General features: G+C 58.1%; 5 protein-coding genes and 1 long non-coding RNA gene across 11 annotated transcripts; 2 read left to right on the top strand and 4 right to left on the bottom strand.

Moving 5' to 3' along the window:
- Positions 1–17,959: 17,959 nt before the first annotated feature.
- Positions 17,960–30,209, bottom strand: CAPN10 (calpain 10). Of its 4 annotated transcripts, none has more exons than XM_057551777.1 (12): positions 29,918–30,209; positions 27,215–27,346; positions 25,877–26,073; positions 24,873–25,090; positions 23,170–23,311; positions 22,480–22,646; positions 22,001–22,221; positions 21,013–21,215; positions 20,639–20,927; positions 18,897–19,096; positions 18,603–18,648; positions 17,960–18,322 (listed from the first exon to the last, which is right to left on the bottom strand). In XM_057551777.1, exons 1-12 carry the CDS (start codon positions 30,041–30,043, stop codon positions 18,293–18,295), a joined length of 1,971 nt encoding a protein of 656 aa, XP_057407760.1. In that variant the 5' UTR covers positions 30,044–30,209; the 3' UTR covers positions 17,960–18,292. The 4 variants fall into 4 exon arrangements, 3 of the variants coding, with proteins under 3 accessions (XP_057407760.1, XP_057407761.1, XP_057407762.1); XM_057551778.1 differs by having other exon boundaries at positions 20,672–20,927; XM_057551779.1 differs by lacking the exon at positions 17,960–18,322 and having other exon boundaries at positions 18,634–18,770.
- A 7,098-nt stretch (positions 30,210–37,307) lies between these two features.
- Positions 37,308–47,423, bottom strand: RNPEPL1 (arginyl aminopeptidase like 1). 2 transcript variants are annotated; one of them, XM_057551772.1, is made up of 11 exons: positions 46,759–47,423; positions 43,207–43,347; positions 42,529–42,680; positions 41,895–42,011; positions 41,483–41,718; positions 41,160–41,273; positions 40,669–40,781; positions 40,179–40,290; positions 39,017–39,247; positions 38,779–38,921; positions 37,308–38,303 (listed from the first exon to the last, which is right to left on the bottom strand). In XM_057551772.1, exons 1-11 carry the CDS (start codon positions 47,287–47,289, stop codon positions 38,016–38,018), a joined length of 2,178 nt encoding a protein of 725 aa, XP_057407755.1. In that variant the 5' UTR covers positions 47,290–47,423; the 3' UTR covers positions 37,308–38,015. The 2 variants fall into 2 exon arrangements, with proteins under 2 accessions (XP_057407755.1, XP_057407756.1); XM_057551773.1 differs by having other exon boundaries at positions 40,179–40,287; positions 46,759–47,419.
- Positions 47,424–48,115: 692 nt separating this feature from the next.
- On the top strand, positions 48,116–51,290 carry LOC114238218 (uncharacterized). Its single transcript, XR_003623642.2, has 3 exons — positions 48,116–48,814; positions 49,261–49,460; positions 50,936–51,290. It is a non-coding gene; the product is annotated as an uncharacterized LOC114238218 (long non-coding RNA).
- On the bottom strand, positions 51,245–53,099 carry DUSP28 (dual specificity phosphatase 28). Its single transcript, XM_057551774.1, has 2 exons — positions 52,571–53,099; positions 51,245–52,356 (listed from the first exon to the last, which is right to left on the bottom strand). Exons 1-2 carry the CDS (start codon positions 52,961–52,963, stop codon positions 52,234–52,236), a joined length of 516 nt encoding a protein of 171 aa, XP_057407757.1. The 5' UTR covers positions 52,964–53,099; the 3' UTR covers positions 51,245–52,233.
- Positions 53,100–59,824: 6,725 nt separating this feature from the next.
- ANKMY1 (ankyrin repeat and MYND domain containing 1) lies at positions 59,825–90,583 on the top strand. 2 transcript variants are annotated; one of them, XM_057550969.1, is made up of 4 exons: positions 59,825–59,941; positions 60,450–60,599; positions 61,931–62,136; positions 90,075–90,583. In XM_057550969.1, the coding sequence occupies exons 2-4, from the start codon at positions 60,583–60,585 to the stop codon at positions 90,338–90,340; spliced, it is 489 nt and encodes a 162-aa protein (XP_057406952.1). In that variant the 5' UTR covers positions 59,825–59,941; positions 60,450–60,582; the 3' UTR covers positions 90,341–90,583. The 2 variants fall into 2 exon arrangements, 1 of the variants encoding a protein (XP_057406952.1); XR_003623643.2 differs by lacking the exon at positions 59,825–59,941 and adding an exon at positions 72,478–74,027 and having other exon boundaries at positions 60,471–60,599; positions 61,931–62,120.
- Positions 90,584–91,184: 601 nt separating this feature from the next.
- On the bottom strand, positions 91,185–121,564 carry GPC1 (glypican 1). The gene is made up of 9 exons (XM_057550968.1): positions 120,982–121,564; positions 98,547–98,705; positions 96,089–96,480; positions 95,285–95,450; positions 94,375–94,505; positions 94,170–94,289; positions 93,936–94,069; positions 93,401–93,576; positions 91,185–93,037 (listed from the first exon to the last, which is right to left on the bottom strand). Exons 1-9 carry the CDS (start codon positions 121,145–121,147, stop codon positions 92,802–92,804), a joined length of 1,680 nt encoding a protein of 559 aa, XP_057406951.1. The 5' UTR covers positions 121,148–121,564; the 3' UTR covers positions 91,185–92,801.
- Positions 121,565–136,320: the final 14,756 nt, after the last annotated feature.

Raw genomic sequence — 136,320 nt, 5'->3', positions numbered from 1 at the left:
CAGCCTGGGGGCCCTGTTATCTGCCCCTGCTATCACCGTAGTGGGGCAAGGCGGGGGTGGCTGCAGGATGCCACGCGGGGGAGTGGAGGAGGATGGGGGGCACATGCCTCAGGAAACTGAGCGGCATGGGGACATGGCGGGGGGGAGGGCGAGGAGGTGACCGGTGCAGGTCGTCCGCGGCGGCATCGCCCTTGCCCTCCTCCCGCTGGCCGGCAGCCCTGCCCTGGGCCTCCCCGTCCTGCTCTAACTCACAGGCCCTTCAGCCTTGTCCCGGGTCCTCACGCCGGCCACTCGAGCTCCCGCTCAACACTCCCCCTTGGCGGGTCACCGTCCCTCCCACCCCGCAGGAAAACGAAACACCCTGAACTCCACCCCAAACCTGAGCCGCTGCAGGCCCTGTTCGCACTGGGTGGGCTGCTTCTCCCCCGCAGGCCCTGGGCCCGGGGTCCCCCCTGAGCCGTCAGACCAGCCTCAGCTCCCCAGAGGAAGGCCGGGAGAGGCAGGGGACAGACCCTTCCTGGCCGGGCTGCCCCCTCGCCCCCTCCTCTCCGGCACCGTCCCCCCGTCACCCCACCCAGCAGCCGCTGGCCTCTAGGAGCCCTTCTCTGCTGGGTCTGCCCCCCACAACAGCCCCCCTCCCGCCTGGTTCTCCCCAGCCTCGCTTCCTTTGTCTCCCTGCAGGTTGGTCTCTCTCTCTCTCTCTCTGTCTCTCTCTCAAAGGGGCAGTGGATGAACCCAGGCCCCCGGCTCTGCCCCCAGCCTCACAGCCCCTCAGGGGACCCGGCGGTGGGATCCACAGACCAGAGCCACGGCCAGATGCGGCCTCGCGGGCCCGACTGCCCGCCACCTGGGGAGAGCCACCTGGGGGAGGCATCCTTCTGTGACTGGACGATGGGAATCGGCCAGCAAGGGGACGAGGCCAGGAATCAGCCCTCTGTCCTCGGGCGCCATCACGGCACCTTGGCTGGACCCTTGTCTGCTGGAAGCGCACTCAAGGGTCGCTGGCTGGGGTGACACAGTGGCTGGAACTGGACACGAGCCAGGGAGTTGATCCTCATGGGGCAGGAGACCTGGGGTTCTCTGTACTAGACTCCCTACCTTGATATATAGTTGAGCTTTCCCGTAATAAAAAGTTTATAAAAATAGAGACACAGGTGCGTGGCTGGGGAAGGGTCTGTGTTAGGTGGGCAGATGAGGTGGCCGGTCAGCAAGGGGACGTGGAGCGGGAGGGGCTGGCTGCCTGAGTCCAGCTCTTCGGCCCGAGGTGCCCTCAACCCGAGACTTGCTCTGTGCCAAGCCCGGCGCTCACCTGGCCGCCAGCGCAGGGCCTCGGGAACAACCCGTGACTCATCTCCGTGCACTGCCCGCTGGCCAGGCGGAGAGGGGACAGCACCACAGAAGTGGTTTGAGGGGCAGGGAAAGCCAAGGCCTCGGCCTGTGTGGGCGGAGAGGAGGGGACGGGCACGCAGCAGCCGGCAGCTCTGCCACCCGCCTCCCTCCTAGACCCCACCTCCGGCCCGCCAGCCCCGCCTGGCTCAGCTGCAGATGCCGCCCCAGCCAGCAGGGGCCCTCCCGCGGGAAGGCCTCCAGCCCCTGCCCCTGTGGCCGCCACCTCTGTCCTTCCACAAAGCCACTACATGGCCTCTGAGACCCGCCCTGCTCACCAGCCCCCCCCATTCGCTCATTCGTTCACCCACTCAGCAAATGCGGCTGAGCGGGGAAGGGTGCGGGCAGGAGGGCAGGGGGTGCCAGAGCCCCAGCAGCCGCCCTCAGGGCCTGGCTGTGCCTGCGGACAGGGGACGGGGAGGCCAGCTTCCACGGGCCGCCTTTGGACGCCCACTGTGTCCCCCGCACGGGCTCGTGTTTCCCCCTCTAACGGCAGAGTCAGTGGGACGCAGCCAGAGAGGGAGAGCACCGGGCGTGGGAACACCAGGGAGGACGTGGCGGCCATGCCGCCTGCCTGCCCTCGGCCTCCGGCCTCCACTGCCACCCGGTCCCCACCCGGCCAGCGAGCCCACGGGGGGCAGGCTCTGAGTGGCCCAAGGATGGCTGCCCTGTTTCCAGGAGCGAGCAGGCACGTCCGGGGCGGGAGCCTGTGGTCCTCTGGTCAGACGGCCAGCGCTCCGGACGCTCTCCAGGCTCTGGACTGTCCCTCCATCTGTGACCACCGCACAGGCCAGGGGCCCGGCGGACAGAGGCCATGGGTCCAGGGCACGCACTCCGGGGCCCTGGGGCGGGCATCCGTGGCGTCTGGCGTCCCGGTGCCCCTGCTCTCTCACTGCAAGCTCCCCCAGCCGGTCCCCCTCGTAAACCCCTGGTGCCCCCAGAGAGACCCCGCCTCCGCCCCCCTATGCTCTGCAGACCCTTCTATCTCCCCGTGCTCCCTTCGCCCTGGGACCCCGTGGCGCCCAACAGAGGCCAAGCCAGGGATGTCCAGTCCTCTCCCAGCTGGCTGAGGGCAGGGGCGCCTGAAGGCCCATCGGGCCTCCTCTGGGACGGCTCCCAGGCTGCCCACTCCGCCTCCTGCCCTGAACCCCGGGACCCCTCCCGCAGGGGCAGTGGGTGGGCCGTGGTGCTGGTCCAACCGCAGGTTCCTGCCTGCTCCAGGGCCCCCTTCCCCTTTCTCTGCCCAGGGTTTCTCCGCCTGGAAGGCAGCTGCTGGTCCCAGGCCAGCCCCCGCCAGGACGCCACGTCCCCGAGCGGCCCTCCAGCGCCAGCGCCCCGCCTGGTCTCGGGCTTCCCTTCCCAGCAGAGATGGCCATCCCGGCCCGCCCCGCCCCGCCCGGGTATCCCCTGCCCACTCTCCACCCTCCTTCCTCACCAGGTGGCCACTCCCCTGCAGGGGCCCCCACTGCCCAACAGCAGCTCCCAGGCCCTGCTCCCGGCGGCGACCTCAGGCTGGGGAGTCTGATGGGCAGAGAGCAACCCAAGTGTGTGCCCAGCACACACCATCCTTGCCTTAAAGTCAGCAGCTGGATTCAGAGCAGGAGGGGCGCGTCTCCCTTGAAAGGGTCCTGTCTCTCCATGAGGGGTTCCCCCCATCCCCCCTCCCCTAAGGGCAGCCGGCCTCTAGCTCAGGCTGGTTTCAGCCAGTCTGTCTGGGGCGAGTCCAACTTAACAAGCACCCCACCCACCTATGCACATGTATGTACACATGCATGTACATACACATGCATGCACACACACACGCACACATGCGTACATAGACACACAGACACAATCACAGGCACACATACATGTACACACATACATGTGTACATGCATGCACGTATATGTACATGCACACACACCACAGCGGTTCAGGGCGGATTCATGGCCCTACCCTTGCACCTGCTCACCCTCACCTGGGCCACCAACCTCTGCTCTTACCTCCCCCACCTGCCCGTCCTGGGCCCCTTGCGGCAGGCCCGCCACCCCATCCACCAGCTGTTCGTTTCCCCCCACTATCTGCTGAGCACTCTCCGGCAGCCCCTGAGCCGAGCAGCTGGTCTCCTGCTCGAGGTCAGAGTCAGTCTGCACAGCCCCATGCGGTGGGGTTGCACTTCCAGGAAGTCAGCACTGGGGCAGATTGGTCAGGCTGCAGGGCTGTGGAAAGCTGCTGGGGATGCTTCTGTTTGGATAAGCGGCCAGGAGAGGGGTGGGGCCTGCGGAACCTGCCCTGGGGGGCGGCTGGCCGCAAGAGCAGCTGCCGGAGCAGGACAGAGCACGACTCGTGAGACCGGTCCCCAGGGGTGAGACCGGTCCCCAGGGAAGCGCTGCCGGCCGAGAGGATGGGCCCCCTGTCAGCCATGGTGCTGCGATGCCCCCCCTGCTGCACTTCCCCTTCTGGAGAAGCCTGGCCTGGGTCTGGCTGACTGCTTGCCTCCCCTGGGGGCCCAGCCCTCTGCAGAGCCTGGCTAGAGGACAGTACGGTGCCTCAGGCCCACACGTTCTCCCAAAAGACATCTGCACGCACAGTGCCTGCTTCTCCAACCCCTCCTCGCTCTGCCACTGGGGTTTGGGACCCACCATGGTCGGCACATAGAGGCATCCGCCCTGAGGGCCCTCTCGCTGCCATGTCGTAGACCCAGCAGGCCCTGGCAGACCACCTTGTTCCATCTCCCAGCAGCGTTTGGCAGAGATGAACCATCCCTAGTTCTTTACTTTTAAAATGTTTTAATAAAATGTTAACTAGGTCTAAGTGCACACCAGGTACCTGTGCACAGGTAAGGAGGAGGTCCTCAGATGACCTTTGAGGCGCCCTTGCATACTGTCTGGATCTGGCAGCAGGACCCAGGGGACAGGATAACTGCTGGGCCACTGCCCTTCTGGCTCTGTGATGATGGTGCACTCGCCTTATTTTGTTCTTTCCTCTCTGGCTTCTCCTCTCACATCCCTGTTGTTCTCCATGTGGGTCCCTAACTTGGGGTTTGCTGCAGTTTGGCCCTGGGCCCTTTCTCGCCCCATCACACACTATCCATACAGATTCACCCAGTCCTGTTGATTCAAGTATCACCCCTATGCCCTGACCCCTCTGCCAGCTCCAGCCCAGACCTCTGGACCACACATGGACTGTCCACAAGGCATCTTCTCTTGGACATATAACAAGCACTTTAAGCACAACTTGACCAGAACTGACCACGTCATCAAGCCCCTTCATCATACCCCCATGCTGTAATCTTCCTTCAAAGTTCCCCATCTCAGAGAATGATCCCTCTTGTTGCCCAGGCCAGATATTTGAGTGTCATTCTTAACACACAAATTTCCCCTCCCTCCTACATCTAATCAGTCATTGATAAATTAAGTATGCAGATTGTAAGCCCAATAGCAACCATTGAAAAGATAAAACAGAGAGGCATAATAAATAAACCAACAGAGGAGATAAATGGAATACAAAACAAAGTACTCAATTAATCCAAAAGTGGGAGGTAAAGAGACAAAGAATAGATGAGATAAATAGAAAACAATCACAAGATGGTAGATCTAACCCAACCATATCAATAATTACATTAAATATAACTGGTCTAAACACTACAATTAAAAGGCAAAGATTATCAAACTGATTAAAAAAGCAAGAAGTGACAATACACTCTCTAAATGATATACACTTTAAACAAACAGATAGATTAAAAGTAAAAAGTGAAAACAAAGTGAAAGAATGGAAGAAGATGTAAAATGAAAACACTAATCATAAGAAATTTGGGATGGCTATATTGATATCTAAGTAGACTTCAGTACAGGGACTCTTACTGGAGATAAAAAGGTGACACTTCATATTGATAAAAGGATCAACTCAGAAGAATAAATAGACAAATCCACATTTATGATAGGTTATTTTGACACTCCTCTCTCAGTAACTGAGAAAAAATTATTAAGGATATAGTAGACTTGAACAACATCAATCGACTTGCCCACACCTATGTCCACAGAGCAGCATACCCAACCAACAAGAGCAAAATACACATTCTTTCCAAGTACACATGAATAGTCTCCAAAATAGGCCATATACAGGGCCAGAAAGCAAGTCTCAAAACAATTAAAAGGATTTAAATCATATAGAATATGTTCTTCAAATACAACACAACTAAATGAGAAATCAGTAGCAAAAAATATAAGCTATCTAAAGAATGCCCAAATATTTGGAAATTAAGCAACATAAGTATAATAAACTCAAGGTTAAGTAAGTAATCAAAGGGAAATCAGGGCTTCCCTGGTGGCGCAGTGGTTAAGAATCCGCCTGCCAATGCAGGGGACACAGGTTCGAGCCCTGGTCCAGGAAAATCCCATGTGCTGCGGAGCAACTAAGCCTGTGCACCACAACTACTGAGCCTGCGCTCTAGAGCCTGCAAGCCACAACTACTGAAGCCCGCGTGCCTAGAGTCCATGCTCTGCAACAAGAGAAGCCACCGCAATGAGAAGCCCGTGCACCGCAACAAAGAGTAGCCCCCACTCTCTGCAACTAGAGAAAGCCCACACGCAGCAACGAAGACCCAACATAGCCAAAAATAAATAAACAAAATAAATAAATTTATAAAGAAAAAAACAAGGGAAATCAGAGAATATTTTGAACTAATTAATAATGAAAAGACAACTTATCAATATCTGTGAGATAAAGCTAATGCAGTGTTTAGAGAAAAACTTATAGCTTTAAGTGCTAATACTGGGAAAGAGAAAAGGCCTACAATCATTCATCTAAGATTTCACTTTGGGAAGCTAAAAAACAACAACAACAACAAACTAAACCCAAGTAAGTAGAAGAAAGGAAATAAGAAAAGGTAAAAGTAATATAATAGAAAAATAACAACAGAGAAAAATCAATAAAATGGAAGGTGGTTCTTTGAAAAGATCAATGAAGCTGGTAAACCTCTGGCTAAACTGATCAAGAAAAAAAAATCCAGACAAAGGATCATTCACTCCTTGATCAGCTGGAGGCAATGGAACTCAGACTGGATACAAACAGACTGACTTTAAATCCCAGCGCTTGCTACTTACTAGCTGTGGCCAGATGATCTCTGTGTTCCTCTTTATCCTCATTTTGTAAAACACACATAATACAAGATTATGTATTGGAGCCTGAACCGAGATGACGGAGTAGAAGGATGTGCTCTCACTCCCTCTTGCGAGAACACCAGAATCACAACTAACTGCTGAATAGTCATTGACAGGAAGACACTGGAACTCACCAAAAATGATACCCCACATCCAAAGACAAAGGAGAAGCCACAATGAGAAGGTAGGAGGGGCGCAATCACAATAAAATCAAATCCCATAACTGCTGGCTGGGTGACTCACAAACTGGAGAACGATTATACCACAGAAGTCCACCCACTGGAGTGAAGGTTCTGAGCCCCACGTCAGGCTTCTGAACCTAGGGCTAGGGCAACGGGAGGAGGAATTCCTAGAGAATCAGACTTTGAAGGCTAGTGGGATTTGATTGCAGGACTCTGACAGGACTGGGGGAAACAGAAACTCCACTCTTGGAGGGCACACACAAAGTAGTGTGCGCATCGGGACCCAGGGGAAGGAGCAGTGACCCCAGGGGAGACTGAACCAGACCTACCTGCTAGTGTTGGAGGGTCTCCTGCAGAGGCAGTGGGTGGCTGTGGGTCACCGTGAGGACAAGGACACTGGCAGCAGAAGTTCTGGGAAGTACTCCTTGGCATGAGCCCTCCCAGAGTCTGCCATTAGCCCCACCAAAGAGCCTGCAGGCTCCAGTGTTGGGTCACCTCTGGCCAAACAATCAACAGGGAGGGAACCCAGCCCCACCCATCAGCAGTAAAGCAGATTAAAGTTTTACTGAGCTCTGCCCACCAGAGCAACAGCCAGCTCTACCCACCACCAGTCCCTCCCATCAGGAAACTGGCACAAGGCTCTTAGATAGCCTCATCCACCAGAAGGCAGACAGCAGAAGCAAGAAGAACTACAATCCTGCAGCCTGTGGAACAAAAACCACATTCACAGAAAGAAAGACAAGATGAAAAGGCAAGAGGGCTATGTACCAGATGAAGGAACAAGATAAAACCCCAGAAAAACAACTAAATGAAGTGGAGATAGGCAACCTTCCAGAAAAAGAATTCAGAATAATGATAGTGAAGATGATCCAGGACCTCAGAAAAAGAATGGAGGCAAAGATTGAGAAGATGCAAGAAATGTTTAACAAAGGCCTAGAAGAATTAAAGAATAAACAGAGATGGCCAATACAATAACTGAAATGAAAACTACACTAGAAGGAATCAATAGCAGAATAACTGAGGCAGAAGAACAGATAAGTGACCTGGAAGACAGAATGTTGGAATTCACTACTGCAGAACAGAATAAAGAAAAAAGAATGAAAAGAAATGAAGACAGCCTAAGAGACCTCTGGGACAACATTAAACACAACAACATTCACATTATAGGGGTCCCAGAAGGAGAAGAGAGAGAGAAAGGACCTGAGAAAATATTTGAAGAGATTATAGTTGAAAACTTCCTTAACATGGGAAAGGAAATAGCCACCCAAGTCCAGGAAGCGCAGAGAGTCCCATACAGGATAAACCCAAGGAGAAACACGCCGAGACACATAGTAATCAAAGTGGCAAAAATTAAAAAGAAAAATTATTGAAAGCAGCAAGGGAAAAACAACAAAAAACATACAAGGGAACTCCCATAAGGTTAACAGCTGATTTCTCAGCAGGAACTCTACAAGCCAGAAGGGAGTGGCATGATATACTTAAAGTGATGAAAGCGAAGAACGTACAACCAAGATTACTCTACCCGGCAAGGATCTCATTCAGATTTGATGGAGAAATCAAAAGCTTTACAGACAAGCAAAAGCCAAGAGAATTCAGCACCACCAAACCAGCTCTACAACAAATGCTAAAGGAACTTCTCTAAGTAGGAAACAAAAGAGAAGAAAAGGACCTACAAAAACAAACCCAAAACAATTAAGAAAATGGTCATAGGAACATACATATCGATAATTACCTTAAACGTGAATGGGTTAAATGCTCCAACCAAAAGACACAGGCTTGCTGAATGGATACAAAAACAAGACCCATATATATGCTGTCTACAAGAGACCCACTTCAGACCTAGGGACACATACAGACTGAAAGTGAAGGGATGGAAAAAGATATTCCAGGCAAATGGAAATCAAAAGAAAGCTGGAGTAGCAATACTCATATCAGATAAAATAGACTTTAAAATAAAGAATGTTACAAGAGACAAGGAAGGATACTACATAATGATCAAGGGATCAATCCAAGAAGATATAACAATTGTAAATATATATGCACCCAACATAGGAGCACCTCAATACATAAGGCAACTGCTAACAGCTATAAAAGAGGGAATCAACAGTAACACAATAATAGTGGGGGACTTTAACACCTCACTTACACCAATGGACAGATCATCCAAAATGAAAATAAACAAGGAAACAGGAGCTTTAAATGACACAATAGACCAGACAGATTTAATTGATATTTATAGGACATTCCATCCAAAAACAGCAGATTACACTCTTTTCTCAAGTGCGCACGGAACATTCTCCAGGAGAGATCACATCTTGGGTCACAAATCAAGCCTCAGTAAATTTAAGAAAATTGAAATCATATCAAGCATCTTTTCTGACCACAATGCTATGAGATTAGAAATCAATTACAGGGAAAAAAACATAAAAAACACAAACACATGGAGGCTAAACAATACGTTACTAAATAACCAAGAGATCACTGAAGAAATCAAAGAGGAAATCAAAAAATACCTAGAGACAAATGACAATGAAAACACGACAATCCAAAACCTATGGGATGCAGCAAAAGCAGTTCTAAGAGGGAAGTTTATAGCTATACAAGCCTACCTCAAGAAACAAGAAAAATCTCAAATAAACAATCTAACCTTACACCTAAAGGAACTAGAGAAAGGAGAACAAACAAAACCCAATGTTAGCAGAAGGAAAGAAATCATAAAGATCAGAGCGGAAATAAATGAAATAGAAACAAAGAAAACAATAGCAAAGATCAATAAAACTAAAAGCTGGTTCTTTGAGAAGATAAACAAAATCGACAAACCATTAGCCAGACTCATCAAGAATAAGAGCGAGAGGACTCAAATCAATAAAATTAAAAATGAAAAAGGAGAAGTTACAACAGACACCACAGAAATACAAAGCATCCTAAGAGACTACTACAAGCAACTCTATGCCAATAAAATGGACAACCTGGAAGAAATGGACAAATTCTTAGAAAGGTATAACCTTCCAAGACTGAACCAGGAAGAAATAGAAAATATGAACAGACAGATCACAAGTAATGAAATTGAAACTGTGATTAAAAATCTTCCAACAAACAAAGTCCAGGACCAGATGGCTTCACAGGTGAATTCTATCAAACATTTAGAGAAGAGCTAACACCCATCCTTCTCAAACTCTTCCAAAAAATTGCAGAGGAAGGAACACTCCCAAACTCATTCTATGAGGCCACCATCACCCTGATACCAAAACCAAAGATACTACAAAAAAAGAAAACTACAGACCAATATCACTGATGAATATAGATGCAAAAATCCTCAACAAAATACTAGCAAACTGAATCCAACAACACATGAAAAGGATCATGCACCAAGATCAAGTGGGATTTATCCCAGGGATGCAAGGATTCTTCAATATACGCAAATCAATCAATGTGATACACCATATTAACAAACTGAAGAAGAAAATCCATATGATCATCTCAATAGATGCAGAAAAAGCTTTTGACAAAATTCAACACCCATTTATGATAAAAACTCTCCAGAAAGTGGGCATAGAGGGAACCTACCTCAACATAATAAAGGCCATATACGACAAACCCACAGCAAACATCATTCTCAATGGTGAAAAACCGAAAGCATTTCCTCTAAGATCAGGAACAAGACAAGGATGTCCACTCTCACCACTATTATTCAACATAGTTTTGGAAGTCCTAGCCACGGGAATCAGAGAAGAAAAAGAAATAAAAGGAATACAAATTGGAAAAGAAGAAGTAAAACTGTCACTGTTTGCAGATGACATGATACTATACATAGAGAATCCTAAAGATGCCACCAGAAAACTACTAGAGCTAATCAATGAATTTGGTAAAGTTGCAGGATACAAAATTAATGCACAGAAATCTCTTGCATTCCTATATACTAATGATGAAAAATCTGAAAGAGAAATTAAGGAAACACTCCCATTTACCATTGCAAAAAAAAGAAGAAAATACCTAGGAATAAATCTACCTAGGGAGACAAAAGACCTGTATCCAGAAAACTTAAGACACTGATGAAAGAAATTAAAGATGATACCAACAGATGGAGAGTTATACCATATTCTTGGATTGGAAGAATCAATATTATGAAAATGACTATACTACCCAAAGCAATCTACAGATTCAATGCAATCCCTATCAAATTACCAATGGCATTTTTTACAGAACTAGAACAAAAAATCTTAAAATTTGTATGGAGACACAAAAGACCCCGAATAGCCAAAGCAGTCTTGAGGGAAAAAAGCGGAGCTGGAGGAATCAGACTCCCTGACTTCAAACTATACTACAAAGCTACAGTAATCGAGACAATATGGTACTGGCACAAAAACAGAAATATAGATCAATGGAACAAGATAGAAAGCCCAGAGATAAACCCACGCACCTATGGTCAGCTAATCTATGACAAAGGAGGCAAGGATATAAAATGGAGAAAAGACAGTCTCTTCAATAAGTGGTGCTGGGAAAACTGGACAGCTACATGTAAAAGAATGAAATTAGAACACTCCCTAACACCATACACAAAAATAAACTCAAAATGGATTAGAGACCTAAATGTAAGACCGGACACTATAAAACTCTTAGAGGAAAACATAGGAAGAACACTCTTTGACATAAATCACAGCAAGATATTTTTTGATTCACCTCCTAGAGTAATGGAAATAAAACCAAAAATAAACAAATGGGACCTAATGAAACTTAAAAGCTTTTGCACAGCAAAGGAAACCATAAACAAGACGAAAAGACAACCCTCAGAGTGGGAGAAAATATTTGCAAACGAATCAACAGACAAAGGATTAATCTCCAAAATATATAAACAGCTCATGCAGCTCAATATTAAAAAAAAAAACAACCCAATCCAAAAATGGGCAGAAGACCTAAACAGACATTTCTCCAAAGAAGACATACAGATGGCCAAGAAGCACATGAAAAGCTGCTCAACATCACTAATTATTAGGGAAATGCAAATCAAAACTACAATGAGGTATCACCTCACACCAGTTAGAATGGGCATCATCAGAAAATCTACAAACAACAAATGCTGGAGAGGGTGTGGAGAAAAGGGAACCCTCTTGCACTGTTGGTGGGAATATAAATTGATACAGCCACTATGGAGAACAGTATGGAGTTCCTTAAAAAACTAAAAATAGAATTACCATATGATCCAGCAATCCCACTATTGGGCATATACCCAGAGAAAACCATAATTCAAAAAGACACATACACCCCAATGTTCATTGCAGCACTATTTACAATAGCCAGGTCATGGAAGCAACCTAAATGCCCATCGACAGATGAATGGATAAAGAAGAAGTGGGGCTTCCCTGGTGGCGCAGTGGTTGAGAATCTGCCTGCCAATGCAGGAGACACGGGTTCGAGCCCTGGTCTGGGAAGATCCCACATGCCACGGAGCGACTAAGCCCGTGAGCCACAATTGCTGAGCCTGCGCGTCTGGAGCCTGTGCTCTGCAATGGGAGGGGCCGCGATAGTGAGAGGCCCACGCACCGCGATGAAGAGTGGCCCCCACTTGCCGCAACTGGAGAAAGCCCTCGCACAGAAATGAAGACCCAACACAGCCATAAATAAAAATAAAATAAAATAAAAAATTAAAAAAAAAAAAAAAAAAGAAGAAGTGGTACATATATACAATGGAATACTACTCAGCCATAAAAAAGGAACGAAATTGGGTCATTTGTTGAGACGTGGATGCATCTAGAGACTGTCATACAGAGTGAAGTAAGTCAGAAAGAGAAAAGCAAATATCATATATTAACGCATATATGTGGAACCTAGAAAAATAGTACAGATGAACCGGTTTGCAGGGCAGAAATGGAGACACAGATGCAGAGAACAAACGTTATGGACACCAAGGGGGGAAATGGCGGGGGGGTGGTGGTGGGATGAATTGGGAGATTGGGATTGACATGTATACACTATGGGTATAAAATGGATGACTAATAAGAACCTGCTGTAAAAATAAAATTAAATTAAATTAAATTAAAAAAAATCCATAAATTACTAATATCAAGAATGAAGGAGGACACATCACTTAGATCCTACAGACATTAGAAGAATAATAAAGGAACATTATTAATAACTTTATGCAGAGACATTTGACAGCTCAGTTGAAATTCACAAATTCCTTGAAAGTCATAAGTTGCCAAAATTTGTACAAGAAATATAAAATTTGAATAACCTGTATCTATTAAAGTTGTTGAATTTATAATTAAAAACCTTTCCTCAAAGGAAACTCCTGACCCAGATGATGTCACTGGTGAATTCCATCAAACATTTGAGGATGAAATAAGGCTAATCTTAAAGACTTTCTGAAAATAAATAACTTTCATGCGTCATCTATCACCTCATTGTCATGACTCTGGGTGACCTGTGTGCAGACAGTCCAACCTGAGGACCCTGCATGCCTGAAGCTGCACGTGCTCACAGAGGGGCTTCAGCGTGAAGGGACCAGGGGAGCAAGGTGGTGGACAGGGATCGCAGATGCCGGCAGGTCCCGTCCATGGGGCTTGGGGGATGAGGGGGGAGCCCACAGAGACATGCACACGTCTGCCCAGGCCCCGGAACCTGCAGGGGACCTGGCCTGGCCCCGGACGGGGCAGCCCCAGCCCAGCCCAAGCCAGTGCTGGCTCCTCACCCTGCAGCCTCACCTCCTGGGTGATTTGTGAAGGGACCAGCAGTCCCAGGCAGCTGAGGACAGGCCCTGGCCCTGTGGCAGGGTGGGTGGGGGGGTGGGGGGGGCGGGGCAGCGGGGTGGGAGGCAGGAGGCTTAGGAAATCGTGCACAAGAGGGCCCTGACTAAACCTCCACGGCCACTGGTCCCAGGGACCCTGAGTGAGCAGGCTTCCAGGCCATACTCGGGGCTGTGCAGGCTGGGCAGACGCAGCCTGTACTCGCCAGCAACCAGAGAGGAATGGCCTGAAGGTCGCTGCACAGACTGGACCACCCCCGGGCTGCAGCTAGAACCCTGGAGACGGATAGGGCCCCGGAGCGGCAGAGCTGCGCACTCCTGGGACTGGCGAGCCCAGCCTGCCCGCAAAGCTCGTCCTCTCAACTAGAGAAGACTCTTCCTCTGACGGAGCACCATGCCCAAGGCCACGTGCTGTGTCCCCAGGAGCAAAGTGACTTTTCCCTTCACTTCAAACGGCAGTAAAAGCTAGGTTAAATCTGTTAAACATCAGGGAAGAAAAAAAAATTCAGTAAAACTAAAAGAGGCATACATGGGACACTGCGCAAGGCATACTTATGAATGGAGAGAGACAGAGACAGAGACAGAGAGGTAGAGACGGAGAGAAAAGGGCCTGGAGCATCTGAGAGCCTTGGCCCTGGCCTGGCTGGGCCTGTCCAGCTCACTCTGGCCCCATCCTGCCTCCTGCTCAGGAAGCCCTGCCCCGCCGGGCCCCCTCCCTGACAATCTGCTCTCAGGGCACCAGGATCTCGATACTCACCCCAGAAGCTCTGCCGCCCCCAAGGCTGACCAGGCCTAGGGAGGGAGGGAGGACGGCGAGAGAGAAGATCCAGGATCAGGACTGAGAAGGGCTCGGTTCCCACTGACGAGGCACTGCCTGCTATGCCTGGAGCAGGAAGTGATAACCACAAAACTCAAGCAGGTGGTTCAGGGCAAAGTCCGCAGGGAAAGCCCGGGAAAGGAGGCATCCTCACCTGCACACCCCCTGGCCCGCCCATCTGGGTCAGCCAGGGCCACGGCATATAGGAGGGAGGTGGTCTTTACCCAGTGGCATGTCCACAGAACAGGGACCCCAGGCAGCGCCTGGCCCTGGACACAGCCCCGGGCACTCAGCTCGGTGTGGGTTCCGTGGAGCCCAGGTGGGCCCAGAGTAGGGTCCCAGTCTGTGTCAGTCAATACAGTGGAGGGTTGAGGCAGCAGTGGGCGCCCCTGGGGCCCCAGGCCCTCCCAGAGCCTGCGGGGGCCCTGCCTTCTGCAGTCCCCCTCAACCCGGGGGATGCTGCACTGGGCCTGGGGCCAGCATCAGACATGATATTAAGCAAGGCCCGAGGTTTCTAACGCATCAGGAGTTCCACCACGGGCGGGAGGGGGCACGGCCACCGCAGCTGGACGGGCTCAGACTCTGCAAGACCTCGGGGAGCAGGTCCCCTTCCTTCACGCCCCTCGTCGGCAGACCTGGGCTGAGCCGGACCCCACCCAAGCAGACGCATCCAGACCCAGGACTCCAGGGCAAACCATAGGGCCAGAGAGCGGACATGGGACACCCTGTCAGTGTGGCCAGAGCCTGGACAGCAAGGACACTGGAGCCCAGAGAACACAAGCTGCGCTGGCGGTGGCTCAGCTAGGAGGTGACCGCGTGGAGTGGAACCGGGCCTTCCTGGCTCCTGAGGCTGGCCTGGGGAAGGGCGCCCTTCAGCTCAGCCGGCGGGTGGCCACTGTGAAGGGATGATGTAACAGCTGGCGCAAGGCTGGGGCTGATGGCAGGAGGGGGCCTGGGGCTTGGGGCACGGAGGCCACCCCCGACGGCGCCCTGCCTCTCAGTGCCCAGACTCTGCTTCCTCTGGCTCAGTAAACGAGGCCAGCGCCCGCTGCGCCAGCTGTGGCCTAGCAGCCCAGGTGGTGGGCGCCTTCCCGTCTGCAGCGGCCGCGGTCCTGGCCTTCAAGCGACCCCGCCGTGGGACCCAGACGGGGCCCTCGGCCAGCGAGGGACCAGGACTCTCCCCAGACGGGCACAGCGAGGGTGTCTGGCCGAGGGGAACCGTGAGTCACCTCACGGGCTCCTGGGGAGAAGCCGGCAGCGTCCCGCCCTCTGCCCCGGGAAGGCCCACCCCTGCCTTCTGGGGTTCTGGGAGTCCTGGCGCCTTGCCCAGGGTGGGAGGCCGATGGTGTTGGGGCAGTTGGCAGCATTTTACTTTTCAGGCCCCTTTGGAAGGGTGGCGCTCCGCAGGGCCCCTGTCTGAACCCTCACGGGGTGAGACAGTGCACTGACTTTCTCTACTTTCATGTAAATGAAGTGAGTGCCTCCAAGGGAAGCAAGTAGGGAAGGGAAGGGGATCAGTGGATGACAAGAGTTGAGACGCGGCGGCCCAGCTCGAGTGCGCCCCCCGGAGGCCTCCCCAGACCGCCCTGGTGGAGCAGGGAGCCCCAGGCTGGCCCGAGGGAGAGGTGTCCGGCACACAGCTGGCTGGCAGTGACACTGGTCGTCCAGGCGGGGCCATCGGGTGAGCTGGCTGACTGCAGAAGGGCTTTGAGGCTGGGCAGGGACGTGTGGGTCTGGAGGCACCCCTCCCCCCCGCCACAGCCGATCTCGGGACAGGGCTCTCCAAGGCAGTGGCAGCTGCAGAGAGCACACGCACCCTGTGGAGACTTAGAGAGAAAGTCCACTCCAGGGAAGCCTGCGGCCGCGGCTCAAGAATCAGGAGCAGCTTGTCTCAGTCGCTGCCGGGACAAAACACCGCAGGCTCAGAGGCTTAACCACAGACATTGATTTCTCCCAATTCTGGAAGCTGGAAGTCCAAGGTCAAGGCACTGGCCAATTTGGTTCCTGGCGGAGGCCCCCGTCCTGGCTTGCGAGAGCCGCCTTCTGTGTCCTCACATGAAGCTCTGCTACCTCTTCTAAGAACACCCAAGGGGTAACCTGCCGGGGAGACTGAGCCGGGTGGGGTGTAAACACCCTGCATTTAAGCCCCATGTGGGACTCTGGATGCACGTGTCAGACCTCCCCTCCTTCCCTTATAAACATCCTGCACCCCAAACTTGTTTTCGTGTCGGCCTCCGAGGTCCAAGAAGAGTTGATACCCCGGGGTTTGGAGCTGGATCACCCACTGCGCCTGGCGACGGGGGACTGCCTCTGGTGGCACAGGTGGTGGTCTCGTCCCGTCCGGGGGTTTGAGATACACGGACAGCAGGGTGACAGGGCAGGTGGCTGGGGGCCAGGTGTGAGGCCGCCTCTGGTCACTCATGAAGAAGCTCCAGCTGCAGGGCAGAGAGGGCCAGGCCTGGGCCCACTGACTGCAGAGGCGGCCGGGCTCCAAGAGGAAGGACCCGCCCCCAACAGCAGGTGAGCACAGCAGACTCCCCCAGACGCCCCCGCCCCCCTGGCCCTTAGGCCCTCTCCTCCTTGGCCGTGCTCAGGACGCGGGAGGGGACGTCCACACATTCGAGAACCACTGGGCATTCAGGTCCTGAGCTGACACTGGCCTCTGGTGCATCCTCACGGGCCCTCCAGGGTGGGACACAGGAGGCGTTGACAGTGGAATCGTGCCAGGACCGGCTCCCAGCGGGCGCTGGCGTCACTTCCTGGTTTCCAAGCATGTAACTGGGATTCACACGTGCAAATCACCAACACCCTCTCTGGGGTCAGAGGCGCCCGTCAGGAAGGCCAAGGGCGAGACTGAAACCATCACCCGCCCCAGACAACGAATCACAAACGGTACCTCGGGGGAGGGTGGAGACTGGGACCCCCCCTTGAGTCCCCGAAGACGCAGGGGTGGTCCCATCGGGGGTGGTGGCCCCACCCTAGCTCCATTTGACTCAGAACTCGGGTTTCCCAGGACAACTCCTGCTCCCCGAGGGCAGCGTCAGGCACGGCAGTGCTCCGGGACGGAGCAAGTCAGGAAGATGAGGAACAGCCCACGTTTTCGCGGAATGGAATAGGCACTGGTCGTTTTTTCCAAGAAACTATGTTGTAATACAGGACAAAGAGACCCAACTGGCTAGACGCCCCGATCACGGTGACGACACGGTGTTGAAGTCAGAGGAGCAAGATGGGGCAGGAGACAACCAGGCCAAGATTGGGGCACCAGAAATGGTTAGGGGTTGAGGGGTTCCGGGGTCGGAGGCCTGCGGGCTACCCCCTCCCAAGTCAAGAGCAGAGGACCTCATCCCGCACCTCCTAGAAGGAAGCAGGAGGCCGCTGGGCACTGGCGGCAGCATTCACACCAGAGCCCGTCGGCTGGTAGACCAGATGACTAGAAGGCAGCCAGGCGGGGGGCCCAGTGTGGATGGGGAGTCGATGGCACTGTGCTGCTTCGGCCACTCGCGGACTGCTGTGTGCCGCCCCTCCAATTTTCTCTTCTCACTACCCACCTCCTCCTTCCCTACACCAGCCCTGCCCCTCTCGGGCCACCTGGTCACCCCCCCGTATCTCAGCAGCCGGGCGGGAGCCCCTCACCTGCTCCCCCAGTGACAGCCAATGAAGCCGCTGGCTACCTGAACCAGGACCCAGCTGGAAGCTGCTCAGTGCTCATGTTTATTTATAAAGTTACATCCTAAAAACGTTTCTAATAAATAGTTTTAAACAAGATCTGTCCCGATGCGCTGTAAGGCCTCTCTCCGGGGCCAAGGAGACAGGGCGTGGAGGATTTCAGGGAGGCTCTGTCAGCTCAGCGGCGTGGAACGAAGGTGCCCACCCTGAGTTTTTCTTGCCCTTCCTGCAGCACCTGCCGGGATGGGGGCTCTTTGCCAGGACCCGCTCAGGCTTGGCCGCCGCGGCACTGGCGTGTGGGCCACTGGGAGCCCCTCAGACCCCCGGTCACCGGAGCCGACACGCAGGGTCACCCGGTTAGGCTTTCATCACTGCCACGAAGGAGGCCTGCGGGAGGAGATGGCGAGGGCTGGCGGCACTGCCCCGGTTGGCGGGGTGAAGGCCCGCCCTCACGTCCTCCAGGGGCTGTCACTGCAGCCCCAGCTTCTGGGCCCCGAGAAGCTCTGCCTGGGGCTCTCAGGGGAAGAGACCAGGGCACCTCGTGTCCCAGGGCACAGCCCAGCCTTCAGGGTGGCCGCTGGGAGGAGCTAGGTGGGGGAATTAAGACCCAGGGCACGAGGAGGTCCCAAAGCAGAGTGAGCTGGGCCCTCCCGGGCCCCATACGTACCTCCTTGAGGAGCTGCCCCAGCATCTCCTGGCTGTGAATGGAGCGCCTGTGGGAGAAGACGCCGCGGTCACCCCGCTGGGTCCCTCCCCGCGCACTTGGAAAGGCAGCCACGCTCCAGGCCCGCCTGCTCTCTAGACGGCGCACTCTCCTCCCACAGGCCTCTGGGCTCTGCCAGGACAGTGAGAGCTGGGATGTGTGGGGCAGGCGGGAGAGAACCAGGGGCGCTAAGATGCTGAGGACCACGGCCCCCCGACCGACACACGCACGCACACACACACGGCCCCGGCGCCCCACCTGTCTATTCTGGTCTCCACGGTCACTGTGAAGGCCCCCTCTGTGTCCGGCAGGTAGGTGGAGGGCACGATCCAATAGGTCCCCTGGGACAGGTGGCAGAGCCGGCTGACCTCCTGGGCGTAGCAGTGCGGTACGCAGCTCAGCAGAGGCTCCTGGAGCAGCAAGGAGGGCGCATCCCGGCCCCCGCCGTCCGCCGGGACCTGGGGGAGGCCCGGGCTCAGACCGGGCGGCCTGCCCGTGGGCGGACCAAATCGGCTGTGCCCGCCAGGACGGCGAAGGCAAGTCCCCTGTCTCAGCCTTGGCCTCGCTCCCTTCCCGGCAGCACTGGCCTGGGTTGGGAGCAGCCCGGTGCAGTCTGCTTGGACCCCGTCACACGTGCCAGGCCCCCAAAGCTGGACTCGCCACTCACCGGGGCCCCACCACCCGAGGGCCCCAGCCTGGGGACCAGCAGAAGACCCGCCCTCACGTCCTCCAGGGGCTGTCACTGCAGCCCCAGCTTCTGGGCCCCGAGAAGCTCTGCCTGGGGCTCTCAGGGGAAGAGACCAGGGCACAGCCCAGCCTTCCGGGTGGCCGCTGGGAGGAGCTAGGTGGGGGAATTAAGACCCAGGGCACCAGGAGGCCCCCACTGCGCAAGGCCCTGCCCTGGGACTCATCTCTTTGGCCCCGGCCCCGGCACTTTTCTCGAAGCGCCAGGGGGGTGCCCCGGGGGTGGCCTGCGGTGGAGCGAGGCTCCAGAGCGCGTCCTCAGCCGCTGGGATCCTGAGGGCGCAGAACCTTCTCAGAGAGGAGCCGACCCTGCCCTCCCCCACGTCGTCGGTACCGCAGGCTAAGCGTGCCCGGCCCCACGACGGGCCCCTGATGGCACGGCTCCGGGCCATCCTCCAGCCCATGCCCTCCTCGGGCACCTGCCGCTGCCCAGGCCCATCTTGAAGCGGGGCCCCCAGAAGGAGCAGGGGGGCCACACCGCCACCACGGGATCTGGGTTCGCGACCTCTGACCTCTGGCACTTCACCTCCCCGCTTCCTCCAGCTACAGGTCCGCTAGGTGCACCCTGCTCACGAGCCGGGAGGGGAAGGGCAGACTGAGGCCGGGGAAGGCGCTCGGGGCGGCGTTTGTGAGCCCCTGGCCCTCGCCTGGCCTCCACAGTCTCCGGCCACCCGTGGGCAGAGCTCCAGGACCCCATGACCCCGGGGGACAGCCTCTCCTCTGCGGGGACAACCGGCACACTTTCCCGAGTTCCCGAAGGCCACCCCACCCTCCTACTGCCTGGGACTCGGCCCCGCCCCTCGGCCTCGCTCTCAGCTCCTCACCCCCAGCTCTGTCTTTTCTTTCTGATCTGAAGACCCTCGCTCGGTGGCGCGACCGTCCATCGCGTCTCAGCGGGTGTGGGCCCCCCTCCCTCCCTTTCCTGCTGGTCCCCACGAGCCCAGGCCCTCGCTGGTCCCAGCCTCAGGCACGGGGTTTGGGGCGGGGAGGATTCATGCGGCTTCAGGGCGGCTCCTGCTGGACAACGGCGTCCGCTGCGCCCTCTCGGGCATCCTGGCTGGAGGTGCAGTGCTGCGGGCGGCTCAGGACACAAGTGTCCAGTTGTTCTGAGCCCGGGCGAGGGGACGAGGGGCTGCCTGAGCTGAGCTGTGACCCCCAGTGAGCTACGGACTTTAGGAAACCTAGAAATGAGTCTTGCGTGTGACTGGATGACGCGGACAGACCCCGGGGGGCCTCTCGCCCCGACCCCGGCTCACCCCACCCGGACGCCCGGGAGCAGGGGCGCCTGCCTGGAAGACGTGGAAGCCGATGGGGAGGCCCTCGTGGTCACGGCTGTGCTGGCGCAGGGTGATGCGGACGCAGCGGGGGCCCGCGCCCTCCGGCACCGAGAGGGGGAAGCGGGGGTTGGTGGGGTAGGAGGCAAAGTTCCGGCTGCCCCCCGCCGTCCGGCCGACTCTCCAGGAGCCCCGCAGCCTCACGGTCTCCCACTCGCCCACGGGCAGGGCCTCCCTGGGGGCAGCGCTCTGGGCTGCCGGCTGGATGGCGCTGCCGGGGAGACAAGCACAGGAGGCGGCCGTGGCGCGAACGCACGCGGCCCTGCCCCAGTCCCTGGCCCGCCCGCCGCCCTCACCTGAGGGAGACTCTCCCGCTGGAGAAGACCCGGAGCAGGAACTGCCCTGGCACGTCCTTCAGGAAGGTGCTGGGCACGGCCAGGTAGTAGCCCGGGGCGAGCTCACAGCGCAGGTGAACCTCACGGTCGTACGCGTGGCACGCGGTGCCCGCCACGGGGGGCGCGGACAGGGCCCTGGGCAGGCTGACCCGCCGCTTCGCCACCTGCAGGGGAGGCCCGCGTGCACCCGTCACAGAAGGGCCCCCCTCGAAGCACCCAGGCCTACGGGTCCCTCCCCCCATCCCCGGTGAACCCGGGCCTTCCCCTCAGCCCTGGGGTCAGCGGCTCCGTCCCACACGGAAGCCTGCAAGTCCTCCTGCTCTGGGAGGAAAGAGACAAATCTAGACAGGGCCGCGCCCACAAAGGCAGGTGGCTGATGCAACCTGGGGACTGCCAGGCAAACGGCCTGCCAGCAGTTTCTGCAGGAGGAAAGGAACGCCAGGCAGGCCGTGGCCGCGCAGGGACGGGGAACAGTGCGATGTGAGCTGTCAGACCCCGTCAGCACATACAGGGTTAAACACCAAGCGACTGGGCAAGCCAACGGGCAGCGCGGTCCCCTGTCGGCCACCCTCCCGTCCCCTCGGAGAGCAGGACAGGGGTCTCCATCGGGAGCCACAGACCTACCCTCAGACCCCCAGACGACCCAGGGGAACACAACGACCCCATGCCCGTTTTGCAGGGAGGGGGCTGAGGGAGGCCCCGGGCCGCCCCCCACAGCCCCCCGAACCCTCTGCCAGCTCTGCTAGCGGCTGCCTCTGTGTGGCTGGCCTCTGGCCAAAGGGCGTGCCCTGGGCCAGGGAGGGGTGAGTCCTGTGGACTCAGATCTGAGCGGGCTCTGTGGGACGACAGCCGGGGGGGCGAGGGGCACGACGGGGGCTCCTGGGGCTCAGGCCTCCTCATCCCTGTGCCTGCATCCCACAGAGCGGGGTGCTGGGCCCGGGCGGGTTACCTTCCAGAGGTGCAGGCCCACGGCCTGGTAGTCCCTGCCTGGGTGGCCCGCCGTGCGCAGCCGCGGTCTCTGCAGGACGGCCACGTATACCTCGCTGGGTTCGCAGACCCGCAGCCAGAACTTGGGGTTGCTGGGGAAGCCGCTGTTGTTCCGGCAGCCTCCCGCCGACTGGCCCTTGACCCAGGCCCCGGGCAGCTCCTGAGTGTGGCACAGTGCCCTTCCTGGGCGGGGACCCCCACGTCAGCCGCAGGGACAGGGTCCCCCTCACGCCCCCTGCACTGGCAGGGGGCCCCCACCCCGCCACCTGTCCCCCCAGGGCAGGGGGAGGTGCGACCGTTGCTCCGCTCTGAAGAGAAGCCAAGGGGCAAGAGGGGTGCCCAGGCGCCCCGCGGTGGGACGCGGTGCCTGACTTCAGGGGCCAGTCCGTCCGGGCCACCGCGTCCCCACGAGGCCTCCCCAGGGGCACAGGCCTCCCTTACCTGAGTAGAGGCTCTGCAGGTGGCCAGCCTCCGTGATGGGGAAGCCAATGGTGACCTCGTCAAACTCCCGCAGAAACTCGTCCTCCTCCACCCAGAACTCCCCCTCCTGCAGCTGCGACAGCAGCTCAGACTGGGCCGCCGGCTCCACCCGGCTCCACCCTTCACCCCTGGAAGGAACCTCCCTTCAGTCGAGGCCTCCCGCCTGAGAGCGACAGCAGTGCCCAGGCAGCAGGGCAGGAGGTGCCCTTGCCGGGCTGGGTGGATGACGGGGGCGGGCTGGGGTGCTGGTCCCGCTCTGTGACCCTGGGCCGGCGAAGGGGAGCGGCCCCGGTCCCGGTCTCGAAGCTGAGCTGAGGTCTGGGTGCAGGCGTCCCGTGGGTCTCTGTCACCCGCAGCCCGGCAGGGCATCCACCAGTCCGTGGGTGCCCTCAGGACAGGCCCCGACCGCCCCGGCTCGCCTGGGTCACAGGGCCCAGCACTAAGCCGGCCTCAACAGACCATCTGGGGCCGAGCACAGAGCACGGTGGCCCACGAGCAGGAGAGCAACCAAACCCTGTCCTGACCACGGCCCGGCCTCGGACACCAGGCGCGCACACGGTCGAGGCGGCTCTGGGCGGCCCCTTGGGACCCGCAACCCTCCCCCCCCAAGACCGGCACGATGACCCAGAGCGCACCCTGGCCCGCACTCACCCCTCTCTCCAGGGCCCCTGCCAGCACCGCCGGCCCCAGGGGTTCTGAATCCGCAGCAGCAGGATGCTCTGACCAGCCTGACCCCGGAGCTCTTGCAGATCCGCGATGATGAAAGCGTGAAACTCCCCCAGCGCCCTGGTACCTGGGTGAGGAACAGCCAGCAAGTCCCCAAACCGCGCAGACGCACAGGTCCGCCTCCTTCCCTGGGACGCCCCAGCCCACCCAACTGCGGCTGCACAGGCACCCGGGTCCCCGCGGGCCACCAGGGGCTCCTTTCCTGACCGCTGCAGACAAGTCGGCTCAGGGGTGGCCTTATGCAGCGTGAGTCACAGTGAAGGACCTGGGTTTAGACTCTGGCTCGGCTGCCACCAGGACTGGCAAGTCATTCCCTTCTCTGGGCCGCGGTCCTCGCTGAGGATGATGAGGGAGGTTCTCGAAAGGGCTGCTCCCAACACCGACAGGGGCGGGTCTGTGACGCCAGAAACTGGCGAAACCTGCTCTCGGCGAGGCCCGCTAGGGTGTCGGGGCGTCAGGTAGTGTCTGAGCAGAAACCGGTGGGGAGAGCTGGAGGCCCGTGGGAGACCCTCCACCTGGCCAGAGGTCTTGGGACAGACAGGCGCAGAAGTGGAGGGGCCAAGCAGAGACCGGTGGGGGGGCAAGGGGCGGTCCAGACGGGAGAAGAAACTCCTGGAATGTCTTTAAGGGCTTTGCTTAGAAAGGCACTGGAGCCGCCACTCTGGGTGTCCCGCCCACGTCCCCAGACCCCTGCCACTTCGGTGGGCTCCAGCTGCTCTCCATCTTTGCCTGGGGGTTCCCCCAAAGCCTGACGTGCCTAGAATTAGCCATACCCCACCCTGGGGGCAGCTGATGCTCTACAGGCCACCCTCTGAGGCCGTGTCTCGCGCGGCGCCCCAGCACAGCACTCTGTGGGCCCCCCTCACCCCCAAAGTGTGCTTCCCCACCCCCATCCTGAGGTCTGCAGGTGGGGGAACCAGACCGGGGCTGTGCTGACGCTCACGCACGTGCCGCGCAGCGTAACGGTCAAACACGTGGCCGTTTATTTTGATGTTCTTATTCTTCGGACAAAAATCCCGTTATGAAAATAATCCTAAATATGAAAACAATTGTGCATAAAGATGTCCACTGCAATGTTATTTATAATAGCATAAAATGGGAAAGGCCTTAAATATCCAACATCAAGGGAAGGATTAAGAAGAGCACAGCAGATACACTAATAAAATAAGACGTTGCCAAGTGTACACAGCAACACAGAGAATGGTATATCATATAGAATACAAAACGTACACATCTTTTTGGAAAAAAAAAAAACTGAGAAAGGGGACTAAAAAGTCCAAAGTAGTCAAATCTGAGTGATTTTTTTCTTTCAACGGATTTCTTTCAATGAGCAGATATATTACTGAAGTGAAAACCTGAGTGTCGATTTTGCCAGGTCACCACCTGGTTCCCAGTGACCCCGATACAGGCTCCTGTCTCCCCACAGGGGTCAGCCCTGGTCAAGGGGAAAGGGGACACTTCCCTCCAGAGAGGGACGGTCAGTAGGGAAGGTCACACACCCAGACACCAGTTCCGAAGGTCCTGCTTTCCACTTAGTCCGTATAGGACCACAGTAAAAAGCTCCGTACGGGAGGCCGAGAGGGCCCAGGTGCGCAGGCCTGCCGTGCCGCCGCCCGCTCCCGCCCTACCTGTTCTGGGGCTGAGCACCGAGCAGCTCAGCAGACAGCGGTCCTTCAGGCTGAGCAGCTGCCGACAAGTCCTACGTTCCGCGCCCCTCGGCCTGTCCTGCTGGCCGCTGGTTCCTGCCATGTCCTTCAGGTTCCACCTTTCGGCCAGGCCACCAGTGAGGTCCACCAGGGCGTCAGCCACCTGTCCCGCCCACAGGTGCTCATAGGACCCGTAGATCCTGGGGAGACAGCCAGGAGGGCGTGAGGCTCCGGCACCAGGCCCCCTGCCCCTCTCCTGCACCCTGTGGTCTGCCTTCTACCCACCTCAGTCGCCTCTCTTTCCTCCCCTCTTTCCCTCCCACCCTGTCCTCACCAAGTGCAGACACAAGCTCGCCTCCAAGGCCATAAGGGACAGCACCCCGCGGTGCCCTGCTGCCTCTGCCCCTGTGGGGCACCAGCGGGAGGCGGGCACAGAGGCTGTGCGCTCCCACTCCTGCGTCTGTCGTGATCGAGGCCCTCGGCCCCGCCAGCGGCAGCAGTGGAGGGCTCACTCCCGCCGCGGAGGCCTGCCTACCGGCCCAGCGCCCTTCAGCACGGCCATCGGCACACCGGGGGAGCAAGCCCTCGGCCTCGGGACTACGATAAACGAGCATGGTACCTCAGCGGCCTCATTCCTTCCCAGCAACCTGCACAGAGGCCGCCTGTCCCCAGTGGTGACACAGATAGACGGAGACATTTCTCTCGCTCGGGTTTGAAGAAAGAGAGAGGAAGACACACACCCTCTTTCTGGAGGCGAGGCCTTCATGCCCGACTTTGAAATGAGGGCAGGGAAAGAGGGAGTGGGCAGAGGGGAGAGCAAACCACAGGCCAAGTCTCAGAGCTTCTGTCTCTGGACGGGTCGCCCCACCCAGGGCTGGCCACCAGGCCCTCGCTGCTGACAAGGACGCTGCAGCCCAGGGCGAGCAGATGTGCTTCCCGGGCCCCCAGCCCGCCTGGCCCGGCCCCTCCGCCCCCAGCGTGCGTACTTGGCGTAGACCTTCTCCAGTAAGGGAAGCCAGAACACATCCTCCCTCTGGCACCGGGAGAAGCAGAGTCTCCCTGCAAGACAAGGCAGACGGTCATCTGTGGTCACCTCCACCCAGCGTCCAAACTGCCAAACTCGACAGGTGAAGGAGCCGCGGTACGTCTGGTCGAGCCAGCTCGGCTGTCCCGGAGGAAAGACCTGCCGCGCGTGGGGAGAGGCAAAAGGAGACGGTGAGAGAAGCCACCACGCGGCGCGCTCCCAGCATCCCGAGCAGAGCGTGACCGTGCTCAACGGTACCCTCCCGTCGCGCAAAGGATTCCACCTCCCCCGACGCCTGGCTGGCAGTGCTTGTGCAAAACCCGCTCACTGGGCAGAAGACTAATAGACCTTTCAATAAAAGAGGCTAGGGCCACACTGAGGAGCCGACTGTCTCCCAGAGGTCAAAGTCAACCATTATGTCCTAGTGTCCCCAGTCAACACGCGACCTGAATCCAAAACAAATGTGACTTTTATAGGCCCGAGTGACCCAGTTCTCGACAGAGCGGCTGGTGGCAGGTCACCATAGGCACAGCGACCTATGGCTGGAGCCTGGGACCTCAGAAACTCTGACAGTGCCCGGCCCGCTCTTCATTGCTGGGTTTGTGATTCTGGCCTAATGCTGAGAGACAGGACAGGCTCTGGACCCAGATGGCCTCGTCTGGGCCTGGCTCTGTCCCTTACTAGCTGGGAACATGACAATGGTTTTAGTGCCCTTGTTTGTAAGAAAGGGTCAAAGCCAGCAAGGCCTGTGAGAATGAAAGCCAGCAACTGGGGTGGGCTTAGCACAGGGCCTGGGACGTGCGAGCGGCTCGGAAAGGGGTCACCACCATCAACGCTGTTGCCTGTATCGGTGACACTTAGCGAGGCCGTGAGGGCTCCTGGGGAAGGAGTCTGACAGGCCTTCTATAACTGTGGTACCTGCTTAGCATTGGAAACAGTTTTAATCACCTTTTGCCAATTTATATTCAAAACCTGTTAAAAAAAAAAGCAACCGCAACTGGCTAGGAAGCTTACTCCAAAGCAGCATAGGACCTCTCAGCCAACCCTTTCCTACCCTGGGCTGGCATGTTTGCCTTTTTATTCCAAATGCCTGCCTGACCCAGGGCTCAGGAGATGGCAGAGCAGGGCAGAAAGCACCCCTGCTGGCCCCTGCGGGAGGGGGTCACTGCGTCTGCGCCTCGGAGCCCCCGTGGCCCGAGGGCCGAGCCCCGCAGAGCAAGAGCTTGGCTGCCTCCTGCTTCCTTCCAACGCGGGCAGACAGGAAGCAAGGGTCGGAGAGGAAGTGCACTGTGGCAGACACCTGGTCCAGGAGGTGCTGGCTCTTCTGCAGGGCGGCGCAGGCGCACAGGAACCAGCAGTCCCCTAGCAGCCCTTGCTTCACCTGCCCTTCCTGAGCGCGGTCTGCAAACAGCTGGGGCATGGCGCAGATTTCCTGAAATAAAGAAAATCGTCCAGAATTACTTCATGCCTGTGGCTAGCTTTAAAACTAAGAACACAGGATCTATGTGACAGGGGCTGGGGAGGAGCTTTTCTGGTCATCCACATTGCCTAAGAGGGGACGGGAAGCAGCTGGCTTCTTGCAGCCAGTATCCGCCAGCCCCTCCTGGCTTCAGATCATCGCATCCGACTTAGATTCCGGGGTCCCTGTCTCTGTCTACCTTCCTTAATTGGCAAAACTCCCAACTGTGGATGAATCCTACCCCCCCTTTCATAAAACAGTGCAATGTTGGTCTAGAAAACGGTCTCACTTTAAATTCATAAAGGCAAGTCTCAAGTGGGTCCTCTATACTGTTTCTCTAAAAGGCTCAATTTTCCACACCCCAGACTAGTTTACCCCTTCTCCTTCCTCCTTCTCTTCTCAAAACACCGTCGCCCCTCTGAGCGGATGGCCTCACCTGATGCTCCGTCAGAAGCCCCCTGACCTGACCCCGTTCCTGCCCTCAGTATCTGACCCCTCCCACCATCCCCGCTTCCTTCCTTCTCTGCAGGCAGGATCCCGCCAGCATAAGGCATGGGAGAGGATGTCTCCTCTTCTCTAAGATACTGTCCCTGGGCACTATTTCCCCTCTAGGCCCGTCACTGACCGACTTCTCGAAAGAGCTGCTGCCCCTACTTCCTCCCTCCGGCTCCTTGCAACACCTCGTTGCTTCTAAGCCAGCCATGCCCCCAAAACCGCTTTTATCAATGTCACCTCCGTGTCGTCACCTCCAACGGGCATCCTCTGTCCTTGTCTTTCCCAACACTCGGCAGCATCAGAGCAGTGGCTGCCCCCGGCCCCAGCAGTCCCCTCTTGGCTTCCATGATTCCAAGGGCTTCTGGCTGTCCTTTCCCCTCACTGCCTGCCACTACTCAAGTCTACCTGTCAAGGCACCTGCGGTTCCTCAAGGCTCGGTTCCAAGCCGCCTCTTCTTCTCTGCCCATACTTTCTCCTGAGATACCCTTCCAGACCCTGGACAGTAAGCCATCTGTTACAGTCCCAGCTCCCAGGTGGAGCATCTAGCCCAGGTCTTCCTGAGCTCCCGACTCTCATATCCACTTGCCTACTGTTAGCTCCACTTCAACCTGTGAGAGCACAACCCAAGCCTACATTTCCACCCCTAGCTCTCCTCCACCTCCCAGTTTCCCCAGCACATCAACCGGGACCATCATCCCCCCAGGTGCTCTGGCTAGAAATCTAGAAGTCATTCTTGGTCCCTCTTTCATCCTCACCATCTACTTCCAATCGGTCACTAAGACAAACTCGGGTCTCAGACCTACCTCTGCCACTTCTTAGTTCTGAGACCTTGGGCAACGTTTTGACTTAACATTGGTTTCCTGATCTGTAAAATGGAGATACAAGTACCAACCTTATAGAATTATTCGGTGGGCTAAATAAAATCAAGAGCATAAATTCTGTGCGCATACAATACCTAGCCTTTACTGGCATATAATGAGCGTTATGTAAATATGTTTCTCTTCCCATTTCCTGACCACCATGAACCCAGCTCTAGTTTCCAATCGGTCACTAAGACCTATCAATCCCCCCTCCAAAATATCTCTCAAATCCATCCACTCCAAAGCCCCATCCCAACGGCTGTCACACTAATCTGAGCTCCTTCATCTTTCTTCAGGACCACTGCAATGGCCACCTGCATTCTTGCCTCAACAATCCACTTCACACCTGGCAGTAAGAGTGAGCTTCTTAAAACATAAATCAAATCGAATCACTCCTCTACTAAAAACATTCTAATGGCCTCCCATTGTCCCTAAAATCCGCCCCCACTTTTTTTTAACCCAAATTCCACTGGCATGGCCAATCAGGCTCTTTGGCCCTTGGCACCTCCATGCCAAACATGCCCTCTCAGTGTTGCCCATGGAAAGCACCTTAACAGCCAAAGCCAGGTCTGGCCTTCTTCCAGGGCTGGTGCACGCAGATGTCCCCACTAAGACTGCATACGCTCAGGGAGAGACTGTTCCTGGGACAGTCTTATTCAGCTGATACACCATTTCTAAAGATATCAGCATAGCACTAGGCCAGAGCATCCCTCTAAACTGCCACCTTAAAACAGTTACATCTGAAAGTGCAAGTGCACGAGGTCCAAGACAGGAACGTGCAGAGCAAAACGGCTTTGCTTTGTAGGCTCAGCCTGGCCCTTCCAGAACAGCATGAGAAACAGAACGAGACCGCTTGTGGCCAGAAGAGCCATGCAGACTAGAAGCTCTTCAAAGCAGACGCAAGTGGGGCTGAGTTTGCGTCTGTTAAAACGCCCCTCTCGCTGTGCCTTGAATCTCCTATTGAATGGAGCTCTCGCAGGTAGGGGCCGTAAACTCCGGTCCAGCACATCCCGAGTGGGCTGGTGAGGGGGCCTGGGAGCCCACGCAGGAGGACAGCGGCGGCAGACCCTGCCGACCGCCGTGCACCCAGCCCCGGCTAACCCCGGCCGCCACGCTCGCACCCCTGCAGGAAGGAGCGCCTGGACGCCTGGCGCGAGACCCGTGAGACCCGCGCGCCCCCCTGCCCCACCTGGGGCCGCCTCCACGTGATTTCCTCCCGGAACTGGGCCAGCGGCGTGGAGAAGCTAGAGAAGAGCGAGGAGTCCGAGGCCGGGAAGGCAGCGTCCCGGAAGAGCTCCCTGGCCGGCGCCCGCATCTTGGGCACCCCGAGGTCCCATCTGCTGTCCGCACCCCGGTGCCGAGCGCAGCCGAGGGGGCGCGCAGCCCCGGAGGGAGCGCGAACCGGCCGCGGTCCCGCCTGCCTCGCGCCTCCCCCTTCCGGCCCGGCCCCCCAGCCCCGCTGGACCCACAGTACCACCCGGCCCCGGTGCCCGCCCGCTCCGTCGCCCCGGTAACCGTCGATCTAGGCTGCAGCCAACCAGGAGAGTAGCCCCTGATCACATGACAGAACGGCCCAATCCCACTTGAGCGTTGGGAAGTCCGCGCCAGAGTCCCAGCCCCCCAGAGGGCGTGGCTCTCGATCTAGGCTCCAGCGAAGCCGGTTAGTCGCCTTGGCTGCACTACTCTTTCCAGGGCCGGGGGGCTCGGAGGTGTCTCAGCCGAGACTCACACCTGGGAGGCTGGCAGCGTCTTGTCCTCGGGCCGGTGTGGTTCGGGTCGGGGCGTCGGGACTGCCTCCTGAGGCTGAAGGGACCAGAGAGGCAGTCTCAGCCGAGGTCGGGACACGAACTACAGGTCCCAGCATGCCGCGCTGCCTCCAGAATGCACTTCTTCCGGCGGGGACGGTGGGTCCGGCCACCTGGTGTCGGGAGAGCCAATGAGACTCGGGAAAGGGAGCTGTGGGCCGTCAGGGACCGTGTGGTGTCCGCCACTGTTGTGGTTGTGTGCTGGGGTCCTGGGGAATGTTACGGCCCCGGGAGGGCCTTCCCAGGCCTGGGAGGCTGTCTCAAGGCAGGCTGGGATCAGACGCGCTGGATCCGGAGTCGGGCAGGCGATGAGGCTGGAGCATCCTCCTGGTCCCCAGATGGCCGGGCATCTGGTCCTGGTGGGCTGGACAGTGACCCGCTGGAGTTAAGGTTACAGCCTATGGCCGCTCAGTGCTGCGGGTTGGTGAGGGCAGTGACTTCAGGATCTGCTCAAGGATTCACCTTTGCTGCAGGAACCAGCCTTTCCCCGTCCCCATTCCCAGGAAGGAAGGCAGCCAGCCAGCCAGAGGCTTATTCTCTGAGTGCTTCTCCAAGCCTGCTTCACTGTGGCTGGAGCCTTCACAGAGGGCCGCACAGGGGAGGAGATGGGGTGGGGTGGGGCACAATCCTTCTAGGACAACTCTCTGATACCTACTAGAGCTTCTCAAATTTTGTATTCCCAGGCCGCTTTTGCCCAGCCTCCCAGATAGGAAGGGTGGTCAGATCGAAGCCCTTCTGCAATCTAATCCAAAAAGTCCCCACTGCTGATGAGACACGGAGCCTGGTCCAAAAGCCCCTGCCTCGACCTTCTTGCTCCAGAGCCCCCGGTTGCTGTGACAGCTGCGGCTTCTCCCTCTGAGAGGCCCAGCAAGGCCTGCATGAGTAGCAGCTGCTAGTGGTGGCATGATATGGGCTATCTTGACCCCACCAGGCCCCAGATCCCTGGTTTGGAGGCCTAGGGTCCTCATCTCTGCTGCGGTTCTAGAGAAGGGAGTGACCGCATCGTCTGACATCTCTCTCTGGGATGCTTACTTCATGACCCTTCATCCCCGTGGTGCTGACTCTCCCAGAAGATGTTTATGGCAAGCTGGAGGCTGCACCGTAGCTGGATGGACTCAGGAATGGCCTGGGCTCTGCTTCATGTGGGTGTCCTGAAGGACTGAGACAAATTTCCCTGACGTGGGGTGTTGGGCAACTGGTCTGCTCCAGGTACCACGTTGGGGTGGTGAGCAGCGAGCTGGGGCCAGCGCAGGATCTGGACTCTAAGTGGGGGCCCCTGCTGTGTCCCTTAGCCAGGCGTGCAAGCTCTGGGGAGCAGGCAGTTTCCTGTGGGCGCGTTGGCGTCCAGAGCGGGGCCCATGCCCAGAGAAGGGGCCAGGAGACAGTTGGTGCTGGGTAGGCAGCAGCCCAGGTCTGCAGTGTTGGTTCGTGACCAACACTGAGATGGCATGAAGGCAGCTCTCCTGTCGGCCTGCGGGCACAGCTCGGCCTGGGCCACACTTACCCCCACAAGCCCTGTGGTACCATTCCCCACCTCTGGGTGCAGAGATGACCCCTTGGCCAATTGGCAGTAGCCCCTCTCCCTCCTGGGCCCCCCTCCCTCCGCCCCCCGCCCTGTGCAGAGTGGAGCCTCTGGCTTGTGGGTATCAGGAGGCGTTGGAAGCAGCCTGGGGTGGGAAGATGAGGAGTTCTGGGGGCAGCTGGTCACAACCCCAGTCTCCACAACCGCAGGTCTTGGGATGGGCAGTTATTTAAAGTCTGACCTCAGGGCCCTCGCTGTAAGGCGGGAACACCAGCTCCATGTCATAGCGCTGTTTGACGGTTACAAGTGAGACATCGGGAGGCCCCGTGGAGCTGGAAGAAGGATTGGCCTCGGGCCCCTCAGGTTAGGAAGCTCTTGAGACGCGTTCTCAGTTACATTGACACGTCTGAATTGCAAGGCAGTTTCAGGCCCAGAGAACAGTGAAGGCCATGTGCCCCACCCCAGGCAGCCGGAGATTGACTCGTGTCCCGGGCCTGCGGGCAGTGGGGTGCCTGTCCCTCTGAGTAAGCCCTTCTCTCCGGGACTCTCCTCCTGAGGGGGCGGGACAGGTGGGAGGTCCCCTACCTTAGCAAGGCCCTGGGCCCGTAGGACCAGCGTCCACCATGCACATCCCAGAGCTGACTCCGGCCTCTGAGCGTTGAGAGACGGTGGGAGCACGGGCTTCCACCCCAGCGGGGCCGGGAGGCACGCAGAACAGTAGCCCAGGGCCCCCGAGCCAGGAGCAGCCTGAAGTCACCTGAGCGAGAATCACCGGAAACCTGGCCCTGCTGGGCAGCTGTCCCAGCTGCTCTCTGGGCCCCGGTCTCCAGCTACAAACCCCACAGTGCAGAGGCCCTGGGGCGTGCTGAGGATTGAGTGAGACACAGTGCTGGGCCTGGGCCGAGAGGGCAGTCAGTGAGGGCCACGAATGTGGACTGTTCCTCCGTGGGATGGTCTTAGCTGGGGTGGAGTGGGAGTGGGTTCTGGAAGCTTGGGTCTCTCCCCTGCCCCTGTCTGAAGGTTCCAGCTGAAGGAATCTTCCCAGGCAGGGCTGGAACAAAGTCATCCATGTCTTTCCTGCAACCCGCAATCTGTTCAACAGAAGTGAGGAAGGCTCCGCCCCTAAGGGCTTGAAGGGTCAAGTGCATTTGACAATGACGAGACGTGGAGTGTGTATGATCCTCACGCATCTCAGAGGTAGGTGTCACTGTCCCATTTTACGACAAAGAACCTGAACTTCAAAGGGAGGAGGTGACAGCCCAGGACCCCGCAGCTGTACGTGGGACGGAGCCAGCATTCCGAAACCAGGCGGGCCCAGGTCACTCTGCTTGCTGACAGAGGAATGGATTCTTTTGGGGTGGTGTTTTAGATTAAGTTTTGGGTTTTTTTTAACCTCATTGTTAAAAATAATACATGCTCCTTATAGGAATTTTCCCCCTTAACTACTGCTCCAAAACGGTCATGTGTTCTTAAATTTTATTTTGAACACAATACAGGTGATTTCTTCCTTGACTTCAGTCCTCTGAGGGGACCATATTTCCAAAGTGGGATATTTTCTGCACTGCGGGCGTTGCATTCACTTCAGGTCGTGGAGTCTTTTCCTCTCTGCTCGCTCATGCGTTTTTGAACAAGGGCGGCTTATCCGGGCCTGGGTGGGTGGGCGGGAGCGCTCTCAGCGCCCTGCCCTGCGCCCGTTGGAGCCCCTCTCGGATGCCGGGCTAGCCCTGTGGGCAGCCTTGGCGCACCCCACGTTCGGGTCCTTGCCCTACTCTTGGCCTTCATCCTCCCAGGGTCTGGTCAGTGATTATTTAGAAAGGAAGTGAAGAAGGAAAAAAAAACCCTTAACAGCTGACATCAGATTGCTCTTGGTGAAAGGACAGCCTGTGTTAGGGTGTGTGGGTTAGGGAGGCTGCCTGGGGCGTGGCGGCCTCAGGTGGCCCAGCCTGGCTGGGGAGGTCTGATGGTGGGTAGAGGGGGGCAACGGCTAAGGAAAGGAGGCTGGAGTCCCGGACGTGTTGAGGGCGAGGATGCCTTGATCAGCCTGAGCTGCTTTGTGCGGCCCAGTCTCTCCGTGACCCCGGGTCTTGGGCGAATTCCACTGCTTCGCTTTTCCTGTGTACTTTCCCTTCGTAAGGCCCTTTGCTGACGCTAGGAGCGCTCTTTGTCTGATCCTCTGATCCGTGAGTCCCGTCTTCATTGTGACCATTCTTCTCAGGTTGCATTTTTTTAATTTAAAAAGTTGTCCCTTTAAGAAACTTCCAAGGCCTCTGACTGGTTCTTTTTCCTGACTCCCGGTCATCTCACAGGTGCCTGTTCCTGTCTTAGGGTTTATTTCAAACCACCCTCACCCCGCCATTGTGTGGCTGAGACGTTAGTTCTGTTCTGATTACGTTGTTAGCCCTGCTTCCCTGGGGGTCAGTTTGGGCTGGTGAGTGCTGGCCGTCGTGCACGTGGTTGGTGCCCTCCTGGGTGGGTGCTTGACTGGGCCTTATCTTCACATCTGAAGTTCCACCCAAGGCATCTGGCCTGAGAGAGGGGGGCTTACCCCCAGTAAGTCCCAGTAAGAGTGGGGGAGGGGAGAGAAGCGCCCCCAAGGCGAGTCTGGACCGCACAGGACACGGCTTGAGGGACTCAAGACGCCCGTACCTGGACCCCAGAGAGGCTCCAGGCAGCGCGGGGCTCTACGCGCAAACCCTCACACATCAGCTCTCCACACGCCATCTCTCCTCGCTGCCCCACCTTCCCTGGCCCCAGCAGATCCGATGCTCACGGCCACTCCCATCCCCATCCCGGACGTCACCCCCCTCGGCCCCATTCTCCTACCTGACTGCTCCCTTCTCTGTCCCGAAAGTTCTGTCTCCCAACACTGCCCTCAGCCCCTATGGTGGTCAGTACTGCCGCTGGCCGAAACCCCCCACCTCCATGCACGTGGCAGGAGTGGACAGACGTGGCGCGTGGCCCCAGCGCATCTGACTGCTGGTGTGAGCCCCGTCACAGCCCCACCTCTGGCGAGGTGCTTTCGTCCATCAGCATGGGTCCTTCAGGAACCAGTGACAGGAAGCCCACACCCCCGCCTGGCCTGAAGTGGACACGAGGCACGAGTGAGAGATAAAACTTCATCATTTAAAACACTGGTATTTTAGGGACTTCCCTGGCGGTGCAGTGGTTAAGAATCCACCTGCCAACGCAGGGGACATGGGTTTGAGCCCTGGTCCAGGAAGATCCCACATGCCGCGGAGCAACTAAGCCCGTGCGCCACAACTACTTAGCCTGCGCTCTAGAGCCCGCAAGCCACAGCTACTGAAGCCCGGGCACCTAGAACCTGTGCTCCGCAACAAGAGAAGCCACCGCAATGAGAAGCCCGTGCACCGCAACGAAGAGTAGCCCCCACTCGTTCCAACTAGAGAAAGCCCGCACGCAGCAACGAAGACCCAACACAGCCAAAAATAAATAAATTAATTAATTAAAAATAAAATAAAATAAAACGTTGGTATTTTAGAGCTGTTTGTTGCCAGAGCACAGACATCGGCCCCAGAATAGGTGTGAGGCTGTATCAGGACATAGGATGCAGGCCGGGGGCTGGCATGGGCCCGTCACTGGAAGCTGTGGTATACAGCCACAAAACATTTGGTAGAACTCAACCGTGATGACCCATGAGGCAAACGATGTCCAAAATAACTCACAGGTCTGGTGGAAGAGGTTGGGAAACCCTGGCAGCCTGTGTTGGTCACAGGCTGCGTTTGGCAAGATACCACAAGGAAGAGAGAGGCTGAAAAAACATTCCCAGTTTGCAAGCTGGGAGGAAAAGGAATCGAGACAGGCAGGAATGCAGGGACTCATGGGGTTGAGAGGGCACCTGCTCATCCCAGAGGGCAGATCAGAGTCAGGACAGTGTGGCAAGGACAACACCGAGGTGTGGGCGTCACTCCGGTGAGACTGTGGGGCTTGCTTCTGAGCCTCGCGAAGTCGGGCGAGGCCGGGGGGAGCGAAGCAGGCGCCTCGGGTGTGGCGGCACGCCCACAGAGGCCATGTCAGGACCTTGGGGGACCGCAGTGCTTTTGAGAGTTGCACTGCCAAAGAAACCAGGAGGCTAGGACTAAAAAGTTTGTGACTAGAGACTTGAAAGTGGCCTTGGTGGGGAAGAGGCCGAGGAAGCAGTTCAGCCCCCAAAGAGGGCTTGGCCAATGCCACGTTCAGGTGTGGTCAGTTAGACAGGAGGAGGACGGACCCTTCCCAGGGCAGAGCCAAGGGCCACAGAGAACCCAGGCCTGGGGGAGCCTGGCCCAGGATGGGGTCCCTGGTGGGCCTCTAACACTGCTATGGGGCGGGGGCTTCTGGCCCCCCGTGTTTCTCCCTCCGCAAGGGTGTTGTTGCTGCCGCCCTGTCCCTGTTCCCCGTGGGTGGGTGGCTGGCCTTCCAGCTCACGAGTGGCTGGGCCGAGGGGAGCCCCACCTGGCCCTGGTGCTGGGACAGCCCCCCGAGACCTTGGGCCGTGACTGGATGGGGCCAGGTCAGCTTCTGGCCGGGGCAGGGGGGTGCGGTGGAGGGGTTGGATCTTGAGTGCAGGAAGGAGAGTCAGTGGGACATCTGGTGACCTCGGAGCCGGATGTGGCAGGGCCAGGGTTGCTGGCCCACCATTTGCTCACGAGTGCTGGGGAGCCCCACCTGAGCCCAACCCCGCAGGCAACCAGGAGGAGCAGGGCCCGATCGCTGCCCTTTGTCGCAGTGGCTGCATCAATCCCAGTGCCCACAGCTTATCCATCCTTCGTGGTGATGCCCCAAGTGGAGTGCCCAACCTCACTCCCTCTTCCAAGCCCCACCAGTACCTGCAGCCTCGACTGCACCTGTGCTTGCAGACATCCCTCCTTCTCCATCCCCCAAAGTCACACTCACCTCTTCCTTTACTCCAGTTTGGGATGGAGGACCACTGCTGAGAAAGGCCCACAGCAAGGGTGGTGACAAGTGGCCTCCTTGCTTTGGTGTTTGGGGGTCTGGGGCTGGGGGGGGAGGGGCTGGGGAGGGTGGAGGGTGCCGCTGGTGCTCAGACCCCCAGGGCTGCCGGGCAGGATCGGGGGCTTCCGAGGGCAGAGCTGGGATGGTCAGGAGGGGCTGGGGGCAGAGAAGAGCCTCAGCCCTACCCATCCCCTCCGGCCTCTGGCCGGGAGCCTGAGTGTCCGGCGGTGACCAGCTCAGGACCCCGCCCCACGGCAGCTGGGCAGGTGTGAAGGAGCTGGGACGAACAGGCCGGGAGGTAGTTTGCAGAGTGGAGGTTTAATGGGACAATCACGGTGACCCTGCACAGTGGTCCCCTGGGGGGCCCGGCTCTAAGCACTGGGTTCCCCAGGCCTCTTCCAGCAGGGTGGGCCTAGAAAGAGCACCAGCGCCGCCTGCCCCTCCCTGTGTGTTATTGCTGCACTGGCCCCAGGCAGCCCCAAGACAGACTGTCCCGTCCCACTCCCCCTGGGGCCTGGGATCCTGTGATCCCGTGTTCCCTGAGGAGCTAAGGCTTTCCGGGGGCCCCTCCCCAGGGACATCCACCCTCTCCTCGGTGTCCCTTCCCCCCACACGGAGGGCATGTCTGCGTCCTCTGCCGGGGGCCAACCGAGGCTGCCATCCCCGGGGGTGGGGGGTGGGGTCCGCGGGGAGGAAGCACGCTGGGGGGACAGCGTGGCCCGGGCCCTCGGCAGATGTAAGGCACGGTGTGGCGGTCGCCATCGACCCAGGGGCAGCGCCTGGCAGTCAGTGTTGAGACAGGAGGGTGTGGCGTGTGCTGGCCGCTCCAGGCCTGCAGTGCAAGAGGGCTGGGGGGACCAGGTCCCCTGGCATTGGCCGGCCCCGGGGGGGCCCCAGAGAGCCTGCAGGAGGGGTGCGCGGGCCCGGCAGAGCTCCCGGCCAGGCTGAGGCGCGGTCACGGTGGGCCGGGGCCCAGAAGGCACAATCGTGGTGTCGGGAAGTCAGGGCTAGGCAGACACGTTGACATCCCTGAGAGAGATGGCGCTGCCGGGGGCCTCGTCCCCGAGCAGCAGGGCTGGTGCACCCGCGTCCGCCTCCGAGTCCGCTCTGGCCCCGCCTTGCTCCACGCTGGGCTCTGTGCCGGGGCCCAGGCCCTGGGACAGGATCTGCTGGATGGTCCGGCGCAAGTTGGGGTGCAGCCGGCCCTGCGTCTGGTAGAAGACCTCCAGGGCGAAAGACTTGAGGGCGCCGGTGCAGAGGTCCTCATACAGCGGGATGGTGTACATGCGGGACATCTGCGGGCGGCCGCTTGTCACGTTGGCCGCTCCCCGGCCCCTCCCGCCCGCCGGCCCCAGGGCTGCACTCACACTGCCGCAGCACGCACCCCACTGTCCTTGCCTCCGCCACTGCAGGCCTCTGTAGAGGCCCCATCTCCAGGGAGCTAGGGCTAGGGGGGCACTGCCGGGGGACAGGTCTGGGGAGTGGGGAGGCCGGGCCCCTGCAGGCCTGGGGTCTTAGGGCCTCTGAGGAGCTCAGATGCCCCGGCTGTCCACGCCCAGGGCCCAGTGGGCCCAGACCCCCACCCCGGACTCTGCTCCCAGCCTGGCCCTTGGGCACCGCCTCCCCAAGGCCCCGCGGGGTGTGCGCTCTTCCCCCCACTGCCAGCCCCGACGCAACGTCTTCCCCACCCCATTCTCTGGGATGCCCAGTCTGATTGGGCGGGGGCGGGGGCGGGGCGGGGCGGGGCGGGGCCCGCGCCAGTGGCTGCACCTGGTTCTCAAGGAAGCGCCGCACCCTGTGGAGGTCGGGGTAGTAGTCGTTTCGGACGACGATCTGCAGCCAGCGGATGCGGATCTCGGCGTTCATCGAGTCCAGCAGGGCGGAGTAGCACTTGGACAGGCTCGTCACCACCTCTGCCGGCCACGGGCAGGTCAGGCCAGCCGGCCCCTCCCTTCTCCCACCACCGGCCCCTCCCTTCCCCCACCACCCCGCTGGCTGCAGGACTCACCCTGGGGCAGCGGGGACCCGTCCAGGAGCCGGTCCAGGAAGAGCGCCGTCTGGAAGGTCCTCCACTTGGAGATGTCGATGGTGCTGGCGGAGGCGGCCGCCTGGTCCAGGGGCGCCGCGGTCCACAGCTGGAAGAGGGCCTCCACGGGCCGGGTCAGGCTGGATCCCTGAGACAGGTCTGGCTCGGCCAGCGGGGGGCCCGTGGCATTCAGCCAGCGCTCAAACTCCAGCCCTGCAGGGGAGACGCCACCCTGGGGTCCCGAGCAGGCCTGCTCAGGAGACCCCAGACCCCGAGGGTGTGCCTGGGTGTGACTGTTCTGGGGCCTGGGAGCCCCGAGGGCGGGGGCCGTCTGGGGAGGCTGGGGTCACCTCTAGCCCCTGCCACTCCAAACCACTGGGGCGGCTTTGGCGAAGGGGCACACAGAGGCTCGAGCTGGTGACTGAGGGATCCCTGGCCCTCCACGCCTCTCCTGGGTAGAAGACAAGGAGGCACTGTAAACCCATGGAGGGGAGGTGGCGGGATAGGCTCTGCCCCACGAGGGGGAGGGGGCACCACCCTGCGAAAACGATGTTCCTGCTTTAAAACCCTGGAGCTGGGCAGCCGTGGGGGCAGGTTCTGCCCATCGCCCGCTCCCAAAAGCGCTTGGAGCACTGACCAAACCTTCCCAAACACAGGGTCCCCCTGCCCACACCTCCCAGCCACACCTCACTGCCCTAGAGCAAGCCCTGGCTTCTCCCTAGACGTCAGACTCTCCAGTCTCTTCTTTGGCCCCCAAGCCCTTGGACCAGGGACACCCCCGTGAGCCTCGCACGCAGGCCAGCTGCCTTCAGCTAGCTCTCAGGCAAACCTCTCTCTGTCTCGCAGATCCTGCCCCAGGCCCTTGGCAGTTTCCGGGGACCTCTTTCTGGGACTGCTTAATCAGGTCTTCCTGGGCTAATTGCCACCTCCGTGCTGGGAAGCACACCCTCCTCTCTGCTCCTATGGTGTCCAGCCCGAGGCCCACACTGTCCAGCGAGGGTGGCTGCAGGAAGGACGGATGAACCCGAGGGAATTTCTTCCAGGCAGAGGGGGCATCTTGTGCGGTGGAGCCCACACACCCGCCGCCTCCCTGGCAGGCCGAGGGCTAGCCGGTTGCAGACCCGTGGCAGGCGGTGGGCCTCACCTGCCCGGCAGTCCACGCTCTGCTCCTTCAGCTCCGGGAAGAAGGTCAGGAAGGAGTCCAGCAGGTCCTGGGCTACCACGCTGGTGAACTTGTACTTCTCCACGTAGGCCTGCTGGGGCAGGGGCAGGGCTCGGCTGGCCTGGGGGCTGGGCACACCACCACCATCCCACCACCCACCCCACAGCTGGGGCCTGCACAGCCGGAAAGGGCCACCGCACTGAGGCGTCTGCACAGAGCGGTGTGCAGGGCCCAGGGTGCCGCGGAGGCACCCGCTGCTGCCCCATGGGCCCTGCCAAGTGGTCAGAACTGGGAGGGAGGGAGGGAGGGGAGGAAGCACCCCAGGCACTGCCCGGAGAGAAGGCCTCGTCCCAGCTCCGCTCACAGGCCCCCGCCACTCCATCCCCACCACCAGGGGAGAAGGGCAGCCCTGGGAGTTGGGGCAGAGACGAGGGGGGCGTGCGGGGCCTGTCTCAGGGAGGGGGCCGCTCACTCGGAGAAAGCTGTCAAAGCGCTGGGGATCCCCGCAGAGCTGCGACAGGTAGTACACGAAGCAGTAGCCCTTCTCGTAAGTGAACAGGTTCATGAGGTGGCTGGGATTCACCCCTGTGAGCGGAACACCCATGGCTCTGGGCAGTGCCCTGACCCTCCCACGTCCCAAGGGACGGGGGCAGGTTGGCGGTCAGGTGCTGTGTGGAGCGGGAAGAGGGCCGCTGTCCCTCACATCTGGATGTCCCAGGAGTGCGGAGATGGGGCCCGCCCTACCCGGGGGGCCTCGGTGGAGACCTCAGCCCACACACCACGGTGACGGGTGCTCAGAGCCCGTGAGAGGCAGTGGCAGGCTGAGGGGCCCCTGACCTGGCCTCTGCAGGGATGCCACGGTGGGGACAGGGACGCCCAGCCAGAGTTAGCGTGGGGGGGGGCAAGGAGGCCCTGCAGGGTGACGTGTCCGGGGCCCAGAGCAGGGCCGGTGGCAGTGGGTACCTGGTTCCAGCTTGACCTGCAGCTTGCTGACTGGGCTGTCCTCACCGAGGAGCTTCATCTGCCTGTGCAGGGCGTCCAGGCGGAAGGCTGTCTCCAGACAGGTGAAGGCAGCACCTGGACGGGGCAGGTGGAGGCTGCTGCCCTGAGCCTTGTGGAGATGACCCCCGGCCACCCATCTGGACACACACACGGCAGGGGGACCGCACCCCGGGGGCCAGGCTGGGCTCCCAGCCCCGCACACAGTGCCCAGATGGCCCTGGTAGCCCAGCCTGCACAAGGCCACGGCGGTGCCCCTGCCGCCCCTCCTCCGGCCCGGGCGGTACCGTAGGTCTCGGTGGTGATGCGGCGCTGCGCGTAGGTGGCCAGGCCCTCACTCAGCCACATCTCCTCCCACGTGGCGTTGGTGACGGCGTTGCCGAACCAGCTGTGGGCCACCTCGTGGATGACGTCGATGATCAGGAACTCGTCGCTCTCCAGGATGGAGGAGATGATGAAGGTGAGGCAGGGGTTCTCCATGGCCACAATGGGGAAGGAGGGGGGCAGGAAGACGATGTCATACCTGCCCAGGGTGGGGGGCGACCATGAGAGGGCCGGGGCCCAGGCAGTGAGCATCACTTCTTCCCCAGGTCAGACAAGGCCCCCCACCAGGGGCTCCCGCTGCTTCTCGGTAGGGTGGGGACTTGCCCTCTGACCCCTCCTGCAGTCAGCCAGGCTCCCAGGTGCCCCAGGACGTACCTGCCCCAAAGGTAGGGCCCGTAGAGGCGCTCGGCTGCGCTCAGCCACTGCTCCACCGCGCCTGACAGCTTGCTGGTGGCCGTGGGCAGGAGGCACGGCTCAGCCCACACGCGGCTCCTGTCACAGGGGAGAGGGTGGGTGGGGGCCGACCAGCCCCCATCCCGCTCACCCCACGAGGCCTTCCCTCTGCTTCTGGGCTCAAACACCACCTACACCTAGTCTGGCCTGGTCCACCGCCCAGCTGCTGCCCGCGCCCTGCCTCACTCACTGCCACCACGCAGGCCCTTCCCACAGTGGGGGCCAGGCCACACGCGAGGGGCCGCTGGCTCCTTCTGTCTCTGAGTCGAAGGAGCCCACACAGGCGTGAGGCTATGTCCAGCGGCGGCCCGGCCCGGCAGGAGGACCAGCTTGCGCAGGGCGCTGGGGAGGCCGGAAGCCCAGCCTCCAGGTCTGGGGGTGCACGGGAGTGAGAGGAGCCTGGCAGGGACGGCCCCGGGGAGTGGCGATATGGCATGTGGGGTCCTCCGCCGGGCAGCTGCAGACGCGGGCCGCACACCCGGCCCACGGTAGGATCTCCCCGAGGCCTGGACTCCGGGCGGCAGCAGCGGCTGCAGGAAGCAAGAGGCGGCCCTACCTGGGCCCGATGTCTGCCGGCTGGAGGTCCCCGGCCACGAGGGCCACGAGGTAGGCGGGCACGGGGTGCTCCATGTGGAAGCGGTAGACGCCCTCCTCCTCCACGTAGGTGCTCTGTGTGGCACTCATCAGCACCTGCACCCCCGACGGGGCCTGTGTTCGAGGAGGCCCCACCCATCAGGGCACCCTGTGTCCTCGATGGGGAGCCCCACGCCCCGTCAGGGCACCCCGTGTCCCCGGTGGGAAGTCCACAGCCCGGTCAGAAGCCCCACATTCACGGTAGGGGATGCCACGTCCCCGACGGGAAGCCCTGCCACCTGGACCAGGTAGCCACGTCACTGTCGGGGACCCTCTCAGCCCCATCAGGGGTCCCCCCACACTATTCAGGGAACCCCACGCTCCTGGTCTGCACACCTCTTGCCCCAGTCGGGAGTCGGGTGGGCGTAGGGGTGCTGCCACGCTCAGGCCAGGAGCCCTGGGACCCAGCGACTCCGTCTGTGCCCTCCCCTCGTCAGGGTCCTATTGGCTCATCCTGGGTCCAGGACCCCGACCCTATCAGGCTGCCCCCTCCTGCACAGTCAGGAGGGTGGGCTCCTTCTAGAACAGTGGTCCCGGTGGCAGCTGGGGCCAGACTCGGGCAGGTAAGAGTGAGGAGCGGGGCCTGCTGGTGGGCGCTGACCTTGACAACGGCCGAGTAGGTGCACTTGACGGCGGGCGTGTCGAAGCACGGGAAGAAGGAACGGTTGCAGACGGAGTGGCCCTGGGTGAAGACGAAGGGCTTGGCACTGCCGTAGGTCAGCTCTGGGTCCAGCCACCAGATCTGCAGTGGGCGGTGGGCAGGGTATCAGCCGACGGCCCCTGGGCTCTGGCCAGTGACGCCCTCCCCATCACGTGGGCTGAGGCCTCCTGGAGACCAGAGCTGCTGGCTGACGGCCCTCATTGTACCAGTGAGGCGGGGGCACCCGAGGCACACAGGGAATGGGGGGAGCCTGGGGGCCCTGCCCCACAGAGAGCAGCACGTGGGGATGCCAGAACAGCCCTGCCAGCCCAGCCTTGATTCCTGAAAGCTAAGCCGAGTTCCTGGAGAGGGCAAGGCCTTGGGAAGTGGCCCCCTCCCCCCTGTCCTTCTCAGGCTTCCAGGCCCAGGGCTGCCCCAGCAGCAGCTGGAGAGGGAGGGAATAAGGAAGGGCCCAGGAGGGGATGGCCTGACTGGGCTCGTCCAGGGCCAACAGCAGCTCCTGGGCACCATCGCTTGCCCACCCTGGGCAGGCAGGGCAGCTGACACAGAGTGTGGCCTGTGCTTCACCACCAGGGCCAGGCGTCTCTCCAGGTGGGAGGCCGTGCACCCAGGGAGTCCCCCAGCCTGTGCCCCTCACGCCAGCTGCCAGAGGGAAACTGAGACGGTCAGAGCACCCGAGTCCAAATTCTCACAGGCAGGAGCAAACCCGGTCTCAGCCAGGAAAGGGAGCTGGGAATGTGGACGTGCGGGGAAAGCAGTGCTTCCTGGTGACCCCCACGTACGCCTGAGCCCAGGGCCACCCCTGGAAATGGCGCAGCCTCACAGGGAGGGACCCCCCCCCCCGTGGGGAGAAGGGCTCCAGGCCAGGGCCTGTGGGCAGGGAGCTCAGGCCGGGCTCTCGGAGGGGACGGGCGGGAAAGCGGCAGCCCGGGGGAGGGCCGCTGGGGCCACGGCCGGAGCCCTGTGGACAGACCCCGCAGCGGCCACCAGCGCCCAGGCACCCACCTCCCGGGCGGGCCAGCACTGGTGGGTGCCTCGCTCGTCGGCAGGACGGACGGGGACCTCCGCACAGGACCTGACACCACGCACGGTGTCCTCGGGAAGGGCAGCCGTCGGGGGCGGGCGTGGGCTCGGGGCAGGAGTGGGGAGGACGCCCTGCAGGGCCGCTGCGCAAGGAAACGGCCCCTGCCCGGAAGATGCCGCCACTGCGCGGCGCTGGTGGCCCGGGGACGCCACGGGGGCCCAGGACGGGGGTGCTCTTCGGTGCCGTGCCGCCTACCTGCTTCCACGCCTGCCGGACACTGTCGCCCTCGCAGCCAACCGCCCCCCAGATGCCGAGGCCAGGCCCCACCCCCACGAGGGAGCCCTCCCTCGCACCCTCGTGCCCACCACTGCCCCCAGCCTCCCTAGGGCCACTGCAAGACACCCCCTCTCAACTCCGGCCAAACATTCCGGGGTCTCCAGGAAGGTCCGCACGCAGCCTGGGGGAGCTCCCCCAACCCAACTGCAGCCATTCCGTGGGGCCCCAAATCTGTTCTCACGCCCCCTCTGCCGGGACGACACGATCATTGAAGCCAACTGGACTGTCCCTCGTCTACTTTAGTGACCGAGCGCACGCAGGCTCTCCCAGGGCCGTTACGGAAGGACCCCAGCCCCCTGCAAGTGACAGGTCTGAGCAATCCACGGCTGAGCGTAACCACAGCCGCTTGCCGCTGCGAGCTGTCTGTGCTGAGACCACAGACGTGGAGGACCCCAGACCCAAGTGGGGCTCCCTACCCCGCAAACCCCAGACCCCAGACCCAGGAGGGGCTGCCTGTCGTGCAGACCCCAGATCTTAGCAGACGCCCAGGCTCGGCAGGGCTGCCTATCCAGTTCCTGCAGACTCAGCCAGACCACTGTCAGCGTTCACAGACGTCCTCAAAACTTCCTTTGGGCCGCTATGTCTCTGTCTTCTCACGGTGAGGGGTCTGCAGCGGTACCTTCCTCTTCTGCGGACCCCCAGGGCTGCCCCAGATGTTCAGAAGGCCTGTCTGGGGAGCCTGTTCAAAAATGCAGACTCCTGGGCCCTGCCAAAGAGCTTCCTGGGGCTGGGACCCAGGAATCTGCATTTAAGGAGACTCCCCCCGCAGTGGGTCCTTCTGCAGGTAGCCCTTGGCTCATGCTGGGGACAGGCCCCCATGGTCAGGCTGCTGGGGGTATGGTCAGGCCAGCAAGGGTGGCCTGTTATGGGCCCTAGTCCCACCACTCTGCCAGTCCTGGGTGGACCAGACACGTGGGCTCCAAGTTCACAGATCGAGGTCAGGGAGGATCATACCCCTTTGTTCTCACGGCTGCAGTGGGAGGCACACATGCCGCTGTCAGAGACCCAGGCTACCCCAGCAGGTGCCAACCCAGCAGGCCAAGGGCCAGGCCAGCACACCCACGGAAGCTCACAAAGGAGGTGAGGTGGCAGCTGAGGGCTCCTGGGAATCATGCAGGAAGCCCGTAGGTGTGTGTCTGCTCTAGGCTCTTCCTGTCCAGGTGTCACCTTGATGGCTTCTGACCTGATGCCTCTGTGCCACCTGTGCATCACCCTATCCATTTACATGCCGGGGGCACTGACACATGGAAACTTCTGGGGCCGCCCAGAGCTACGTGTATGTTGTGTGTGTGTGTGTGTGTGTGTGTGTGTGTGTGTGTTTGGGGCGGGCAGTGTCACAGTGTGCTGTTCACACGGAGACCCAGGAACCCCCATGCTGCCAGAACGGAAGGCCCTGCTCCATCCTGAAAGCCCTCCTATGCATAGGTGGAGGAGCGCTGCAGCCACAGGACCCAGCCTGGGCCGCCCAGCCTTCCTGCTGAGCCCCTGGGGCGGCAGGTGCTCCACGTCCAAAGCCCCGCAGAGCCTACCTGTGTCTGTGTTGGGGACATGGGGCAACCCTGCCGATGCACCCGCCGGTCCCCAGGGGGCCTGAAGCATTAGAGCCATCCCGGGCCTCTCCGCCTCCCACTCCGCCAGGTCTGTCCCTCTTGCCACCTCCAGGGAACAGTCCTCTGAGGGCCAGGTCACACGGAGGCCCCTCCACATCTGACACTGCCTGGCCTGCTTCTCAGTGCCAGGCTCCCTCAGATGTATGGCTTGGCGTGTGCTCACCAGAAGCTGTCCCTGTCCCCAGGCAGGGACAGTCCCTGCACACCTGAAAGGAGAGGCTTCCCGTGGTGGCATGCTGTCCCCTGTCCCCACGGTCCAGGGCCAGCACCCAGGCTCTCGCTCGGTCCAAGGTTCCTACGGGCTCCCCGGGCACCAGCTGGGAAGCACTGCAGGCACCTGGACAGGACTCCGGAGCCAGGTGGGGAAGTGCCAGGCCGGCCCCATCTCTCCGCAGGTGCCTCAGGCGCAGAGCCCACATTAACGCCCTCCCTAGCCTGGCGGCAGCGCGGGGAGAAGCCGCCTGGAAACGACCCGGCGACCAGCCCACCGCCCCAGCGCCCACCCGGCGACGGGGGACTCACGGCGGGGGCGTCGGTCGAGGTGTAGCGCAGGATGACCTGGAAGGGCTGGTGCGCCTGCAGTTCAGGCGGCAGCGTGACGGTGAGCGAGGAGCCGTAGTCCGTGAAAGGGTCCACCCTGAAGGCCAGCGGGCAGCATGCGGGCTCCGCGCCGGGCGCCTCGGGGAAGGCGGGCAGCGGGGGCAGCGGCGCGGGACCCGGCCCGGGTGCAGCGAAGGCGAAGGCGCAGGGTGGCTCGCCGGCGGCGGCGGCGGGGGCGCGGCGGAAGGCGGCCGAATGCAGGCGCAGGGCCGGGTGCGCGTCGAGCACGAGCGCGCGGGGCGCGGGGCGCCGCGCGCACAGCTCGAGCACCAGGCAGCCGGCCAGCTCGCGCGCCTCGGGCCGCAGCTCCAGGCCCAGCTGCAGGTGGCGGAGGCGGAAGAGCTGCGCGCTGGAGGCCGAGGCCACGTCCAGGGCGGGCGGCGGCTCGGGCGGCGGACGCGCGGGCGCGGCCTCGGCGCCGGGCGCCTTGCGGCAGCAGCACTGCGCCGCCATAGCCGCCGCGCTAGGTGAAATCCATGGGCAGCGGCCGCGCCGGGCCGCGGGGAGCGGGCGATGGGCGCCGGGAGACGGCGGCGGCGGTGGCGGCGGGGCGAGGGCACAACAGGAAGTCGCGCCGGGAGCCGCCCGGCCCGGCCCCGCGCCGTGCGCCGCCCCGCTCGGGCTCCGCTCGGCCGCCGCCGGGGGCGCTGTGCGCGGGGAGACCGGGGAGCCGGGGGCGCAGTGAGCGGGGGCGCTGTGAACGGGGAGACCGAGGAGCCGAGAGCGGGGCTAGGACCGCGAGCCCGGGGCGCTGTGCGGGGCGGGGGCACAGGGGAGCCGGGGGCACTGTGCGTGGGGCCGGGGGCGCTGTGCCAGGGCTGGGCCGGGAGCCGGTGCGGTGCATGGGGCTGCAGCTGCCGTGTGCAGGTGGCCGGGGCACTGTGCTGGGGGTGGGGTGGGGGGCGGGGCGCTTTCGAGCCGGGGTGCGCCGGGCGGCGGAGTGGCCCTGCGGTCTCCCCAGCCCTTTGCGCTTCCTACCCGGCTCGCGTCTGGGAGACCCCGGGAGTCAGGATGCCCGATCCCTCAGCGATGCTGCGGGCCAGGTTCCTGGGGCAGCGACTGCTGGGACACCTGGGTCAGGGAAGCTGGGAAGTGTGGCGTCTGGAACTGTGTTATTCGTCCATTCGGGAACCTCTGGCCCCAGGAATGATGGAATGATTCCCATACACCGGACCCAATCCTCTGTGAGACCAGTGGTCTGTGTTACGTGCCATATGGTGCATGGCGGTGCTCGAGAACCTTAAGGCTGTGCTGTCAGATAAGTGTAGCTATTTATTTATTTGTTTATTTATTTATTTATTAAAATTTATTTGTTATTTATTTATTATTTATTTTTGGCTGTGTTGGGTCTTCGTTTCTGTGCGAGGGCTTTCTCTAGTTGTGGCTACTCTTCATCGCGATGCGCGGGCCTCTCATTATTGCGGCGTCTCTTGTTGCGGGGCACAGGCTCCAGACGCGCAGGCTCAGTAGTTGTGGCTCACGGGCCCAGTTGCTCCGCGGCATGTGGGATCCTCCCAGACCAGGGCCCGAACCCGTGTCCCCTGCATTGGTAGGCAGATTCTCAACCACTGCGCCACCAGGGAAGCCCAGTGTAGCTATTTAGATTTAAATTAAATTAGAAGTTCAGTCTCTCAGTTGCACTAGCCGTATTTCAAGGTCTCCGTGTGTGTTTGGAGGGTAGTGTCTGGCTAGTGGTAGCCATCCTCGACAGAGCAGATAGCCTATCATTGTAGAGAGTTGTGCTGGACAGTGCTGCCTTAAGGGCTGTCGGGGCCCTGGAGGAAGATTGTATAGGTGAGTGCTGGGCAGTAACAGGACCTGGCCTGCCTGTCCCCGTTCCACCTCGCCCAGGTCTGTCCAGAGACTTAGGCTCAGAGGGGATGCCTGCAGACCAGCGAGGGTGCTCAAAGAGCTAGCATCAGGGGGATCTCAAAGCCATGGAACCAGAGGGGCACCAAGATGTTGCTGTCATCATCGCGTAAGAAGTCAGACCCTTAGGGAGAAGGGGCTTTTTGGCCTGGAATCCAACCCACCTCTCTCCCCTGATCAGTCTCCCTGTGGCAAAGTTGGGGCCTGACTGACAACGCACTTGACCTCGATGGCATCCCCGAGTAGCGTTTGATCCTTCTGGGCTCAGTATCCCAATCTGTCATCCATGTGATCCTGTCTGCCCTCCTCCCCGGGTGGGGGGCTGGGTGGGAAGGATGCCTGAGTGGGAGGACACATGTTCACTGATTCAGAGCACCTGCACCGAGGCATCTCTTCAGTTTTTTCCTATGTGCCATCTTAGCTGGGGGGGGACACAATCTCCTTATCGGGGCCCCACCCCAAACTCGCCAGTCACCTGGAGGAGGGGGTTCAGTCCTGCATCCGAGACTCAAGAGGGAAGAGAACTGGGGTCTGATCAGTCCTCTGTGCCTTCAGGTGGCCCAGCACCTGCCCAGGTGCCAAGGACAGAGTGCTTTAGATGGCACTCCCAGTTTGACCAGCCTTTTGGAGCCACCCACCCCCCACCAGGCCAGTGGGGCTGGAGTTAGAAGACCTTCAGGAGGACCGTGTGTGGGCACCCACACTAGCCTGCCCTAGGCACCCGCAGGCAGGTCTACCAGCCACCTGCACACAGGGTAAGTTAACATCAGGGAGCTTCTCGCCCTCCTGGTCCCCTGGACTTGGGTGAGCAGGGATTGGGTCTCATCCCTTCTCTCCTGGGCACCTCCCAGCGGCCAGTTCCGCACACAGAAGGGGTGGAATGGGGCAGTCCTGCAGGTCCAGAGGGGCTGTTACCACTTCGAAGGCCACAGGGGTCGTCTCCACTCTCCACCCTGTTCCTGTCCTGTGGAGGACACTGCCTTCAGTGCTGGGGGCGGGGGCACCGCGTTGCTGACAAAGGTCCAGGGTGGCTGCGGTGCAGTCCTCCTCCCGCTCCAGCCCAAACCGCTTAGGGGAGAGGAACCTGCAAGTCGGCACTGCTAGAGGCTGGGGTTTCTCCCGTAGGAATTTTCATACACCAGCCTTTTGATGATCAAATCCTGGCTGGTTTGGGTGGGCTGATGCAGCTGACACTCCGCCTGCACCCCAGCTTTCCCCTGATGCACGTGGACTAGGTACCCCTATTCAAGTGCGCTGGCACTGGGAGGGGAGTGGGTCCCTGGCCTCACTTGCCAGCGGGTGGACACGGAGGCAGGAGGGCTTCCAGGAAGCCTGTGGTGTTCAGATGGGGGCTGTGTTGTCCCTGGGTCAGAGGTCCTAGGGATACCTGGGCCTCTGGTGGCAGCCAAAGTTGGATGGTTCTCAGAATGGAGCTGGTGGGACAAAAGGCTGATGTGACCCACAGATGTCCTTCAGCCTGGCCCAGGCTCTGACATCCTGGCAGCCCTGTCACCCAGGGCCAGGTCAGCAGGTGAGGGGGTGTGCCAGCAAGGGTGTCATGAGCACACAGGGTAAAAATGTGGGCTCAGGTCCTGGCTCCGCACCTCCGAGCTGGGCAAACCGCTCAGCTCACCTGAGGTTACAGGTGGAGCCACTGGAGCCTCACCCGCCACGTGGAGACAACAGCAGGAGCTTGTTTACGGGGTTGATGAAAAAGTGACACGAGCTATGAGGGGCTTGTGGGGAGTAAGTGGCAGCTGGCAAGCCTTCCATAACGGTGTGAAAGTCGGGTTAGCCACGAAGAGCTGCATTTGGGTTATGACGAGGGCTGTGGCTCTCGGACATGGGGGCTGCCGATTGGTGACATAGCACCAGGCTGGGTGCTGACCCGCAGGGTGTGGTGTGTGCTCTGAGCCAGGGACCGTCACAGCTGGAAGCCCAGGTGCAGGAGCAAGAGGGTTGGGGAGGAGGAAGACCCTTTCACAACCACCCCAGTGCCTCACTCACAGAGTGTGAGCTTCCCATCCCCACAACTTTGGGCTCTGCTGGGTCAGAGGTCTTCATCTGCAGGTAGGATGCTTCCATCTGGGGACACACCTGGACGGGGGACTGAGACACCACTTAACCATTTGGGGCTCAAGCCTCAAATCAGGAGTTGCTCTGCTGGGTGAGGTGACTGATCCTGACTTTTCTTTTCTTTTTTTTTTTGGCCACACCATGCGGCTTGCAGGATCTTAGTTCCCTGACCAGGGATTGAACCTGGGCCCCAGGAGTGAAGGCACCGACTCCTAACCACTGGACCGCCAGGGAATTCCCTGATCCTGACTTTCAAGGGGCAGCAGGGCTTTGCTGCTGCTCAGGGGGGCCAGGAGGAGGACGCTGGAACTCAGGGCGTTCTCCTGATGCCTCCCAGGACTCCCTGGTGGTACGGCAGAGGTCGCCGAGGCCGCAGCGCCAGTGCAGGCAGGGCCGCTCAGGGCTCTTCAGGATGAAGGCTCCAGACACCCACCTAGGAAAGACCAGGACCTGAGGCATTGGCTGAGGGTCAAGGAAAATGATAAACATCAACTGCAGTATTTTATTCATAACCTTGTTATGTATATATTTGTATATTAACCCGGTATTATATTATCTGTAACTCATATGTGTTACCCAATTTTTCCTTTACTCTTTCCCCACTATCTTATTTAAGCAGTGTTGGTGGTGATTAATTTTCTAGTATAGTCTTTAGGCTGTAGCGTGTCCAAGTGGGGTGCCTCTGAACCAGAAGAGGAATCAACAAGCTCAGACACATGGGTGGTCATTGCATTGTTGACATGACCTTGGCTGCAGGATGTTAGGCTGGGACTCACTGCTGTTGCTGAAACTGGGAGGCCAGTAAGGTAGGAGGTGGGTACGGACACTGAGACCCCCAAGGGTGCCCACACTGGGTGGTCTGTCACACAGCCTCGAACCCTCACTGTGTGTCACAGCAGCTACAAGTCTGGAAACTGGGCCCTCACCAGCTGGATCCCATGTTGCGTTCTGTGATGGGACCAGTGTGAGGTTTGGGAAAGCCACTGTGGCGTGAGCAGGTGGCAGGCACGAGGTTCTGCCAGCAGCCCCCCAGAAGTCGCCCACATCAGAGTGGAAGGCAGCGAGGAACAGGGTGGCGGGTCTCCATGACTCCTGTACTTCCCCATCTCCCGACCTTGGCTCCCTGGCCTCCATCTCTCTGTAGTAAATGTGTTTTTGGCTAAAATTCCTCAAGTGGTTTTGATGTTCCTGACCAAGCTCTGTCTAATAAACCTGCTGACCAGGGGAGGAACGATTCTCAGTTCTCTCCTCGGTGGACACACCCCTGCCCTACCGTCAAGGGGGGACAGAGACCTTCAGGAAGTTGCAGAAAATAAAAAATCCGTGGGACGTGAGGCAGGAGAAGACAGACCACCCTCCCGTCAGTGCGTGAACTACCTCTTCCCACCCCGAGGCTGCAGGAAACTCCAAGCGCCCCCCTTTGGGGTTGGGCCGTCTTCAAGGGCTGACCCATTAGGGTTCGCCCGAGGGCTCTTCGGGCAGGCGGGACCGCGACTGCAGGGCCTCCTCGTACTTCTGGAGCTGGGACCAGAAGCCCGGGTTGGGCTCGGCCACCGGGCGGGCGCTCTTCACAATCTGCAAACGAAAGGCTTTGGCTGGACACCGCGCAGCGTTGGTCGCAAGCTCCGCGGGCATCCCCAACGCCCGGAGACCCCGCCCCTACGACCGGGTTCTCCTCGAAGCCCCGCCCCCACGAGCGGGCCCCCGCCCCTGCCTAGAGCCTTGGCCCGCCCAGAAGGCCCCGCCTCTTCCCGCCGGAAGCCCCGCCCACGAGAAAGTCCCGCCCTACCTGGAAGGCCCGCTCCCGCGTGAGGCCGCGGTGACGCATGAGGTAGGCGGTGCAGACGGCGGCCGAGCGGCTGCGGCCGTTCTTGCAGTAGACGAGGCAGGCACCACCGGCGCGCACCGCGGCCTCCATGGCGGCGCAGGTAGGCTCCAGGTGCGCCAGCAGGTCCTCAGCCGGGTCGTCGAATACGGGCACGCGCAACTCGGTCACGCCGGGCGCGCGCGGGCCGGGCTGCTGGCGCGAAACGTTGACGCACAGGGTGACGCCCGCGCGCTCCAGCAGCTCCGGGGCGGCCGCGGCGCTCGCGCTCCCGAGGAAGAGCGAGGGGGCGACGCGCACGAACAGCGGCGGGGTGGCCGCGGTGGCCCCGCGGCGTCCGGCTCGTTCCGCTTCCATGACCTGCTCTCGGGCCCCCAGCCCCGGTGTCTATTTTGGGCCGTCGGGAGGCCGGCCGGGCGCCCCCGGGTCCTAGGGGCCTCCGAGGGGCGCCCCTCCCTTTCTCCCGGGGCCGCCCCTGTAGTGGTTGTGCACGAGCGGGCACGCCCACAAAACCTTGGCCGCCGCCTCATTGGCCAGGTCTAAACGGGAGAGGCCTCCTCTGATTGGCTGAGGCTGGGGGTTGTGGCCATTGGCTGGACTGGTGGCCATCGGAAGAGTCTGAATGGCCGTAGGGAGGTGGGCGGGTTCGGGTTGCTGGGAGGAATGGGCCTCCCCGCGCTGGATGCCAGAGCCACGCAGGTTGCAAGCTGGGACATCTGAGAGTAGCTGGTGCCTGTCCCTGCGAACGTGGAGGTTTCCAGCTGGGCGGGGCTCGGGGAGGTGCGCTTCTCAAGCTGTGGCTGATGTGCAGAGGAGCAGGGGACCCTGTCACAGATTCTCATCTGGGCACTGACCGGTATCCTGCACATGGTTTTGTAGGTAGGCCCCTTAATAACTGCTTCTCTTATAAGCGCATAGCCAGGTGAGGTGCCCTTTAGTATAGCTTTATGTGTATTCCTTTTTGTTATTTGTTTCCTAATAAATCACCCTGTGTAACTTCTGCATTTTAGTTTCTGTCTTATTGTAAAACATGGTTCATATAAAATAAAGCTACTTACCGTTAGCTTTTCATCATTTTTTCATAGACCAGTATTTTTGTTTTTATTTTTCTCAATTATTATTTTTTTTGCGTTACTACTGTAACTTTAAAGAATTAATACCATTTAATTACACAGTTGCCATGTAAGAAGCCCTCTTCAATAGATTTTTCTGAGGTCCAGTGTCTTTCAGGGGCCGATTTCAGTGAAAGGTTAACTGTCTTCCAGTCCTGCATGCATCTAGTTATTGCCGTTTCAATTCTGTTCTGATAATATGAAAACATTTTTTCTGGTTCATCTGCATCATTTACTTAAGATTTGCAATCCGTTCTATTAGAAATTATTCTCCAGTACACCCATGCCCCGCCTGTCAATAAACCTGACAAAATGAGCCTGTACAGTCTCTCTGGGTGACCTTGATTCTCTCCATTTTAGCCAAAGCCACCAAGCATTGGTAACTGTCAAATCTTTTTTGCTACCTGGGGCTCTCCCTTGAGCTAAAGATTCAACTGTTGGTGTGTGACCAGGTCTTCACTGGTCTTCACAGGTCCAGACATCACCTACGTAGAGGCCTTCCCAGCATCCATTTCCCTCTTCTGTGGCCTAAGGAGGATTCTGACTTTCCTGGGATGGGATTCCCATTTTCCCCAGAGTTCACGGGAGCCATCCAGGTAGGTGGAGTTTCCCTGTCCCCTAGCTCCAGAATCGGGCTTCTGATTACGTCCAGTCAGTGACGCCTATACCCCCATGATTGCTTCAGGAAAGGGCTTGGGCTGCCATATAAACCAAAGAGGAGAGAGGGGTTTGGAAACCTCTGTCCTCTCCTTATGACCACAAAGGGAAGCCAGCCTTGGTTGAAAGCACAGCTGAAGAAACGGTCCTCGAAGATATTGTTGGGCCACTGAATCGAACCAAACCTGAAGAGCCTCCAACTTCTGGACTGTTTGGTTTCTTGAGCCATCCAATCACCTTTTACTGTTGGATATTTGAGGTGGATTTTCTGTTCCAAGGCCTCTTAACTGATAACCTCACACTCCTTCACCCCATGGAGTTAATGAGTCGGTAACAAGTCATCCTGAGTATCTCAGATCCATTCTCTCCACCTTGACTGCTGTGTTTACTTTGGGCCACTGTCTTCTGGGCTTGACACCAGCCTCCTGAGGGGGGCCTTCCAGCCTTCCTCGCTGTAGCCGGAATACGCTTTTTAAAGCAGTGCTTTTCTGGATGTTGGTCCTGACTCAGCAAGTTGTGATCCGTTAGTGGGTTGTGAAATCAATTTTGAGGGTTATGACCTGTATTTTATTTGTAGTAAAATGGTATAGAAAATAATAGACTACATGAAAATATTACGGTGCGTGCATGTAGCAGAGTGAGTTTTTCCTCATAATTTTTTGAGTTATGTTTGTACTGGCTCATGATATGAAATGGGGTATTACAATGGGTCCCAGGCAGAAAGTCTTGAAACCTCTCAGAGCACACATCTGACTGCACCGCCCTCCTATGTAAAAATGTCTTGCTGCTTCTGTTTTTAACCTGGCATTCAAGGCCCCTCCTGCTTTGTCCTGTCCATCATCCTTTCTCTCTGTTCCCTTGTCACCTACAAATTGGCACTGGCCATCTACCTCTACAAGGATTAAATTATGAGCCGCTGCAGCTGCTGACCTTCAACACCTCCTGACAGGAGTTCAGGGCAGAGATCAGGAATGTGGCACTCTGTACTCTAGGAAAAACTGGCAGAACAGTTCTTCAGATGGTTAGATATTTTCAGGAGAAGATTTTATGAGCCCAATTCTTGCATCTCCTTGTATCTAGAAAAGCACTAAAATCCTTCATGGTGACGTCTGCTCCTCGTGACTAGCAGAAACCTTCTGCAAGAAATACGTGCTTGATTGCATGTACTCCCCCTTCACCAAAATCACATACATACTGACCTCCCCGCTACCTGTTCAGAGCAGTTTCTCCGAGCTATCTGAAATGCTGCCTCCTGGGGTATTGTCCTCATTTTGCCCCCCAAAAAACTTAACTCATAATTCTCAGGTTGTGCTTTTTCTTTTTTCAGTCGACACCACCTTCCCACCACACCGTGGCCCCGTGGTTTTCAAAGCGTGGCCCAGATTTCAGCAGCAGCAGCAGCATCTGGGAACTTGGTAGGAATGCACATTCTCAGGAGTCCACCTACTCAGGACCTGCTGAACCGGAAACCCTGGGAGTGAGACACAGGAAGCTGTGTGTTACCATGCCTTCCATGTGATTCTGATAAAAGATAAAAACCTAACCATCATTTAGTTGATCTAAAAAGTCATTTAAAGCAAGATTTTTACCCACTCCCTTAAACATTGTATTTTGACCTACTACCTGTCATGTATATCCACTCACTTTCCTCTGATGAGTCATGATCACACATATACGTCCACTCACTTTTCCCCGTGGGTCAGCTGAGGCGTTACTCATAGTGGCACTCGGTGCCCGGCCGTGACTTCCAGTTTCCCTTGCTTTCCTTCATGTGAACTTAAAAGCACTTGAGAAGCAATCAGCCAGTAGAATCCTTTTGGAATTTTTTTTTTTTTTTTTAACAGGAGAAAAAGAAACAAAATTTAATACATGTGCACAGAGGTCTCACAGAAATAGTACCTAAGAAGTGGCCAAAGCAGGCAGCTTTTATACTTTTTAGACAAAGAAACTATAAATTTGTGAGGAATTGAGAGAGGACAAAGAAACTTAGGCTTTAGTGCTCAATTAGTGAAAAAATCTAAGCAGAGTCTGGGCTTGGGGAATAAATTTTAAAAGTAACAAGGTTTGTTTAGACAGGTTTCTCAGTCCTAATTCCCTGTCCCTGGAGATAAGGGTGTCCTTCTGCCTCCAGATACAGGGAGGGCACCTTCACATGGGAGACTTATTTCCTGCTTTCAGGGCACAGAGAGGAGGTCCAGAGTGTCCCTTTTGCACTGGCCATTTCTTAAGTAACTTTATTTTTTTATTTTTATTTATTTATTTTTTTAAAGTAGGAACTTTTATTGTCCCCGTTTTACAGATGATGAAACTGAGACACAAAAAGATGAATTAACTTGGCCATATTCACAGAGCTAGTCAAGGGGAAGGGCCAGGATTTGGGCCCAGGCTGCCTGACTGTAGGTCCTACTGCATTTCACACACCATTGCCCCCAGCTTAGTGTGCTTCTACTCAGCTTTTCTTTCTTTTTTTTTTTTTTTTTTTTTCCACACACACACACTGTATTTTATTTTTACAAGAGATAAATAGACTGACACCAAGCATTGTACATGGATGACCACAACAAAAGCAACAATGATTGCAATTACCAAACATGAAACACACTCATACTATGTCATAATATTGACATTCAGTCCAGTAATCCTCCACTGTAACAGCTCCTTTACTTTGCAGTGAAAATTGATTTGTATATTCTTTGCCTCTGAGTCCTTGTGGGATTTTTTTTTTTTAATTCAGACAGAAAGTCACAAAAATTATACTCATCCTCATCAGTTCACTCAGTCCCATGTAATTAATTTTTTTTTTCATCTTGATCTTTTGTTAGCACTTTTATGAGTTCATCAGTTTTTCATTAGAGTTCTGAAAATGCGTATTCATTCAGTTCAGCAGTACAGTCAGTTACCAGAAACCTGTACTTGTCAGAGTCTTTTCCATGAATTTCTTGAAGATGAAACCCTTTTATAGGAACATATTTGCAAAATCATCAGAGTACACCCAGAACTGTCTGTAAATGACAGAAGACTTAAAAATGACCATGGTTAAAGATTTGATGAAAGTTCATAATAATGCAGTTGACAAGAAAATTAGTTATTTCTGAGATATACATTTTAAAGTAATAACTAGGATTATTACTTATAACCTTATACCAGAACACATAAGATTTTTAGAAGTTTCCTGTAATGTCTGAAACATTTATATTAACATATTTCCATACATATTTCCATACAAATACAAGATTTTTAGAAATTTCATGTAATGTCTGAAACATTTATATTAACATATTTCCATACATATTTCCATACAAATACAAATATAAGATTTTTAAAAATATTTTTTTACTCAACAAATCTTCTAGTGTCTCACATGCATCTAATTTGATTGTAGTTTTTAAGTGGCTTTTGTTGACTTTTCAAAGCCTTCAACTGAATTTTAATAGAAATGCCACTCTTCTTCCCCATGCAGACATCATCAGCCATATTTCACTAAATTTCATAACTATAATAGCAGGTTCAGCCGGTATTTTCAGATTTGCAAACACCATCACCGGTCATTTGAACAGCTAACTTGCTGAAAGCCAGTTGTCCTAAAGGTCAGTTTGCTGAACTACTAATTTGCTGATTTTTACCAAGTTTATTCACCAAAAACTTTAAAAACTAATATTCTTGAATATTGTCGATGAATATTCATATATTTTTCCTATGAAAACATTCTCTTGGAATATACTCTTCAGCATCATTGTAAGACTTGTATCAATTTGTGGAAATAGGGCTTTTTAATTGTATGCCTGGTTTTTAAAAATACCAGTGCATATATTCTTATGAACATAAGCAGAATTTCAGCATTTCATATTGCATTTTTTTCCAGTTTATAGAATTTTCCAGAACACCTTTTTTGGGCCACATGTTAGTATTTAGAATTGTTTTGCCAGCCTCACGAAGTTGTCAGATCTGCTGAAACAAATAGTTTTAGCTGCTGTTCAGTCAGTCTTTTATTCTGGGTGATATGTGAGTTTCCTAGAGTCAATGTAACAAAGCATTACAACAAACCCATAGGCTGAAAACAACCGAAGTGTATTCTGCCCTCTGTGTTTGTGTCTCCAAATCTCCCTCTCCTTGTAAGGACACTAGTTATTTGGTTTGGGGCACACCCAAATCCAGTCTGACCTCTTCACTTGATTGCATCTGTAAAGACACTGTTTCTGTATAAGGTCATTCACAGGGGTTAGGACTTCAACTTATCTTTTTTGGGGGGGGGGGACACTGCTCAACTCACAGCAGGTGGTATGGTTTAACAGGAAGTTTTAGCTGACTGCTTTTCTTTCTCTTTTCACAAACAAGTTTTAAAGACAGCACGGTTTGTCTCTGCTTAGCTTCGCAAGCTGCAGGTGGAGCAAAGCAAAGATGGGACCTGAGGGGAAAGGATAAGAAGTAGAGAGGGGATCTAGGAACCAAGGTGGTACTGGGGGGCTGAGGGGAGCAAGGGAGAAGAAAGGTGAATTGGGAGACAGATCGCAGGGTGGAGGAAGTGCCCCTGGAACCCTGGGATCCTGGCACAGCTGCCTTCTTCCCACCACTCCAGCTCGTGAGGGAGGGCCTGGTCATCAGGTTTTCTTATCCCTTTCCCCTGTTCTAAGGGGCAGTCTGCGTCGAGAACCCCGACCCCTGCGCCTCCAGAGAGTCCCTCCTCGCTCGCTCTCCAGGAAGCCACGACTGCTTCAGTGGCAGAAAGGCCTCATGCTCTTTCCCAGCCTTGTGTTTGTGCACGCACTAGTCCAGTTCCCTGAAATGAGCTCTCTCTTCTGTTGAGAGAGCTCCTACTCATCCTCTGAAACCCTGCTTAGGAATCTTCTCCCCATAAAGGTTTCCCCAGTGACCCCTCGGTCCAGACAGCTAACCCTTCTCTCCCAGTGACCCTCGGCTCCTCCCTTATCTTGTTCCCCAACCAGGCCGTGAGCTCCTGCTCTGTGCCTTCCACAAACAGTAACTGAACGGAAACGACCGGCTTTGGAGTCAGACAGGGCTTGATCAAGTATTGGCCCTACCGCGTCCTAGCACGTGGCCGTGGACAAGTTAATTTACTCCCTTATGCCTCAGTGTCTTCAGGTGTCACACGGGGCCTCTGAGCTCTTCCCGGGGGGCGTTGGGAGCTTTTAGCGCTATCTCCCCCGGGGAGTCCCTGACCCAGAGGCTGACCCACCGTCCTCTGCTTGACCGCGAGATGGGTGTCCGAGGTGGAGGCCGCCGGCCCAGGCTCAGCAAGCCGGGTGTGAGGGTCTCCGCGGGGCCCCGGGCGCGGGCCGGGGGTTGGGGGCGGACGGCCCGTGGGCCCTGTGAGGTCACAGAGGGGACCCACCTGCCCTACCCGGGACGCCAGGGGGTGTGGGCGGGGCCGTGGGTATGGGCGTGGCCGGGCGCGGGGCTTGGCCGGGACCCGGGGCCGCCTGGGGCACGTGTCGGCGGGCCGGTCTCCAGGGAAACCTGACTCCTGCACCCTGAGCTGTGCCGAGCGGAGGCTGGCGAGCGGGCTGCGCTGCGTGCGCCACAGGCCTGCGTGGACCCTGTGCGGTCGGTGAGAGCTCTGCGAGCTTCGGTGCGGCCCCGCGGCAGGGGCATGAGTGGGCACATACCGGAGCTGCGTGCAGGCGGCGGTGGGGGGCCTGTGCGTGGGCTCCACGCCCCCTGGGTCTGGCCCGCTGTTCTCCCTGGGAGGGGAGCAGAGCAGATTTGGGACCCGACGTGCGTGAGAGGGTGTGAGCGTGGGGTTGCGTGGGGACCGGGTCCTCGCCGCCCTGGCTCCCGAGGCCCGCGGGGGAAGGAGGAGCCTTCTGTCTGTGGCCCCAAAACGTGGACCTACTGTAAGGTCGCAGGAGGGTAGCCCAGCCGGTGCTTCCTGTGGTTCTAGGGACACCCTCGGGGCGCTGGAGGAGGTTTCCCTGGGCAGTTCCAACAGGGTCAGGACGTCCGCCGTGTTAGGGGAAAGGGCCTTGTTCCTCTGAGGCCCATGGTGCTGTGGGCGGGTCGGGGGGCGCCTGCCAGGATCCCTGAGGGCGAATGTGGGTCCCCGGCTTTGCTTCCAGGTTCTAAGACGAGAGACATGGAAGATCGTTATTCTCAATCTCATATTACGAAATCCCAAATGCTGGCAATTCTGAAAACCAGGTGGAGGAGGGGGGCAGTGTGCCTGCTGCTGCCGGGACCCCGGAGAGCTCCATGCTCAGCACCAAAAGGTGTGGGAACCCTCCCCAGGGTTGTTCCTTCTGAGGGGGTGGGAATCTGTCCTGACCCCTCTCCTTGGCTTGCAGATGGCTGTCTGCTCTCTGTGTCTTCTCATCATCTCTCTGTGTGTCTCCCTGTGTCCAAACTTCCCCCTTGTATAAGGACATCAGTCACATTGGGTTCTAAGGACATCAGTCACACTGAGGTCACTTTCATGACCTCACGGTAGCTTGATCACCTCTGTGAAGATGCTGTCTTCAGATACAGGCACACAGCCAGGTCCGGGGACTTAGAACTCCCAACATATGAATTTGGGTGGGGAGAGGGGAGAGGAACACAATTCAACCTCTAACTACAGGTAAGAAAAAGAAAAACAAACCAATTCTGAGCCCCCAGACTTTAACATTGTTGCATGTGGGTCTCTATCCTTCCTGGCTTCTTTCTACAGACAAATAACAATGTGGCAAAGAGAGATACTTGTGTTTGCAGCAGGCGAATCCCTTCTTCGTTGGGCAGGTGCTTTGTTAAGCCTCTGTGGCTCATGGCTGGCATTTGAGGCTGGCTGGTGGAGGGGCTCAGTCTGAGGGTTCCCATGCGTGAGCAGCCCCGCCAGGCCATCAGCCTGACGGCGGCACAGGTCTGTAGGCCAGAGACACCCCGGTGCAGCATCCCCCAGAGAGCCCCTTAGAGTTGGGAAGGAGGTGGGGGTGGGTGTGAGGGGGCGAGAGGTGGGTCTACTTTTAAGTCAGTGCTTTCAGCTAGCAAGAGCAGGAAAGAGGCAGAGCTACCGTGGCACGTGCTCTGCCCCCTTGCTGCGCGCCTGCCCGTCCTGGCATCCTCCCCTCAGTCTGTGCCCCTTGCTAGTCGGCTTGCTGTCCCTCACGCTGCTCTCAGACCCCTCCCCTGGCCCAAAGCTTCCTGTCCTGGTCCAGATGGAGTGTCAAACCAAGGGGAGAGGCCAGGGGAGGGGTGCACGCTGGGCTGGGGGAGGAGACAAGGCCCCCCAGTGCACAGTTGGAGTGGGGCAGCCACTGGGCCCCAGGCAGTGGGGCTGGCCTGGGCTGGAGAGGGCCTCCTGGCCCGGGCTCCAGGGCACTGCAGCCGTTACCCTTGTCAGACAGACACAGCTGCACACTTAGTGCACTTTCCACTTCTATGTGACCCTGGGCAAGCACTGTGCCCCTGGTGCCTCAGTTTCCCTCTCTGGAGAACAGGGATAGCTACGCAATTGGCCTCGGGGGTTGCTGGTTGAAATAAGATGGTGTGTGGTTCTCGGTACCCAGTGGCCCTAAGACCTTCAGCCAGCATCGGTCTCCCCTCCCCCTGCTCTTCCTCTTCCTAGATTCATCCCGGAGGCCCCAGAGGGGGAAAATGAGGAGCCCAAGGGTCCCCTTAGGGAGCAGGACCTGAAGGAGGCCTACATCGAGCTCATCCGGGGTGTGCAGGAGTGGCAGGACGGCTGTGTCTACCGAGGAGAGTTCGGGCTGGACGTGAAGCTGGGATGCAGAGAATTCTCTTGGCCCATGGGCGAGGTAACTAGCTCCCGAGGTAACTAGCTCCCCTCTCCTCCCCCGGTTCAGCCAACCATGGCCTGTCTCTCTCCTCCTAAGAGGCACGTGCTGTGAACTTGTAGATCCACCGATGGGAAGGATGCTAGGCAAATGTCCTTCCTATTTGAGAAACACGCAGAGAGACTTCTGAGATCACGTCCGAGGTTCGCCTGGGTGTCCACAGGCTGCAGCTCGGGAAACTGTGACTTCAGAAGATAAATTCTTATTCTAGGCAAATTTTTTAAAATTGCGAATTACTGTCATGAGTTGTATATTTGTATTGATGAAATTGCCTTGTATTTAAGCTCGAACAGAAAAAATGGATCTTCCTAAAAGTGAAAGTGCACTTTTGCGCCGCTGCAGCAGGCGGTGTCAGGACCTCCTCAGTGGGGACTCTGAGGGGCCCGTGGCAGAAGCTGTTGGCGCCACCTGGCGTCCCCGGGAGGTGGAGCAGCTATGCGTGTGGCAAACCTGGGGGTGTGCTGTGGCCTGGGGGCTTAGTGCGCCTCCCCCGGTGGGAAGCTGGCTTCTGAAGGCTTCCCAACCATGTGTTGCATCCCTGCCAGCTGCACGTGCGCTGGTGGAAGATTCTGCCCTGCTTGCAGGGTTGTGTGGTTCAGTGGAGACTTAAGTGCATCTTTTGCTTGCAGATAATAAAAACCATCTGGAGGCACCGTAGGGGTGTGTGCATTTGGGGGGGTTGGAAAAGCATCAGAGGGCAGGACACCTGGCACTGAAGCTCTTCTGGGAAGCAGGCGCTGGCTGGCACAACCTCCTAGGGGCTGTGTAGGGTCCCGGCTCTGCCCCTCTCTCTTCCAGGCTTGGTTCTGCCTCTGGGGCCCCGGCTCACCTGGTTTTGGTGCCCAAGGCTGGGGGGCCTCGCCCAGCCCCTCACCTCCTGCACTTAGTCTCCCTAGTTCAGGGGAGAGCGGGGCAGGGAGGCGAGCAGGGGTCTTGGGATGGGGCCTGGGGAGCGGTGGGGGCAGGGAGGGGGCAGCAGGAGCAGCTGCAGGCAGAGGCGGAGCTTCTGGGCCCCCAGCCCAGTCCCACCTGGAATGCGCCCCCAGCTCGGAGGAGCCTCCAGACCTCATGTGAGGACAGAGGCCGGGACCTGAGCCTGTGCTGAGCTTCTGCCAAAGAATGCACGGCGTCGTGACCCCGATGACCCAAGCGCTGAGTTTTGTTCAGCATCTGTTTCTTTAGTCCTCGGCTAGTTCCTCCTTTACCCAACAGTGTGGTGTCCAGTGGTCAGACAGCCCACGTTCCCAGCTGTGGTAGGTTGGGGCCCACTGACCGGTCCTCCTGGCCCCAGGTCCTCGCCGTGCAGGGGGACCCCAGCAGGTAGAGCATCAGCTTTGTCACTGCCTGGGGGGACGTCTGGGTCCACCGAGCAGATGCTCCTGCAGCCGTGGCAGCTCCTGAACCAGAGAGGCCAGGAGGACGAGAGGGCGTGCAGGCCGAGAGCAGCGGCTTTACACGCGTCAGCTGCCTCTGAGGAACGGGCCCGAGCATGTCAGTCTGGCTGGTCAGGTGAGGCTCCGGCTCTGCGTGGAGGAAGGATGGAGCGGGCCCTCCAAAGCTGCGCCCTCCTGGGAGCGGACAGAAACCCTCTCCCCTGCAGGCGAACCTGAGGAGCCCCCGGGGGGTTGGATTCTCCTTACAGTTCCACACAAATGGTCTGCAACGTGGCACCTTTCTTCAGTTGGGTGGACTCTGATAGGCCCCCCCAAATCATACAAATGGAATGAATGTGGGCAGCAGATGGGCCATCCCCCGCCCGGTGCCTCACTTCATTGCCCACGCAGCGTGGAGTAGCGAAAGCCCACCGGTGAAAGGCAACGGGGGCAGATCGGTAGGCTCTTGGAGACCGAGGGTATACTAGAGGCTGGCTGGTAGCCAGAGAAAACTGGGGAAAAGGGAGCAGAGGGGAGGCTTGCAGAGGCCAGAGCAAGCCTCAACAGACCTCAGGGACCGTCTCTTCACAGAGCCTTCATTTGACTGGATCAGACTGAGGAGGAATTTACATCCCAGGACATTTTTGAAAGTAATAGAGCAATAGCTTGAAATCCATGGTGCTAATATATGGTGTGGTCATGAAAAGAGATGGTCAAAGGAAGCCCTGCCCAAACCACTGTCATCCAGGGTGGCTGTGAGTGACCCTCCACCCTGTCAGGGGCAACAGCTGAAGCTTCACACTGCAGGGGGTGGGGGGAGGACAGACACAAAAATAACTCAGCCGGTCAGTAAGCAAATAAGCAAATAACAATAACAAGCCCCGCACTGCGGGAGCACCAGTGCCTGGAGTGGCTACAGTATATATTATCTAAATCGTTGTCTTCAACCCATAATTACGAGACATGCAAAGAAATGGGAAAATATGATGCATACATTGGAAGAATTTAAAAAAAAAGAGATAAACAACAAACTGAGAGCACTCAGATGTCAGATTTAACAGAGAAAGACTTCAAAGGAGCCATTTAAAGTATGTTCAGAGAACTAAGGAAGCCACAGTTCAAGAGGTCAAGGAAGGTATGATGACAACCTCTCAGGTAGAGAACATTCATAAGGAGATACATAGAAATTATTTTAAGAAGAGCCAAGCAGAAATTCTGGAATTCAAAATCAGTACAGTCACCAAAATGAAAACTTTACTAAAAGGGGCACAGCAGTGACAGAAAAAAGAAATCAGCAAACTTGAAGATAGATTGATAGAGATGATGCAATCAGAAGAAGAGAGAGAAAAAAAGAGTGAGGAAAAATGAACAGAACCTCAAGGAATGTGAGACAGCACCAAGCACATCAGCATATGTGTGATGGGATTGTGGGGAGGGGAGGATGGGACTGGGGTGGGGGGAGGGAGAGAGAGAGATTGAAGAATATTTGAAGAAATAGTGGCTGAAAACTTTACAAATGTGCTGAAAATATTGATCTATACATCTTAGAAGACAAAGGAATTCTAAAAAGGATAAATACAGAGAGATCCACAAACAGACACATTATAGTAAAATTGCAGAAATCCAGGGCCCATGAGAAAATCTTGGGAGCAAGAAGAGAAAAATGACTCATTACATACGAGAGGACCCCATGAGATTAATTGTTGACTTAGAGGCTGGAAGATAGTGGGATGACATTCAAAGTGCTAAAAAAAAAAAAAAAAAAAAAAAAAAAATTCAACCAAAATTCTTAAATCCAGCAAAACTATCTTTTAAAAATGATGGCAAAATAAAAACATTCCCAGTTAAACAAAAGCTGAGAGAATTTATTGCTAGCAGACTTGCCTTAAAAGAGATTCTAAAGGAAGATCTTCAGGTTGAAAGCAGCCAACTGAGAATCCTATGTCCAGAAAAGGTAACTTTCAAAGATGAAGATGAAATAAAGGCATTCCCAGGTAAACAAAACCTGCTAGTAGTCTGGCCTTACAAGAAATACTAAAGGTGTTCTGAAAGCAAGTGATCAGGTGAAAATTTCTGTTTACATGAACACAGAGCACCAGCAAGGGTTATTATAAAAGACAATATAAATAATATTTCTTGCCTTTCCTTATCTTATTGAAATAGCAATTATATAAAACAATAGGTATATAGTTTCCACTTCTGGCATGACAGCATGAGGTGGTCCACAGACCCACTTCCAAGCAAGACTGTTGAAAATTATGATAATTTAAAAATCCAACCATTTAAAGTCTTGGTAAATGGTCTAAAGATCATAGAGCATAACATTTATTGAAGAAAATCAAATTTGGTAAGAACGGAGAATCTGTGGTATTCAGATCTCCCTTTCCCCTCAGCTCTGAATATAAGGGCTGTCTTTCTGGGAAGGGTAGATGTCAGCAATTCTCATCCTGTCCCCAGCCACCTGACTTTGGTATGTCCAGGGAGTGGGGCTTCATTTTTATGCTCAGCCCCCAATTTATGGGACAGAGGCTCAACCTTCAATGTGGTACCACTGAGAATACTGGGGCTCTGATCGCTCTTGCCCCAGCTAGTAAGGCAGAGATTTCATGCTGGGAGAGGCAAGCTCAGAAGACCGGAGGCTGTCATCCCCGACCTCCACTGACTGCTCAGGTCCTAAAGTGGGAGTGTCACTAAGAGGAAAGTGTGCCGTTGTCCCCACCATTGTCCCCAGCACAGCGCCAGAGCCATGGCTCAGAGATCTACCCAGGGGAGAAGCACACCATAAAACAGAGAGCACTGAACCTCACCTCAGAGGAAATTACCTCATTGGCAATAGAGCATGGAGACATTCAAGCCTAATGGTACTCTCAGAATCAATGGAGGTTGTGGCAAAGGCAGTTGTTAAGGAGACTGTAGATTCATTAGAGATAAAGGCTAAACTGTAATCTGGCTGGTTGCCAAAGAAACCAGGAAAGAGGCAGCTGGGAGGAGCCCTCCTGTGGTCAGAGCAAATCTCAAATACTGACCTTGGGAACTGTGCCTTCAATGAGCCCTAGTTTGATTGAACCAGTCTGTGAAGCAGTTTATGCCCAAGAGCACTGTTGAAAACAGTAGAAGAATCAGTCAGCAGTTAATGGAATTAAGCATCTGGGTGTGCTCCAGGAAGGAGACAGAGCCCTGCCCAAACCACAGTCAGTCCTGGGTGACTGTGGGCATACCCACGCAGCTGCACCTTGTGTGGAGCAGCATCAGAAGCTTCACGCTGCAGGGAGGATGTAGACATCACAGCGTTAACCCAGCTGGCCACTGAGCAGATAACAGTAACCAGCCCCAGAGAGGGAGAATGATGATGAGAAATGAGCAGGTCCCTGGAGAAAAGCGGGCACCACCAAGCACATCGATATATGCATAACTGGAGTACCAGAAGCAGCGATGGGAGAGACAGGAGCAGGAAAAGTAGTCAAAGATATGATGGATGAAAACATCTCAAATTTATTGAAAAACGTCAATCTATATATCCAAGAAGCTTAATGAACTCCCAATAGGATAAACACAAAGAGACCCACAAACAGCTGACAGCTAAATGAGTCATAACTTACAAGGGAAATGCTGACAATTAAATGATTTATCACTTACAAGGGAACCCCAATAAAATTAGCAGTTGGCCTATCATCAGAAGCAATGGAGGCCAGAAGGCAGTGGGATGTTATAGTCCGAGTGCTCAAAGAGATAAACTTCAACCAAGAATCCTATATCCAGCAAAGCTAACTTAAAAAATGAAGGTGAAATAAAGGCATTCCCAGAAAGACAAAACTCAAGAATTTGTTACTAGTAGTCCTGCTTCACAGGAAATATTAAAGCAAGTGACTCCAGATGGAAATCAAATCCACATGAACAAAGAGCACTGACAAAAGTCACTGTAAAAATGAATGTGTATTTTTCTTAACAGATTTAAAAAGCAATTTGCATATTAATTTATATATAAGCAATTTATATAAAAATTAGTATAAGTATATATGTATGAATTTCATTTATATATAATGTGTGCATATATATTAATATATATTTATAGATGTGTGTGTATTACTGAGCCCATAACATATGGAAATGCAATATATTTGCCAATAACAATACAAAGGAGGTGGGTAGGAGGAAAGATGTATTGTAGTAAGAAATGACTCCAGATGGCAGCTCAAATTGAGAAGGAGAAATAGAAAGACCCAGAAATGATAAATAACAAGTTTAATATAGCAAAAGCTATAAATACATGCTTTTTTCAGCTTCTTTAGTGTACACAAAATTATATAACTAATCATAACACTGTAATATTGGGTTTGTAACACTTACAGATGTAATATGTACGACAATAATGTCACAAAAAGGGAGGAAAGAGGCCAGAGCTATATAGGAGTTACTCTTTTATATCTCACTGGGATTAACTTAATATGGATCTGAAGCTGATTTTGATAAGATTCATATGGTAAACCCTAAAGCAACCACTAAGGAAATAACAAAAGTATAGTTTGAAATTAATGAAGAAAGTAAAAGTTACATTAAAAAGTATTCACTTAATGCAAAAAAGTTAATAAAGGAGGAGTAGAGGAACAAAAATATTATGAGACACATAGAAAACAAAATGTAAAATGGCAAATGCAAATTCAACCATATCAATAATAACAAGTGTGACTGGACTAAATAATCCAGTCCAGAGGCAGAAACTGTCAGACTGAATAAAAATAAAAAAGGCTCATCTATATGCTGTCTACAGGAGACATATTTTGGAGTCAACAATAAAAACAGATTGAAAGTAACAGGATAAAAAATCATATATCATGAAAATAACCACAAGAAAGCTGGAATGGCTATACTAATATTAGGAAAAAATGGACTTTAAAACAAAAAAAAATATTACTGATGATAAAGAGGGACATTTAAAAATGATAAAAGTCAATTAATCAGCAAGATAAAATAATTATAAACCTATATGCACCTAATGGCAGACACCCAGATACACGAAGCAAAATCAGACAGAAATGAAGGGAGATACAGATAATCCAACAATAAAATAGTTGGAGATGTCAATCCCCCACTTTCAATAGTTGATGGAAAAACTGGGCACAACATCATAAGGAAACAGAAGATTGAACAATACTATTAAACTATGAGACCCAACATATTTATGGAACATTCTACCTACCCAACAACAGAATATGTATTGTTCTCAAGTGCACTTGGGACATTGTTCAGGACAGATGATATGCTAGGTCATAAACCCACAAAACTCTTAATAAATTTGTAGGGATAGAAATAATACAAATTATGTACTCTGGAATGAAATTAGAAATGAATAACAGAAAGAAGTTTGGGGAAATAACATAAAACACACTCCTAAATAACCAGGGGGTCAAAGAAGAAATCAAAAGGGAAATTAGAAAATGCTTTGATATGAATGCAAAAGAAGACACAACATACCAAAACTTATGGAATGCAGCTAAAGCAGTGATTTTAGGGAAGTTTATAGCTGTAAATGCCTATATTAAAAAGAACAAAATTATCTCAATCAGTAACCTAACCTTCCTGCTTAAAACATTGGTGGAAGAATAGCACACTAACCTAAAGTAAGCTAGTTAGCTAGCCAGATAAATGTGTGTCTGTTAGAGCAAACATTAATGAAGTAGAGAACAGAAAAACATCAGAAAAATCAATAAATCCAAAAGGTGGTTCATTGAAAAAAATCAGCAAAACTGACATATCTGGCTGCACTGACCAGGAAAAAGTGAAGACCCAATTTACTAAAATCAGAAGTAAAAGAGGGGACATTACTACCAAACTTATAAAAATGAAAAGGATTATGAGAGAATACTATGAACAATTTTATGACAAAAATTGGATCACTGAGATGAAATGGACAAATTGCTGAAAACACATGATCTACCACAACTGATTAAAGAGGAAATAAAAAATCTGCACAGACTTATAACAACTAAAAAGATTGAATAAGTAATAAAAAACCTCCCAACAAAGAAAAGCCCAGGCACAGATGGCTGGTAAATTATACCAAACATTTAAAGCAGAATTAACACCAATCCTTTTCAAATTCTTTCAAAAATTAAAGGGAACACTTCCTAACTTATTTTATGAAGCCAGCATTACTCTGATTCCAAAGCCAGACAGTGACATTATGAGAAAACTACAGGCAAATATCCTTTATGAATATAAATGCAAAAAGCTTCAACAAAATACTAGCAAACCAAATTCAGCATCATGTCAAAAGAACTATTGAATATCTGACATGACCAAGTGGGATTTACTCCAGAAATGCAAGGGTGGTTAAACCACAAAATAATAAATGTAATACACTACATTATTAGAAATGAAAGAAAAAACTATTTCAATTGACGTTGAAAAAACATTTGATGTAAAAAATCCAACAGCCTTTCATGATAAAAACACACAACAAAGAATAGAAGGGCCTTTCCTTAACCCAATAAGGGGCACCTGCAAAAAACCCCATAGTTAACATCAAACTCAATGATGAAAGACTAGATACTTTCTCCCTAAGATCAGGAAGAAGACAAGAATGTCTTCTCTCACCATTTCTATATAATTTTGTATTGGAGTTGTTAGCCAGTGTAATTAGGCAAGAAAAATAAATAAAAGGCATTCAGGTTGGAAAGGAAAAAGTTAAACTCTGTTTGCAGATATCATCTTACAGATTGAAAATCTTAGGAAACCACTTTTAAAACTAACAAACTAGGGCTTCCCTGGTGGTGCAGTGGTTGGGAGTCTGCCTGCCAATGCGGGGGACACGGGTTCGAGCCCTGGTCTGGGAAGATCCCACATGCCGCGGAGCGACTGGGCCCGTGAGCCGCAACTACTGAGCCTGCGTGTCTGGAGCCTGTGCTCCGCAACAAGAGAGGCCGCGACAGTGAGAGGCCCGCGCACCGCGATGAAGAGTGGCCCCCGCTTGCCGCAACTGGAGAAAGCCCTCGCACAGAAACGAAGACCCAACACAGCCAAAAATAAATAAATAAATAAATAAATAATAATAAAACTAACAAACTAGTATTAAACTATTTTGACTACGTATAAAAATAGTAATATTAATCTAAAAATAAAACTACTACACTATTAAAACTAATAAATACATTCAGTAAGATTGCAGGATATGAGATCAACATACAAAAATCAATAGTATTTCTATACAGTTGCAGTGAACAAACCAAAAGTGAAATTTAAAAAACAATTCCATTTACAATGGCATCAATAAGAATAAAATACTTATGAATACATTTAACAAAAACAGTGTAAAATTTATACTCTGAAAACCACAAAACATTGTTGAAGAAATTAGAGGAGGCCTCAATAAATGGAAAGACATCTCCCTATCAGAATCCCAACTGACTTCTTTGTACAAATTGAGAAAATGATTTTAAAGTTAATATGGAATTGCAGGGGTCCCAGAATAGCCATAACCATCTTGAAAAAGAACAAAGCTGAAGGACTCTGACTTTCCAATTTCAAACTTACTGCAAAACAACAGTAATCAAGATAGCATGATACTGGCCTAAAGATAGACATATAGAAACAATGGAGTAGAATAGATCCCAGAAATAAACCCATGTGTCTATGTCAACCGATTTTCAACAACAGTGCCAAGACTTTTTAATGAGAGTAAGAACAGTCTTTTCAACAAACGGTGCTGGGACTACTGGTGATCCACACACAAAAGAGTGAAATTTGACCCGACCTCACACCACATACAAAAATTAATTCAATTTGGATTGAAGAGCTAAATGTAAGAGCTTAAACTATAAAACTTTGAGAAGAAAATACAGGGATGAATCTTCATATCCTTGGATTTGGCAATGGATTCCTAGATATAAGCAAGGAAAGAAAAAAATAAATCAAAATTAAAAACTTTTGTGCTTTAAAGTATACTATGAAGAAAACGAAACATAACCCATAGTATGGGAGATGTTTTGAAAATCATATATCTCATAAGGGACTTGTATGTAGTTAGGATAAATTTTAAAACCTTACAACTTAATAATAAAGACAAACCAAATTAAGAAATGGGCAAAGAGTATGAATAGAAATTTCTACTAAGAAAGATACACAAATGGCGAACAAACACATGAAAAGATGTGCAATATCATTAGCCATTAGGGAGATAAGAGATATCACTTCACAATCACTAGGATGGCTATAGTCGAAGTCAATAATAAGTGTTGGTGAGGATGTGGAGACGGTGGAACCCTCGTGCGCTGCTGGTGGGAATGCAAAATTGTGCAGCTGCTGTGGAGAACAGTTGACAGTTCCTCTAATGTTAAACATCAAATTACCATACGACCCAGCAATTCCACTCCTAGGTATATACTCAAGAGACATGAAAACATATGTCCACACGGAGATTTATAGCAGCATGATTCATAAAAGCCAAAGAATAGAAACAACCCAAGTATCCATCAGTTGACGAATGGATAAACGAATTGTGGTCTACCATACAATGGAATATTATTCATCCATAAAAAGGAATGTAGTACTGAAACATGCTACAACATGGATGAACCTTGAAAACGTTATAGTAAGCAAAATAGTCTTGAAAGACCATATATTATATGATTCCATTTATATGAAATGTCCAGACAGGAAAATACACAGAGACAAAGTAGATGAGTGGTTGCTTAGAGATGGAGGGGTAGGGGAATCGGGGCATGAAGGCTGTCGGGCTGGAACCGTTTTGGAGGATGAAAGTGTTCTAAAATGGATTGTGGTGATGGTTGCACAGCTGTGAATGTACTAAAAGCCATTGGATTGTGCACATTTAAATGGGTGTATCGGATGGAATATGAATTAGGTCTCAACAAAGCTGTTCACAAAAGAGTCCCAGCACTCTAACAAACAGACATGCCCTCTTGTCCTTTCCCTGTTTCCTTTTAAAGAGGTGATTTGTGACACCGAGATGCCATCAGATCCACTTTGAAGTTCTGCTTTATCGTCAGCCCTCCCAGAAGCATCGCCCTGGTACCATGTGGTCTTCAGGACGGTGGCTTTGGCCCTGCACACTTCGTCACTCAGCTGGCTTCCTGACCCACGTCCTAGTCCCCAGAGCAGCGTGGGAAGTGGCTCTGGGTGCTGGTGGGCACGGCGGTTGAGGGGGGATGAGGGGCTCCCACCTTCTCTACTCTTCTCTACTCGCCAGCAGGTGTTTCTTTGTGAAGTTCCTGCATCTTCAGGGGTGCTGGCGAAGCGGAGGATAGGTGACCTTCCTTGGGAGGACTGCGTGTTGTTTAAGGACAGGAAGGTGGAGGGACGTGGTTGAGCCGCAGGTGATTATTGTCGGGGGCTCGCTGCCCTCCTGTCCCCCAGCCCGCTGTGCATCCTGCCACCAGTGGCCAGAGAGCAGAGCCAAGAGTCTCCCCTCCAGAGAGGGGTGTGAGCCGGGCCAGGCCAGAGAGAACCTGGCGCTGCCCGGTGGTCTTTCAAGGCGTGGTGAGGGGACACAGAGCCGGGGCCGGTGGCCAGGAGGCCGCAGATCCTAGGGCAAGGATGCCGGGGCAGAGGGGCGCCGCCAGCACCGAGCCCCGCTCTGCGCCCTCAGACCTGCTCGGGGGCTGTCCAAGGCTTGGGGCGCCTGCCTGCTTGCCGCACAGCCAGGGGTGGGCCCACCACAGGAGGGTGGTCGAGGTGGGCAGCTCAGAGCCCCCTCCGCAGGTGGCGTCACACGTGACCAGGAGGGCCCTCGGGGGCTAACGTGGTCTCCCGGTGCAGCGGAGCTGGCCCCCTGTCGCCGGCTGAAGCGGAAGGGCACCGGCCTGCCCGAGGGGCTGGACTTGGACGAGCAGGGGCAGTGAGTGGCCGAGGGTGGCGGTGGGCTGGGCGTGCTGCCAGGCCGGCCCCGACCCCCGCTGCCCCGGACAGCGCGGCTCTTGAGAGGCCTGGCCCTGCTGCGGGCGGTGGGCGTCCTGGACGGCGCCCGCCCACTAAACCCTGGTGGACGGGGGTGGGCTGGGCGCGAGGAAGGCACACCCACCGGGCTCACCGTCCTCCTGACGCAGGCGTGCCAGGCCCACTCCCGAGGCGCGCCCGCTAGGAGGCTGCTCCCCCCACTGCAGACTTCCCGCCACTCCCACGCCGTGCTGCGGGTCCCCTAATGGTGTGGTGTCGTCTCCTGCCCAGTCGGGCCGGCCAGCACCCGGACGGCTTCCAGGGCACGGGCCTTGTTTCCTGTTCCCAGTAGCACCGCACTGGACACAGGGCAGGCCCCGGGGCTCTGGGCCTCGGGCACAGGTGACGGGTGCCTCCCGACGGCCCACGTGGCTCCCCGGCAGGACTCCCTTCTTCAAGCTCTGCTACAAGTGTGGCCACTCCATGGGGGTGCGCCTCACGCCCTGCACCCGCTGCTACGGGATCCTGACCTGCAGCGCATACTGCGAGACCAAAGCCTGGAGCGACTTCCACAGGAGGGACTGCCACTCACTGATGGCCATCGGTGAGTCCGGGCGCCGGGCCGGGCTGCTCCTGGGACACAGGCACCGGCCTGCAGGGTGGCCGGGCAAGCATCCCCCATCGTCCTCTGAAATTGCTCAAATTCAAGCCACTTTGCAGAATTCCCAGATGGATCTGTGTGGGGACAGGGAGGCCACTGTCCCCGTGTAAGGTGGCAACGCCACGCATAGTGTGCCCGTGGCTCCCTGGAGGTGTGACGTGACACTGGGGGCTCCGCTGGACACCTGGGGGCTCTGCTGACACCGGACGGCCCTGGTAGACAATGGCTCCCCCAGACCACAGGGCACTTGGCCTTGGGGCTGCTTCTGGAAGTTTCCTCCTAGCCCGCTTTCCCGTGTGTCTGTTGCAGCAGGAGTCTGCTTCTAGAAGCACCCTCCTCTCCCACCCTCCCCACCCCCATCTGGTGGGCCGCGAGGAGAGCTGAGGGTGCGTGGGTGGTGACTCTCCCCGGCCCTGTGCTCCCGGTGAGGCCGGTGGTGAGCAGGGCTGTGTGCAGAACCTGGGACGTGGCCGGGCGGCCCGGGCCTGTTGGGGGCCAGGGAGAGGGGCAGGCGATGTCTGCTCTTTCTCAGAACCTGTCCTCGGTTCCACCGGAGAGGCTGGGCTGAACCCTGCCCTCGGGCCTGTGCCCCCGAAGCTCTGACAGCCAGTGTCACCTCCGTTTCCCCCCTGTGTAGTGGGTCTTTTGATAACAGGCCCCTGTGGGATGCACCCTGGATCTGCTCACAGCACCGGGGGCTGGGTCCTCTTTGAGAAGCGATCACAGTGCAAGGGAGTCCTTGCCGTGTAACCCACACACGTGCGCGCACGGAGCACGGCACGCCTGTGCAGCCCTCGCCCCACGTCGGGCTCTGGTCACCTGGCGCTGCGGCGGGGAGCGGAGTACCGTGCTGGGAGCAGCAGCGCCGGCCCTCGAGGGCGTGTGGGCCCCCGGGGGACGGCCCAGGCCCCTCACCTTCTCCTCCTCCTGCCAGTTCCTGGTGCAGGGCCCACCGGAAGGGCGAGGGCTGGAGGGTGGAAGGATCTCAGTAGCGGAGCCGCGCTTGGTGCCCAGGCTGCGGGGGCCGGGCTGCCTGTTCTCACCTGCTAGCAGCTGCACCTTGGGGTCGCTTCTGGGCTCCTGGCCCCAAGGAATCGAGGGCGGGGGGTCTGCGCCTGCAGTGCTGTGCGTAGCAAGGTCTCCCTCCTGACCCCCAGTAAAGCGGCCCCCGTGGGGCTGTTTTTAACCCTCTCTGCCCCTACCCAGGCCAGGGGCTCCACGTCCGTGCTGGCGGTCTCACTGGGCCCCGTGGGCCTGCACCGTCTGTCAGGAGAGGAGGAGGGCCGGAGGGTGCGGCTGGAGCGCGCTCTAGAGATCACCGCCGGGATGGGGGACCCACAGCCCTGCTCTCCATCCGGGCTCAGAAGGGACGGGCTGGGTGTCTCACGTTTCTGCCCACGGGCTCCAGGCTGTCCGCTGGTGTCCAGCGCATTCATTTCTTCCACGTGCGTTTACTGAGTGTCTGCTTTGCCAGGGGTGTTCTAGGGGGGCTGCTGGATGTGGACTGAGACGGAGGAGGAACTAGAGGGTGACCGTGAGCCAGGAGCACAGCGTGAGGAGGGTGGGCCCCTGGGTGGTGTGTCTGCTCTCGTGGAGGGGATGGGGGGAAGGGAGTGGTGAGGAGTGAGGGCAAGAAGGTGGTGGTGCTTCCAGGGAGGAGGTGGCAGAAGGGGGGCTTGCTGCTGAGAGCAGAACCTCGGGGAGAGGGGCGGGGCGGGGCGCGGCAGTTGGCAGGGAGTTGGGGTTGGAGCCCAGCAGGTGAGGTCCCCAACCAGGCAGGCTTTTTGCTGGTCAAGGCGGCACCTGCAGCCATGGGGGTTTTGCTTGACTTCCATAGCCTCTTGTTGGAGACGGGGCTCCCTATGTGGGAAGTTTGCTGGGGGCCACCCCGACCGATGCTCCTGTAAGGGGAGAGGAAGGCCTGTGGGCAGAGTGAGAAACGACCTTGTGTGTTGCTATGGAGCTGGGCTGGCTTTTCAGAGGGGCTCTCCATGGAGGCTGGGGGCTGGGCCTTTGTAGCAGCCTCGGCTAGTTGTGGCTGCAGGCCCCCCGGGGGGACACGTAACATGGCAGTGGAGGGCCTTCCTGGGGAGGGGGGAGGGGTGGGGGTGTGGCCGCCTCCCACTGCATCTGCCAGAAGGAAAACGTCCTAACAAGGACTCGTAGAAAAGTTAGAGAATATGGATACACAAAAGTAAGAAATAGTGAATGACGATTATCCTGACACCCGGAAATTACCATGGCTGGCACTGTGGTGTGTGTCCTTCCGATTTCATCTATGTGTCTACAGACACCACACACACAACACACGTGCACACAGCACAGACGCACATGCGTATCTAAAGTGGGAGCACGGTCGTGTTCTAAACTAGGCCACGAACATCTCTCTATGCTACTAAATACTTACCTGCAACATCATTTTCCCCAAATGAAAATAGTTTGTTTCATTCTGGTTATGCAAGATGAAATCAGCGTAAAGCATCCTAGCCTACTCAAGTATAACTATCCTGAACATGTTTAGATTTTCATCTGTGCACGCATGCATACATGCGTGTATGTCCTCAAGCACCCCATGCACACATGTGCTTTTTCATGCACTCCGTCCGTTTACGTTAATTAAAACAAAGGTTAACTTTGCGACCTTAACCTGCCTTTCCAGAGCACCGCGCGGTCCTGTCACTTCCACGCAGGAACCCGAGCATGTCTGCCCGATGCCCCTGTGAAGGGCGTTTGGGTTCACCGTTCACCTGTGAGAGGGTGCGGCACACACACCGTTGGCCTATCTTTCCCTTTGTCTAAATTCACAGACGTTAACTCTTCACACCTTTAGTTTTGCATTCGTGACTCGCCCTCTGGGAGGTCACTGCACGTGTCCCCACACCGCACCATCAGTCACGGGCTCTGGCACTGTCGCCCTGTCCGGTCCCCTGGGGAAGGCTTGTACCAGTGTGAGCACACTTCCACGCTTCCGATTCAACATTTGTCTTTCCTCTTGCCCTGCTTTCACTGGAGAGCTTTGCTCTCCCCGACTTGTGAGGACTCTTCCTAAAGCACATCCCCTCTCCTTCTCCTGTGGAAAGGGCCTTCTCCCAGTTGAACTTGGCCACGTGGAATTTTCTACTCTCTTGTTCACTCCGTCTGTTCTGTCCTTCAGGGTCCGGTTTGCTGGTCTGCTTAGGGAGCAACCCTGGACAAGATTATACAAGGGTGTGCCCAGATTTTACAAACGACTTTCTTGCACTATGGTTTTACCTGTAATTTTATAATCAGCCTAGAATTCGTTTTTGTGCAGGACCCGAGAGCCGCCTAGCTGGACCTCTCCCCCCGGGATTAATGGTGATCGAGTGTCCACTTCTGTTTGCTGCCCGGGCACAGGTGCTCCTGGGTGCTCCAGGCTGCTGGCTGCACTGTCCCCGGGACAATCCCACCAGGGTTCTGTTCCCTCTGAAATGCACTAGCTGTTGTCCATACGCAGATGAATTGTAAATTGTCAGGTTCAAGAATGTCTTGCTGGGACTTTGTAATTATTTCCAGTGTTTAGTTTGATTGGGAGACAGTTAGCACCTCCTGTATGTTGTTTTCTAGGCAACAATATGTTGCTGTTGAGTTTGATATTTTCCATTACAAAGGAATCACCGGCAACCTCTTTCACACCTCACGTCAGATCTTCAGCAAGTCTGCTCAGCTCCGCCTTCAAAGTATGGCCCTAGGCCATGTAGCTCCGCCCTCCACCCGCATGCCCTCAGAGCCCTCGCGCGCTGCTGCATCGCCACACCCACCCTGGCGCTCACCCCCCTGGCGCTTGGCTCCACCCTCTGGCTGGACCGCCCTCCCCCAAACGTGGTTCATTCCCTCCCTCCCGCCCCCAGATGGGTGCTGCGACGTCCACTCCTTTCTGGGCCAACACGTGCATGAGTGCCTCCCCGCTGCCCAGCATGCTCTGGGCACCCAGGACACCGCAGAGGACAAGGGCACCGGGTCCCTGCCCTGGGGGGGCCCACATTCCAGGAGGGAGAGCTGCTGTGCGGGGGAGGGCCACGGCTGCCGGCCTCCACCAGGAACTGTGTGCCAGGCTGAAGCGCAGGCGCCACGACAGTGCCTCGCCGTCCACGGGGGACCCAGCCCGCAGGCCCCAGCGTTCGTCTTACACGTGATCCGTGCCCACACCGTGGACGAGGTCGGGCAGCTCGGCTGCTGCTCGTCCCCAGCCTCTGGGGGTCGGCCACGGGCTCCGGAGATGGCGATGCCTGGGTCCGTCCCTCCCCGGCGTCTGTGGCTCTCTATCCCTTCCCCGGCACACTGGCCGGTGCTGCAGTGGTGCTGGATGACGTGGCAGCGGCAGGCCACCTGTGACTTTAAGGGAAGGCTTTCAGCCACTGATTTCTTAAAGGATACGCGGCATCCCATTCTGCAGTTGTTGCGCTACAGTTAGTCGTCCCAGCTTAAATCTTACGTCTCTGTTCCACTGATCTATTCAATGGATGCTGCGCCTCTGTGTATTTTCACTTGTGTGGTGAAGCATCTCCCCATCACCGCCACCCTCAGGCCACGGGCCCAGCGCTGGCCTCTCCGTCCCTCCCTCACCCGGAAATTCAGCTGCGTCTCCAGAATATACGGGAACCCATCACCTCTCACCTTGCCCTTGGTGGTCCCTGCGGTGTCTGGGAGGCTGTGCCTCATGGACCCCTCCTTCGTGCCGCCCGTCCCCCTCCCACGTTGCCGTCCACGGAGACTCCGACCAGAGTAGGGATACAGCCAGGCCAGTGGCCACGCCCTCAGGTCCCGAGTGCCTCGGGCAGCCGCCGGTCAGGATTTAAGACGCAGGGATAGCTTGGGCTCTTGGCTGTCCCTGGGGTCAGCTTTCCCCTTGACAGACTCAGAGCAGGGTGGCGCCCGGCACTGCCAGTGTGTGTGGAGCAAAGGGGGCCCCGTGCTAGGGGTTCCTGCAAAGCAAAGCTCCCTTTCCAGAAAGTTCTGTGATGTTGCTGAGACCCTCTGCCGGCTTCTGTTCTCTGAGCGTGAGGGTGTGCCCCGAAACCCCACCTCCCTTCTCCCGGCCGCAGTGGGCTGGCTGGCCGCTGGCCCCTTGGCTCTCTGAGAACTTGGAGTTCTGGTCACTTAGGCCCCGCTGCAGGAAGACGGGCCCCAGGAAGCTAGGGAGGCTGTGTCCAGGCCGCACGCTGGGCCCCACCTGTGCCCCCCGTCGGCGGCCTGGACCTGGAGGAGCCTGCCCGCCCCTCCCTCGTGCGCCCCACCCCGTCAGGGGGTCGTGGCGTCGCTGGGACTGCCGGTCGCCTGCTGGAGGCTGGTGGGAGGGGAACGTCCAAGGTCGCTGGGGCAGCAGCGCTCGGGGTGAGACTGCCAGCAGGGGGTGGGCTGAGGCCAGGGAGCACGGCGTGCGAGGCCTGGTGACTCGCCGGGACCTCGGTGCCCCAGAGGGAGAAGCCCCGAGGGCCTGGCGCTGGGTCCCTCAGGGGCTGTGCTGGGTGTCAGGGCCACGAGGGCAGGAGAGGAGGGCCACGGGATCACTGCACAAGGCAGTGATCGACGGGTCTAAGTGACAGGGGTCAAGTTTTGGCGAGAGGGGGTGCAGGGTCAGAGCTCAATGTAGAAACGCTCAGCGTGTGCTGGGCACCTGCAGGAGGCGGGGCTGCAGAGAAGCGCATGCTGGTGCTGGGAGCACGTGGCAGGGCTGCCGGGGTGGACCTGTCAGCCGTGGGCGGTCATTGGAGCTGCGTGGCTGGACGGGGGGGTGGGCGCGGCCTCAGGGCCAAGTCCTGTGTGTCCCGAGAAGTTGAGGGGAGAGGGGAGGGGAGAGCGGACTGCCCACGGCCTCAGGAAGGGGGGGCCGCGCGGTGGGATTTCTCCTGCCCCGGGCAGCTGCGGAGGGGGGGTGTGTCCGTGTGTGTCCGCGTGTGCAGAGGCGGTCACTGCCAAGTAGGTGGAGGGCCGGGCTGCCTGGGGGCTGTCTCGCCGGGCAGCCGTTGGGGGGTCAGTTTGCTCCGAGGCGCTCCCACCCCTGCCTTCTCCCTCCCCCTAGCCACTCCCACCCTTCCTCTGGCTCAAGAGTGTGCCCGGATGCCCCCTGGCTCCCCTGCGACCCTCGCTGGCAGCTTCCCCCCCTCCAGGCTCCTCTCGGCCAGCCACCTGGACGCCGGGTCCTCCCTCAGGCTGGTAAGAGGAGCCCTGCCACCTGCATCGCCCCAGGCCCACACCGGGGGCACCTGAGGTGGGGGGGGGAGCAGGATGGTGCAGGGAGGAGGTGGCCCAGGGTGACCGTGGGTGACCTCAGAGCGAGGGTGGCGGCCGTGGCCTTTGGGGTCCAGACTCAGTGGAAGAGCAGCAGGTCAGGAGGGCAGTGGGGCAGGACGGCGGAGAGTGTGAAGGGGTGCGGGGTGCGGGCAGGGGGTCGGTGATCAGGACAGTGGCCGGTGGTGTCTGAGGCGCTGCGCCCTGGAGCAGGCGAGGTCCAGGCGGTGGAGCGAAGGGGCGGGGGTGCGGATGGGCGGATGGGCCCCTCTTAGAGCGGGGGAGGAGCGGGGGCGGGGGACAGGCCAAGAGGATGCTATGAGGGGGGCCCATGTCCTCAGGGCATGAGGGGAGGGGACAGTGGGGGGGTGGGGGGCCGGAGCCTCTGAGCTGGAGGGACCAGGCCGGTTGGTGGTGCCCTGAGGGATGCCAGGTAAGGTCTGGGGAGCAGCCTGGAAGCTGGGAAGGGGAGTCGGGGAGCCCGAGAGGGGCACAGCCTGGGAGGAGGCCTTGGGATGGGGAAAGGGCAGTGGCATTTGGCCGGGAATGTTGGTGGTTGAGATAAAGGGCCTGGAATTTGGGGTGCTGGGGTTCTGCCCAGAGCCAGCGTTCTATGCTCTGCAGAGATGGGGTGGGGAGCAGGGTGGGTCCCAGGAAGGATGCAGAAAGCACAGTGCCTGGAACCTCAGGTTCCTTCCGGGCCACAGAGCCCCCGCCAGCTCGCCCTTGGAGCCTGGGGAGCTGGGCGCCTGCCCCTCCGCCTTCCCGCCCGCTGCCGCTCCTCCTCGGGGTCCGGAGAGTGACCTTGAGCCTGGGGAGGCTCCCAGCTTAGTTTCCTTTGTGGTTTGTGTTCTTGTTTTAGAAGACACCACCCTCCACCCCCTTATAAGAGCTTCAAGGCCCTGGATCCGGCCTAGTGCAACGCTGGAAATTTAAAAAAGTCAACAAAATAATAAAAGGAGCCCCCTCCCCCCCTCCCCCCAGGTGGGACAGGTGTCCACACAGGCGTCCATGCTGAGTTATGCTCATGTGAGGCCTGGCTTGTTAAGAACTGGCCGAGATGCAGGGAAGCCACCCCGTCTCCTGTTCTGGGGTCCTGCTTTCGTTGGTATCTCCCTACATGACGGGTGGAATTGCTTCCACTGTGAGACCACACTGCACGACGCTTTGGAAGGTCTCTTTGCATTTCCTTGATGACAAGCGAAGTTGAGCATTTTCCATACATTTATTTTTGGCCCTTTGGAATTCCTTGTCTGTGAATTACATGTGTGTGATCTTTGCCCATTTTTTGTTGTTGTTAAATTGCCTTTTTTAAAAATTGATAGTAGGCGCTTCTTCTCTACTCTGTGACCTGTACTTCCCCGTGTCCATGGTCTTTGTTGTGCAGGCTTGGACGTCAGTGCAGCCGTGGTCGCTGCTCGCATCCCTCGGCTTTGCTTTGGGAAAGTTTGCCGCGTCCTCAGGTCATACACCGCCGTCTTCTCTGTTTTGAAACATCGCTTTCCACCATTTCCCTCCTTATTCCGTCCCAAATATGTTTTTGTTGATAATGTGAAGCAGGGGCCCGTTTTGTCTTCTCCACGCGGTAGCCCGCGTCCCGGCACCGCCTGTCTTATGGTCTTGTCTCCCCCGCCCCTGGCAGTGCGTGTCGGCTCCCACCCTTACACACTCGCCTTTTCCAGAATATCGTCCAGAAGGAATTGGCTGGCATGGGCCCCTGCAGCCTGGGGGCTGCGTTCAGGCTGCCAGCCTGTGAAGGAGGAGCGGGGGGCTCTCACTTCTACGGGGGTCTTCGTTCTACCTCCCACCCCACTGGGTCCAAGACTTGCTCTCCCTACCCGCTCCCCCCCCCATCCCCCACAGACTCAGAGCTCCTGCCCACCTGCCTCCTGCGGGGGTCCCCGCCTTCTGCGAGGGCATCCCTGCCTCAGCTCCACTTGGTGCATTTCCCAATCTTTTTCTCCTGTTTTCTTTTTAAAAATAGACTTGTTCTAACCTTATGGTTTCCATCTCTCCCTTTTCCCCTCTCTGATACTACACAACACCTAATTTTATTTACTGTTATTTATTGAAGTATACTTGATTTACACAGTCTTACGTTATCAATGGTTTTAGGTGTACACCATAGTGATTCGATACTTTTATGGATTACACGCTGCACAAAGTTATTATAAAATATTGACTGTATTCTCTGTGCTGTACATTACATCCCTGTGACTTATTTTATAACTAGTAGTTTGTACCTCTTTTAATCTCCCTCCCTTATTTTACCCCTCCCCACCCATCCTCTGGTAACAACTTGCTTGTTCTCTGTATCTGTGAGTCTGCCTCTGTTTTGTTATATTTGTTTTGTTTTGTTTTAGCTTCGACACATAAGTGAAAACATACAGTACTTGTCTTTCCCTGCCTGACTTATTTCACTTAGCATAATACCCTCTAGGTCCATCCATGTTGCTGCAAATGGCAAGATTTCATTCTGTTTTATGGCTGAGTAATGTTCCACTGTATAAATACACCACATCTTCTTTACCCATTCACCTGTCAGTGGGTACTTAGGTTGCTGCCATATCTTGGCTATTGTAAATATTGTTGCTATGAATATTGGGGTGCATATATCTTTTCAAATTAGTGTTTTCCTTTTCTTTGGATTATAAATACCTAGGAGCGGAATTGCTGGATTGTATGAGAGCTCTATTTTTAATTTTTTGAGGAAACTCCATGCTGTTTTCCATAGTGGCGGCACCAATTTCCATTCCCACCAACAGTGCCTGAGGGTTCCCTTCTCTCCACATCCTTGCCAACACATGTTATGTTGTCTTTTTGATGATAGCCATTCTGACAGGTGTAAGATGATATCTCATGGTGGTTTTGATTTGCATTTCCCTGATTGTTAGTGATGTTGAGCATCTTTTCATGTGTCTGTTGACCATCTGTCTGTCTTCTTTGGAAAAATACCTATTGAGGCCCTCTGCTTATTTTTTAATCAGATTGTTTTTTTTGATATTGTGTTGTGTGAGTTCTTTATATATTGTGGGTAGTAACCCCTTATCAGACATATCATTTGCAAATATCTTCTCCCATTCAGTAGGTGGCCTTTTCACTTTGTTGATGGTTTCCTTCACTGTGCAAAAGCTTTTTAGTTTGATGTAGTCCCATTTGATTATTTTTCTTGCCTTTGCCTGAGGAGACAGACCCATAAAAATATTGCTAAGAATGATGATGTCAAAGAGAGTACTGCCTATGTTTTCTTCTAGGAGTTTTATGGTTTCAGGTCTTACATTCAAATCTTTAATCCATTTTGAATTGATTTTTGTGTATGGTATGAGATAGTGGTTTAGTTTGATTATTTTGCATGTAGCTGTCCAGTTTTCCCAACACCATTTATTGAAGAGGCTGTCTTTTCCCCATCATATATTTTTGCTTCCTTGTAGATTAATTGACAATGTGTGAGTGGGTTTGTTTCTGGGCTCTTTATTCTGTTTCACTATCTAAGTGTCTGTTTTTGTGCCAGTACCATTCTGTTTTGGTTATTATAGCTTTGTAATATAGTTTGAAATCAGGACGTGTGATGCCTCTAGCTTTGCTCTTCTTTCTCAAGATTGCCTTGGCTATTTGGGGTCTTTTGTGGTTCAATACAAATTCTGTAATTGTTTTATTTCTGTGAAAAATTCCATTGGTATTTTGATAGGGATTGCATTATACCTGTAGAATGATTTGGGAAGTATGGACTTTTTAACATTAATTCTACCTATCTGTGAGCATGGGTAGTTTTCCATTTATTTGTATAGTCTTTATTTTCCTTCTTCAGTGTCTTATAGTTTTCAGAGTACAAGTCTTTCACTTCCTTGGTTACATTTATTCCTAGGTATTTTATTCTTTCTGATTTGATTGTAAATGGGATTGTTTTCTTGTTTTTGCTTTCTGATAGTTCATTATTAGTGTACAGAGAAGCAACAGATTTCTGTATATTAATTTTGTATCCTGCAAATTTACTGAATTTTTATTTATTATTTCTAATAGTTTGTTGGTGGAGTCGTCACGGTTTTCTCTATATAGTATCATGTCATCAGTAAATAGTGACAGTTTTACTTCTACCCTTCCAGTTTGGATGCCTTTTCTTTCTTTTTCTTGTCTGAATGCTATGTCTTCCAGTTCTATTGTTAAATAGAAATGGTGAGATTGGGCATCCTTGTCTTGTTCCTAACATCTTAGAGGAAAAGCTTTTTACCATTGAGTACAGTGTTAGCTGTTGGTTTGTCATAAATGGCCTTTAATACATTGAGGTACATTCCCTCTCTACCAATTTTGTTGAGAGTTTTTATCATGAAAGAATGCTGAATTTTGTTCTGCTAGATGTTTATTGAGATGATCATGCGATTTTTATCCTTCGTTTTGTTAATGTGATGTTTCATGTTGATTGATTTGCAGATATTGAACCATCCTTGCATCCCTGGAATAAATTCCACTTGATAATGGTATATGACCCTTTTAATGTATTGTTGAATTCAGTTTGATAATATTTTGTTGAGGATTTTTGCATCTTTGTTCATCAGGGATATTGGTTGGTAATTTTCTCTTTTTATAGTGTCTTTGGTTTTGGTATCAGGGTAATGCTGACCTCACAGAATGAGTTTGGAAGGGTTCCCTCCACTCCAATTTTTTGGAAGAGTTTGAGAAGGATAGGTGTTAACTCTTCTTTAAATGTTTGATAGAATTCACCTGTGAAGCCATCTAGTCCTGGAATTTTGTTCGTTGGGAGTTTTTTGATTATCGATTCAGTTTCATTACTAGTAGTTCGTCTACTCAGATTTTCTATTTCTTCATGATTCAGTTTTGGAGAGTATATGTTTCTAGGAATTTATCAATTTCTTCTAGGCTGTCCAATTTGTTGCTGTATAACTGTTCATACTGTTTCCTTATGATGGTTTGTATTTCTGTGATATCAGTTGTAACTTCTCTTTCATTTCTAATTTTTAAAAATTTGGGCCTACTCTTTTTTTTTTCTTGATAAGTCTGGCTAAAAGTTTATCAATTTTGTTTATCTTTTCTAAAAACCAGCTATTTTATTGATCTTTTTCTTTCTTTCTTTTCTTTTTCTTTTTTTTTTTTTGTCTCTATTTCATTTATTCCCACTCTGATCTTTATTATTTCCTTCCTGCAACTAACTTTGGGCTTTGGTCTTCTTTTTCTAATCTTTTAGGTGGAAAGTTAGGTAGTTTATTTGAGACTTTTGTTTGTTTGTTTCTTGAGGTAGGCCAGTATTGCTATAAACTTCCCTCTTAGAACTGCTTTTGCGGCATTCCATAGATTTTAGAAAGTTGTGTTTCTATTTTCATTCATTTCAAGGTGTTTTTTATTTTATCTTTGGTTTCTTCATGGGCTCATTTTTTTCAACATGGGCTCATGTTGTTTTTTTCCCCCAGTTTTCTTCCTATAATTGATTACTAGTTTCATACCATTGTGGTCAGAAAAGATGCTTGATATGATTTCAATCTTCATAAATTTGTTAAGACTTGTTTTGTGGCCTAGTATGTCATCTATCCTGGAGAATGGTGCATGTGCACTTGAAAAGAATGTGTTTTCTGCTGTTTTTGGATGGAATGTTCTATAGATATTTATTAAGTCTATTTGGTCTAATGTGTCATTTAAGGCCACTGTTTCCTTATTGATTTTCTGTCTGTATGATCTGTCCATTGACATAAGTGGGGTATTAAGGTCCTCTACTATAATTGTATTACTGTCAATTTCCCCCTTTATGTCTTAATATTTGCTTTATATATTTAGGTGCTTCTATGTTAGTTGCATACATGTTTGTGAACATTATATCCTCTTCTTGGATTAATCACTTTATCATTATATAATGCCTTTCTTTGTCTTTTGTTATAGACTTTGTTTTAAATTCTGTTTTGTCTGATACGAGTATTACTACCCCAGCTTTCTTTTTGTTTCTATTTGTGTGGAATATCTTTTTTCATTCTTTCATTTTTAGTCTGTGTGTGTCTTTAGTTCTGAGGTGAGTCTCTTATAGGCAGCATATGGATAGGTTTTTTTAAAAAAAATCCATTCAGCTATGCAATGTCTGTTTAATGGAGCATTTACTCCATTTACATTTAAAGTGATTATTGATAGGTATGTACTTATTGCCATCTTGTTACTTGTTTTCTGGTTGCTTTTGTAGTTCTTCTCTGCTCTTTTCTTCTTTTGGTCTCTCTTCCCTTGTGGTTTGATGATTTTCTTTAATGTTATGTTTGGTTTCCTTTCTGTTTTTTTGTGTGTATCTATTGTAGGCTTTTGGTTTGTGGTTACTGTGAGGTTCATGTATATCTCTGTCTCTATATATCTATTTCTATATCTATGTACATATCTCTATATCTATCTGCCATCTATCTAATTTGTTTTAAACTGATAGTCATGTAAGTTCAAACACATTCTAAAAACTCTACATTTTTTTACTCCCCCACTCCACATTTTGTTTTTGATGTCATATTTTACATCTTTATATGTATGTCTTAACTCCTAATTGTAGTTAATTTTGTGACTTTTGTCTTTTAACCTTTGTACTAGCTTAAATTTTAAGTTGCTGATCCACTGCTTTTACTATATATTTGCCTTTACCAGTGAGATTTTTTTTTTGGTTTATTATTATTATTATTTTATTTATTTATTTTAGTTTTGGCTGCATTGGGTCTTAGTTGCGGCATGTGGGATCTTCGTTGAGGCATGCAGGATCTTTTGTTGTGGGGCGCGGGCTCTTCATTGTGGTGCGCGGGCTTCTCTCTAGTTGTGGTGTGTGGGTTTTCTCTTCTCTAGTTGTGGTGCACAGGCTCCAGGGTGCATGGGCTCTGTAGTTGTGGCACACAGGTTCCAGAGTTCATGGGCTCTGTATATTGTGGCAAGTGGGCTCTAGTTGAGGCGTGCGAGCTCAGTAGTTGTGGTGCGTGGGCTTAGTTGCCCCACAGCATGTGGGATCTTAGTTCCCTGACCAGGGATCAAACCCACGTCCCCTGCACTGCAAGGCGGATTCTTTACCACTGGACCACGAGGAAAGTCCCAGTGAGATTTTTTTCATATATTTTCTCATTTCTTGTTATGGTCTTTTCTCTTTTGCTTAAAGAGGATGCTTTAACATTTCTTATAAGGCTGGTTTAGTGGTGACAAACTCTTTTAGTTTCTGCTTGTCTGGGAAACTCTATCTCTCCTTCAGTTCTGAATGATAATCTTGCTGGTAGAGTATCTTTTGTTGTAGGTTTTTCCCTTTCAACACTTTGAATATGTTGTGCCACTCACTTCTGGCTTACAAAGTTTCTGCTGAAAAATCAGCTGATAGATTTATAGGGGTTCCATTGTTTGTGACTCTCTCTTTTTCTCTTGCTGCCTTTAAAATTCTCTATCTTTACCTTTTGCCATTTTAATTATGATATGTCTTGGTATGTGTCTCTTTGGGTTCATCTTGTTTGGGACCCTCTGTGATTCCTGGACCTGGATATCTGTTTCCTTCTTCAGGTTAGGGAAGTTTTCAGCCATTATTTTATCAAATACATTTTCTGCTTCTTTTTCTCTCCCTCTCCTTCTGGGACCCCTATACCGTGAACATTAGTATGTGTGATGTTGTCTCAGAGGTTCCTTAAGCTGTCCTCATTTTTTAAAAATATGTTTTCTTTTTGCTGTTCTGATAGGGTGATTTTCACTATTCTGTCTTCCAGGTTGCTTATGTGTTCTTCTGTATCACCTAATCTGCTGTTGATTCCCTCTAGTGTATTTTTCATTTCAGTGTCTTCCTCAGCTCTGATTGGTTCTTTGTTGTATTTTCTAATTCTTTGTTGACATTCTTACTGTGTTCCTATATTCTTTTCCCAAGTTTGGTGAGCGTTTTTCTGGACCATTGCTTTGAACTTTTTATCAGGTAAATCAGTTATCTCTGTTTCATTAGTTTTTTTCTCCCGGGGCTTTATCTTGTACTTTCATTTGGAACATGTTCCTCTGTCTCATTTTGTTTGACTTTCTCTGTTTGTCTCTATGAAATTATGCAAAACAGTCACCTATGCTGGTCTTGAAGGCCTGTCCTTGTGTGGGAGTGTCCCTGTGCAGTCTGTGTGTGCCCAGTGGCTTTGGTGGGAGAGCTGGGTCTGAACTGGGCATGGCCACACCTCCTGGGGTGCACTGGCAGCTGCCACACACACCACCTTACGCACTATTCCAGTTTCCCCATCATCCAGCGTTCTCAGGGTGCTCTCTCTGGGTGGTGGGTAGTTTTTGGCATGTTGTAGTTTTTAAATTTGCCTTTTTTTTTTGCTAATTTGCTGGGGATTTGCTATTCCCTCTCTCCCTGGGGGAATCACATTCTGCCTTACACTGGGCGAGCTCTGTGGGTGCTTTCGTATCTGCTCCTGTCTGTCGTCAGCTGAGGACCAGTGGGACTCTGATGCTGCTGGGAGATGCCTCTGCTCAGAGCCCTGGCAGCGAAGCTTTCTCGGCCCCCGCTGGCCAGCAGGGAGAGCTTTTTGTTCCTCCCACAGTCCAGGCCATACAGGGCTGCCAGCTTCAGCTGCCTGTCCCATGCCTGTCTGCTCACCTGTGATGCCCAGAAGGGAATGTTTCTGCATCTGATAACCACTCACACACTCACTGCAACCACACAGGGCCTTTTTTTTTTTTTTTTTAAGTGCATCGGACTTAGCTCTCCTGTGACCTCAGGTAGCTGTTGATTTTATAAATACTTTGATTTTGCCCAACATTTCAACATGTCTGCCAGGAAGTGGGTCATTTCAGCTGAGGCTACCATGTTGCTGTGACCTCTTCAAAGTAGACATTTCTTAATATTTTCTCCTGTTTCTTGATATTCTCATGTCGGGACAGTCGGTCTGATTCCCCAGGTCAACGCTGCTGCATATTTTGAGATCTTGGGCAAGTTCCTTGCTGGTGTGTTTCTCTGCTTTCCCAGGCTGGGTATAGAAATGGGTTTATGCTAGAAACTCTGCAGGTTCCTGTCCTTATTTTCAGGCCACACGAAGGGAGGAGCGAAGTGTTTAGGGTCACTGAGGTTTCACTTTCAAGGGTGGGGTCCTGTCTAGAAGGAGTCCCTGCTGTGCAGAGGGAGGGTCTGCTGGGGTCTCCCGGGATCCCACCCATGTGCCCCATCTTTGGTGGCCCTGTCACGTGTCTTCACTCTCTAGTAGGGACACAGACACCCTCATTCTAATCCTTCCATTATTCACTAGGGTCTTATGGTTGGGGAATCACTTCTCCATCCTGGATGTGACTAGCACTTTGATTATAAACATCATTTCTAGACGGAGGGCTTGTCTCCAGGTAAAGGAGTACCGAGTGTCACCTGGAGGGGAGCAGAGAACGCATTCCTGCATGCGTATGCAAACACTGGTGTGTCTGAATGAGTGTGTGCATGCTTGTGCATGTGTGTGCACTGCAGACACCCACGCTGGCCTTGCCCAGGCCACCCACAGGTAGCTCCCTGTGGAGCTGGCTGATCTCTGCCCGTCAGTGTGGGTCGGTCAGGATGTCTGTGGCTTCCTGGATTCCCATGAGGAATGAACGGGGACCAGGAGCCAAGGAGGGGGGAGCCTCGCACTGACTGGCACCTGGCCTGGGGTGGGCAGGGCTTGGGAGCTCAAGGGTGGTCCGGGGCCTGGCCCAGGGCAGAGAGACCCCCGAGGAGGGCCCCCTCCCTTCCTGCTCCTGACCCGTCGGCTGTCACCTCACCTGTGGACTCCTTTCCCCCGACAGGGAGAATACATCCAGCTCTGTTCACAAGGGAACCCTTGCAGCAACGTGGCAACGAGCCACAGAAGTCTGCGACCCTGAAGCTGCCATGCAAGTCGAGGTGCTTATATTCCACCTACAGTCACGAGCGAGTGTCTGGGCGCCCACCTGCCTGTACAGGGCTCCAGGAGGAGCTGGGCCAGCAGGAACGGGGACCACCCCAGGACTCGAGGAGGGGTGGGCGGGTGAGCACCGGAGTTGCTGCCGGGCAGGTGTCCAGGGAGGCCTGAGCTTCGCCCCAGGCCCAGCAGGAGCTGCGACCCCTGCAGGACTCCCTCCGTGGAGCTGCATTCTCCTCCCAGCGTGGGCTGCCTGGCCACCCCCCCGACCCCATGCTGGGGGCCCTGTTCCTTATACTCATGGGGCCCAGGGTCCCGGCTGCTGGTCCTTTAGTGCTCCAGGGCCCCAGGTGACAAAGAAGCTTTGCGGAACGTTTGACTGGCAGGCCACTGTGGGCTGCGACACCCAAATAAAGTGACCCTCAGTGGCTCCCGCCTCTATGTTGCAGCCTCTGGCTGAGGTGCCGGGCCCTGCACTCGGTGCGGTGCTGCAGAGGCCGGTGTCCAGGTGGGGCTGCAGGGCCCCCTGGGGGCAGAGGTGGGTCTGGCAGCTTTACTCAGGGATCCCATGGGACTCTGCCTGGGGAGGAGCAGGGTGGCTGGGCAGGGGTCCGTGCTCTGGTGAGAGAAGCCAGGTGTGGCAGGGCTCTCTCTGTGGCACTGGGGGCTGACTGGACCATCAGGATGTCCCGCCAGGCCCGACCTCAGGAGACGCTGGTCCCCATGCTCTGACCTTCTGGGCATCTCTGAGGCTACTTTGGCAGAAACTGGTAACGGGAAGCTTCCTGGGACATGTGTCCGGATGTGTGTGTACAGAGCAGGGGCGGTGCGGGTGGACGGCAGGGGGACCCCGGTTGGGGGCAGGACATGCACTCTGCAGCCGTGGGCCACACCGCCAGGCGCGATCTGTGCCCGAGCCCCTCCTGACCTCCCGACCAGCCACGGCCTGCTGCGCACGGCCCACGACACACCCTTGCAGCCGGGCTGAGCACAGCGGGGTCATTGCAGCCACACGCGCTCTCCAGCCTTTTATTCGTACGAGGACTCAAAGAACACACGTCACCTGCTGACACCGTGCAGCACAAGGAGACAGCAGGCCTGGCCGCCGCCTGGCCAGCGACCGTGGCAGGGCCGCCCCTTCCAGAGATGCACGTAGGGCAGGGCCGGAGTGCAGGCCGCTCTGGGGCCGTCCGTGTGTAGCTCAAGGGCGGCCGTCCTGGCACACGGGCGGTCACTGCCCCAGAGCCCCTGAGAGTTCAGCTAGCCCTCACTCGCAGGGAAGGAGGCCCCAAGCCCAGCCCCCTGCCCAGGCACGACACGGTTACGATGGGGTGGGTGTGCCTGTGAGGCTGGGCTGCTGGCAGAGTGCAGGACCCCACGCATCCCAGAAGCCCTAACCAGTGGCCAGGGACCCCCCCCAGTCCTGTGAGGAAAAGCAAAGCAGCGTGAAGCAGGCTTCTCAGGGCCCGGGGGCTGCTTAGGACCACCTTCCCTGGCCCTGGTGGCTCAGTACTCCCCAGACCCTCAAGGACCCCCTCCCTTGCCCGGCTCCCTCTCTCGCCAGCCCCTCCCCAGGCCCTGCAGAGGGCAGGGCCCAGGAGGGTGGGCCCACAGGTCTACGGAGGGGCCTGGATAGCCTGAGTGAGCGGGGGTGCACCCAGATCCCAGGGCCGCAGAAGGTCGCCCGGGACCTTCAAAAGCATTTCGGGAGGAGCTGAGAAAGCAGCTCTAGGTGAGAAAACGGGAAGCACTTGCAGAGGATGCACGGCTAGAAAAGCCCTTAACTGTCAAAGCTCCCCGGGCCCTGCAGCTGGTGGGGTCAGGGAAGGGATGTCCCTCCAGCCCGCAGAGCTGGGTCTCGCTGGCCCTGAGCTGAAGTTTCACCAGCCACCCAGCATCCCTGTGGCCAGGTGACAGCCAGGGGTCACCTGCAGCCCTGGCCTGTGTCGCCCTGAGCTGGGACTGGCCCTGGGTCTGGGCGGAGACAGGGGGCAGGACAACAGCAGGTGGTGCGTCTGCACAGCCAGAAGTCCCCGTGTGGGCCGCGGGCCCACGTGGATGGCCAGGAGCAGCGGCCCAGCCCCGCAGAGACGCAGCTGAGAGCAGAGCCCAGAGGTGGCTCTGGGGGGGCGGGTCAAGGTTCATGCATGATCTCAAAGGCCCCGTTAGACCCTGGACGGCGGGAACCCCGACGCCCTCTCAGGGATTCTTGGGCGCTGGGGGTGGGCCTGGCTTTCAGACACCTGGAGCCCCTGGTGCTCGGTGGGGCAGGCGGGAGAGGAAGGCACGGCTCGCGCTCCGGGGGACACTGCTCGGGCCGCCTCCTCACAGGCCCTGGTGCTGCCGTGATGGCGCAGGAGCTGGGGGGCGAGACGGCACTGGCATCCCCGAGGTCCCTGAAATGCATGGCTTTTGGGGACACTGTTTCCTGCTGACCTGAGGGCCTCATACAAAACTAAAAGCCAGGGTGGCTGGCAAAGCCACTCGCCCGGCCCCCAGCACAGTCACGGCCGCGGCCCCCCGCCGGCCCTTCCTGTCCCGCCCCGGGGGCTCTCGGCCGAGAGAGTTGAATACCGTCTGCTTCGAGTTTTGGCAAAGTCAGTCCTTGGCCTCGGTCCCTGGGGCCGGGCAGTTACCGCCACCGGGGCCTGGCTGCTGAGAGAACCAGGGTGAGGACGGAGAGGAGCAAGAGGCACGTGCAGGGCCGGGGGCAGCCCGTGGCTGACGTCTTCTGGCCCCCCTGCTCGGAAAGGCCGGGGAGGGCGTGGCTCAGGGGCGTCCGGGAGCTGGAGCCCTTCTTGCTGACCCTCCGGCCACACTCGTTGTCTGGGCAGCCCTCGCCGCTGCCTGAGCCGCTGCCGTCATCACCTGGCGAGGAGAGGAGGCTCCAGCGGGCCTGCCCCGCCCTGGGGACCCCGGAGCCGCGTCCCCCCGCCTGGGCCTCCCGGGCCGGTGACGCCAGCTCCACCCTGACCGCAGCACCCCGACCCCCTGGGCCTGCCGAGGCTGGGAGGACATCCGGGCCGGGTCACAACTGTGCCTGGGGGCAAGGGGCAGGGGGACTTTGTGACCACACCCGGGCAGCGGCTGCGTCCTCAGAGCCACTGTGGAGGCCGCGGGGCTGGGAGGGCCCCATCCCCGGCACCCTCCCCCAGCTGGGGGTGCTCCCTGGCGTCCCGGCGCCAACCCTAGGCCCTCAGCCCCCAGGCCCCCCCTGGGCCCCGGTCTCACTGGCGTCCTGGAAGTCCACGTCGTTGCCGTTGTAGGCGCTGCGCAGACGGTTGGTCGTGATCTTCAGCTGCATGATCTGCTGGCGGATGGTCATGTCGGGCTTGGTGATGTCCACCTCCACCTCGGGGTTGTTGATCTGGTTGGCCAGGCCATCGCCCATCACCTCGGGGAGGTACCTGGAGGCCGGGAAGGCAGGCCCTGGGTCACTGCCCCGCTCCCCGCACGGGGGAACTGCCCCAGCATGCCTGCCCACTCCCCTCCCCCCGTCAGGGCGGTGGCAAGCCTGAGACCCCCCCAGAGGCTTCAGGGGCCGACGGGAGCCCGTGCAGGCCCCACTACGGCGGGGTGAGGACGCGCTGAGCACGGCGCCTGCTGTGGGGAGCTGGCACAGGGCGAGGGCTCAGCCCTCATCCCAGCTCTGCGTCCCGCTGCGTGTCCCACGTCAGGTATGGCCCTGTGCACACAACACCTGGTGCCCCAGACCGGTGAGGGGCCGTGGAGGAGGGACGGACTGTGTCAGCCGGGGGGCACCTACCGACCCTTGGCCACCCCGTTCCAGCAGCGGTCATCGCTGGCTGCGCTCATGGCCAACTTCTCACTGCACAGCGTCCCTGGCAGGCTGATCCAGAAGTCCTGGGCATCTCGGAGCTGGGCCTTGGCCTCAGAGACCTGCAGGGCAGCAGTCAGGCCACCGGGCACCCCGGCCCAGCCTGCCCTGGACCCCCCAACCGCGCCCACCAGGGGCCTGCCCGGCTGAGGGGCCACTCACCAGCTTCTGCAGCGTGCCCGTGGGCGGCTTCTCCGGCAGCGCCAGCTTGCCCCGGCGCCGCTTCTCCTCAGGCTCAGGGCCCTGGGGGTTCACCTTGGGGTTCCCGCAGCCCTGGATGACCTGGGGGAGAACGCAGGGGTCCTGGAAGGGTACAAGGCGGTATCCGGGGCACCCCCCCTTGCCCACCGCACGCCCCTGCCCGCACCTTGGCCGTCAGGGTGTCGCTGCTGTCCTGTAGGGCGCCAATGGCCTCTGCCAGCCACAAGTGCACGCCGCCAATGACGCTCTCTGCGCCCGTCGGGCCCCAGAACTTGTCTGTGATGAGCACCATGGAGTCTGGCACAGGCGTGAGCACACACACAGAAGGCACTTTGTAGGTACGCGCACTGGCTCGCCATGTGCTACCACGCACACGGCAGCTTGTACGAGACGATACATCTGCGTGTCGGCCCACTTCAGGCCGGCCCGTGTACACGTTAGCGCCTGTGTGCGTCGGCACACGTGTAGGTTGAGCACGTGTAAGCTTACGCCTATCGGCACATGTACACCTGGCCCACCACATGCCTATGTTACCTCACATGTTTTCATGTTGGCTCGAGGCATGCCATCACACGTCCATGTTAGCACGTGTCTCAGCATGAATGTGTGCTGACCCACGTGTCAGCACGCGTTAGAACTTACGTATCTCAGTATACAGGCACGCTGAGCCCTCACGTCAGCCCACGTGTGTCGACATGGATGCACGCAGGCTCACCTCACAGCAGCAGGTGTACACACTGTGTGGTACACCTGTGTTGGCACAGGTGCTTGGTGACCCGTCACGTTGGCACACCTCAGAGCTGGCCCACCCCAGGGCAGCAGTGCACACGTTAACTCATGCACGGGTTGGCCCGCTGTAGGTCACACACGTGTTGGCGCGTACGTGCTCGGTGGGGAAGGACAGGACTGTGACCCCGCGGGGCTCCCTCCCGGGCAGCTGCCCACGTTGCACTGTTTGGGACGTTCAGGGGGCATCTTGTTCTTCGCCCCAGGGACCGCCTGCTCCAGAGGACAGGCCCGGTTCAGCACGCCCCCAACTCCCCTTCCCGCAGGCGGTGGCGGCAGTGGGAGCTCACCCAGAAGGTTCCTCCACTCGGCGTCCAGGTCGGCCTGGTTGGCCAAGCAGCCCTTGAGCACGTTGCGGCAGTAGTCGGGGCAGGGCCGGGCGCCGGGCACCCCCAGGCAGTGGGCGCAGTACACCAGCTTCATGACGGACCGAGAGCACTCCGGGCTCAGGGGCACCTGCGGAGCCAAGGCAGCCTGAGCGCAACCCCGCAGCAGGTGTGCAGCCCTACAGGCGCGCCGGGGTCCTTCTCAGGTGACCAAGCTGGCCTGCTGGCCGCGGCGGGGCTCCGTCTAATAACCGATAGGCTCAAAGTGCCGCGACTCCCCGGAACACCGTGGTCACGAACCCTCCCAGGGAAGCGGGAATACCGCCCACCACGCAACAGAACGGATGGAGGCTGGGGCTGGGGAGGCTCGTTAGGGACCCCAGTTGGGGTGGAGGTGGCTCATGCCCAGGGCTGCAGGCGCCTGAGGCCTATGCCCTTCCACACCCGACGCTGGTGGGTCTGACGGAGCGAGCTGCCCGACGGGGCCAGGCATCCCCCGCCCCAGCCTCGGAGCACGCATCTCCCACATCTCCCTCATCTCCCGTCTCCCGTCCACCTGACCCCTGGAGCCGGCTCAGCATCCAGCCGCAGCCCATCTCCTTCCCTTCCTGCCCGGGACCGGCCTCGCCATCGCTGCCCGGAGCAGAGCTCGCAGGCTGGATCCTCCCATCCGCTCGGGGTGGCGGATGGAAGGAGGCACCGGGAAGCCCAGGGCCCCGGGGTGGGGGCGCGGGGACGTGCGGCAGGGGGCGGGGCCTCCGCGCGCACCTGGGCCACCTTCCGGACCACGTCGCTGGCCACGCCCAGGCCCTGCACAAAGGCGCGCGCCGCCACGAAGGCGCGGGTGGCGCGCAGGCGCAGCTCGCGGGGGGCCTCCCCGAAGGGCCGCAGCGGCTCGGCCTGCTTGCCCAGGCAGTCCAGGTAGTCGTCGGGCAGCAGCAGCTGCGGGTGCAGCTGCCGGAAGAGGCGCTCGAGCAGGCGGGCCCAGAACTCGGCCAGCGTCTCCTCCAGGTGCAGGTTGGCGCCGCGGTAGTAGAGGCGCAGCTCGGTATACAGGTCGCGGAAGGCTTTGGCGTTCTGCACATACAGCTCTCCGAAGGCGCCCGGGAAGGCCTCCTGCAGCGCCCGCTCCGAGTCGTTCAGCAGGCGCTGGAAGTGATCTGCGCGCGGGAGACGGGCGTCAGGCCTTCCCAGAGCCCCCTGCCCACCCCGCGTGCTGTGGCAGCGCGACCGGCATTAAGGGGGCTCCGCCGGGGACCCCCGGTGCTCTGAGAGTCATCAGAGCCTGCACGGGCCCTGGGTGCCCGCCCCCACGGGGCTCTGAGACCTCCCCCTCCTGGCCCAGGGTCTGGGCATCCAGAATCCATTTCTGAGCTGGGCCTGGAGCAGGAGACACACGGTGCCTCAGTGCCCCCCGAGATCACCTGGCAAGGGTCTGTGTGGAGGGGCAGGAGGGTGCTCTGAGTGGGGGTGGGACCCAGTGGGGGAAGAAGGCCCAGGGCGTCCCTCGCCTGCTTTCCCTCCCAGCAGCTCTCCTTGCGTCCCGCCCCCTCCCCCGGCCTCTGTCACCCAGCCAGGCCCCCTGCCCTGGGGGCGTGCCTCTGTGCACTCCCCACCCTGCCCACCTCTGAGGCTCTCCTGGGCTTCCTGCCCTCCCCCTCCGTCCTCATCTCTCTTGGACGCCCTCCCTCTGGTTTTGGAAGCTGGCGAGCCTGAGGGTCTGGAGAGGGTCTCCCGCAGCCCTCAGGATGCACCCAGAGTCCCGGACAGGGTGCCGAGGCGGGGCGTGAGCGTGGGCCACAGACCCCTGTGGTTTTGGGGAAATACCTCTGTGCCCCGTGTGCTGAGAACGAGGCCCCCAACGCCGTCCACCCCTTTCAGCAGGGAGACTGCAGGGTCCATAAGCACACAGACCGTCCACTCAGATGCTTCCTCAAGAGCTGTGGCCAGCCCTCCCCACACAGGCCCAAACTCGGGTGTCCAGGGACACAGGGCCAGGTTGGCTTTGCTCTGAGGCGTGGTGGACATCAGGCCTCTGGCCCTCGGACCCGTGTCTACACTCACCCCACCCAAGACCCTCCTGCTGCTCCGGCTGTGCCCCTGCAGCTCCCCAGGTGGGAACCGTGGGAAGGAGCGGACAGTCCAAGTTCCCATCCAGCTCCTGCCGTGGGACCCCGGGTCCTGGTCCCCACCCCAGCCTCTGGCCCAAATGGGCAGTCTGTAGCTCAGTCACTAGCCCAGCAGCACACGGGGTGGTCATGGGGCCCCCAATCCCATGGCCGGCCCCCAGCCCCATCTTTTGAGCAGGGTCCTGCTCTGAGCCAGGCCCCTGGCAGCCGGCCCAGAAGGTGTGGTGCGTGAGCGTGGGCCCCGCGTCCTGGAACACAGCCACCCGAGGCCCCGCTAGACGCGGGCCCCAGGTGCACTTCAGACGAAGGCTCTGAGACCCCTGCCGCTGGCGGCCAGGTAAGGGCCGCTCCCGAGGCACGAGGCACGGAGGGAGCCAGAGCAGGCACGACCGTGGGGCTGAGGCGTGGGGCGGGAAGTGGTGCGCAGAGGGGCAGGTGGAAAGGACTCTCGCGGTGGGGGGGGGCACAAGTGGGCCTGGAAGCGGACGAGGAATCGCTTTGAACACAGATTAGTGTCCCGAATGGATGTTGTGCAGGCTCTGACATCAGCTGTCCCTTCTGGGGCCCCTCCCACCGGTGCCCGCCATCCCCTCCGAGGTGCCCGTTGTCAGCGTCACAACGTCATCCCACCGTCCCTTGTTTAGGGGCCCAGACACGACGAGAGAACTGGTGAGGGGCTGGGAATAGATGACTGACACACACAGCTGACCTGGAGGCTCGAGGGCCATGGCAGGGGCCCCAAACTCCTCGTGCCCCCAGCCTGCAGCCCCGTCCTGGCCCCCCATCTCAGTCCTCACGCTGAGCTCCCCAGCTCCAGGCCAGCTGGTGGCCAGTGCCAGGCCTGTCCCTGGCAGGTGCCTAGGACAGCTCTGGAGGGCAGAGGGTCCCCTCTGAGGGGCTGATGGAAGGGATGGGCTGGCCCTCCCCAGACGTGCGTGCCTCGGGGTGGACAGAGACCTGCAGGTGACCCCCCGCTCAGGCCCCTGCACGCAGCCAGCGTTCTGCTACTACGTCCCCTCTGACCCTGCCTCGCTGCGAGAGGCCCCCAAGTGCCCAGCCCCCCGCCGTGAGCGTCCTGCGGCCCCGGAGCCCCTCACCATCAAAGCCCCGCAGCTGGGCGGCCAGCGTGGCCTGCAGGGCCCGGCCGCTGTCCAGGAGCGCCGTCTCCAGCTCGGCGCGGCTGCGGTTGGCCAGGTTCTCCTCCATCTCGCTGGTGCAGCAGGTGTAGCCCTGGGGGCAGATCCGCAGGTGCTCACCTGTGGGGAGGGGCTGGCGTGAGGGAGAGAAGGGCTACGGGAGGCTGGGGGGCGGGGCACCAGGAGTCCGAGCCTCGCGGCCGGTGGGCTCTCCTGCACAGCGGGGACGTGGGCAGCAGGCCCCGGGAGGTGGCACACAGGTGGGGCTGCCAGCCAGGGTGGGGGGAAGGCAGGCCCAGCTCGGGGCAGTGCCTAGGGTGGGCCATGCAGCCCTCAGCGCAGGACACAGGAGCAGGGCTTCCTCTGCAGAATCCCACCTCCAGGCCCCGTGGGGCAAGCCCCGGTGCGGATGGGTGTAAAGCAGGAGTGCGGAAGGCTGAGCCCCAGGGCAGGGCTGTGGAGTGCTGTCCCCACTCAGCCCCTTCCAGCTCTCCACGCCCCCTGCGTGTGAGGAGGGCCACCCCAGGTGCCCTGAGCAGCTCCGCTCACGCCTGGACCTTACTCAGCACAGAGAGGCCTCAGGTCCTGCGTGGGGGGCATGGGGGGCTGCCAGACTCAAGGCTCACAGGGGAAGTGTCCAGGCCTGCCCGGCGCCCCTCCCCGGACCGAGGCTGAGGACAGGGAGAGGAAGGGATCCCCGAGGGGCAGGGCAGGAGAGCCCCAGCCTCCCCGACCCCAGTCCGGGGTGCCAGCTCCCACCGAGGACAGCAGGCCCTGCAGGCTGGGCAGGCCACCCACCCACAGCTCCGGGCCGGCCAGAGGCAGTGGCCCCCTAGGCCGAGGCCCACCCCGTCAGGACAGCCCGGGCGCAAGTCTGCTGGGGCCCTGCTGCGAGACCCGCACCCACCTGGCAGGACACACCGAGCCCCCTCAGGTGTGTGCACCCTCCTCTGCACCCTCAAAGCCCCCATCACCCCCGTGCCACCGCCTGGGCGCGGGGTCCCGGCAGCACTGCTTACAGCAGCGCTAGGACGTGACTGAGGTTGCTTCCACCACTCTCGTGGTGCAGGGCGCACCTTTCAAACTGTGCTGGGCCCAGTTCTGAGGTGGGTGCTGTGAACCCACTTTACAGACCAGGAAACTGAGGCTGGCAGAGATGAGGGTTCCTGTGTGAAGTCACACAGTCAGGGGCCAAGTGGCTCCAGCCGCCCGATTTCAGGTCCCCACGGCCACTGGGCTGCCTCACAGCCCCCCAGGCCCACTCCCCACAGGCCGCAATTCCTGCCTCTAAGCGGGGCAGGGCACGGAGGGGAGTGGACGCAGGGGCCTGGCCTGGACAGAGGCTGTGTGGGGCTGGGGTCGAGGGCTCGCCCGGGGCGGCCGGCACGGGTGCAGGGGGTCGTGGAGCAGCCTGGGCAGAGCTCTCTGGGTCCCGAGGCTGCCCTGAGGGGTGGGAGGCTGCGGGGCGGGCAGCGGCCTCCAGCGGAGGCCTTGCGGGGGGAGAGGGGTGGGTAAGACCAAGTCACTCTCCGCAGGCTGCATTAACCCTGAAGAGCCTGCGGGGGTGGCTCGGTCACACTTAGGTTTGAGCGGCTTCCTCTCCTGCACACGCCCCGGGGAAGCAGGGACAGGTGCGGAGGGCAGAGTCGCCCTATGGCCCGTCTGCAGCTCTGTGCCCATCAGTGTAACAGCCAGGAGAGGGCAGCGGTGCCCCAGGCGCGGTGGGAGGGGGCAAAGGGCGCTGCACACTCGGGTGGCACTCGAGGGAGGTGTCAGCGGCTCGGTGGGGAGGAAGGGGGGGCGGGCAGAGGCAGGAAGGGCAGCTCCCTCCCGCTTTTCCCTCACAAACCTGCCCCCAGCCGCCTCGTCCCCCGGGGCCCCCACCCCTGCTCCCAGGGCCTGCTGTCTAAGGGGCGCTGTGGCCTCCACCCTGGAACAGGGCTGCCTGTGGGGTAGACGTCGGAGCTTGTGTGCCTACACCCTGCAGAGCCCCAGGCCCGCGGGGGTGGGGAGTCAGGGGTCTGGGACCTGCCCCCCCCCCCGCCCCGGGACGAGTCAGGCCTTTCTGGCCACTTGTGGGCCTCACGGGAACCAGCTGGGGTGGAGGGACAGAGCCTGGCTCCCCAGGGCCTGGCAGAGAGTAAGCACCCCCATCCCTGCCCTCCTTCCTTCGGGGCAGGGGTGGGGTGGGCGGGCAGCTCCAGGCAGGGAGGGCTGGGACCCGAGGACGTCTCCAGAGACAGTTCTTCCTCTCGGCTGCCCTTGCTGACGCTGACCCGTGGCCCTGGACCATCGCCAGCAGGGGGCAGCTCACAGAGCAGGACGAGGGTCCTCCAGCCGGCGTCCCAGCTGGCAGAGCAGGGCAGATACTGGACCCGTCTCCCTGATGGTGGAGGCTGTGCAATGGGGCCGTGTGCACCCAGCCAGGAGGGGCCTGGGCCCCGACCGCCCTCCCCCCGGCTTCCCCTCCAACGGCAGGGGCCAGGAGAGCACCCTTGGCGAGGCCCCTCCCCTGCTGCCTGGGACCAGCGGGCCGTGGTGGTGCAGGGCTGGGGGTCGGGGGCTGAACTGGGGGCGCGCCCGGGGGCTGGGAGTGGCTGCAGGTGCCAGCCTAGGCTCAGCTGTGACAGGCACCCAGGCCAGGCCGGATGGGTCACGGGGCAGCGGCGGGCAGGCAGGAGAGGCAGGAGGGCGCAGGCTGCCGGGGTGCAAGCACCTGCGGGCCACAGGGGCCGGTGGCTTCCCCGGCTGGCCGCCCTCCCTCCTGAACCTTCCGTTCCTGCAGGCAGGAGAGAGGCGAGGACAAATCACCCAGGACCCCCTTTTCTCAGGCCGGCTCTGAGCGGGCTCCTTGGCGCTGTCGGCCCACCCACCGCTCACAGCCGAGAGCCGCCCCCCGCCCCCTGGCCTCCCCGCCCCTCCCCCGCCCCGCAGCCTCCCTGCGGCCCCCCTCAGCCCTGCCTGGCTACCTCGTCCAGCCAGCCCGGTGACCTGCGCTGTTCCGGCCGCCCCAGCACAGCCCCCGTCCCTCCCTCCCTCCTCGGACACACACGGGAGTGAAGACACGGAGCCAGAGCCCGGGCGCCGGCCTGAGGCCCCGGGCAGGCTGGGCTGAGGCTCCCCGAGCCCGCGGCAGGGCAGATGCGGTGGCCGGTGCTAGTCGGTGATCAAGGCACCGGCCCAGCTCGGCCTGGGCCCGCAGGTCATCTGTCGGTCCTGGACCTCAGCCGGGCAGAGGTGGGCTCTGCAGGGCACCTTCCCAAAAAGCAAGCCTGTTCCCTGATCTAAGCCAAATGGTTGGAGGGGGGTGGGGCCTGCCAGAGAGGAGGTGAGCTCCCTGACCCTGGAAGTGTGCAAGGCAGACTGATAAAATTCCCCTCTTGTCATTTCAGACCTCCGCCCCCAAACCCTCACCTCTTCTCGGCTAAACGCCTGGAGAAAGGGGGGCACTCGGGCCAGGCAGGAGGGCATGGCTGGTATCCCGTCCATCTTAGAGCTGCCCACTCCACCCCTCCGGTCCCCGCTCCCCACTGGGAGGCATCAGCCTGTCCCCTCTTCCCACGGACCCCTCCCATTGGCACTGAGGCTTCTCCCCCAGCTGGCCAGTGACGGCCCCTCCTTTCTTCCTCAGTCTGTTGCTGCTTTTTCAACAGCAGACTACATCCTTCTAGAACTCTCCCTTCCCTCAGCCTTTGGGACACCTCCTCCTCTTGTGATCCCAGGTTTTCTGGGGGGAAGAGGGGAGAGCTCTTTCATGGCAGGTTTGCTCCCCCATCCCCAGTCTCTTTAGAGCCCCTCCTCTAGGCCTGGCCCCCAGGTCCCAAGTCTCCAAACCCCCAGCCGCCCTCCCCAGGTTAAAACACCTGCACTCGCTTCCTACCTAACGCCCCCCCCCCCACAGTTCCTTCTCTTGCTGGATGGCAGACCACGTATCCGCCTTCTTCCCCCCTTACTCAGACCTCCTGGGGTCACCCCAGATTCCGGCTTCTTCTCAGCAAGTCCCATCAGCCTATGGCTTAAACATCTTTAAGCCTCACACCTCCTGCCACCTGCTGACACAGCCGCAGTTCTCAGCCCTCCTAAGGGCACAAGCAGCCTCCTGATGGCGTTCCCACCCAGCAGTCCCCCCACCAGCTCTGCAGACCCAGTGCTTTAGCCCAAGACCCCGTCGCAGCAGTGATCCCCATCACCAATGCTGGAGGCAGACCTCACCTGTCCGGGCCCAGCCTGGCAGCCGCTCCTGACTGGCGGCCCTGGAGCCCTCCCAAGGAGACTGCAGAGGGAGGACGGCGCCACGCCAAGCCCATCTCTCCCGAAGCTTCTGCAGCTCACACAGGTGTACGCAGACTGCCTGCTCAACTTGACTTTAAAGCCACATCCCAGATGCTCTGCACCAACTAATCCTGCCGCCCCGGGAATACTCTTCGGCAATTCAGTGTAGGCACTTAGCCGCCCTCGTCTCCCAGGACGGTGCTGGAGTGCAGCTCTGTGGCCAGTTCTAGGCACCCTGGCCTCCAAAACACGAGGGAGAGGCCCAGGTCTGGAAAAGCAGTTAGGGGGCTGCTTCCCTACCCCTCCCTTCTTCTCAGCTCTGGACCCCAGCCGGCCTGCTGAGCGGGTGGGGTGTGCAGAAGGCTTTCCCCAAGCAATTGACCCTTCTTGGGACAACTGCCCATGCCCACTCCTGCTCCTGGACCCCTTCCAGCTCCAGTGGCCGCTGCAGGACCCTGCTGGCATGTCCACCAGCCTGCTGGACAAATAACCCGAGGTCCCCTGGGCACCGCCCACAACCCGAGCTCCAGACCTTCTTTCCTCATCTCCTCACCCCGCCCCCCCGGCCCCAACCAAGAGGCGTTTGTCCCTCGCCAGTCTCTGTCGCAGGGTCACCCCGAGCACCTAGAGTCCATCCAGGGGGGCAGCCTCAGACCCACCTCGGACAGGACATTTCAACCACCATCCTCCGCCGTTCCTAACGCGGTAACAAAACCCATAACCCCTCCCGCCCCGCTCCCAGCGCGCTTCTCTACCCCTCACCGACCACCTCACCCCGGCCCTAAGCCCCTCCACCATTCCGGCCACATGACAGCATCACCAAGGCGGCCCTCTGCCGCCGCTGCAGAGCCTCCGTCACGCACGGGAACCGAAACTGAGGGGTCTCGGCTGCGACCCCTCTGCGCTCGGCGGGAGGGGCCCGCCCCTCAGGCTCGCCAGGGGTCCCGCTGCCCAGGGGCTGCGTCGCTGGCGGTGGGACAAAGGCCGAGCGCCCGGGCGCCAGTCGCTGCCGGCCAGGGACCGAGGGCCCCACGCCGCGGAGCAGGAGCCGGCGCGCGAGGGTCTGCAGCGGCGGCCGCGCTCCTGGCTCCTGGCGCAGCGAGCAGGGGGCGCTGGCGCAGTGGGCGCGGCCGCGCAGAGCAGGGGGGCCGCGCCGCCGGGGCCTGCGGCAGGCGAGGGGGGGAGGGCAGGAGGGCGACGCGATTGGCGGGGAAGGGGCTTGCCGCAGTGGGCGCGGCAGGCATTGGCGGGGGTGGCGGGAGAGGGGGCTCGCGGGGGCTGCCGCAAGCGAAGGGGAGGGGAATGGGTTTGACGGAAGAGGAAGGGGGGCTTGCTGCAGGAAGAGATGGGGGCGGGGAGGGGTGGCAGGGGCGCTGCGGGGATACAGCGGGAGGCACGCGAAAATGGGGTGAAGGTGGGGAGCTGAGGGGAGGAGAGGTGGATTGGTGATGGGCGCAGTGAGGGTGAGGGATCGATGGGGTGGACGCGGAGACTGGCGAGGGGGCTCATGATGGGAAGGGGGTGGAGAAATGCATGAGGGCGCAGACGAGGGCTTGTGGTGAAGGTGAGGGCGGGGTAGCATGGACTGAAGGTGGGGTTCTGGCGGTGGTGATGGGGGACGACAGGGCTGGAGATGAAGATGGCTAGGAGGAGGGAGTGGAGGTGAGGGTGGCGGGCCTGCGGATGGAGATGCGGTGGGACAGCGGAGATGGAAATGGGTATAGGGCGGGCGGCGGGCTGGGCCCGGGCGGGGTCACCGGCTTGGATCCCAGCTCCGCGGACGCCGCCCGGGCTTAGCCCGAAACCCCTTCTCGGCGGCGGCTCCGGCGGCGGCGTCCCCAGCTGCGGTGGTGGCGGCGGCGGCGTCGGTGACGGTCCGGGCGGGAGGCGCGCGACTCTGGGTGCGGGTGCGTGGGGGTCTAGGGGTCCGCCCGTGGAAAGGCGGAGGAGCGGGATCGGGCTGGAGGGCTTGGAGGAGGTGCGCGGAAGCGCAGGCGAGCGGGACCGGCTGGAGGGCTCCGCGGCCGCCTCCCAGGGCGGCACTGCAGCCGCACTGGCGCGCACGGTGGAGGGCGGCGGCTCCCCGCGCGGCGACGCGCCTCCTCCCGCGGCCCCCGCCCCGCTGCGCTCGGCACCGCCCTCGTCTCCCAGGAAACCGCCGCGGCCGCCCCGCACCCCTCCCGCCGCCGGCTCGGCAGCCGCGCTCAGCCCCCGAGCTTCCCACGGCCCGGGGCCCGCCCGGTGCCCGCCAGGCTCCTGCCGCCCTGCCCTACGGGGGGCTGCCCCCCATTTGGAGTCTGGTGCGCAGGGGAGCCAGGGCCGATCCCAGAATGGCGATGGGAGGGGCGTCAGCTCTTTCCTCCGAAGGAGAGTGGCAGCCCACTGCCTGAGAGTCCCCTCTCCGCATGACAACGACCAGATCCCTACTGCTGTCTGGGCACTCAAGGGCCACCATCGGTCACTCCCCGTATCCTCTCCCCGCCCTCTCCAGCCCCCAGCCTCTGGCCTCAGGGACCTGGGCCTCCATCCTAACGTCCTGATCTGCGTCCCTAGGAAATATCAGACCGCGCCTGGCCACGCCCTCCTCTGGCTCAGCCACCTCCTCCTCCTGGGTCGCCCTCCCACACCCAGGACCAGTCCCCTCCACTCGCTGCAGCCCCAGCCCTGCTCCTTGCCTCCGCCGTGCCTGCCAGACCCACTGGAGAAACCACCCACTGAGGCCCCCCTCGCCGCAGTGCCGCCGTGCCGGGTCCCCCCCCCCCCCCGCCCCCACCCCGGCCGGCCTGCACAGGGACACAGAGACACATACTGCACAGGTAGCTCTGGAGCGAAGCGCCCTCTCCAAGGCGGCCCAGAACACTGAGGGCGCCTGAAGAAGGGGGTTCCACCAGGTAACTCCCAAGGCCGCTCTCTGCTGCCTAGATCCTGCTCAGGGACCCCCTCCCCCGAGCAGGCCACCCTGCCGGCAGGCACCGGGCTTGGGGGCGCCTTGGTGAGGCGGTGGGTGCCCCTGGATGTGGGCCTGGAAGCAGCTCTGGCTCAGAGGCCAGGCCTCTTCCCACTGGCCTTCCCACAGTGCTTCAGGGTTCAGAGCTCACACCGTGGCCTCAGAACAAGCTGGGGATGAAGGGGCGTCTTCTGTGCCCGTGACCCCAGGTCCTGGTTGCAGGGCAGGGGGCTCTCTCATGGGGCCTGGGAGTGAGATGCTCCCCGGAGGCCTCACCCAGCAGGCCAAGCTCAGCGCTGGTTTCTCATCCTTGGCCCAAGCCAAGCCGCAGAGGGCATCACCCAGGACTCTACGCAGCCATCCCCGACAGGGGCCGGGTGGGAGCTCCTGGGCTCCGTACAGCTCTCCCATTTAGCTTGCCTTCCACCCAACCCCTGGGCCAGGGCGGCAGCCCAGGAGATGGACTGATGCTGCCTGCCTCTGCCGTGTCCACCAGGGAGATCCTGGAATAGCAGAAGGGGACGCTGCGGCCCAGGGGTCCTCTCAGCCAGTTTCCCACAAAGACCCAACGCAGGCCCGTCCATCCACCCCGGGAAGGCTGAACAGGCAGAGGGCACAGACTCTCAGCTGGGCCAGAATATAGAGCAGACCCCTGGGTGCCACTGAGGGAGCCCTCGGGGGCAGGCTGAGTCCCAGGCCCACGCCCAGCACCGGCTCCATAAATCCAGAGGGGAAGGAACAGAGGGGCTCAGCCGCTCACCCCCAACTGAGCCACTGCCCACAAAGCCTGGCAGCCATCTCCAGGGTCATGGCCATCCCCGCTGGCATCCAGCTGTCACTTGCTGCTTCCGCTAACCCCTCGATCTCACGCACCCTTCTCCCTTGCCCTACTCTCTTTCAAGGCCCACTCACCTCTCCCTTCCTCCAGGAAGCCTTCCAGGTCCCTCTGGGCCAAAGCACCTGCCTAGCCGGTAACCTCCCTGAGCATGGGCGGCCCTCCCTGGGGGCTTTCCGATTGGCCACCCTTCCCAGCAGCAGGAGAGCTGCTCGGCCTGCTGGTGGGAGCCTCCTCTTCTCTCGCCTCTCTGCCCAGCATCCAGGCTGGACCTGGTGCTGAGTAACAAATATGTATAAAGAAAGGATCTCTGTGCAGTGTTGGCATTCAGGGAAATGAGGCTTAACACCAGCGTTGCCCCAGAGCCGCAGCCTCAGACCTCCCCCTCCCCTGGAAAGCCAGCACCTCCCCGACCGGACCCCTCCCCAGAGGCGGCATGACAGCCAGCTGCGTGCTGGTGCGAGGGGGGCCTGCGGGGGTGATTTCACAGTCCACAAGGACTCCCTTATTCTTCCAGAGGCCCCCGGCCACCTCCTGATGAGATGGAGCTCTCACTGGGTGCCTGCAAGGGTCTCGGCCATTTCCGGGTTTGAGAATCCTTTCCTCTTCACGACAACTGCTCTCTCCCATTCTACTGCTGCCGGCGCCACACAGGGAGCTAGAGTGACATGCCCAGGCCACTCAGCTTGGAGTGCTGCAAGGGACACAGAAGAATCCTGGCCTCCCCCGCCTCTCCCACCGCAAGACCTCCCTTGATTCCAGTCCCAGGGGAATTCCTGAGCAGGAGGGCGGCGGCTGAGGCAGGAGCAGACACGCTCTGCCACCAAGCGATATGCAGACAGCCACCCGGAGGGCCCTGGGAGTTCTCAGGTGGGATGGTCCCCAGCTGCTGACTCAGCACGTCTGCCCAGGCCGCACCTCCGTGTCCAGCACACAGCCAGCTCGCCGGTGTCGGGGCACCGAGCCCAGCCCCAAAGGCACGATTGTGAGGGCGTGCGCGCAGATACAGCCAGGACACAGCTAACTGCATTTCAGATAAACGATGCATTAGTTTTCAGAATAAAAGTATCTGGCCCCAAAGAACTGAAAGCAGGGACTTGAACAGAATCTTTTCCACCCCTGTTCACAGCAGCATTATTTGCAGGAGCCAAAAGGTGGAAACAGCCCAAGTGGCCACTGATGGATGAACAGATAAACCAAACGGGGCACGTCCATACAGCGGACGCCATTCAGCCTTAAGGGGTCACGAAGCGCCGACACACACCACAGCGTGGACGTACCCTGAAAACATGATGCTGACGCGAGAAGCCAGTCTTGAAACGACAAATACTGTTATGATTCCACTTAAATGAGGTCCCCAGAGGAGTCAAATTCATAGAGACGGTAGAATGGTGATTACCAGGCACTGAAGAGAGCGGGGTGGGGGGGGGGTGAGTGTTTAATGGGTACGAAGTTGGGGAAGATGAAATGTCTGCAGGTGGGTGGTGGTGACTGCTGCACCAACAGTGTGAATGAGCTTAACGCCACTGAATGTACACTTAAAAATCATTCAAACGGTGAATTTTATTATGCATATTTTACCACCAAAAAAGCACACAATCCCCCCTCTCCAGTATTTGGGACATACTTATACTAAATATGTGGAGCTTACTTATACTAAAAATGTATTTGTTGTTTATTTGAAACTTAAATATTCAGGACATATGCTACAAAATTATTAACTATCGAAATAGCAATTTAACTGGGTCTCCTGTAGTTTTATCTGCTAAATCTGGCGGCCCGGCCCTTTGTGGGGCATGGGAAGAAGCCTGACCAAAGTCACTCAGGCCCCCCCACTGGCAACTCCCCGCCACACGTGGGCATGCACACGTGTGCACTGTCTTCCAGGCTCCCTGGACGAGGGCCTCAGACCCTGCCCATGCCAGTGGCAGGAGGGCACAGGTGGATGTCAGAGCAGGGTCCACCTTCCCACAGCCCCCGGCCTCCTTGGAGAACGGTGGGCCTCACCGTCTCAGTCAACAGGAAGATACAATTATCCCCATCTCACAGATGGGAAGACTGAGGCTGGGAGGGTTCTGAGACTTGCTCAATGTCTCAAACGTGTTGCCTAGTGCTGGTCTCCTTCCACTGGCCCGAGTGCCTCCCTGTCTTCACTGAAGGGTAGGAAATGAAAGTGCTGGACACCTGGGGGCCCACCAGCAGCCCAGAGGTCCCAGGTACAGAGATGAAGGCTCCTGGAAGATGAGGGCAGAGTGGTGGCCTGGCCACCCTGCTAGCCTGCACCACCCTGTCAGTGGCCAGGAGCAGCTAAGACCTAGGACACCGTCAGGCAGCTGGGCAGGAGCCCGCGGGGCCAGCGGCCATGCCCACCCCCTGCACGGGAGGGACACCTGCCGGGACACTCCTGCCAGCAGCACAAACCCACCAGAAAGGGCTCCCAACCTGGAGCAGTAAGGTGACCTTGGCATTTGCCCGCTTGCCCGGCTCCCCAAAGATGGGACCCTGACCTCTTGTGGGTCCTGGGGGCCAGTGGGAATGGGTGGGCCAGCCTATTTCCTGACCTCTCCAGCTCAGTTCCTCCAGGGTGGTCAAGCTGACGCATCCATCAGGGAAGGGCCAGGTCTCTAAGCAGGCCGGGAATTCTGCTCCCTCAGGCACCCAGTGTCTTGGTCCCCACTCTGTTCAGCCACATCCAGCAGGCAGAGGTGGGACGGTCCCGCCCAGGGCAGTCAGGTTCCTGGGGCAGACAGCCCCATCCCCAGAGAGGGGTCAAAGGGGCAGTGACAGGCCCCACATGACCTGGGCAAGGAGAGGCCCCTTCTGATACCCCTAGGCTGGCCGCGGGCTGACCATGAGTGGGGTCCTGCTGGCACTGTCTTCCCCCCACCCTCCGACGTCTCTGCAGAGCCTGCAGGGCCTTCTGGGCCTCTGCTTGGGACTCATTTCTGAATACCAGCTGCCACCCTCCAAGGCTGCCCCGAGAGCCCTCCTGGCTGGCGGCGTGGCCCTGTGCTGGAGCAGCGCTCCTGCATCGCGGGCCGCCCCGCTGGGACGGGCCTGCAGCCAACTCTTCTTGCAGTTCCCAGCTTCTCAGGACCAGGGCCAGCCGAGCGGGAACACGGACACCATGAGACAGCGCTACCCGGTTCCCAACTTCTCAGGACCAGGGCCAGCCAAGCGGGAACACGGACACCATGAGACAGCGCTACCCAGTTCCCAACTTCTCAGGACCAGGGCCAGGCACTACCCAGTTCCCAACTTCTCAGGACCAGGGCCAGCCAAGCGGGAACACGGGACACCACGAGACAGCGCTACCCAGTTCACAACTTCTCAGGACCAGGGCCAGCCAAGCGGGAACACGGACACCACGAGACAGCGCTACCCAGTTCCCAACTTCTCAGGACCAGGGCCAGCCAAGCGGGAACACGGACACCATGAGACAGCGCTACCCAGTTCCCAACTTCTCAGGACCAGGGCCAGCCAAGCGGGAACACGGACACCATGAGACAGCGCTACCCAGTTCCCAACTTCTCAGGACCAGGGCCAGCCAAGCGGGAACACGGACACCATGAGACAGCGCTACCCAGTTCCCAACTTCTCAGGATCAGGGCCAGCCAAGCGGGAACACGGGACACCACGAGACAGCGCCACCCAGGAAGCAGCCGTAGTGACTGGGGAGCCCCTCCTCTCCAGCCCAATCCCTCTGATCCCCAGTGTGGCCCCTGAGCCTGGCCAGCACAGGCTGGCCTCCCTCCCCACCAGGGGGCACTCTTCCCCACGGCCGCCTCTGGAGAAAGGATGGGCCTCTCTCTCCAACAGGTTCCCCCCTGCCGTGATGCCCCCCTAGGACACAGCCCCATGCTGAGCACTCCACACGAGAAACCAGTTTCACAACCACTCCACACAGCAGGCGCTGCTACCATCCCCATTTTACAGAAAAGGATTCTGAGGCACAGAGAGGTTCAGTAATTGGCCCAAGGTCACACAGCGAGGGAGCATGGCCCCAGACTTGAACCCTGGCGGCAGGAGGGCCGTGTCCAGGAGACCAGGTTTTGGCTTCTGCTAGGGCCCCAACTCTTTCCTAAGACATACGCCACTGGGAATGGCCACTGGATCCAAAGGATACTGGCTCTGGGCCAGGGGGTGGCCTTGAAAACTCTAGGTAGCAGAGGAGGTGGGGGCTGGTTCCTTGGGCCAGGAATGCCTGGGGTGGGGGGCCCACCCAAGGCAAGAGCCCTGCAAGGGCAGCGTGGGACCCTCGGGTCAGGAGGGAGCTGGGGCCGAGCAAGTGCCTCAAGCCCTCAGGGAGGATGGGGCGAGAAGGCCACGACTCACAGTGAGAGTGGCCAAGCGGCACGTGGGCCAGGGGCTGCCCCAGGCTGGGAGGGGTCTTTGCTCTGCGGTCAAGAGCGACATGTATGATTGCAAACCGCATGCGTGTGTCTAAACCCACATGTTATTTCTCGTTACTTATAACTTACAAAAGTAACACATGGTCACCGTGGCCAGCAAAGCTGCAGCTCACGTGAAGCCTCTGACACCCGTCCAGACCCTACGCAGATGGCATTGTGGCTGCAGTTCAGCACCGAGGACAGCGCCCGGCACACAGTAGGAGCTCAAGGAACACTACCGAGTGACTCAGAGTGACTAATCTCTGTGCCCCCGTCACCCCCACCTGCAGGCAGCTGGCCGGGCCCCCGCTCTGCCCCAGTGCTCCCGTCCGGCCCGCCGGCTCTCCTGGGGCAGACATGGGGCTCCACCAGCCCTCGCGCCTTGGCTGAGGGCCCAGCCCGCCGCCCAGAGGCCTCCTCTTCTCTGGGCCCTGGGCCCCCTTGGCCGCTGGCTGAAGACTGCAGACCCGTTCTCAGAATAAAGAAGTAATGAAGTAAAAAATTACGCAGAGAATCATGAAGGAAGCTAGGTGCAGTGCTGCAGCCGTCGGAACATTATAAACAGGCGCATGAGGTGGTGTCCATACGCTTTCCTATGAACATCCTGCAGGCCTGATGCCCATCAGAAACTCAAAGCTGTGATGAGTGGAAACGGTACTTTGAGATATTTGCTAAAAATATAAAGGACGTGAAAAAATCAGCAGTTTCCACTGGTGACCAAGTCCCAGATTCTAGAATGCCATCGTCGCCTTGTTCGTAGTAACAGGAAATGCTAAAGGTTAGCAAAAAAGGAGATGTAATTTCTTTCTCAGTCAAGTTCATGAACTCCCTGACTTCTAAACCTGGGCCTCTCCAGTGCACCCTGGTGAAGGAGCCCAGCCTCAAATGACCTGCCTTCACACCCACGTCTGTCCATCCCAGTTTGCCCATCCTTCTAGAACCATCCCTGGAAGGCCATCCTGGCCCCAAAGCAGAGGGGTGCCCCCTCCCCTCTGCCCCCTCGGCCGCTGGCTCCATCCTGCCTAGAGCTTCGGTTCAAGGGCTTCTCATGGGGTGGGACTGGTGTTTTGGGAAGCCACCTCCCACCTGTTCAGGAGTGCCCTGCACTTCATGGGGTCCCTGGCCTCCCTGTCCCCTCCCCTAAATGCTGTGACAACCAAAAACGCCCCCGGGGAACAGCTCCTGGTTGGGAACACCCACGTTATCCTGGGGCGGTTAGCTGTGTGTCTGACCTGCAGCAGCTCCCAAATATACAGTGACAGGGAGGTGGCAGACCCTGGGTGTTAGGTCACTCTAAGGGAGACCGGCAAGGTGCCTGGAGTGTCCTGTGGGCAGCCACTGCCAGGCCAGGGGAGGGGGGTCAGGCACGGCGGGGCTAAACGTTTTAAGAGCCTCGTCCCTTTAAAATACCCCTATGGGTCCGGTGTGTCCCGAACTCCATGATGAAGGGAGATGGGAGTGAATACCTCAGCCAGCCCTGAAGCAGGTGGCATCATCCGTCTCCCCAGGGCCTGCAGATGGTCACAGGTGGGTGGGATGTACTTTCCGTGGCCCCAGACACTTGAGGACGCACACAGACGTCACACATGGCTCACCACAGGGCCCAGATGTCCACAGGTGGCCCCAGGCGCCAAGGATGCGCTCAGACACACAGACGAGCCCGGACGGCCACCCTCAGGTTCAGACAGCGGTCCTCAGCACTGGGGACTCTGTCCGAAGGTGTGCACAGGCCACGGACCTCCACGGGTTCTGGTGCTGATGCTGAGCCCAAGAAATGTCCCCGCCAGGGAGGCACAGGGCCACAGTCACCGCCAGGTGCCCCTGTCCAGGGCCTGGCCGCCCGCCTGACAGGGAGACGTGTTGGCCTGTCCCTCAAGCTGCTGGGAGCACTGCAGCCAAATCCACCCCCAGGCCAACAGCCGGGGCGCAGCGGCTGCCTGGCTCCGGACTGCGGGGTGCGGGAGGGGCTGGCGGCCCCAGCTGAGTTCCTCACCAGACCCTGACCTGCTGGGGTGGGGCCCATAGCTTGGGGTGAGCACAGAGCGGATGAATGGATGGACGGGTAGGTAGGAGGGTGAAGGTCCTCGCCTCCTGCCTGGCCAGCCTCTCCTCGTCCCTTCCAAGCAGGCGGGGCGGCGGGGCTCGGGCGTTTGGTGCCCATCGGCGGGACCAGCTCTGACCTTAGGAGGCCCTCCTTGAGGTGGTAGGCTGGCAGAGCTTGGGCTGGAGTTGAGCTTAGCCTGACCTTCTCTTCTCCTGCCGGCCGGCCGGGCCCTCCTGCAGCCCGAGTCCTCACGTGCGTCTCTCTCAGGCCGGCTCCTCTCCCGGACACCCCACCCAGCCCCTCCTGGGGCTCGCCCACCTGTCCCAGCCTTGGGGTCTGCCAGGTCCCGTCTTTCCTTGTACCTGTGGGAGCTCTGTGGCCTCCCCGCCAGCTCTGTCCTCTGGCCGACCTCACCCCTGCAGCCTGGAACGCACACCCAGCACCTACGGACAGGGCCACACGGATGCCCCCAGCGCCCCGACGAGGCAGGCTTGCGTGGGCTCGCCCCGACCTCCTCCTCTCTGGGGCACCCCCTCAGTGGGTGGCACCATTGCCCGGTGCCCACGCCAGATACCTGGGGCCAACCTGGGCCAGGGCAGCAAGGCCACAGAGGAGAAGCTACTCCAGGGACGGGGCTCTGAGCACGGGGGACCCCTTTCTGGGACCCAGCTTCCCCACCTGCACACTAAGTGGTTGCACCAGGTGGTACTTGGCCTGCCCTGCAAGCACCCCGTTCTGCCCGCTCTGGGAGGCTGGGAGGGGCTGCCAGGCAATGGGCCGGCAGAGGCCAGGGCACGGCTTAAGGACGCAGGGCCTTGGACGGAGGCCGGGGCTGGCTCTTGGGCACTTCAGTGGGTGGGCAGGAGGGGTGAGGAAGGCAGGGCCCAAGCCGGGGCTCCAGCAGGGCCTCCGCGTGCTGGCCTCCTCCAGCCCAGGTGCTCTCCTTGGCCCCGGGCCCGGCTGTGGTCATCCTGTCTACCTGCAGGGCCCTGGGCTCGGCCACACTGCGACACCCGAGCTGATGGGAGACCCACCTCACGGTGCTGCTGGCTGGTCCTCAACATCTCCTGGTGCTGGACCCCAGTTTCTGTCTCCTCCCTCCCTGCAGCCCCGGACTCGGCCAGGTCACAAACTGCCTGGCTGCCCCCTGCCGGCGTGCGAGCCTGCGCAGCTCTCCTCCTCCAAGATGCAGCAGGGGCGGCAGGCAGGGCGCCGGGCCTCCAGGGGGCCGAGGTCAGGGCAGACGGTGAGGGCGCAGGGTCGATGGAGCCCGCCGGGCCTGCCCTGTCATCCAGCCAAGCCTCTAGGACCCAGGGAGCACTTAGCACAAATCGGCAGCCAGCGTCCTCGGCTGGGCCACGGAGCCAGCTGCCTGCCCACCCCCCCTCCCCACACCCTGCCCCGCGTGCTGGGTCCCCTGCTCAGGGGCCCTCGCACTTGTTGGGGGGGGACCCCCAGCCTGTCCACGGCAAACTGGTGTCAGTGAGTCACAACTCTCCCGGGCGGGTGCCCCTGACCCCCATGAGGGTCTCATGGCTGGGCCCCTCATCGCCCACCCCGGTTCTGGGACGTGCCCCAAGTGAGATGCATCAGCGGGTCGGCAGTTACCAGACTCTGAACGTCAGAATGAGAGGCGCCCGGCCCTCCCCTCTGACTCAGTTGGAGAAGCTAAGGCCCACGGGGTGCAGAGCTCTGGCCATTTTCCTGAGAAGCTTGCAGGCTGGTGGGGGTGAGGAGCGGGCTGAGCATGGCCTGACACCCTCACTCCATCACCAAGGCTCCAGCGCACGTCTGAGCCGAGACCCTGAGCCTGTGGCACGGCCCTGTCCTGAGGAGCCACCCACCGAAATACCCAGAGCCCAGGACCCCCGCCCACTGGCGGGATGCGCCCGAGTGAGGCGCCGCGCCTGCAACGGGCTGAACCCCGACCCTCGTTCGTACGTCGGAGTCTTAAGCCCCAGGACTTCAGGAGGTGACCTCATTTGAGCGTGGGGTCTTTGCAAATGTAACTGGTTGGGCCCCTAACTTGATAGGACTGGTGTCCTTATTTCCATAAAATGAAATTCAGAGGCAGGCCAGCACAGGGACACCTACTCATAAAGACAAACCCAGAGACTACAGACCAAGGACCCCCAAGGATCGCCTGCAACCCCCAGAAGCCACGAGAGGCCCTGGAACAGCTTCTCCCTCATGGCCTCAGGAGGAACTAGCCCAGTGACACCTTGACCTTGGACTTCCAGCCTCTGAACTGCAAGACAATAAACTCCTGCTGTGAGGCCGCCTGGCCTGCTGCATCGGTGCCAGCAGCCGGGGGAAGCGGACACACGCCTGACCCCCAGCACCCAGCCCAGCCTAGCACCACGTGGGCGGTGCTCAGCACACTTACTGCTGAGGTTGCCCAGACTTGGGGAGCACCCCGGGAAAACAGGGAGAGCCCTGGAGAGTAGTGGGTGTGTTGGGGATGCCCGGGAAGCTGCGTAGCAGGGCCAAGCCCCGGAGGGAGGATGGTGACGGGCGTGTGCCGAGGGTGGGCATGGCGAGGGCCGACCTGGCAGGAGGGGGCGCGTGTGCCAGGAAGGTGAGCCAGCCAGGAGCTGGCGGGAGCCAACGCTGAGGCCACAGGCAGACGAGGGGCTGGGGTGGGGCTGGCCTGGCCCCCTCAGGGGCTCCTAGATCTACCCAGGATTCCAGGATTCCTGCCAGGAGAGCCGGTATGCACCCCTCACACCCAGAGCTTCCCTGGCACCCATGGCGAGACCAAGAACAGTCGAGAAAGCTGGAGGCCCCGGCCCTGCCCCCAGTGTAAGGGTCACGGCTGGGAGGACAGGACAGCCCCCACCCCACAGCTGGGGACAGGGGGTAGGGCCTGGGGTTGGGGAGGACTGCAGCACCTCCGCCTGAACCATCTCCGCCCAGAGACTTCAGGCAGCTCAGAGCACCTGCCCAGGCCTGTTCCTAGACACACGTGGCAAGAAGGCCGCCAGCTGGCATGGGGTGGGTGGCCCCGGGCTGGAGCCCTCACCCGCCTGAGCCTGTGTCCTCTCCCGAATGTGGGTGATGACCTGACCCCCCAGGGCTGTGCTGATGGCTGGATGTGGTCACAGCTGGTACCAGGCAAGGAGACATCACACAGGCAGGGCCTGGGCCCTGAGTCTTGGTCTGAAATCTCCCTGAACCAAGCCAGGCCTCAGGGAAGAGGGTCTGGCTTACAGGAGAGCTGACCAACCTCTCACCACCTGGGCATGTCCAGGCCTGGGCCCGATTTGATTCCGGCGTGGCCTCGGGTGAGCCCCTCTCCTGGCCTGTCTCCCTGTCCAGGACCAGCCAGGCTGACACCTGTGCCCATGCACGTGGGTGGCCTAGCACAGGCCCGGTGCACCCACACACCCTCTGTGCTCTCCTCCCGGCTCCGAGGCCCACCTGCCGCCTGGCGGGAGTGTCCTCAGTCCCTCTCCTGGGAGGCCTCCGGGGCCCTGCAGCCCTGTCCACCATGGGCTCACGCTGTTCCCTCTTAGGGCCGGCATGGAACCAGTCTACCAAGACCGACCTGTCTTGTCTTCTGGACTCACCTACCCCTGGATGGGACATCTGTCCACGACTCCTGGGGGACCTGGCCCGGCATGGTGCTGGGGACACGCCAGGGGCTGCTCTTAGGGTCGGCCAGCAGCACACAGCTGGGCCATCCTCTGCGTACACCCCGGGCGGGGTCACCTGATTCCCGCCCCTGGAACAGCCCTCTCTAGCAGGGCAGGAGCGGCGGGCCTTCACTGGACAGGCTCCCGGGACCAGCTCAGGGTGAGGCCCGGCTGCATGGAAGGCCGAGTCACCGGCAGCAGTCGGGGTTGGGGCAGGGCGGCCCCGGAGAAGGCGCAGGAGGTGTTCCAGTTAAGAGGAGTTCTAACCCGGCCTAAGCAGTGGAGTCTACGACCAGGAGAAGGCAGCTGGTGGCCCATCAGGGCCTGGCCTCGAGGCCCCATTTCAGGCCTCCAGGCCGGGGTGGCACGAGGCTTCCAGAGAACACAGAGCCCAGGACTGTTCAGCAGTTAATGCCACCGGCTTTGGGGTCAACACACTGGGTTCTAGACCTCAGAGCTCCACGTGGGCCGAGCGCCCTGAAGAAAGCTGTGGGGCTTCTCGGCCTCGGTTACTTATCTGTGAAGCAGGTCTGCAAAGACCCCTCCTCATCCGCTGTACCAGCTAGACAGTCACGGGGAGGAAGCCACGCTGAGTCTGGGTCAGCATGAGGGCTCCCAAGTGCCAGACACCACCGCCTGCAGGCCCTCCAGGGGCCTCTAGGGCGGGGCGCACAGGGGAGGACACGCCTGAGGCAGCCGCAGAGCGCACGACGTCAGCATGATCCCCTCCTGCAGCCTTCGGGTGGTCGCGACTACTCCCGTGTCACACGTGAAGAAACGGAGGCACAGAGAAGCCAGGTTGGGGGGGGGGGGTGGCGGGGAGGCCGACGCGGCAGGGCTGGCACCTGAGCCCAGGCGCACGGAGGACGTCCCGCCCCTCGGAGCAGCACGCGGCGTGACCGGCACCGCGGCTCCCGCAAGGCCCCGGCCGCCGCGTCGCGCAGGTGGCCCCGTCGGCTCCTGGCTCCCCTGGGCCCCCCTACCTGTGGTTCTCCCCGCCCCCCGCCCAGCCCTGCCCTCACGCTGGGGGTGATGAAACCTCAGCTGCTCTAGTGGTGAAGGGCCAGAGCAGCAGCTCAGCTGGAGGCCACGGACCACCCTGGGGCCCCAAGCCAGGCACACGGGGCCTCTGCCCTCTGAACGGGACAGGGGGCACACAACCGTCCGGTGTGGGGCCGGGCTGTACGCAGATGGCCTGCGAGAGCCGCACGGCCGAGGGACAGGCTCGGCGGGCTCCCTCGGCCTCGGGCAGGACAGCAAGAGAAGCAGCGGTTTCCGCTGGGGGGCTAAGGGGTGGTCCTCGGTGGGGAGCCCACGGCCAGCCGGGGTCCAGGAGCAGAGGAGCTGCCCACCAGTCCGTGTTGCACTGACAGGCCCACGCTCCCCTCTGGCCTCCAGCCCCGAAGTCCAGGCCCCTTCTGCCAGGCCCAGGCCCTCCGTCTCCCACTGCCCACCCACCACGGCTGGCAGAAAGCGGGCCGTGTGCGGGTCGTCAGCAAGTTTTGACCGAGAACCTACTTTGTGCCCGGAGCTGCACGAGGTTCTGTGGCTACTACAGAGAACAGTACAGACGGGGGTGGCCTCTGCCCCCAGGGCCTCAGGGAAGGGTCAGAGAGACACACGACAAACCGTGTCAAGTGTCAGGAGGCCGAGCAGGTGCTCAGGAAACATCTGGGGACCAGGAGCAACCCCACAGGCAGAGATAGAAGATGGCCGGCCCGTGTGCGCACGCGCGTGTGTGCATGTGCGTGCAAGTGTGTGCACGTGCGTGCGTGTGCACGCGCGTGTGTGTGTGCGTGAGATGCAGCATGGGGCTGGGCTTCTCCCCAGTGCTGCAGAGAGAGCCAGCTAGAGGGGCGGCTCCCCCTCACCTTCCACGTCGTGCTCTGGCCGGAGGGAGGGCTCCCTGAGCTGCGCAGCCTGTAAAAGGCGATGGCCGTCGTCCTCATCAGGGCCACACCTGGCCGTCCACCCAAAAAACTACACAAAGTCACGAACGGGAGCCCCATGCGCACTGATGGTCCCTCCTTCATGAGCCCACACCATTTCTGCTCTCCCAGGCAGGTGCAGGCTGGAAAGGCCACCCAAAGACCCAGGGCCGCCCTCCCTCCCTTCCAATGACTAGCAAGCATTGAGTCTCCACCCCACCAGCCAGCCCAGCCGTCCACCCCCGGGGGTCCCCAGGCTGGAGAAGTCTGCCTGCCACCTGGCAGGACAGGAGACCAAAGGCCCGGATCCCCGAGAGCAGCGTGTCACCACGGGGCCACCAGAGGGCGCCCGTTCCACGGAGCCCGGCCAAGTTGCTCGGAGCAGGAGAGGACAGGCCTGGCTGCTGCCTTGGGAGGTCACCCTGTTTCCTTCACCCCACGTGGCACCGGCACTCTCCTCGGTGCCTGGGCCCTGCAGGGCACTCTCCAGTTCAGGTGCTTATGGGGGAGTATGAAGCCATAGGGGGTCGGGGAGAGCAGCTTCCCAGAAGCCCCTGGAGGTGGGACGGAGGGGCCACGGGCACTGGTCGGGAGGGGGTGCAGTCCAGGCCCCGGGGGGCAGCACCTGAAGCCCTGGCTGGCGCGGTGCTCGGACAGCTGCTGGGCGGCCGAACACCGCACCCCCCCCCCACCCCCCGTCACATGCACAGCAAGGCACTCTGCTGGTCCCGGGTCCCCAACCCACTGTAGCCCCAGCCCAAGGAGGCCAAGACCCAGCCCCCCGCCGGCCCCACCTCACCTTCTCCAGCCTGCCCTGCTCTCTCCCAGCCCTTGATGGTTGCCCAGACTCTGCCACTCTGTCTCTCAGCCTAACTGGGACAGAGGCCTGTGGATGCGATCGAGTTGAGGATGGTCCCGAGGACACAGCGGCCGAGTGGGAGGGGATGTGTGAAGGAGAGCTGTGGGGCGAGGGGACCTTGGAGTGCCGTCTAAGATCGGGGCTGGGTGAGGGCAGCTGCTCAGCTGCCCTGAGACCCTGGTGTCCAGGGGAAGGGATTCAACCGAAAGGCCAGGGATTCCCGGGCATTAGCTCCTCTGTTTGCATGGCGGGTGGCGGGGCTTACGAACCAACGTGTGCTGGCCCCAGGCACCCAGATGTACCCCCCAACCCTGTCCCCTAGGGAGGGTGGCAGCCCTGCCAATGACAGGGCTTTGTCAGCAGAGGCACAGGAAGGCCTACCCTGGGGGACGTGAACCCCGGGCAGCGGCTGTCAAGGTACCAAGGCAGGCTTCTGTGGGTCCTGCCCTGCTGGGGGCAGGGGTCCAGGGCCTGGCTGCCCCCTCCCATTCCCCAGCAAGACACGGCCATGGACTTGCCCCTCACACTCCTCTCTCGCTCAGAACTCCTGTGGCTGTGGTCATTCCATGTCCCCCGTGTCACTACTCAAATGCCCCCTCCCCAACCCCGGCCCAGTTTGGGAGGAGTTCCCCAGGGCAGGAAGCTGGTCTGCCCCGCTCTCGTCCACCGTGTCCCAGGCACCCTGAACAGACGCGCAGACCCACGGTGGTTCTGGACACATTTGCAGTTTGAGGAAAAAGCCTGGGGGGCGTCTGTGAAATCCTTAGCCACCATGCTCCACCTCCACCCTCACTCCGGTCCCCAAAGCTCCTCAGAGGCCTGCAGGGAGGGTGTGGGCAGGACTGCGGGCAGCTGCAGGGCTGAGGCTGCCTGGGACGGCGATGCTCTTACAAAGAAATGACACGGCCCCTGGGCGGGATCCAAGGCGCCGACCACCTGCAGCTGGACTCCCCGCCCGAGGCGGCCCTGAGTGCCAGGCGAGCACAAGTTCCCTGGGCAGGAATCCCTGCGAGGTGATGTTCCCTTCCCGGTGGCAGAGGTCGAGCCTCTCCACCCTCGCCGCCGCCCCTCCCCGAGTGCACAGTTCGCTCCCGACCTCCCCGGGGCCCCTAGGCTGCCTCTGCCGGGGACCCCCGGGAATCCCCGGGCCGACCCGTGGCGCCTCCCGGAGAGGCCCGCACAGCCGGTGGGAGTCCCTAGCCCATGGCCACCGTCGGCTGCGCCCCGACAGCCGGCCCCGCAGCTCAGCCCTGCCTGTCCCGGAGGACGCACCAAGCCGGGGACCGCCCGGTCCGCCGCCCGGCGAGGACAGCTCCGCGGGGAAGGGGCCGGTGTGCGTGTTGGGGGCCGGGGGGCGGCCGAGCGGAGCAGAGGAAACCCGGGCGGTGGGAGGGCGGCGCGGGGCGCGGAGGCGCAGGGCGGACGAGGGCAGAACGGGAGAGAGAAGGGGGCGCAGGGGAGACCCGGGAGCACCGGGTCACTCACCCGAGATCTCCGCCTGGGGCACGTCGCTCAGGCTGAAGCCCTTGGCCCCGTAGATCTGGCGGACTTCGCCGCAGCTCCGACTCTTGCTGGCAGGGTCCCCGTGGGCGCAGGCGGCCAGCGCGACGGCCACGCACAGCAACCACCAGCCTCGGGCCCGGAGCTCCATGGCGGGGCCGGCGGCGCCCCCGGCCGGGCCCGTGCAGCCCCCGCCCGCGAAGGGCAGAGCCAAGGTCCCGGCGTACTCGGCTCGCGGTCCGGAGGCGCCGGCGGCAGGGGAGGCGGAGACAACAAAAGCCGGCGGCTGCTGGGCGCGGAGCGCGCGGGGCGCGAGGTCCGGCCGCTCTCTCCGGCGGCCCAGAGCGCGGCAGGCGAGCGCGCAGTCCCGGCCCGGCCCCTCGGCGGCCCGGGAGAGGGGCGGGGAGGGGCGCGCGGGGCGGGACGCGCAGGGGCGGGGCGGGGCGCGGCGCGGGGGCGCGATCCGAGGCGCACGGGGCGCTCCTCCTGCTCCCGGGGCCGCCCGGCTCGCGCGGATTTGTTGACTGCTGAAGGGAAGCGGGGTGGCCGGGAGCGCGCGGGCCGTGGCCGGGGTCCCCGAGGGCGGGCCCTCCACGCCCAGCGCCCGGGGCGGCGGCACCACCTGTGGGGGCGGGGGCGGGGGTGCTGAGGCAGGGCTTCCCCCGCCGGACGTGACATCACGCCTTCCGCGCGCCTATCAGGGGCCTCCCCGCCCCCAGCCGAAGTCGGCGTCCCTCCCGTCTTCCCTCTCCTCGGATCAGGCCGTGCCTTCCTGCACCCTGGCCGCGTGCCTCGCGCGTCCGCTCCCGCAGCCTTGGTCCCCTTTGTCCCCCGCCTGCACCCCTTTACGGCCCCTCGCCCCCGCGCCCATTTCAGCCGCCTCTCCCGCGGCTCCAGCTCACACTTGATTTTTTCTGTGGAGGAGAGTGGGGGGCTGTACGTGGGAAACTAGCCGAGAGTAGACCTCGCGCGCGCCCGTTCCTGCGTAGAGGCAACCAACGAGTTAGTTGTTGGAGATCGGCAGCCGGTTTTGTGTCCCCTCCACGTGATGCTTTGGGTGCTCGAGAAGCGAGCGAGGGGGGCAGAAGCTTTTCCGTTGGCTTGGGCCGCTGGGCGGTGGCAGGTGATCTCTTGGGGAAGGGGTGGCGTCGGGCCGACAACAGGTCAGATTGCTGGGGGCTGAGGAGGGCGTGACAGTGAGCGAGGCGGCGGGGAACCGTGCAGGGCGGGTGGATAGTGCTGGTAGCCGCAGAGGGTGGGGATGCGGGCTGTAGGAAGCGAGGTGAGAGGCCGGGGCGGGGGGACGGGCGCCGGGAGTTGAGGGCGCCTCCGTTTCTTTCTTCCCGGCTGCTGCCCTCCCCCACCCCATTCCTGCTCTCCTGATACGTGGGCAAAGGCCCCAGAGACCACCAGGCCATGACCCCAGATGCCTGATTGGTTGAAATGGGGGGAAAGCAAATAAATAGGCACCCTTGGAAGAGGACCCCAGGATAACCACCATGTGCCAATAAGGGTGCCCAGACCTTGAACCTGGGGGCTTACTGTTTCACCTCACAGCAGGGGGAGCTTGTCCACTGTGGTAGGAAGGAGGGCTCCATCCCTCCCCTGGGGTTCCCAGAGTGGTGGGCTCAGCAGCCTCAAGAGGGGGCTTGCAGTCTTCTACCCCCTCGCCCAGAGACACTGAGTCATTGTGTGAGAGAGGGGCTGGGAGGCATCTACCCCAGTGTGCTGGCCTCTGGCCCTCCTCACGCACCTGCCACCCGGTCATGCTGGTGACTCACAGACCCCGCGCAGCGCCCAGGCCAGCCTGCTCCTGCTTGCCTGTGCCTGGCACAGCTGCCTGCATGCCTCCCCTGTGCCCGCCTGGCTCAGGCCACCTGGCCCCTGCCCCCGCCTTCTCTTCAGGAGCTCACCTCCAGCCACGTGCTTCCGGGTCAGGCAGGAGCCAGACGGCCTGAGGCTCGATAGAGACACACACACGTACTGTTGTTGTTATGGGGATCTGTCGCCTCCTCTTAATCCGGCCAGACGGGGAGATTTCTCAGGGTGGCGTCAGCGTCCAGTGCGTTTCTGGGCCTCCAGACAGTGGTGTGGCCAGAATGTCCACGTGCCATGCTCACGTGGCCGGTTTTCAGGACATGGTGGTCACAGGCACGGCCCCTGCACACGCCCCTCCCAGGTGTACGATGACTTCATCCCCTAGAGAAATCCTCACCACTGCCTGCAAGGTCCCTGTGTCGTTCCCCTTCAGAGGTCACGACCCTCGCAGCCAGGGCCCTTCCCCTAGTGTCCCCTAGTGAGGAGACACGCCCGCAGCTGGATCCGAGCTCTCATTTCCCTGACGTCGAGGGGAGCCGGGGAAGTGAGGGGTGCAGTGTCCCTCTGGAGAACGGCTGTAAGGAAAACTGGGAATGGCGGCCGGGCAGCCTCCCCTCCCCAGGGCTGCGGGGCTCTGGCTGCGTCCCTCTTGGTCTCCGCCACGTTGGGGGGCTTCCTGGGTGCTCAGCCTCCATGCACTTGAGGGGGCCGAGGGGAGGCCAGGGTCCAGGCTGGGGCGGAGGTTCTTCCCAGGGCACATGCGTGCCTCCCCACCAGGTGCAGTTTCTTGCCAGTTTTCCATCATCAGGGCACTTGATGACTGAAAGTAACAGAAAGGCACCATGAGGAAAGGAAATGCATCATCTCGGTAGTTGGCGCTAGCTGGCTCCCTGGTCCTGTCCCGGAGCGAAGGGAACAGGCCTGAGTTCAAATCCCGGCCCTCCCACTTGTCAGCAGTGTGATTCTGGATGTGGCACTCGGCTTAGTTTCCTTGTTTCCTCTGTGAGGCTCTAGGAGGGAGGTCTGTGCCTGTGCGGGAGAGACGCTGCTGCTGTGACCCCGCGTGGACCCAGCTCCTGGGGGGCCCATTCTCAGGGCCTGGGAGGAGGCAGTGATGAAGGCCCTGCCACGGTGTTGGCCTGTGGCCCAGAGGGATGGCAGGCGGGACCATCCTCCCGGCTCTGGATGGGGCCGGCCCCTGCCAGAGGGCCTTGATGACAAGGAGCTGGAAGGCCAGGTGTGGAGGCGGCTCTGCCAGGTCACGGGGCTTTGGGGGCCTGGAGAGGAGATGCCTGTGTACCTGCGGTGTTCCCTCCCCTCTTCCGTCCAGTCGTCCGGCCCGCAGAGCCTCCTTCCTTGCTGCCCCACCCGGGGGAGTGCTTATGTTGTACAGACGTGGACACTGTCACTGGGAGAGGGAAGGGGCCCCATCCCCGGTCATGAAGCCCAGAGGAGCTGCCCCAGTGCCAGCTGCTGGGACTCCGCTGTTCCTGAGACACAGCTGCCTCTGCCAGGCCCCCACGTACTGCCCCGGCCCTGCCGTTCAGATCTAGTGCCCGTCTGGGGCGGCCCAGGGCGAGGGATGCCCACGCAGCCTGGGCTTCGGGAGCCAGGGCCGGGTCACACTGGGGAGGGCCTCGTGAGCCTGCACGTGGCTGCTGTGGCTTCAACCATCACCCCCGCCTCCTGCTCTGGGGCCTGGGTCTGCCAGAGGCGCGGGCGCAGACGTGCAATGGAAGGAAGGGAGGAAGGAGTGAGTGGTTTGCTCGTGAAAAGGAAGTGGCATCGTCCCTGAACGAGTGGGTGTGTGATGGGGGCTGGATTTGCCCTCTGCTTACACCAAGGGAGGGCTGAGAAGAAAGGGACCATTTAGAGTCATCTCGGAAGGGGGCCTGTGCTCTCCCACGTTTCCGTCTTCTCGAGGAGTGACCCCGAGTCCTGGAGGGCAGCACCCTGCCCCCCACTTCCTGTCTCCGGCCAGGGAGGGGTCAGGGCACGCTGGGCCCTGGCTGCTCAGAAGACGTGGGGAGTGCACGGGTCGCCGGATCCACACGTTAGGGCTGCCGGCCTGCTGGCCTCCACCTCTGGATCCCCACGGGCCGGTGCTCCCCTTCCCCAGCTATTGCGGAGCAACAGGGGAACCCCAAAAGCAAGTTTTCAGATAGATTGAGTAACTCCATCCACGTGTCTGCTCACGACCGTCACTGCCAGCCGTGTCCCTAATGAGGGCCCCGTCGTGTTGGCAGTAAGGCACGGGGTCAGAGGGCACTGGGCAGGACAGCTGGGCTGCCACACCCTGACCCACTGGGGCCCCGGAGGTGTTGTGATGCCCTGGGAGTCAGCAGAGGACACAGGGTCCCCCCACCTCTGTAGGGCACGGGGCCCCCAGGCAGCAGCCTGAGAGAGGAAGTGGACGCCACGGCGTGTGGCTGATGGAGGGGAATGTGACACTGGCTGAGCAGGGGCTTCGCCAGGCGGGGCATCCTGCGGACGGAGTCAGGGTCCCTGACGGGGTTCCCCAGAGCCTGGGGGTGGGAGGGGGAGCCAGACCCTGGGCCTGGTGGGTGCCACTGGTTTACTGCAGCTCCCTGCCTCTGCGGGGAGGTGGGAGAACAGAGTCCCTCACTTGGCAGCTCGGGAATGCGTCTCTTGTCCTTATAAAGGGTCTCAGCCCAAGGCCACCCTGGGATTGCCCCAGTGTGGAGACCCCAAAGTTGGCCCCGACTCTGCCCAGACACTCAGTGGGACTCTGGAGGCCCCCCAGATGTGGGCCTCGTCCCCAACCCCCAGAAGACTGACTGTGCTCTGAGACTGAGCTGCTCCCCAAGCCGGGGCAGGGGCTGCCTCTCGGGAGCGGGGAGGGTGGGGGAGGCCCAAGCTGAGCACCGTGGGGTCAGCAGGCCAGACAGAACATGGGTGCTGTTGTTCTGCACGTAGGGTGGTCCTACGTGTCCCCCTGCCCCTCGCTCCAGCCCCTGCCGGGCTCAGGCTTTAAGGCAGACTTGTTGGCAGCCTGCTCAGCTCTGCGGGGCCCTTTGATCCGCCGGAAGCCTGGCAGGCCTCTCGTGCACGCGGGGCGTGCTGGGGAGGAGTTGCGCAGAGGGGGGGCCCTGCACAGCCCGTGCCCGAGTCTGGGGTCTGCGCACCCACTGGAGGAGAAGGCCCCGCCCTCAGCGCTGAGCCCGCCTGGCGCGCTCTTCCCTGTGCCGCCTTCCTCGCCCCGGCTCCTTGGCCCGTCCCCTGGGGAGGGCTGAGCCGGGCCCTGGGCTGTCCAGGCACCGTGCGACATGTTGGGGCGAAGCCCTCCTGGCAGGCCCAGGCCACCGGGAGCTCGCTGCTTTCCGGCTGGGCTGGCCGGCCCTCCCTGCCTGGTTCCGAGTGCCCCTCCGCACCTCTTCCCTCCGGGACCGTCGCTGGCTTCTCATCTTTTCTTTCTCCAATCCATACGGCCAGGCTGCGGGCTCTAAAACCAGCTTCTACCAAAAGCCCGCAGAGACTCTGCCTGCAGGGCGATGCCAGAGAGCCCTCGGCCGCTCCTTGTTTTGCGGCTGACCGGCTGACCGGCACATTAAACCAAACCAGGCCACTCCCTCCGCCCCAGACAGCCCTGGCTCAGTCCCGGAATCTTCCACTCGTCTTGGGGCAGGTCTGAGGTTACTGCCAGCCCCAGAGGTTTGGGGCCAAGGACGTATGTGTCCACGCAGATGCAGCACCTGAGACCTTGAGGAACCTTGAGGGAAGTCAGTCTTCCGCACTTGAGGCCTTCCAGCATTCCTTCATCACCCGGAGAGTGTGGACAGCCCTCAGGGGCTGCTGGGTCCCCAAAGCAAAGAGCAATTTCCAGGGCTGGGTCAAGTTCGAGGCATCCTCTGAGAACCCCGTGGAGGACTCACCCCTGGGAGGAGCTGGCCCAGGAGGACCAGGGTCCACCACGTGGCCGAAGGAGGACCCAGATTCCAGTTGTCATTTTTAGGAAGAGACGAATCGGCATCTAAAACAAGGCGTCACCTTGCTCTTCGGATGTGACCTTGCTCACTCACCTACGTGCTCCCCGAGCTCCTGGAGGCGCGGACCCCGTGCTCGCCTCGTGGGCCGAGACCCCAGCAGCCCAGGACACGACGATTCCTCTGCACCCTGCGGCCGTGGAGCGGTGCTCCAGGAACGGACCCCTCTCCAACTGGCTGTCCCGACCTTTGCTGCTCCTGACGAAGGTGCCCCGGGCTGCAGGGCCGTCGGTCCGAGGGTCTTCCCCAGGGAGTCCGCCTGAGAGAAGGGGCTGAGTCGGCAGGGAGGACGGGAGAGGTGGCCAGGCTGGGGACCCTTGTCAGCCAGCCCGGGAGGAGCAGAGAACAGTGGGGAGGTGGCTCTGGCCTCAGTGGCCTTGGTGGGCAGCCCACGGGCTGGGGGCGGGGCCCGCACACCGGGCTGAGGAGGCCCCCAGCCTGTGTGGTCAGGACCCAGCCCAGCCACCCAACGCTCAGACCACCACACGCTGTGTGAAGCTGGGGCCGGGGCACAGCCAGGGAGGGGACGGAGTGTGGGCCCACAGGGAAGCGCTTTCTCCTGGGGGGCCCTGCAGGGTCCGAGGAGCAGGGTCTTGCAACCTTGGCAGGTGCACTGCGTCCCAGGGTGGGAACTCGGGTCTTCTGGACCCCGAGGGGAGGCTCTGGCAGGTGGGGCTGAGAGAAGATTCCGGCCGCCGTGGTCTGCCAGTGACGCTGCCGGGCTCTGACTCTCTGTGCAAGAATAAAAGCCTCCTGGGTGGGAGAGGACACCTGACGCTGAGCCCGGGACCCCTACCCCTGGAAACGGGCGGAAGGTGGGAGGGAGGGGTAGTCAAGGGGCAGGCTGCTTCCAGAGTCAGGGGTGCGCTGCTGGGGAGGGTGGCGTGGGGAGCGGTTCGGCCTCGTCCTGCCCTGCTGTCCTGGGTGCAACCCAAGGTGAGGGAAGGTTCTGGCCCTGGCCCTGCTCACAGGAGGCTACAGCCCCCTGTCCCCCAGCACAGCAGGGACATCCCCATGGATAAAGGAGGCACCGGCTGGAACAACACGGCTGAGGAGTTGGGTGAGAAAGGGGAGGCTGGTGACCACAGCCTGCAGCCATGACCTGGCCTGTTGGGTCGTTCCTACAGCCAAGCTCAGCCTGAGTGCCCCAGACCTGGGCCAGTTCTGGGTGAGCAGGACGTGGCCATGGCCCACCTTTGCTGGGAGGCAGGGGGCACTGGAGGTCAAGTGTCCCCTCCGCGGAGGCAGTTGGTGGCTTAGACTGGATAGTGACACTGACCAGCTTGCCTGTCTCCTTGCTGCCTGCCCTTCAGTGAGAATCTGGCAAAGGTGTCCCCGAGAAGGGGACAGACGGGGCAGTCTAGCCCTTCCCGAGGGCCCCAGGTCAAAGGGGTCCCCAGGCCTGAGGCTGGGGCTGGAGCCGGGGAGGGTGGCCTGAGGTGCCTGCCCACTGTGCCCTCAGCCCCAGGAGCCCCAGAGCCAGGTCAAGACAGCCCCTGGAGGTGCTCCCCGGCCCGCAGACCCAGTGCCCTTGCCTGGCCCCCGAGCCCTCTCCCCTCATCCCCTCCAACACTGCTGGTGCCCAAACTGCCGGTGCCCAGCTGAGCCACCCCAGGAGGGCACTGTGTCTTTTGCTTTCTCCATTATCTCATAGGAAAAATGGGCACAATACAAGGTTGTTCCCTGAATAGCCAAATAACCTTAAAAAGGGACAACAAAGTTAGAGTTACATTTCTCAATTTCAAAACCCACTACAAAGCTACAGTAATCAGATAGTGTGATACTGGCATAAAGACATAGACCAATGGAATAGAAGTAAGCCCGTGCATGTCTATGGTCAATTGGTTTTCAACAAGGGTGTGGAGACCATTCACTGAGAGAGAGAATAGTCCCTTCAACAAATGGTGCTGGGATAATGAAGTTAGACCCCTAGCTCACACCATACACAAAAATTAACTCAAAATGGATCAAAGACCTAAATGGGAAGAGCTAAAACTATAAAACTCTTAGAAGAAAACAGGGGTCGATCTTCATGACCTTGGATTTGGCGATGAGTTTTTAGCTAGGACACCAAAAGCACAGGCAACAAAGGAAAAAAATTGATACATTGGACTTCTTCATCAAAATTAGAAACTTGTATGCATCAAGGGACACAGTCAAGAAAGTGAAAGGACAACCCACAGGGTGGGAGAAAATGTTTGCAGGTTACATCTCTGATACAGATCTAGTGTCTAGATCTATGTGTATATAATATAAATTAAATATATAATATATGTACATATTTTATATATATGTATATGTATACAAGAACTCTTACAACACAACCATAGAAGGTCAAACAACCCAATTAAACAATGGGCAGAGGACTTGAGTGGCATTTTTCCAAAGAAAATATGCAAATAGCCAAAAGTACATGAAAAGATGCTCAACATCATTAGTCATTATGGAAATGCAAATCAAAACCACAAGGAAGTACCATTTCATACCCACTAGGATGGATATAATAAAAAAGATGGAAAATAACAAATGTTGGCCAGGATGTGGAGAATTTGGAACTGCCGTACATTGCTGATGGGAATGTAAAATGCTGCAGCTACTGGGCAAAACAGTTTGGTGGGTCCTGAAAAATAAAAAGAGAATTACCATTTGACCTAGCTACTGTACTCCTAAGTGTATATACCCCAAAGAACTGAAAACAGGTAGTCAAACAAAAACTTGTACACGAATGTTCATAGCAGCATTATTCACAGCACATAAAATGTGGAAACAACCCCAATGTCCATCAGCTAATGAGTGGATAAAGCAAGTGTGGTCTACCCACACAATGGAGTAGTATTCATCCATAAAAAGGAATGAAGTGCCGACACAGCCTACAACCTGGATGAACCTCGCAATCATTACGCTCAGTGAAAGAAGCCAGTCACAAAAGGCACGTATTGTCTGATTCCTCTTATACGAAATGTCTGCAGGAGAGAAATCCACAGGGGCAGAAAACAGGTTGGTAGCAGCCAGGGGCTGGGGGAGGCGGTGAATGTGGAGTGACTGCCAGTGGGTGTGAGGCTTCCTTTTGGGGTGTTGAGAATGTTTTGGAACCAGAGAGAGGTGGTGGTTGCACAACATTGTGAAGGTACCAAATGCCACTGAATCGTATGCTTTAAAATGGTTAATTTTATGTTATGTGAATTTTACGTAACCCGCTCCCCACCAAAAAAACCCCAGGGTTGTCATTCTTCGTAAGTCTGATTAATTTGTGTGAAGCCTGAGAGCACACCTGGCATGAGCGACCCTTCTGGGACGTCCCTCTGATAAGCTGTTGTGACAGTACCTTCCAGAGTGGGGACAGCGAGGGACACCGGAGTTACAGGGGAAGGAGGCAATCTGGTAATGTGTCCTCGCTTTAACTCCAGCCCTGGTGGGGACCTGCATTTGTCACCTGGAAGGCAGGTCCCCTGGGAGGGAGGGAAGGGGTGGGGAGGGGAAGCGCCTGGCACGAGAAGAGCTTCTCAGGCTCTGAGTTTTTGGTTTCCCACCCACTGGGAGTGGACCTACCCTTTCATAACAGGTAAGAGCAATGTCATCACAATGTCAGGTTCCCGTAGAGGCTTCTCCGTGTGCCACTGACTCGTCACCGCCAGGTCATGAGCCACAGCAGGCCGCGGAGCTCACAGCAGGAGCTGGCGTATCCATCCTCCATCCGTCCTCTAAGCCGGCAGCCAGCCTGGCCACAGGTGAGGGAGGCTGCTCCCCATCAGCCCCCTCCCCTGACCCTCCACCTCTGGCTCCCTAGCTCAGGGGCTCCCAGGGGGGATAGTCGCCTTTGCTCTGACCAGCACAGGCTGGCCCTCACCTGAGTGTTCACGCCCTGCACATGTCCCTCGTGCCCTGGCCCAGGCTATGAAGACCCCCGATGTCCCGCTTCTTCATCTTCAGGGGCCTCTCCCGTGGGGATGGGACGCGCCCCTCAGGGCTGCGTTCAGCATGAGGCTCAGAGCAGTGGTCGCCGGCCAGCCTGCTCGCCGACCCTCCCATTGCTTCAGAGAGACCCCCAGCCTCAGGCTCCTTCCCACCCTGCCTGCAGATTTTCCGGAAGGAGCTAGTCTCACCAAATGACCATTTCTACGTCTCCACCTTCAAGCTGTCCAGATTGGGTATTCTGACTTAACTGCAAATGTGGAAAACGCACGTCAAAACCAGAGACCTTGCCAGCCCCCTGCCCACCCCCCGCAGTGGTCAGAAACACCCGGGGACACCAGGCAGGAGCTGGGTTGGGTGCCCCCGGCGCCGGGAGTGCAGTTATATACGGGGTAGCAGGGGGGCCCGGGATCCTGGGACTTACAGGTGACACGCTTGGTTTGGACAGGTGAAAGGGCTGCCCACTCAGGAGGGTCTCCCGCAGGGCCTCGGGTAGGGGGACTATTTGCTGCAGCCCCTGCCGGAGTGGGCAGAGGTGCTGGAGTGAGAGGTGGCCAAGCAGGCCGAAGCCCGCTGCTCTCAGCCAAGATCCGGTGTGCGTGACCAACAGCCAGAATTTAAAGCTTCCTAAAAACTTAAAAAAATACCCTAGTAGTGTATGTATATGTGATTGTTATAACTCCAAATTCAGAAGTGTGTGACGAAAAATAAAGTTCCTGTTCACACCCCAAATCACACCCTCCATCCAGAGTATTGAGGTTAACACTGCAGGCATGCCCTTCTAGAACTTTCTCTGGGTCTTACCTGGGCATCTGAGAGACCCTAATAGTTCAGGTCTATCAGGCATATTGTTGTGGAGCATTTTCAACTGAACCCTAAGTCCTGGTGGTCATTTCACATTCGTATGTCCAGATTTCCCTGTCTTTTCTGTTTGTTTCCTCTTTATTCTGAAAAGCGGCTGCATTCTCCTTCTATTTAACCACGCCTCTGCTCGAGAGTTCTGTTATTTCAGACAAATCGACATTAAACCCCACCAGTGAGTCTATGTGAGCACACATGAGTTCTTCTATAGAACAGATGATCAGAAACACGTCTGCTGAGTTATGGGGTGTGCACTTTAATATTTTAAATAAACATGGCCAAATTGTCCTTCTGAAACACCGGGCCAGGTGAAGCCCCTTGTCATGTGCCCACCTGGATGACAGGTGTGTTTCCATCTGTGCTTCCCTAGGACTGGGAGGTTGGGATGTTCTCATAAGTTCGTGGCGCCTTGCGTGTTTCCTGGGGCCCATCTATCCGAGCCCTTTGCCATCTTCCACCTTTGTTGTTGGTCTTTCTGTATTGATATTTGAGGAGTTCTCTATGGATCAAAGACCAGTCTCGCACCTGGAGTCTCCGTTGCAGATTCCACCTCGCCCGCAACCATGTGAATCAGTCCACATGAATTCCAACCCACGCAGGTGTGTTTCTGGACTCCCATCCTCCCATCTCTGCGCAGGTTTCCGTCTGGACCAAAACCTCACTGTTTCAAATACCATAGTTTAATAGGACACATATTTCTTAATTTTCAGAATTTCTCAGCTATTCTTTCAAATGTTCTCCTCTGTAAGAACTTTGGGCTCGACCTGAAGTCTCATGAATTGCCCTGAATGTGTAGGCTAGTTTTGGGAGAAGTGATTTTTTTTCTCAAAATTGAGAATCTTATGTATTTCAAATTTCTCCCTTTATTCAGTTTTTTTAAACAAGTGCTTTTCAATGCAGTTTTATAATTTTTATCACGTAGCCCAGCCGCCCCCAACCTTTTTGGCACCAGGGACCAGTTTTGTGGAAAACAGTTTTTCCACGGGCTGGGGTTGGGGGGACGGTTTCGGGATGACTCAAGTGCATTACATTTGTTGTGCACTTTATTTCTATTATTATTACATTGTAATACATAATGAAATAATTATACAACTCACCATAACGCTGACAGGAGGCGGAGCTCAGGCGGTAACGCGAGCCATGAGGAGCGGCTGTAAATATAGATGAAGCTTCGCTCGCTCGCCCCCTGTTCACCTCCTGCTGTGCGGCCCGGTTCCTAACAGGCGATGTACTGGTAGTGCTCCGTGGCCCGGGGGTTGGGGACCCCTGATCCAGGCCTTTTACATTTTTTTGGATTTATTTTTAGATTTTTTTTGGCTCTTGTGACATGTTTGACAATGTATTTTCATCAGTCATTACTTGTACAGGAAAGTTAGTGACTATTGAATGTTGCTTTTTGACCTCACAACTTGCCTAAATTATGTAATTAGTTCTAACATTGACATATATATATATATATATATATATATATATATATATATATATATATATATATATATATATATATATATGTTTGGCCGCACTGCGCAGCTTGTGGGATCTTAGTTCCCTGACCAGGGATCGAACCTGGGCCCTCGGCAGTGAAAGTGCCGAGTCTTAACCACTGGACCCCCAGGGAATTCAAACAACTTTTCAGTTGGCCCCCTTCTGATTTCTCGATAGCACCTACAGTTAGTCATGGCTTGATCTTTTTATTTTCAAATATTTATGGCTTTCAGTTCTTTTTTTAAAGTATATATATTACTGCCTTGACTATGATCTCTAGTGTAATACTGGTAAAACATGAAATGTTATACAAATATTGGTGGGACTTCCCTGGTGGTGCAGTGGTTAAGAATCTGCCTGCCAATGCAGGGGACACGGGTTCGATCCCTGGGCTGGGAAGATCCCACATGCCGCAGAACAACTAAGCACGTGCGCCACAACTACTGAGCCTGCGCTCTAGAGCCCACGAGCCACAACTGCTGAAGCCCGTGTGCCTAGAACCCATGCTCTGCAAGAGGAGAAGCCACCGCAAGGAGAAGTCCGTGCACCGTGACGAAGAGTAGCCCCTGCTCGCCGCAACTAGAGAAAGCCTGTGCATAGCAACGAAGACCCAACACAGCCAAAAATAAAAATAAATAAATAACTTTATAAAAAAAAATATTGGTAACGATGGAGACCCTTGTCTGTTCTCCTGACTGTAAGGGGGATGGTTTTAACGTTTTACCGTTAATCATGACTTTGGCTGAAGGTTTCTAGAAGAAATCTTTATCAAGTTAGGGAGGTTTGCGCCATTCTTTTCTTGCTAAGAAATTTCAAAGTTTTTAGTAGGAAAGGATATGAAATGCTTTCAACACCTTTAAGATGATCATATTTTTTTCTCCTCACTTCTTAACATAGTGGGTTATATTTATAGATTTACTGATGCCGAGCCATCCTTCTGTCCCAGAATTAAACCCTACATGAAATGCAGGTGTTCTCAACCCCATCCTGGCTGTGGTTTGCTGAGGTCAGCCCCCAAGCCCTCTGGTTCTGATGGTCTGGGTGACTTCTCCTGCCCCGGGACTCCCTGCTGGGCTCAGGGCAGGTGGCCACATTGCTGTGACTGTGGGGTCAGAGGGGCATCAGTGGCTCTGTCCCCCGTGTACCTCTGGCTGCTGTTCAGCCAGGGTGTGACGGACAGCACCTGTCGGGCCTGGCCTGCCTTAGGCAGCTTCTGGTGCTGTGTGTCCCACAGTCTGGAAAGTTCCCTGTAGAACCCTGGCCCCCCCGTCCTGCCCCGGGCTTTCCGTGGCCTGCTTAGTGTCCCCAGTCGTCATCGCCCGTGCTCACGGCGGCACCGTCCTGCCTTGGGGAGGCTGGCGTGGCCTTTCCGGGGTTGCCTGGAAATGGGTGGGGTCTCCAGGAGGGGCTCCGCCTGCTCGAGCGAGTCACTGAGCAAAGGCCTGTCCGGGAGCCCCCAGTGTCCTATGTCTTGTGTGTCCCGAATGGGTGGGGTCACCCACCCCAGAACCCCCCATGTCCAGCAGCTGAGACCCAGGGGTCTGCAGCCTCTCCCCGCACATCTTTGTACAGTAGGTCCTTTGGAAGTTTGAACTTGGGGGTGCACGGCTGAGCGCCGTGCCAGGGCTGGAGGGTGGAAACCTCCCCTCATGAGGTCTGGGCGCTGGCCTGCGCCTGACTTTGTGGGCCTGGTGTCCCCAGCAGGCCGGTGCCCCCGGGCAGATCTGCAGAACGGGTCCCATGGTGGAAATGAAGATGTGCATCCCTTAATCCGAGCAGAAACCACTGCTCAAAGCTGTGGACACTTGGCTCCCGGCCCCGTAAGCGGGCTGGTGTCTTGTCATTACGCAGAGGCGTGTGGCTCGGCGGCTCCCTGGGGTATGACACCCGCCCATCTGCAGATGGTGTAGGCCCTGCAGGATCCCTCCTCCGCTGAGGGCCACGGAAAACCCACGGATGGAGGACATACGGGGCTCGTTGAGGGGGAGCCCTGGCAGCGCAAGTCAAATGGACCAGACAGCAGATCCTGCCTGCCTGTCCCAAGAGCTCTGCCAGGGGCCCTACCCCTCTGGCGTCTCCCCTGCCTGGGTTCTGCTCACCCAGGAGGCCACCCTTCTATCCTTTGTTTTCCCAGGGAACCCCCCAGAGGGCAAGATGCAGGTCAAGCACCAGCCATGATCCCGAGGCCCTCATCCTTCCCCAGACCCCACCGTGGTAGAGCAGCCCTTCCTTGTTAGCCCCCGGAGCACGGAGCAGAGCCCACCGAGGCCCTCTGGGCCCTGGGGGTGGTGTCAGCAAGTCTGTCTGTCCTGCCACACAGAGTCAGGAGACTGTATTGGGTCCCTAGCCTCTGAAGGCGACGGGCAGGGCGGAGGGCGGCAGCTCCCAACCCAGGACCCCTCACCGGCTGTCCCCCTTCCACCCACAGCTGGGGTCTGGCCCTCCGGCTCCCGGGTACCGGCCCTCAGGCCTGGCAGCCCTGGGGAGGGGTTCTCGGCAGGGATCACCTGGCCACCTGTGGCCTGGCTGGCTCCCAACTCCCTGCAGAGACAGCACCTCATGGACGGATTAAAAATAAAACGATAAAATAGAAAATGACCAAACTCGGGGAAAGGCTCTGCGAGGCCGTTGGGCCCGACGTCGATTCTCCAAACCGTGATTTTGATGACGCGGCAGAAGTGGCACACAGACCGAGTTTCCCTTGAAATGCACAGTGGTTTGGCGTCTTGTTTTTTTTTTTCTTCGTTAAATTACAGGAGGAAGGAGAGCTTGGCAAAGTATAGTTTGGGACTTGCCAAGCCCAAACTATTTGAAAAGAAGAAAAATCACAAGATTTTTGCCCAAACTCCAAAAAGACTTTGATTCTGTTTGAAATTGAGGTCTGTGCAGATGGCCCGCTGGGCGGAGGTGGAGCCTTGGCCCGGCCCCCCGTGCGGCTGCAGTGTGGCCCTGGAAGGTGGCCTCGGTAGGGGGACCCCGCTGCGCCGTTCTCCAGCTAAGGAACCTGAGTCCCAGAGGGCCAGTGGCCAGAGCTTGTTTAGATGTTTACAGACCCTTTCCATCTTCACCGTCCTGCCAGCACAGCCATTTGCATTCAAAGGAGCAAGTGGGTGACCTCCAGCACCTCCGCCACACGTCGGGGGCCCCCTGGGACAGCAGGACCAGTCTCCCCGCAGCAGCTCTGGGAGGTGGGGTCCAGAGTTTACCCGGCACAGGCGGGAGGGAAGATCCACACAGGACTGTT

This window comes from Balaenoptera acutorostrata, chromosome 8 (assembly GCF_949987535.1).
Source record: "Balaenoptera acutorostrata chromosome 8, mBalAcu1.1, whole genome shotgun sequence".
Lineage (NCBI taxonomy): Eukaryota > Metazoa > Chordata > Mammalia > Artiodactyla > Balaenopteridae > Balaenoptera > Balaenoptera acutorostrata.
The sequence above is the reverse complement of the archived record's forward strand: the minus strand, read 5'-3'. Positions and strand labels throughout refer to the sequence as shown.

What these genes read in the sequence shown, in the direction of transcription:
- GPC1 (XM_057550968.1), bottom strand. Translation starts at nt 121,147, where the DNA reads ATGGAGCTCCGGGCCCGAGGCTGGTGGTTGCTGTGCGTGGCCGTCGCG. An exon ending in CGGGCACGCTGCAGAAGCTG is followed by an intron (nt 94,070 to 94,169) that starts GTGAGTGGCCCC and finishes GCTGCCCTGCAG; the next exon opens with GTCTCTGAGGCCAAGGCCCA. An exon ending in AACGGGGTGGCCAAGGGTCG is followed by an intron (nt 93,577 to 93,935) that starts GTAGGTGCCCCC and finishes CCCGGCCTCCAG; the next exon opens with GTACCTCCCCGAGGTGATGG.
- DUSP28 (XM_057551774.1), bottom strand. Translation starts at nt 52,963, where the DNA reads ATGGAAGCGGAACGAGCCGGACGCCGCGGGGCCACCGCGGCCACCCCG. An exon ending in CGCGGGAGCGGGCCTTCCAG is followed by an intron (nt 52,357 to 52,570) that starts GTAGGGCGGGAC and finishes TTTCGTTTGCAG; the next exon opens with ATTGTGAAGAGCGCCCGCCC.
- CAPN10 (XM_057551777.1), bottom strand. Translation starts at nt 30,043, where the DNA reads ATGCGGGCGCCGGCCAGGGAGCTCTTCCGGGACGCTGCCTTCCCGGCC. An exon ending in CTGGAGAAGGTCTACGCCAA is followed by an intron (nt 25,091 to 25,876) that starts GTACGCACGCTG and finishes CTGTCTCCCCAG; the next exon opens with GATCTACGGGTCCTATGAGC. An exon ending in GGTGCTCAGCCCCAGAACAG is followed by an intron (nt 23,312 to 24,872) that starts GTAGGGCGGGAG and finishes TTCCTCACCCAG; the next exon opens with GTACCAGGGCGCTGGGGGAG.
- ANKMY1 (XM_057550969.1), top strand. An exon ending in CGAGGTAACTAGCTCCCGAG is followed by an intron (nt 62,137 to 90,074) that starts GTAACTAGCTCC and finishes TTCCCCCGACAG; the next exon opens with GGAGAATACATCCAGCTCTG.
- RNPEPL1 (XM_057551772.1), bottom strand. Translation starts at nt 47,289, where the DNA reads ATGGCGGCGCAGTGCTGCTGCCGCAAGGCGCCCGGCGCCGAGGCCGCG. An exon ending in GGGCCCTACCTTTGGGGCAG is followed by an intron (nt 41,719 to 41,894) that starts GTACGTCCTGGG and finishes CACCCTGGGCAG; the next exon opens with GTATGACATCGTCTTCCTGC. An exon ending in CGGGTCCCCGCTGCCCCAGG is followed by an intron (nt 38,922 to 39,016) that starts GTGAGTCCTGCA and finishes CGTGGCCGGCAG; the next exon opens with AGGTGGTGACGAGCCTGTCC.